The sequence below is a fragment of the Salvia hispanica genome, chromosome 1 (genome assembly GCF_029641045.1).
Source record: "Salvia hispanica isolate PSC_SH4W2 chromosome 1, Shi_PSC_v1, whole genome shotgun sequence".
Lineage (NCBI taxonomy): Eukaryota > Viridiplantae > Streptophyta > Magnoliopsida > Lamiales > Lamiaceae > Salvia > Salvia hispanica.
In genome coordinates, this window is record NC_142692.1 from 52863003 (window position 1) to 53006414 (window position 143412).

A 143412-nucleotide genomic window follows, 5' to 3' on the forward strand; every position below is an offset into this window, starting at 1 on the left:
TTGGTGTTTTATAGAGGGGTGGGTAGTTGAGGGTTTTGACCGGTGGTAGGCGGTTGCCAGGTTGCGAAGCTTCGTGTGGAAGGCGGTTGCGAGTTCTCGCAGCTGATTGGACGTTGCCTGTCACGTCCCTGCTCCACGCGCCCTCCCAGTCTCTGTACTCTCCTGCAAAGCTGCAACTCGCACCAAAATTCAAATTTTACTCATCTCCCTATTCTCAATTAGCTAGAAATAGAAATAAAGCAAATAAATGGCTCTTTAATATAATTCAGAGTTTCACCCAAGTAGTATCCTCGTGGTCAGTACGAACTCCAAATTAATATTTAAGATCCGAAAAATCTTTTTGTTGTTTTTCCTTCTTAACTTAAGTTAAATTACTAAATATTTACAATATTTACATCATTACTAAGGGTATTTGAAGTTTTACCCGGTCAGTAAGTACAAATCATATGACGTTGACCAGGTGGAACTCCAAATCCCTTTTCTACTGGTCATTTAGACGCTCTTAAAGTGTAGTGGAATTTCTTCCACTACACATACCTCTTCATTTTCCCTAAATATTTTCAATCTATGTCCATTAACGACAAAAGGTTCAGAGTTAGGGATGCTCCCTGAAATCTCGACCGCTCCATTAGCACGTAGTGCAGTGATAATGTAAGGTCCCGCCCATTTGGACTTGAGCTTCCCAGACATTAGCTTCAATCTCGACTGGAAGAGTAGTACTTTCTGACCAACTTGGAGATCCTTGGTTCTCAGATTTTTGTCATGCCACATCTTTGTTTTTTCCTTGTACCACATGGCTGAGTCGAACGACTCCAATCTGAGTTCTTCCAGCTCTTGTAGTTGTAGCTTCCTTTCCTCTTCACAGGCCTTAGCATCCACGTTAACCTGTTGAACTGCCCAGTATGCTCGGTGTTCAATTCCCACTGGCAAATGACACATCTTCCCAAAGACGATGCGATAGGGGGACATCCCTATAGGAGTTTTTTAGGCTGTCTGATATGCCCACAGAGCATCTTCCAACCTTGTGCTCCAATCTTTTCTGGAGGGGTTGACTGTCTTTTCTAAAATGCTCTTTATTTCCCTGTTTGAGATCTCTGCTTGCCCGTTGGCTTGAGGGTGGTAAGGACTGGATAGACGGTGATGAACTCCGTACTTCTTCATCAATGCTTCGACCGTTCGGTTGCAGAAGTGAGTGCCTTGATCGGAGATGATTGCCCTTGGTATCCCAAATCGGTTGAATATATGACTCTTGAGGAACTTGGTGACTTCCTTAGATTCACAAGTGCTTGTGGCTTTGGCTTCTATCCATTTTGATACGTAGTCAACTGCCACCAGGATGTAGGAGTTCCCATAAGATGAAGGAAAAGGACCCATGAAGTCCATACCCCAGATATCGAACACCTCACAAACTATTACTGGGACTTGCGGCATTTCATCCCTCGCTGAGATCCCACCGGTCAGTTGGCAACGGTCACAGCCCTTGCAGAACTCGTATGCATCTCTATCTAGCACCTTTCTGGCAGTCTTCCTTGGCCCGAAATGTCCCCCACATGCCAAGGAGTGGCAGTGTGTTAGTACATCTCGTTGCTCCCAGTCAGGAACACATCTCCTAATGACCTGGTATGTTCCTGCCTTCCACAAGTATGGGTCGTCCCAGAAATAATACTTTGCTTCGCTCTTGATCTTCATCCTCTGAGCCTTTGTCACGTTTGGCACCATTGGTAGCTCTCCCGTTACTAGGTAGTTTGCCAAGTCCGCATACCAGGGTTCCTGTCCCACTTTCTCCTTGCCCTTGGTTGTTGCGTCCTGACCAGTAAGTCTCATCACTTCTTCCCAATCGATCTTCCTTGCGGAGAAAATCACTTCACATAAATGCTCTTCCGGGAATCAATCCCTCACATCCTCACTGTTCCCTTCTTGTATTATTCTGCTCAAGTGGTCCGCTACCTTGTTTTCAACTCCCTTTTTGTCTTCTACCTCCCAGTCGAATTCTTGTAAAAGCAGCACCCATCTGATCAGTCGGGGCTTTGACTCCTTCTTCGCAATGAGATACTTGATCGCCGCATGATCAGTATAGATGATGACTCTGGATCCCAGTAGGTACTGCCTGAACTTTTCGAATGAATAGACAACCGCCAACATCTCCTTCTCGGTGGTGTCATAGTTCCGTTGGGCTTGATTCAAGGTCTTAGATGCATAGAATATCACGTACCTCTTCCCATCGATCTTCTGACCCAGTATGGCCCCCACCGCATAGGCGAAATGGCATACGCCTATACGCATAGGTTCCAAACGGGCATGTGAATGTGGTCTTATCCTGGTCCTCCTGGTCCACGTAAATTTGAAAGTAACCACTGTACCCATCCAAAAAGCAGAAGTACTTCCTCCCAACCAGTCGCTCCAGCATTTGATCGATGAATGGCAGGGGAAAATGGTCCTTCCTGGTTGCAGTGTTCAGCTTTCGGTAATCTATGCACATTCGCCACCCGGTAACTAGTCTGGTGGGCACTAGCTCATTCATCTCATTCTTGACCACCTGGATCCTTGACTTCTTGGGAACCATATGGATTGGGCTGACCCATTCACTATCTGGTACCGAGTATATAATGCCCAGTGAGAGTAACTTCAAGATTTCCTTCAGTATCTCTTCTCGCATTTTCGGGTTCACCTTTCTTTGAGAGTCTCTATGTGCCTTGGCTCCATCCTCCAGCCTAATGTGGTGCATGCAGACGTCCGGGCTTATACCTACTAGGTCCGTAAGGCTCCATCCAATAGCCTTCTTGTTTTTGCCCAGCACAGTTAGTAGTCTTGCCTCTTGCTCTTCAGTCAGCCCGCTATTGATGATTACAGGGAATGAGTCTTCCTCCCCTAGGTAGACATACTTAAGATTCGCTGGCAACTTTTTCAACTCCACTTGCGGGGGGAAGTGTGTCTGTAGGTAAAGGGTTCTTCTTTGAATCCTCCTCTTGCTCTTGTTCAGCATCTGATTTTTCCTCCATATTGGCCGGTACCACGGCCCCTGCGGATCCTGCTAGTTCTGACTTCTGGCAAAATTCCGTAATTGCTTCTTCGATCTCTTCGTCAGTCAACCCTCGGCTACTGATCAGATCGCACCATGCAGCTGCTTCCACATCGACCTGGGCATACACATCCAAGGCTTGGAGCTTTTCCTGCAATAATTCGGTCTCAAGAAATTTTTGGACTAAGGGGTCAATTACATCAACATAACATAGATTTTCATAATCTATTAGTTTTTTCATGGCTTCATTGATGTCAAAGACAAATTTCTCACCATTGAAGTCAATGCAGATTGTCCCCTCAGCCATATCCACAATTGTCTTAGCCGTTCTTAAAAATGGTCTTCCTAACAATATCCCGCTAGACTCCCTAGCTTCCGGTTCACTCATTTTAATGACATAAAAATCAGCGGGATAGGTGAAGTTTTGTATCCTGACCAACACATTTTCTAACACACCCTCAGGATTGATACACGACCTATCAGCCAGCTGGATCAACACCCTAGTATTTGACAACTTTACCCCCTTTAACCGATTATAAATGGATAACGGCATAACATTGATAGATGCTCCTAAATCACACATTGCATGCTCGATTTTCACATCTCCAATTGTTATGGGTAGGGTAAACATACCTGGGTCGGCTCTCTTGGGTGGTAGTTTCTCCTGTACAATGGCTGACGCTATTCCTTCCACCATGATCTTTCCATCCTCCTGGGCCTTTCCGGCTATAAACTCCTTTATAAACTTCCTCAGAGGGGGCAATCTCACGGCTTGGAGGAATGGTATGGTGACATCCAACTTCCCAAAGATCGACATGAAATCCACAGGGTTTTCCTTCTTCCTCTTCGTCACAAACCGATATGGAAACGGTTTTTCTCCCTTAGCCTCCCCAGTCAGTTCTTGTGGAATTTCCTTTGGTGCCTCCTGGGTTTGAGGTTCCGATGTGGGCATTGCTCCTTCCGGTTGCTCATTTCCAGGTTGTGTTTCTCCCTCCTTTCTTTCCACAGTAGGCTTCTCGTTTAGAAAAAACGGATCCTTGATGTGAATCAAATTGTAGTCCTTATTGTAGTGTTTTAACACACATTTTTAGGTGAAAAATGGACTCATTTTGATATATTGTAGGACAAAAGACCAATCCATAAGAGAGAGGAGGAAGAAAACAAAGGTCCAAATCTGATCAGTAATCAGCCCTGCAATATTAACTTAAAATGCTTCTACAAGTCCACCATTCCATTCACCTTCGAAAGAGCTTCGCGTGGATACCTCGCACGCCTCAATCGGAGTCCGGATGAAGAAGATACGGCTGTTTTACGAAGACTGCGCAATGCAGTGCAAAACGCGCGACCGGGCGTCAAAACGCGCGACCTGATCGAGAGTATGACAAAACGCCCGATCGGGCGTTTTTTTTAAGATGCAAATCGCCCGACCGGGCAAATGCTACTGGGCCTGTTTTTCGGGCCCTAACTATTTAAATAGCTAGGGCACGACTTCCAATGCATCTTTTGGCGGCTGGAGGCGATTCTTAGAGAGAGAAAGAGGCTTGGAGTCCATTTTTCGGAGGAAGAAGAAGAATCTTGAGGCTAATTCTTCCCTAATCTTGCCCATATGGTAGCATTTACTTGTTTTCTTGTATTGTTGCCCACCATGAGTGGCTAGATTTTAGGGATTACTCCTAGTTTGTTAGGGAAGCTTGTAAATATGAATCTATGATTGTGTTTTGATAGATTTCCATGTTTTGGTTCTTGTCTATGTGTTTATTTCAATCCGTGTTGGGTTTTGCTAGCAAACTTAATCCGGTAAAGGCCTTAACTTCAATGTCTCTTTAACTTGGAGTAGGGAGCTAACATAGATAAGGAACCCTAGGCTAAAACTGATCAGGGGATAGTCCGGGGTGGATCTTATGTGTTGAACGTTTGTAGAAGCCAATCTCGAGCTTACTATGCGACTGTAGGAGTGAGGGGTTGGTGAGTAGAGCCTAGGAGACGTGATCAGCTTATCCTAGGTGTAAAATTCCACGATCAGTGATCAGCTGCGTGAGAGTGTAAAATCAACACGATCCCGATAAATATTGAGAAGTAATTAGACTTTAGGATTCATATGAACAAGCAACCCGAAACAAGCTAGGAGTAGTCTTCCCTCTTTATCGTGATTCCCTTGTTCTTTTTCCTTCTCGTTTCGTTCTTCACTCGCCTCTAGATCAAAAAAACCCAAAATTAAATTATTTTACTGCTTTTTAGTTAGATTTACTAGTTTTAGCAATTAATCTCCTCCCTGTGGGTTCGACACCTTTTATACTGCATTGCACGTCTGTATACTTGCAGAGGTAGTATTTTTAGGGATTTATTACTTGTTTTGTGTACTTAAATTGCACCCTAAAAATCACAACAAGTTTTTGGCGCCGTTGCCGGGGAGGCGTTAGTTGTTAGAACTTTGTGTGTTTTCTTTTTTTTAATTTTCTTAGTTTTATAGGTAGTTTAGTTTAGTTAAATTTTTAGTTTTTTTACTTTGTTTTCCACAGGGTGCCCGTAATCCGTGTGTTTCTTGTGCGGATATTATATCGTGGAAGGAGGACGGAGCTTGTGTGGAAAGCACGTGATTAGTGGTCATCAAGTTCTGAAGCAGTTGACCGTTTCTCAACGGTTGGGTAACGGATGGCTTGACTCCCACTCTTAGGATTTTCTGCTAGAACACTTCTTTACCGCACACACGATTATTAGGACTAATCCCGGAGTTGTCGAGGTTCTCGCTTCCGGTAGAGGGGTGACATCGTGCCAACTTAACCCCTTATTTGCTTTAATTTGTGTTGTTGTGTTGTGCTTGGTATTTTCTGCTTGACAGGGGTTCTAGTGTATGTTTACACGATCAAAGGGTCTAGCCGAGTTTGGTACCTTGAGTTCAGTGAGACAAAGACAGAGAAGGTTTGATTCAGAAAGTTCAGATTCAGAGAATACATTGTTGTTTGTTGAAAACATGGATGGTGGAGAGGGAAATGTGCCACCGGAAGAAAAATTTGGTGATTTTTTCCAAGAGGCCAATGATCATCTAGATGCCTTTGCATATGCGCCGGATAATGTCAACATACCTCCTCACTACATTGGTTTGATTACTGAAAGATCTCAGTTTTGGGGGAAGAGTAATGAAGACCCCATTGCCCATCTGAATTTGTTCTATGAGCTCACAAGTAACTACAAGCCGCAAGGAGTGCCACATGATTCAGTCAAGAGACTTCTTTTTCCTTTCACTCTACGGGAAAAGGCACGTCTATGGTATGATTCTTTGCCGGGGTACAAGATTGCCACATTTGAGGAGCTCAAGAAGAAGTTCTTGATTGAGTTCAATTCTGCCGAGAGGTTGGACAAGCTTAGAGAGGCCATCCACAACTTTAAACAAGAGGATGATGAGACCTTCTCGGAGGCATGGTATAGATTCTCTGACTTGATTCGAAAATGCCCAAGTCATGGTATGGCTCCAAACAAGGAGTTGCACAAGTTCTACAAAGGTCTAACTTATGAAGATATGCGTTGGATCAATGCCGCGAGTAAGGAAGACTTGTTGCAGATGTCTTTTGATCAAGTGAGAGAGCTCTTCGAGACTCAAGCGGCGGCACAGAAGACTTGGCATAGCTCACGGAGAGCTAGTAAGAAAGCGGAAACATTTGGTGATAGCTTGCGTGATGAAGAGTTGGCCTTGGTGAAAGGCCAAATCGCGAGCATCCACACCCAAGTGGGGGTCCTATCTAAGGCCTTCACATCCATGCGATTGGGTGCTCCCTCCACTGTTGCCATTGTGAAATGTGGAGTTTGTCATGGGGATCACCACACTGATAAGTGTCACCTTGTACAAGAAACTGACGATGTGAATTATGTGGGAAACCGCCAAGGATACAATCAAGGTCCGAATCAATCATATTTCCAAGGCAATCAGTGTCGCCAAGGGAACCAAGGAAATCAAGGGACTAGTGGAAATTGGAGGCCAAATGCACCTCCTGGGTTTGAAACAAAGAAGCCCGAGGTTGGAGACCCATTAGCTGCCATCTTTTCCTTCATGTCTGAGAGCAAGAAAGAAAATGATCTCTACCGGAAAGAAAATGATCAATTCAAGAAGGATGTAGTAGAGAAGTTTCAGCAAATGGATGCCACCATGAAGAGCATGCAAACCCAAATTGGGCAAATTGCATCGGCTTCGAACACAAGGCCACCTGGAGGCCTACCAAGTGACACAATTCCAAATCCAAAGGGAAACGTTGAGCATTGCAATGCTGTGATACTGAGGAGTGGAAGAGAGTTAGGGGCAACCTCAGTTAGTCCAAACACGTTGCACGCAGGGGCGGACAATGTGTTAGGTTCACAAACCTCGCACGCAGGGGCGGACGAGGTGAGTGAGCAGGCCACTGCGGTTGCACATGAGTCGACAAAAGAAGGAAAAGAGATTGCATCTGGCTATAGGGATTCTAAGATAGGAAGCTTCATCAATTCGGCTAAGAACAAAGAGAAGCTAAGTCCTGCAAGAGACCCAAAGAGCCCCTACAATTTTCCCGAATACCTCCCACCACCACCTTTCCCCCTTGTTGGAAAGAAGAAGCCTCAAAATGTTGAGTGGTTGAAAGAAATCTTGAAAAAGGTGAATGTTGAGGTATCCCTTATGGACTTAATGGCTAATTTCCCAAAATTCTTCACTTTGTGTAAAGAGTTGATCTCAAAGAAAGGAAAATTGCCTAAGGAAGGAATGGTGCAAGTGAGTGCACAATGCTCACATATCTTGACTGGGCGAATACCTCCAAAAATGCAAGATCCTGGGAGTTGCCATATATCATGCGAAGTAGAAAATAGGCAGTTTTTGAGCTGCTTACTTGATCAAGGATCTGGCATTTCATTGATGGCTCAAAAGACTGCAGATGAAATTGGTCTTTTAAAAAGAATGAAACCGGCCAACGTCCACCTCCAGTTAGCTGACCAATCCATTATCAAGCCTAGAGGAATCGTGGAAGATGTCCTCGTTAAGGTTGATAAGTTCATTCTGCCTGTGGACTTTATGATTTTGGACATGGAGGAAGATAAAAACATGCCTATTCTATTTGGACGACCATTCTTGGCCACAGGTGACGTGACTCTCCATGCTAGAGACAACACTGTGACTTTTAGAGTCAATGGAGAGGAGGTAACTCTCAAGGGGGTAGGGGCCACAAGAAAGCCCATGGACTTCAATGCTTGTTCTAAAGAAACCCCAAAATTTGAGTTGAAGCCTCCTAAAGACTTCAAGTTTGTGTTTGTTGGAGAGGATGAGCCGCTCCCAATTCTCATCTCCGCTCATCTCAAGCCTTTGGAAGAAAAAGAGCTCGTGGCATGGATGAATAAGCACAAAGGAGATCTAAAAAGATTCAAATTGAATGCCTCTAATGGCGTGAGTGGTAGAAATGGGAAGGAGAGCCATAATGGTCATCCTAATGAATGGAAGAGTTGCGATGGTGATGGATATGGGTGAGTCAAAGCACCAAAGAAAGGTCTAGCCAAAGACGTTAAAGAAAGGCGCTAGATGGGAGGCAACCCATCAAATGTGGTTTGAGTGTTTATTTGTTTAGTTTTTATTTTAATCGCGAGGGTTTTCTTAACTCGGTTCTTTCCCTCGTTTTTGATCTTGAACCGAGTATTGTAAATAGTTTGTTGTCTAGTTTTGTTTTGTAGGAATAAGGACGAGCTACTTATGAGGAACCAGCCGAAGGAAAGAAATACCCGACCCGCCCACCCCGACTTAACATGATTTGAGGGAGTCTTCTTAACCCTTTCTTTACTATTTTTGTCCTTTGCGTTTCATGAGTATGCACATTGAGGACAATGCATGATTTAAGTTTGGGGGTGTTCGCATGCTTGCTTGATTAGTGTTGATTTTGGCTTAAATTCTTCCTATATTTGTGTATAAGCATGCTTGATTTTCTTCCTTCGAATGTCACTAGGCACATCGTTTCCTTTAGGATTTGTTGGTGTGGACTTAGTTTTACTTAAGAGTTGGGCCGCGGAACCTTTCTTTCACTTATTAACCGCTTGAGAGCTATAACTTCCATATTTCAATCAAGTGAATGTAGTGTCCTTAGGAGTCCGATTTCTTGAGCTAAGGAGAGAGGATAATTCCGGTTTTGAAAAATTGATGAAAAAAGGGCTTAAGGTTGATCTTCTAAACTTAAGCTTGATGAATTGTGAACTTGTTTTTGTTGATGCATGAAAATGATTAGGCAATAGGACGTTAAGCCTCACATCCATATTATCACATGCCTTACCCTTCATAAACCCCTAGTGAGCCAATTTTGAGCTTTGAAGCCTTATTTTTTGTTGAAATTTTTGAGTCACTAAATGAGCCTATGTTATTTTATCATTTGCTAAGCCTTAATTGATGGTCCCTTTCACCAAGGTTAAAGAGCTAGCACATCTTGGGAGGGTTTGTTGTGTGACAAGAAAGGGCTTGTGTTTGAGCCATTAGGTGGTAAATGATGTTGATAAAAAAAAAAAAAAAAGAGAAAAAAGAAAGAAGAGAAAAAAAAAATAAAAAAAATGAATAGAATAAAAGGCAGCCTTTTATGTTTGAAAAAGCCAAGGCTTAAAAAAAAAAAAAAAAAAAGAAAAAAAAAAGTGAAGTGAAAAATAAAAATAGAATAAAAGTGTTGGTTTGTTAGTTTTGAGAAAATGAAAAATATCAAGTTTGGGGGCGTGTATTGTATTGTATTTGAGATGTGAGATGTGTAATGGATGTGCTAGAACTTTAAACTTGGTGGTGAGTCACTTAGCCAAATATGATCCCACCTTGACCAAAAGCCCCATTACAACCAAATGATCAAAGTCCTTTGATTTGTGCATCACAATGACTTGTTAGTGGTAAGTTTTGTTTAAGTTTGGGGGAAACACCTCAAGTACCTTAAGAAAATAGAATAGCCGGAAGAACTCCTTTTGATGATCTAGTTATGACGGTTTGAGACTCTCTAGGCACTACCCGAGCATAAATTGGTGTAGTGGAGTGACAAGCTCTTAGGTGGTTGGTCGGTTGATCGGTGCACATTGCATGTTCTAAAGTCCTACTTGCGAGTGAAGGCGGGGTCCATCCAATAAGTTTCGAGGACTTGTGTGGGTTGGTGTGATATGAGAATAAAGATTTCTAGGTCTACAAAGTGCTAAATTGTTAACTTGCTCGGGACGAGCAAGATTTAAGTTTGGGGGTATTTGATGTGAATCAAATTGTAGTCCTTATTGTATTGTTTTAACACACATTTTTAGGTGAAAAATGGACTCATTTTGATATATTGTAGGACAAAAGACCAATCCATAAGAGAGAGGAGGAAGAAAACAAAGGTCCAAATCTGATCAGTAATCAGCCCTGCAATATTAACTTAAAATGCTTCTACAAGTCCACCATTCCATTCACCTTCGAAAGAGCTTCGCGTGGATACCTCGCACGCCTCAATCGGAGTCCGGATGAAGAAGATACGGCTGTTTTACGAAGACTGCGCAATGCAGTGCAAAACGCGCGACCGGGCGTCAAAACGCGCGACCTGATCGAGAGTATGACAAAACGCCCGATCGGGCGTTTTTTTTAAGATGCAAATCGCCCGACCGGGCAAATGCTACTGGGCCTGTTTTTCGGGCCCTAACTATTTAAATAGCTAGGGCACGACTTCCAATGCATCTTTTGGCGGCTGAAGGCGATTCTTAGAGAGAGAAAGAGGCTTGGAGTCCATTTTTCGGAGGAAGAAGAAGAATCTTGAGGCTAATTCTTCCCTAATCTTGCCCATATGGTAGCATTTACTTGTTTTCTTGTATTGTTGCCCACCATGAGTGGCTAGATTTTAGGGATTACTCCTAGTTTGTTAGGGAAGCTTGTAAATATGAATCTATGATTGTGTTTTGATAGATTTCCATGTTTTGGTTCTTGTCTATGTGTTTATTTCAATCCGTGTTGGGTTTTGCTAGCAAACTTAATCCGGTAAAGGCCTTAACTTCAATGTCTCTTTAACTTGGAGTAGGGAGCTAACATAGATAAGGAACCCTAGGCTAAAACTGATCAGGGGATAGTCCGGGGTGGATCTTATGTGTTGAACGTTTGTAGAAGCCAATCTCGAGCTTACTATGCGACTGTAGGAGTGAGGGGTTGGTGAGTAGAGCCTAGGAGACGTGATCAGCTTATCCTAGGTGTAAAATTCCACGATCAGTGATCAGCTGCGTGAGAGTGTAAAATCAACACGATCCCGATAAATATTGAGAAGTAATTAGACTTTAGGATTCATATGAACAAGCAACCCGAAACAAGCTAGGAGTAGTCTTCCCTCTTTATCGTGATTCCCTTGTTCTTTTTCCTTCTCGTTTCGTTCTTCACTCGCCTCTAGATCAAAAAAACCCAAAATTAAATTATTTTACTGCTTTTTAGTTAGATTTACTAGTTTTAGCAATTAATCTCCTCCCTGTGGGTTCGACACCTTTTATACTGCATTGCACGTCTGTATACTTGCAGAGGTAGTATTTTTAGGGATTTATTACTTGTTTTGTGTACTTAAATTGCACCCTAAAAATCACAACAATCCTCTGTTAGAGTTTGTATACTAGAAATCACGTTTCGAGTGATTGAATACTGTAAAACTCTTATTTTATTTTCCAATAAATAAAACAGATTATTTTTGTCATAATGTTGTTATGTTTTACATTTAATGGATGTTAATGCATGTTTAAATGTATAAGTCAACTTAACAAAGTCTAAGTCTTTGTTTTAGTAGACCGGTTGTGGGCGTCGTCCACTTTAAGGTAATACGGTCAGTTCTAAACAAAGAAAAAGATGTATTTCACAACCTAGATGGAATTTGACTATCCATCGAGAAAGGTTGCAATGTCAGTCCGCATATTTTTAAGCCTTACTGAAATAAGATGACATTGGTGTGGTATAGCACTGAACGGATCTAACAGCAAGACTTGCCTTAGGCTATCTACTGAAAGGCGAGGTCTTGATAAATATTTATTTCTTAATCAATGTAGGTTAGCATTGAGCATACGGTATTGATTGTGGACTACTTTGACTTATCAAATGGTGCGGGTTTTTCGTAACCCAATGATCCTGATATATTGGGTAGTGGTGATCAATATCTAGCGGTGCTAGGATTGCTATTATATTGAATCGTGCGCGAGCTGAGTCTCGTTTGATAATGTCCTCAAGAGGAGCGCGAAACAAGGTTTTATTATTCGGAACCTAGCTAGTTGGAGTGTGATTACTCTATGAATAATAAATAAGCGTTTCATGCTAAGTCCACTCTTGGAATCAATAAGAAGTTAATTAATTAAGTCAATAGCAGACATTAATTAATTAATGGACATTTTAATCTTAAGCACGTGAAATGAAAGATAAACGAAAACCCGGATTTCTTGTAATTTCGGATTTGGATGGGGAGAGTTCAATATTACTTCTGTAGTGGCTGCTCGTAATATTCCAATTATAACTTATATTAAATTGTGGGTTCAATTTAATTAGTAAAAAGTAAATTGGATGAGCCCATATCCAAAACCTTCCATAGATCCCTGTCTGGGCCCAATAGGAACTTAATATAAATAGGAGAATAAAGGAGACAGAAAACACAATTTTTCATCATTGTAATTTTCAAAAATTCCCCTCCCCAGCTGAGGAGATTTTCGAATTCCTCTCCTATTCCAAAAAGGATTTCTTTTGTCTTCTTTATTTAAGTCCTAGTATTCTAGTAAGATCAGCCCACACTGATATTGGGATACAGTTCGGGAACCAGAGAGAAGATTTGTGGTCTAGTACTCAAAGCGTCACGTGGAGAAGAAGCTAGCCATCTTCAATTCTTTGGAGAATTAATTAGGTATTTTTCTGCTCCGTAGAAAAGCATGTTTTAGGTTTCAATATTCTTAAAGCATGATTGATTCAAGTTGTAAGCATGATACATGTGATATTTACGCGAATAGGTTTTGTCTAAATAATCTGCTAAATAGATCTGATTATTATGTGATTGATTTATTGTTTTAAACGCTCCGCTTCCGCTGCCAGTTCCATCATCCTCTATCTGAGGCAGAGGCCTCTTGAGTTCTTCTGCTGAGATGGTGTCGCCCAGCACTCTTTCTCTACTAGACTCCGCAACAGGGTTCTTGAGTTGAGGTCCATTGTAAGCTGTTCCGGACCGCAGTGTAATCTTGCTCACATTTGCCTTTTCAGGTACATGGACTGTAGATGGGAGTTTGCCTGAGTTCCCTTTCATTTCACCCACCGAGTTAGCAAGCTGGGCCAACTGCCTGTTCATCATATCCATATTTGCCCTATGCTCCTTCTGGGCACTTTGCATTCCTTGCATTGTTTCATTACTGGACTGCAAGTCATTTTTAATGCTTTGCTGCGAGGCAAACATCTCCCCCATCATGTCCTCCATAGACCTCCTCGACTTGTTTGGCTGATGGAATTGGTTTGAGCTCTGGTGCTGGTTATACTGAGGTGGTGGGTTTGATTGGTAGCCTGAGAAATTTTGTTGGTTTTGGTTCTGTGGGTACTGGTTATACTGGGCAGGAGGGTTATACTGGTCGTGGTTGTGCTGGTACTGACTTTGGTTTTGGTGGTGGGTGTTATGTTGAGGCCCTGGGTTAAATTGGTTCTGGTATTGGTTCTGGTTCTGGGTTTGGTTGTTTCGCTGATGGGGTGGCACATAGGTAGGGTTCGGGTTCAGGTTTTGAGAGTTTTGGTTCTAAGGATGCTGGTTTCTTCCTACCCAGTTATATTGGTAGTCAGGGTTTGTTGGGCCACGGTTGGGATTTTGGTTCGGGTGGGGGTTGGGTTGATTTGGAGCCTGATTTTGGTTCTGATTCTGATTTCCATCTCCCCATCGGAAATTTTGGTGGTCCGTCCATGGTGCATCCCTTTGCTTCCCCGGAATCCAATTGCCGTTGGAATTGTAGTATCCTGCGGCATTTGCTTGCTCCACATCCAGCGAGTTGTCCGGCTGATCATATGGTAGTGCTGGGGCTTCTTGGCCTCCAGTCGGAGAAGGTGGTGGAGTATTCTGCTTGATTGCAGTCAGCAACTCCTTCTTTAATTCCTCCATCTTCAAATCCATCCGTTCCTCCTGGTCAGTAGCCGAAGCACTCGCTACCCTTTCTCTGTTGTACCCATCTCTCGCGTTGTCGTACGTCTTCTTCGCATTCAACAGCTTGCGTAACACCTTTTTGGCTTCACTTACTCTCAACTGGGTGAAATCACCTACAGATGATGAATTCGCCAGATCCTTGGTTTCCTTGTTCATCCCCTCATAGAAGGTGTGGTGCACCTCTATCTCCTTCATGCGATGGTTGGGGCATGACTCCAGAAGGCTCATGTACTTCTCCTTGTACTCGCTCAGGGTTTCATCATATTCTTGCCTTATGCACGATATTTTCCTCTTTAATGCGCTTGTCTTTGAAGACGGGAAGAACTCGGCTAGGAAAACTGACTTGAAATCGGCCAATGTATTGATAGAGTCGGCTGGCAGGCGCATGAACCAAGTGTTGGCCTCTCCCTTTAGGACAAAAGGTAGAGCTTTCAGTCTATAATCATCCTCGCTCGCTCCTGCTGGCCGCTTCTGCGCCTTAAAGATTTTGCAAAACTCATTTAAAAATTCGTATGGTCCCTCGTAACTCTTCCCACAGTACGTCGGTAGGATTGCAATCACATGGGGTTTCACATCACAGGCGGTCTGGCCACTATGGCTTGTGGGGGATCTCCGTCGGCGTGTGCGGTAAGTGTTGCGAGCTCGGGATCGTCCTCACCTTGGTCAGCCATTCTCACTAGTGTTCTTACTGGTTGGGGTGGAAGCTCCGGGAGTTGGTACTCTAGCTCCTCTTTTTCTTCGTCGCTACTCGTGCCTAGGTTGGACAGTGCTGTCGACAGGCCAGAACGAGTGGTAACGAGTATTGTTCCTCGGGGAAGTATCCTTGGTCTCCACTGGCCAGGAGCCGAGCCACTTCTCATAAACTGAAAACAAAAAGAAAAGGAAAATTATAAACAATATGTACACCAAAAAAATCACACACAATAACAGGTATGAACGCCATCCATCCCCGGCAACGGCGCCATTTTGAAGGGTCTGTTCAGGTACATTCCTCGGGTTTTCGTATGTAATTTTGGAGTGTATCCAACTGATCAGGAAGAGATTCCCGACCCAGCTGAGTCGTTGGTACGACAACCGAGACCTGGCTTCAAACAAGTTTCCTCAACCCACTTCTACTGATTAGTATAATGGAGGTAAGTGTCGAATTCCACGAGGATGGACACGTTTTGATAACTGCGGTGACTTTCCTGGGTGTTTTTGGTTAGCTACCACGCTTAGGTTGAGATTTTACCTAGACAAGAAATAAAGGTGGTATTCTACTGACTAGTAGGCGTGAAAATAACAGGCATGTGGTGGTGTTCGTGAAAGTAGGGGACAAGGTGTCTCAGAGACATATGGAAAGTAGACAGTTACTAAAAGAGGAAAATTAGACAACAAGGTATATCTGATGGCTGGGGGCTCTCTGACAGGTCTGGATAGTATAACTGAAAAGTAGGGAACAAAAGCAAAAGTAACTTAAAGGTAAAAGTGGTCCAACTAAAGTTAATTTTGACGTTTTCTTCTTCACCAAGTATTGACAAAAATCATATGAACACAAACACCATAACTAAACTTCAGATTCATAAATTCAAACTCAAGATCCATCAATTAAAATGCTCAAACTTAAATTAAACGGTGAAACTACAACTTTACTTCTACTGACTGACATACAAGGTGGTAATCACAGCGTAGAAAAGAAACTCATGCACGAAAACTTGACTAAACATAGCTACAACTTCGAATCAACAACTCCAGATAAGAAAGCACTCAGAAATTAAAAGCAATAACTAGATCTAACTTTCATAGGCAGAATGAAGCAAACTCGAACCAAAGCGACATGCGAAATAGAAACTTTATAACGTAAATGTTAAAAAAATAACAAAGTACTTCAAAAGAGCAACAGCGATGAGTGTTTGCAACTAAACCAACGATGAAAACAAGTAAGGATTAAACTAGAAAGCAAAGTAACGATTGTTTGGCCACTTCGGGCGACGATACTACAACACTACTACGATAACTAGCTGGAACGGCGGACTGAAGGAACTGATCTTCTCGAGAGAATCTATCAATATATAAAGTGACAGTTTTTTAGACTGCCACCTGTCACTTTTTTAGGCGGGAAAATGAAGTTCTGTGTATTTTTGTTTTTATTACTTTGCTTCTTTCACGTGTGTTTGTTACTGTTTTTACACGAAATCTGAAAGCAATTTATGGTTCCAAGGTTTGTTATTTTGTTTTTTTTTCCGTTTTTTATCTATACTTTTATTGGTATGTGCACTTAAACCTATTCTATTACAAATATAGAGATATCAAATAAACTTATATATTCATTTTTGAAAAGGGATTGAGATACATATTTACTCCAGATTCCAATGCAATAAATACCTGAACAAACATAAAAACAAAATATTAGTCTGAATACATTTAGAACCTGAACAATAGGACGAAGAAATCTCATTTTTTGAACCAAGCATCTTTGCAAAACTCTAAAGAAGAATTTATTTTGATGGATTTCGACCCAGAGAAATATGAAGAATTCGTTTATACTTTAATAATTGACAGAATCTTGATTTAATTTAAAATTTAAAAAAATACTGAGAGAGATTCACATTTTCTACCAATGCAATTAATACCTGTGATATGAATAGTTAGATAATAAAATCACATATTTATAACATAAAAAATAAGAGAGGGGGGGGGGGGGGGCAGGTTATTAAATGGAGAACAAAAGACTACAAAAGTCATTCATGCAAATCAATAGCACTTACTTTATCAGATTCCAATGCAAGGTCTCATTGAACAAAGTTAAAAAACGTGTTAGGTTCTATATTTAAAATCTAGATTATAAGTTTAAAAGTCTGTAATGATAAACTTTAGTATTCTATGAATAGTATTCTATGAATAGTATTCTAGATCATGAAATGATAAGCAGTTATAGAAGTTAATGTGCACCCATTAGGGCTAAGTTCCTAACCTATTTGTGAACATACTTTATATTATAGATTAAATAGAAAGAATGTGCAGAATTGTAGTAAGCATATGATTAATATTTTTGTATTAATCATAGATGATAGAATGTGTAGCAGTCATAGTATTAAAGTAAAAACAATTAAAAAGCAAGAATTACATGCCTCTTTTTAAAAACTAAGTTCAGAATCAGTAGGAGTAGGCTTTGTTGCCTCTCACACTTGCCATCTCATCTTTTTCTTTTTTCTCTGTAATAATAATACTCTGTTTATTAAGATGTATACTAAGATTTACTTCAGCTAATAAACTATTCCTTTTATACTTTACTAACCGTAATATTATGTTTCCAGGTGGTTGTAATAAATTCTATATATTAAATGTAATCGGTTTCCAACTGACAGACTATACTAAACTCTATTTATTCTAAGATTTACTAAACCTTTTATATAATACATATTTAATATTTTACTAATCATAATAATATATTTCATGAATGATAATTAATTTCTGATTCTTTTTTATTGTGTTATTTGGAAGGTCCTTTCTGTGATTATGTTTTTATGGGGAACATGCATACTTTTGGAGTACACAACAGGCCCACCTTTTATTATGTAAGCCCACGTTTTTTCCTCTATAAAACCTACTGATTATCCTTCCAAAATTACTATCAACTGAAACAAGCAAATGAAATATTAGGTAGTTCAGCCTTTTTACCTCCACATTTCTTTCTTCCCAAATTTGTTCTCTTTTCATCTGCTTCGAATAAATCTTCTTCATTTCATGATTTTTAGTGGCTTCCTTTCAAATCTGCAATATTCAAAAAGTAGCATTGTTGAATAATTATTTATTACATTGCCAACATTCATATGAACTGAATCGTGCAACTGTTTATTGATCTTAGCTTCAGACTCTTTACCTTATTGTTTTATGCGTTTTGAAACACACTCTTGATCCTCTGTAGTGGATGTTTTTCGTTCTATGTTTGTTAAATTTTCTTCTCAAACCTGCAAGATACAAGAAAAGTTAGCAGCCTTAACATATCAATCTTTTGTTTTTGTTTTCTCCATGTTTCAGCTAAGTGATTCTTTCCTTTTCTGTTCTTGCTTTTTGATGTTAAATTTCAGTTTCGAATACTCATTTATTATTCTTCTAAAATCATTTACAACTGAATATTGATCTTGGCTTAGCTTCTTTACCTTATTATTCCTGAGACTCTTGATCCCACTTTAATGGATGTTCTTCATCCCATATAAAAACAGAAATTTTGGTCCTCAAACATGCAAGATACAATAATAGTTAACTGCATAGTTAACATATCTATCTTTTTTTTTGTTTTCTCTATGTATCAGGCTTGCATGAAACCAGATATTGTGCAACACTTCAGTACTTTTCATATCCTTGCCATTGGAGGAGTAAGAATTCATTAGAACTCACTTTTTGCATGAATGCATATCACATGTCATTTTTGCACAGTTTGTTCCTGCAGTTAAAATGTGAAATTATTTGTTACTTTCTGTATTTAGCTGCATGTCGATTCAATATGAATTTGAATTTTCAGTTCCTGTAAATATTCACTGACCTCATATTTTAGTTTATATGCAATCTTTGTTCTTTTTATGTTCATTAAGATGATTCCCTGCAATAAAAATTCAAGTAGCATTCAGTATCTTAACATTGAAAGCAATAACTTAGTCAATAGTTCTATGAAAGTTGTTTTATCCTTTTTTTGGCAGCAATGTTACTTGCTGATTCATATCATCACCTAAACAAAACATTAATTGCTTCAAATACTGCATATGCATTAAACAATTGAGTGATTTGAATATTTTTTTTGGCAGAAAGCACCAACTGAAGTAATGGCACCTTTCATTACCATGATCGTATGGTAAGTTTACTAATTTCAGCACATTCTAAAACTGATGTTATAAACAAAAAATCAGTATTATAGTAAACTATCTAAATGAAACAGGGTCCTTTAAAAGATCAGTTTAATATAAAAAAGATGTATTCATTCTTGGAAGTTTTTTTTTTTTTTTTTTTGGTTTACAGGGCACCAGGTTCCAAGCATCATCTCCAAAGAATTCATGCTAGAAAGTTGGTTTTCTACTTTGGGAAGGAGTGATTTTCTTCATTAGGATTTTTGTGAGGGCAAACAATCTCAGAAATAAGACTACCAGTTACCAATATAGGATTACCATGGTTGCTAAAACAGGAAGTTTTAAAGTGACTGACTGTAAATTCCAATTTTGCATGTTTCATGTAAGACCCTTTAGGAAAACTTTTCAAAGCTACGGAAGAATCATTCTTTGGGACTGAGAGGCTACCAATCTATTAGGAAAGTGTTTCTGATGTTGTTTCAGTAAATTAGGTATATATCTTAAGACATTTTATATTTGATTCTAAGTTGTAAATTTTTGTATTTTTTTGGTTGCAAATTCGTGCAACTGATTTTAGCAAGTAACAATGAGGAGAAGCTATTGAGACACTAAATATGAGGCTTATAACATCTGTATATCACATTCACCAACTGAAAATCTTATCTTTAATGCATAGTGAATTAGCTTTTAACATCCATATTGAGACCAAACTGATCAAAAAGTTTTATATATCAGTAAAGCAGGCTCATATATTGCAAGCATGCATCAACCTATTTTAAAATATACAAATCATGCAAAGTAAATTATTTGACTTCAGAATTAGCTTATGTTTTCTACAAAGACCCACATTGAACCAAAATGATCAAATTATCATAAATATTAGCAAAGTATGCAATTCAAGAAATTTTTGAATTACCTTTAATGCATAGCTTCAGTTTTAGTTTTTTTGTACTCAGAAAAATCAGATTGTTGTTTATTAGTATTGAAGTATTGCATATATATTAAATTACTATTCTAATGTTGAGTAATTACTAAATTACCTTGAACGCAAAACACCAAATTTAGTCTTTTTGTACTACTTAAATGTCTTTCTCTTCCTATGCAGAATAAGAGAGTAAACTTTATGAGTTAATTAAAATAAACATGTTGCAGATACAAATTAAAATATTTTATAGGTTATTACCTTTAAGACTGAAATGTAAGTAGTATTTAAAAACTTAATGGTACTAAAAACTTAGAACGACACGTTCAGTGACATTCAGTTTGTATAAAATAATAGTACATGAAAGATGTTGGAGTATAAGTAAATTTCGAGGATTGGAGAAAAAATAAATTTGTTTGGATTTTACCTTAAATCAAAACCGTCTTCGATCTAACCGAATAACTTCTGAACGCCTTGAATTGGGGCTGGGGTTTGCGATTCTATACTGTCGTCGGTTAAATTGAATAGCTTCTGTTAGACGTGGATAAGCCTGTATCGGCAAGAGTTTGCGCAGGCAGCGTGGATAAGACTATGCTGGCTAGGTTTTGTGCCGGCGACGTCGGCGCTTTGGTTGTCGCCGCTAAAAATCGGCGGAGTAGGGTAGAAGCTTTAGAGTTTGTGGTGAGACGACGCTGTTTTGGCAAGGAGACATCGCGATTCAGTCCGTTGTGGTCAGATGTCGCAGTTTACATCTGTTGATGGCGGCGATTCAGTCGCCGGAGCTGAAGATCGCGGAGTCTTCGAATTTCTAGGGTTTGTGTGTGTCGGCGCTGCTGAGGAGAGAAGAAATGGTGAAAAACTGTATCTATATGTTGTAATAATCAAGCTTAGAAATTCCTAAGTATGATTAATTTAATTAGCTGTAATCTCTCATTAATTTAATCTGCTGCAAAGTGTAATTGTTTTAATTATTCATTAATTGGATTAGAGTTGTGGGCCATTTTGTGTATATGACGTTTGGGCCATGAGTATTGTTTCTTTGGGCTATTGCTCTTATATAGTATTTTTTGGGACAGATACTTTTTTGGATTGTTTGGATATTCTAATTCTAATATAATTATAATTAAATTCAAAGATTAATTATTTTATTATTGTAAAATATATTTCTATTTTTGTTTTATTTTACATAAATTTAAATTTGAATTATATTTTATTTATTTTGGTCGTACTAATAATTATTTATTTTTTTGTAGTCGATGTGGGTGGATCAATTGGAAGTCATATTATTTATGGCGAACATAATTCATATATTTGAATCAGAATAAATTTGTTTCGTCAATTTTAAATTGACATGGAGGATTTTTAATCACTCTTTCTTTTAAATATCAATATTTTATAAATGCATTTAGAAATGCCACATTTTCATGAAAGACGTTTATCTTCAACTGATATTCATATGTTGGAATATAAGTTTCTTAACTAAATTTTTATTAATACTCCCTCCGACCCAGAAAAGATGTCACACTTGTGGCGGCACAAATTGTTTGACAGAAGCATTATATATTTTTGAGTTAATAACGTTTTAGAACTAAGTATGAGTAACTAAGTGTTGCTTTTGTTTAAAAATCGTTTGGGCCTTTATTTTCGGCTATTGTAATGTATCTGAGATTGGGCTTGGCATTTTATTTTTTTTGGACTTTTCTTTATAATTGAATTGGATTGTGAGTTAAATTTAATAAAAAAATCATCGGCCCCTTTGTCAATTTATGTCTTAATTTAGAAAATTTTGGATTTTTGTAATGAAATTGTGCTTTTATGTTGTAATTGTTTTGTAAATGTGTTAATTCTCTCTAATTTTCTAAAATTTGTAAATAATTATTGATTTGTGATTTTATTATAGTTAATTTACTTTTATTCATCTAATAATAAATTTTTTGGGGTAGTTGATATCGGTGGATCCGTTGATATTCCCATTGTATATATAATGAATTTACACATTCGTTTGTGTTTTCTATATTAATTTCCAAATTATTTAGTTATATACTCTTATATGATTAATAAGATGTTACTATTCTTTACTACTCTCTTTGTCCTTCTATAAGCTAGACGTTTTTTTTCGGGCTTCGACTGTTGTTTTGCGAAGATAATAATAAATATTTAAATTGAAAGTGGATAGGAAGTAAAGTAAGAGAGAGAATAATACAGGAGAGAGTCATATTTACATTATTCTCTTACTTACATTACTTTCTCTTCACTCTAACTATTTTTCATTATTTTCGCAAAACAACGGCCGGAAAAAACGCCTCACTTATAGTGAGACACATAGAGTACATTTGTTTCATATAGAGCATCCTTAACCCCGTCCCGGATTTGGGCCGCAAGTCCCTCCACGTCATCATTCCCTCAAATTAGGGGTTCCAGGCCACAACTCCATTAATCCCGCAGGCCACAACTCAGACCACAACTATTCATTTGCACTATTCACAACTACAACATATTTTAATCGTAAAATAGAATTTGAACAATTAAAACCGGGAAAATTCATTGTTCAGTCAAAAAATAGAAAATTAAAAATCCGAGGAAAAAATTTTACAAATCCTAAAAAAAAAATTATTAAGACCTAGAAAATAAAAATTACATCCTAGAAAAAATATTAAAATAATTTAGAGGATAGAAATGGAGAAATTGGTGGAAGAATGTTGAAGAAATGGATATAATAAAATGGCAACAAAATCAAAATAAAAAAATAAAAATAAAAATTTTGGGGGTTTGCGGCCTGTCCCGATGCATATAACCCTGAGCCGGGCCGGACCACGGGAGCGGCCCAGGGACGGAACTGTGGCCCCGGGACCATCCCGGGCCATGACTCTCCCCCCTCCAACGCTGAAATCGGGCCGGGACTCGCGAGTTGCGGCCCGGCCCAGCAGCGCTAATGATGCTCTTAACATCCACATAATTGCACTTCATTTCTAATTTTTAAAGTTGAAGAATGATTTTAATTGGTTCATCAAAGGATTTTACTTTTAACACGTGAATTTAATTACTTTATAATACGATTCTAAATTCTTTAATCCTTAGTCGCACACCTCCTCTTTGTCATTTAATTTATTTTATTTTATTTCACTCATATAAAAAATTTAAACGGTATATAATCGTTTTGGTTTATATGAAATGTTTCAAAAGAGTAGGTTGAGAGAAGTACATTTCTCTTTTTATTATTGTTTATAATTTTATAAATACTTATTAAAATATTTATTTTAATTAGCACTATAAACATAATTATATTATTGTTATCCCTTTTTATATTTTAATATACTTACCTTAGAATTTATCTTCATTATTTGAAAATCTTATAGCCCGTGCATAGCACGAGTGGTAAAACTAGTTCTAACTAAGTGTGGTGGCTGGACTTTTGAGGCGAACGCTTCTCTCTCTCCAAGTGGCTTCTTTTATAGGGAGGCTTGCCCTTGCTTTTAGGGTAGACTTCCTTCAAGTTTTGACTTTTATGCCCTTGTTAATGATCATCCCAGCTATCATTCTTCTCCATCTCGAGCCTTTTCTCTGGCATGCATCCTGGTCAGTATTGCACCCTTCTAGCGCCCATTTCACTTGCGTCACCTGAATCGTCTCCTACTGACTTGGATCCTTTAAACCTGCACACTTGAGCAACTGTTTTGCAGATAATGCATACATTTCACGACATACTGACCAGTAACCAAGGCTTAGAATACGACTTATCAGTAGCCAATTGCATTATTCAACTACAAAGAAAAAAAATTTTGGGTAAGAAAAGAGGAAACAAGGGAGGCCTGGGAGTAGGCGATATCCTAATTAAGAACGCCTCTCTTCTTTTCAAATGGTGGTGGAGTTTCGCTGACAACCGAAGAACACTTTGGAAAGAAATTGTTGAATCTAACCATGATACCATGTATCTTGAGGATTTTCAAAGAATGAATAACAACAACCGCTCATGTGTGTGGGGGCAGATCACGGACTTTAAAAGCTTTAGCAAGGAAGTACAAGAAGTGGTTACGAAAGGCATTCGGAAGAAGATTGGCAATGGGGCTCACACGAGGTTTTGGTTTGATCATTGGGCAGGGGTGACAGTCTTCGACTTAGCTTTCCCAGGTTATTCATGCTTTCTGCACAAAAGCAAGAGCTTGTTCGAGAAATGGGAATATGGGTGAATGAGGAGTGGAGATGGGCCTTCCAATGGAGGCGAAACCTTTTTGCGTGGGAAGAAGAATCCTTGAGAGACCTCATCAACATCGTGAATCTTACAAAGCTGTCGGAAAACATGAATGACAGGAGGGTGTGGTCGAGTGACTTATCAAATTCCTTCTCGGTGTCTGATTTTGGTTTGCAGGTTAACAAGATCATGGAAGAAGAGAGCTCACCACAAGTACCAGGGAGGCTCGCATGGAGGAACATTGCTCCACCTAGAGCACAACTTCAAGTGTGGTTTCTTCTTCAAGGAAAAATCAACACTAAAGAGAGGCTATTCAGGCTTGGAGTTGCTAGAATTGAGGATGATCGATGTACTTTGTGCAAAGAAGAGACTAAAACGGTTGAACAATTGTTTTTTGTGCTGCACACATTCGAGCGATCTTTCGTATCACTGCTGCAAATGTTGGGATATATCTTTTTGTCTTCCCAGAGACCCAAAGACCTGCCTGCTTTCTTGGGTGGGTACTCCGTTCAAAAGATTTGATAAGCGTTTGTAGGCCATGTTTATGTCGTTGTGTGGACAATTTGGGATATTAGAAACAAAATGGCTTTCCAAGATTTCAAACCTAACTGGGAGTTTGAGAAGAAGCGACTCTTCTGGCGCCTTGGAACTTGGACGAAAGGATGGTGCCCGAATTTTCCCCTTCCACCGGGGCTGCTAGTGGATGAGTTGAAGGTTGTCAGAGGCTGGGCAGGAACAGGAACTTCACGAAGAGGTAGGTTATGCTGACTTTTAGTTGAGCTCTAGGATCTTGTTGTTTTTTCCTTCTTTGGTGGCTTTGTTGTGGATTTTGGCTTGATGAGGGGATGGTTGGTTTGTTGCTTTGGTAGGGCTGCTTTTAGATTGCTTTTTGCTTGTTTTGGTTCCTTTATCTGATAGGTAGGGGGTTTTGTTTTTTGGTGATTTTGCCTTTTGGCTTGCCTTTTGTAGCTCGCCGTTTTGTGGCTTGAGCGTTTGCTTATCATAATTTTTTTTTTATTGATACAATATGAATTTGTGTATTTGAAAAATACTTTTTCTTCTCACTCTAATTAAGCATCCCTTAAGAAAAATGAGTTGTGAGTTCAGGATATAGTTCAGTTGTCAATATAAAGGCTGAAAGATGAAAATTATAAGTTTTATTTAGGACTAATTAAACATTTAAATTTTTAAGTGCAACATATTTAAAAAAAGTTTAATAATATTGCTCATTTATTCTCATGGTTATAGTGATTCAAATCCTTAGTAATACAGTGATTGTTGGAGTGAAGAATGAATTTGGATAAGAATTGACGTAACATTCAAAAGCATTTTAGGACAGGCGTAGGGATATTTGTGTTTGTTCACTTTTATGCTATTGGAAGATTATATATGAATGAATATGCCACTTTTGTTCCAACATGATTTAATTTAAAGTCGAAAAATCTTTATGAATAAACCCGACATTGCAATCCTACTCGGCTACGCCCATATAACACTGATGTCTTTTCTAAGAAAAGATTTTTAAAAATTATGCGACATGTTCTTACCATCCATATGGATTCATAAACGCTTTTGATATATAAAATACTCAAACAATAATAAGAAAGTTTGTCCACAAAACAATAACTTTAGAATTTATATATAGACCAAAAACTAAGCCATTTTCGAATAAATAAAAATTCTTATTACAAAATACTACTACTACTATTTACTAAAACATTGAAATTTTTTCTATAAAATAATGTTTTTTATAGTGACAGACCAAAAACAAGCCACATTTCGAATAAACAAAAGTTGTTATTACAAAATAATATATTCCCTCCGTCCATCAGAGGAGTTTCATTTCTTGGCGGCACATATTTTAAGAAATTTAAAAAAAGAAAGCGAATAGAACAAAGTTAATGGAATATGAGTCTCACTTGTATATATTAGTTTAAATGAAATGTGGGTGGAATGATTTAGTGGAATGCGAGACCCTACTACCATTAATAGTAAAAATAAATCGGGACTCCTATTTACGGATGAACTAAAATGGAAAAACGGAACTCCTATATACGAACGGAGAGAGTATTAACTTAAACATTGAAAAAATCAAATAGGCAAGAAAAACGACTTAGTAATGCACTTCGAAAACATATTACTCCTTATGTTCCATTTTAGATGACATGTTTCTCTTTCGCATGTGTTTTGGAATAAAATGATACTCCCCTCCGTTTCATAGTAGTGGAAGCATTTTTTTCCAACACGGAGATTAAAAAAAAATGTGTTAAATGAGTTAAGTAAAGGAAGAATAAAGTAGGAAAAGAAAAAAGGTAGAGAGATGAAGAAATGATAAAGTAAGAGAGAGTAAAGTAAGGATAAAGAAATATATTGACTTTTACTAAAAAAGAGAAATGACTCAACTACTGCGAAACATATCAAAAATGGCAAAATGACTCCACTATTATGAAACGGAGGGAGTAATAAATAGTCAAAGTGAGAGAAAGTAAAATAAGAGATAAAATAATACTGCTACAAATGAGTAATATATAATACTCCCTCCGTTCCGCGGTAGTTGAGTCATTTAATTTTCTGTACTCGTTTTAGAAAAATGATAATAAATACTACTTCAAGTGGAGATAAAAAAAAAAGTAAGAAAGAGAATAATGTAGATAAGACTCTGATCTACCTTATTCTATCACCTACTTTACTCTCATTATAACTATTTAATATCATTTTTCCAAAACGAGTACAGAAAATGAAATGACTCAACTACCGCGGAACGGAGGGAGTAATGATTATGAATGAGTAAAGGCCAAATGTGGTCCCTAACATATGGCCGTTTTATCAATTTGGTCCTTAACATTATCATTTTGATTATTTGGTCCCTCACAAATAAACTCGGACCCGAATCGGTCCTCACTTAATAGAACCGTAAAAAAATAGACGGTGATTGCAATTTGACTATATTAAATTACTAATGGTAATTAATTATACCTAATTATAATTCTTTTCCTATTAAATTACAAATTATTCATTTCATTTTGCAACTGATACTATCTTTTTTCCAATTTTGCTAATAGAAAAAGAATTATAATTAGGTATAATTAATTACCATTAGTAATTTAATATAGTCAAATTGCAATCGCCGTCTATTTTTTGACGGTTCTGTTAAGTGAGGACCAATTCCGATCCGAGTTTATTTGTGAGGGACCAAATAATCAAAATGATAATGTTAAGGACCAAATTGATAAAACGACCATATGTTAGGGACTACATTTGGCCTTTACTCATTATGAATCTAATATCGAAAGTTATGTCTAAGTTGGATACGTTCGCGCAACACTCAATTCTTAAATTTACAGTTAACTAGTTTTTTCCACATCAATTCGTAAATATCAATCTCGTCAACTTTATTGGGTTCTCGGGATATTTGTTACGGGTTATTGAATTTTTGAGTTATAAATTATTAACCATAATCCTAAGCTTTTAGGTTTCGAGCTAACTCACAAGAGCAATTGATGTATACATGGTTCCTACAAATAGTTATTTCTAACTTCCGAATATATCAGTTTTAATTAATACGTTATTGATAATTTTATATTTATATGAATAAACACACATATAAATACAAATCATGAGTTATATTTCAACTCGTAACCAATATATAATTCATGGGAAGACGAAATATACTTTTTCTTGAATTGCCAATATTTTAATTTTACCTATGTTTTTATGATAAACATAATAGTAAAATAAATAAAATAAAATAATAAATCAAAATATATCGTTAAGTAAAAATATTTTACTTCCTTATCTTTTACAAAATTGAAAAGAGTAATGAAATTTGAAAACCAAAAAATAGAATTAACTTATTAGGACCAACTCTATGGGACTTGGCTTAATTTCGGGTCAATCTTATTGAGTCGCGTGCTTTTCAGTTTAAGGACATTTAAATTGTGATTTCTTTGGGTTATAAATTTTCAACCTTATCCTATAAAATTATTACTATGATATTTGGGTCAATATATAAGTTTCAGATTGAATTGAAGTCCATATGCATTTGAGAAGAAATGAAAATAATAATAGTAACATTTAATTTAGACAATGATACTATCCAAACGTAGCAATTCTCTGTGCAAACACGAAACCGTGCCATAAAGCCAAAATAAGTTGTTTCCGAATAATTATTTCCATTCCATTATTTAATCAATCTTAATATGTCAACTTTCTCAAAATAAAGTATTTCTAAACATAGCTATATGATAAGATAAGGCTGGCAAATTTGTTTTTATGCATCAACTTGCATATAGCTAATTACAAGGTGTTTGCCACTACTAAGATGCATAAATTGTAAGAAAACTGATTGATGTTGATTTTGGACTAATCTAGTAATTCATCTCATATTGTAAATAAATTCAACAATATTACAATGGGGACTATAGATGTAATATCAGAAATTAAGGTAAAGTATAATAAATAGTGTGAATTGTGTTATTTTAATTTACTCCCTCCGTCCAAAAAAAATATAGTAATTTATGTATGACACGGGTTTTAATGTAGAATTGGTAAAGTAAGAGAGAAGGGAAAAAAATAAGAGAGAATGAGAAAAAGTAAGTGAGAAGTAGTGTTAGTGGAATGATGTGTAAGATTATCATTTGTTGAAAACTTTTCATGTGCTCTATTTTCTGTGGACGGCCAAAAATGGTAATTGTTCTGTATTTTTTGTGGACGAATGGAGTAATATTTAATAAAATTTACTTCTTCTGTCTCACTCTAAGTAATATTTCATTTTTGATGTTTCACTCTAAGGCCATCCACAACGCTGTCTCTTATACATCTCTTAACCCCCTCATTTCTTCACTATTCATGGGCTCCACTGTACTTTTTCACTCCATCTCTTAATTAAGAGACAGCACATACATCCCTCCATCTCTTGACCATCTCATCTCTTAACTATTCATTCAATTTTATTTTTTATTTTTATTTTCAACAAATCCAAATAATAAAAAACACACTTCATTAAATAAAATAAAATTACAATTTAAAATCCTAAAAATATAAAAAACACATAATTAAAATCCTAAAAAAATAAAAACACATAATTAAAATCATAAAAAAATAAAAAACACACCATTAAAAAAATGGAGAGTTTTTTTTATGGTGGATAATTTGTGGGAATGATTTGGTATTTATAGAAGTGATTGGAGGCTTTAAAAAAATTGAAAACAAAGTACAAATTTGAAAAAAACGGCTATAAACAGCTAGTATAATTTTTGGAAATATATATATATATATATATATATATTTTTTTTTTAATTTTTGAATTTTTGCTAAATTTTTAAAAAAAAGAAATTAAAAAAAAATCAATTTTAACGGATATAAACGACGCCCACTCGCGGGCAGACGAGTGGGCGTCACGCACGAACCACAACTCGCCACGTCGCCAAGGCGCGTGGCGAGACGTCTCGCCAGCTGCCTCTTCGGAAGGAGACGCGGGACGCGTCGGAGACAAGATGGCGACGAAACGGAGCTTGCATCGCTATCTCGCTGCCATCTCGTGACGAGATGGAGACACCCACGCGATGCGCTGTGGGTGCCCTAATTGTCACATTACCTAAAATGGGATCATCATTATATCTACTTCAGTCTTTATTCACTAAACTCAAAAAGAAAAACAAGTACAGTGTAAAAAATCTCATGTTTCATGACAAATTTGTTTAAATAAAGAAGAATATCGGGCACAATTATCCGCCCATGACAAAATCTCTCTTTCTCTCCTCCGGTGGCGATGGTGGGCAAATTATGCCAAGCGACGAGGTTCAACAATCGGAACCAAGATCATAAACGAACCATAGTATTTTAGCAATGAGAATGAAGAACAAACTAAGAAAATGGCTCCATCACCACTAAAGCCAAATGATTTAAGGAAGACATCTAATATCTTTATCAAGCATGTGAAGGTGGAAATTAGATCTTATGTGTTTGGTTCTGAAGATGAAGGAAATGTGCCTAAGAGATTTTTGCAACCCCACGGAGTTAAGCCTATCCAAATATGATTACAAAGATGTAACTTGAATCATGATTGGATATGTGGTAGTAGTGGAACATTTCCTTTTAATGAATTCGATAGGATATTTATCAAAACAAGCTTATAAATTCTATGTGTGTTAAAAATAATTAGAACGTCTATGAGTCAATCTACTGTTAGACATAATGCGTGGAGAAAAAAATTTAATTAGACAGTTTTCTACATAACTTGGATCACATAGTTTCCAAGTGTTCCGATGTGTTACATAAACCATATATGGGCAATACAATTTAATTTGTTTATAATAGCTGAAGTTTGAAAAAACGTTTAATTGCATCTATACATATATAAAAGCCGAGTTTTGGCATTATTTTAAAATATTTATAAGTTTTGTCCTCATTCTCAAATATTTATAAGTTATGAAACTAATTTAAATATTTACACTAATCATTTGTAATTAAACAGTAACATTTACTACCAATTATGCATAAAGTTTTGCAACAATAATAATATGACAGTTACTATTCTTTAATACAATTAATGGTGTATACATATGTGGATTAATGTTATATTTCAATAGATTTAATGAAAGATTACAACTTTCGTAAGTTATGTGCACGTTTTCTTCATTAATTAATGTAGAATATAGCACCAACAAAGCATCAAATAAAATGATTCAGACTATATCAATTGAATACAAGGTTATATTCACTCTAATTAGTAACATAAAAATTTATATGCACAGAAACCGTTATTGATTAATTATACTTAGAGAATTTAAAATGTCTTTAAATATTATTGGCAAATGAAGAGTTTAAGAATAAGTATATAATTCTTTTTGTTGGACTATAAATATATGACACATGGTAGCAATTATTTCACTCACTCGCTATCTTATTCTCTATTGTACTGGTCACTTTTCTTACAAACTTTATTCGGCGGTTTCATCTTCCGGTGAAACTTTATCCTACGTTTTCTATAAGCGTGATTGAATAGTTTTGATTAACTCTCATTGTTTATGTAATTGCAGGAACTATAACACACTTCGTCAATTATGGTGTAGGAGGCAATTGTTTATGTAAGTATAAAATTTGTAGTTTATTTTTTAGAATTGATATTTAGCTTTTATTTCAACTATAAATCTACAAATTAAAATAATGTGTCTTTTGAGATATGAAATTGAATGTTGAATCATCAATTTGTCGATGGTGAGGAAGAAATGGGCTGAGGCATATATAGGTTGCGGCAGCCGTAAATTGTAGAAGAAATGAACGAATGAGTGAAGAAGAAGATTGACAATGTGTTTATACATGGTGAGGTTTGTGCTTAGGGTTATAAGTTTTGGCTTGGTCTTGGATATAATTTTCATGCACAATTATTGAAACAATATACTTGTGATTCTTTCATATTAATATTAATGATTATTGTTGTGTAGTATTAATTTTTTTTATTTTTATCTGAGTGTTTATGTTGTCCATTAATACTAATATAGAACTGTGATTGTTATTGTGTTAGAGATAAGAAAGTGGTTATTAGAAGCTTTGATTAATTTTACAAATAATGCAACTTCATGTACTTAAATATGTGTATAGGTTTGGTAGATTTTTAAAGTTGTTTAATTTTATGTTTGTGCTTAGGGTTATAAGTTTTGGCTTGGTCTTGGATATAATTTTCATGCACAATTATTGAAACAATATATTTTTTTTATCTAAACATTAGAGAGGATGTGTGACTGTATGAAAATTTAAATTTCTATTTATATGGTTGATGGTACTTGTGATTCTTTCATATTAATATTAATGATTATTGTTGTGTAGTATTAATTTTTTTATTTTTATCCGAGTGTTTAAGTTGTCCATTAATACTAATATAGAACTGTGATTGTTATTGTGTTAGAGATAAGAAAGTGGTTATTAGAAGCTTTGATTAATTTTACAAATAATGCAACTTTATATACTTAAATATGTGTATAGGCTTGGTTGATTTTTAAAGTTGTTTAATTTTATGTTTTGGATTATATATTTAAATTGTTTTTACATATTTATTATTTTTAACTTTTATGCAATTTTAAGTAATTAGTTCAAATTATAAAATTATTATAATGAAATTAAATTGATCCGTGCATCGCACGGGAGGGACACTAGTAATGTCCAACATCAGACATTACACAAACTATAAAAAAAATTGTCCTTATTGTTAGTGTTCCAACTAAAATTAGAGGACACAAGTGGAAGCGTCCTAAAAATGCAAAAGATTAAGTTAATTTGTCTTTCATTTAGAAACGGTTTCTTTTGCTTCCTAAAATGTTGTTATTTTTAAAATTTTCCAACGCAAGTAATTGCATATCAATTTTTTTTTCTCTGAAAAGTACTAAGTTTTTTGTAATATAAATTAATTGTTCAGGTTTTCAATGGATTTTAACTTATCAAAAAGTCTTTTTTGTCATGCTTTTATGGAGCATTTGCTAAATCTGCTAATATTACTAAACTAATCGATGCATGTACTCTGTTATTAATGGAAAATATTTTCGTTTTAGATGTATATGACATTTATAAATTTATATGTTCAAGATGTGTACAACTCCTAGTGTGGTTTATTCTCCAAGGACGGCTCAACACGAAGGAGAGATTATTCAGATTTGGGCTCCATGGGATTGAAGATAATTTGTGTGTCTTTTGCAAAGAAGAGCCAGAGACGGTTGATCATGTCATTTTCGGATGCAGGTATTTTAGTAGGTTGTGATATTTTCTGCTGCGGCTGTTGGAATTTATCTCTTTATTTTCCCATAGCCCGGTCTCGTGCTTCCTCAGCTGGATGGACGCTCCTTTCATCAAGTTTGATAAAAAGTTGTGGTGCTCCCTCTTCTATGTGACAGCAAGGTCCATTTGGTGACTGAGGAACAAAATTGTTTTCGAGAAGATTGTCTCAAGTTAGGAAACTGAGAAGAGACTCTTGCTGTGGAGGCTAGGTTCATGGGCCAAGGGATGGTGTCCAGAGTTTCTTTTTTTACCGGAACAAATTTATGAGAAGCTGAGCCGGGTTAGAAGATGGACTGACATCAAGCATAAGACTAAGGTTGCAATCAAAGACCACTAATGAGGTTCGTCTTTCCCTCGGTTTGATGTAATGCTTTGTTGGCCTTGCTTGCTTGGTTGCTTGATGGCTTTTGCTTTTGGTGTGAGTTGTGGTGTGAGCTTTGGCCGTTTGATTGTTTTTGCTTTTGGTTTTTTTGTTGGTGCTTAGTTTTTTCGCTGGCCTTGGTAGGTTTGTTTTTTTGTTGGGGTATTGATGTTGAACTCTTGCTCACCATCTTTTGGTTTGATCCTACTTTTATCAAAAAAAAAAAAAAAAAAGTTTCAAGGTATGTATACTCTACGGCAGTGGCGGATCCAAGATTTGTCATTTGGGGGTACGAGTCGTATGATAAATAATTACATAACACTAAAAAAATAGAAAATATCGGTAAAATAATATTTGAAATATTATTCAATTTTGAACTCGTGTATTTTAAAATAAAATAAACCAAAAACTATACATAATATCTAATTTATTTTTCTGCGAGTCTTCATTTCCTCAAAGCGATGGGCTATATCATCATCATAGACTTGTAGAAACATTTCTTTCTCAATGAAAGTCGCCAAACAATCATTCAAAGGTTGATCACCAATTGTATTTCGCTACTTATTCTTCACAAACGTCATTCCAGAAAATACTCTCTCTACACTTGCAATAGCAACCCGAAGAATCAAAATCAACTTGATAAGCAAAAGGACAAAGGGATAAGCCACATCCCTCTTTGTTTCAACAGGCGTCATTGAAAGAGAACTAAAATCTTGCAAATTATAAGTCATTATCTCTTCTCATATCCTCCATGAATATATCAAGTTGACAATCAAAGGCCTCAAATCAATGCTTGAAAAAATGGAAGGATAAAAAGTTGCAAGTTTGAGTACACTTTCTTCCTTTCCTTCAACATTCATAGCTATCTTTTGGAAATTTTTATTAAATACATTACTATTAAAATTATACATATAATAATAGTAGTAAAAAAAAAAATTGGGGATGCCACCGTCCCACCTTGTTTTGAATTCCATCCGCCACTGCTCTACGGCAAGAGCATATAAATCCAGCAAAATTGACGTTGAGTTGATTAATAACAAGAAACCTAAGAAAAGGTTGACAAAAACATTGTCGCAGTAAAAAAATTTGAATATCCAAATTTAGTTATGGATGTATCAACTTGATGGAACGACATGATCAAATAACTTTGGAGCATACGGATTATTTAGTTCATTATTAATTAGAAGTTGTAGTGATACAAATTTGGTTTTATTGCCTTTCTTGTTGGTATATCTCAGAAGACTTGCTATTAAATCTGAGGGCATTAATCCTATGATATTTTGGTATAACTAACATGTGGGGGCAAACAATATCCTATATTAGAGAGTGAACAAGAGTAGCAAGCATATATATGAGTTACTCCCAATTCCATTAGTATGAGGCATTTTAGAGAGTACCCCAAGAGCAAAACTGTGAGGACTTTGCCCAAAACGAACAATATCATACTAATGTGATGTTCGGGTGCACCACCGATCTCCAACATAACAGATACAAATGCATCAATTATGGTAAATGCATGTCAAGATTTAGGTAATGCGAGCAGAACTCTAGACAAATTTAGTGATCGCCTTAGTAAAGCTTGAAGTTAAAGAATAATACTCCCTCTATTCCAAGGAAGATGACTCCTTCTTGGGACGGTAATCCGAGTAGAACTCTAGACGAATTTAGTGATAGTCTTAGTAAAGCTTGAAGTTAATGAATAATATAATACTCTCTCCGTCCCAAGGAAGATGACCCCTTCTTGGGACGACACGAGATTTTATCTATGCTAATTTTAAAGTGTTTAAAAAGGGAGAGAGAAAGTTGTTGGGTGTTTAAAAATAGGAGCGATGAATAAAGTAAGAGAGATAAAAGGTTGTTGATGTTTAAAAGTATGAGAGATGCAAAAAGTAAGAGAGAGAAAATGTTGTTTGGTGTTTAAAAGTATGATAGATGAATAAAGTAAGAAAGGGAAAAGATAATTAAGTATTTTAAATATTTCCTAAATAAGAAAAAAAGTCATCTTGATTGGGACAGACGAAAAAGAAAAGCGAGTGTCACGACCACAACTCCCTAGTGCTAGTTAGCGTAGCTATTTCGCGACTAAACAATTCTCAATAATCAAGGGACAACATAAAAAGGATGAAATAACTTAAATCAATAGTATCAAAGGCATATGGGTACATAGTCAAAACGTGTTCAGAGTATCAAGACTAAGTTCATAGCTTTCTAGCACAAAATTCTAGATTTGCAGCGGAAGAGTCCAAGACAAAATAGCACGTATGAAGACATGCTACCTTGGGCTACCTATCTACTTATTTAAGGATCGTTCCCAACACCTTCGCCTGCTCGTCCACGTTTAACCTGCACATTTGAAAATAACATGCAGGGCTGAGTATTTGATATACTCAGTGGGCACATTGCCAAAAATGGTTCTATCTTTAATTGTCAATGCCACAGTTGAGTGATCATGGGGTTTTACTTAAAAGACCCGAGTCACTAAAATACTTTTCCTTGAGTAAAGATTTGATTGCGCAATCACATAACATAGATATACCATATCTGAAACTGATGTGAACCGGGAATGTGGCCACATTCCACGACGGTCACTGGACCGGCCAACTCCTTTGTTAGCTCACGGTCCCCTCATGTGTACACTAGTCCGAGTAGGGTGTGCGGCCCTACTGGGACCCGAATTCGATTTAACTAAATTGGCATAGCCAAGCAGATATGTAATCATAAAACAAAACATGGCATGACAATATACTTGAGCAAAGATTCACATTTTCATACTGAAATCACGTTTTGAAAGAATGCCCACCTCAAAAGCTAAAGCTCCTTCCGAAATTTTCTTAACTTGGTCTTAGATGACGTTCGAAGACGTCCCTTTAGGAAATAAAATGATACTTAATTAGATTTTGAGATATCCGTTAAGCTTAAACATGAATGCATCCTAAGTGCGTGATCATTTTATTCTTCCTCTAAATTTTCTAGAAGAGTTCTAGAATTCATGAATATTAATTAAATCAGTAGATTTAATTAAATTGGGAAAAATTATTCGCTTAACTTGAGGGTGTTACCTCCTAAGCCATTCATTTAAGTACTAAAAATTTGGCTCGAGGTCTATTCATCGTTAGCGTATCGTAATTTCTTAAAATTAATCATTTGAGCACTCTTGCTACTTTCCGGAAAAATTAGACTTATCTTCGTGGAATTAATTAGCGGACTATTATTTAATCCATAACATAGGAGAGTCCATGATTTAATTAATTTCCTAGCCCATACTTTAATTTAGTTGGTGGCCCAACTCCATAATTAAGTTCAAATAAAAGACAGCCCGTTTCTAACATTTCTTAAGCCCATATTTACTTTTAATGGAGAGGCCCAACTTAAAACTCCCTCAAATGAATTCTTTGGCCCAAGGTGCAAATAAATAAAAGAAAGGCCCAAAGACAAAACAATTAAAATCAAAAGAGGCCCAATTTTCTCTCTTCTCATTTCTATCGATTTCTCTCTTCTTAACATTCCCAAATTGCAAAAACCCTAGCTTGGAAGAGAATCCGGCGGCGCCTCTGTTCACGCCGCCTTTCGCCGCCGCCTCCGGCGGCGTCCCTCTCTTCCCCCTTCCGTCCCTCTGTCTTACTCACTCCACCGGAGGTTCTCGTCTGCTGCCGCCGTCGAGCGCTCTCATCCTCGGCGAACCCAGCAGCAGAGAGGAGGCATCGCCTCCTTCTTTCTCTCTCAGCTGCGGCTTGCAAACGCCTCGTCCTTCTCTCGTCTTCTCCGGCGAATTCGCGCTCGGAGTGACCCCTTTCGCGGTCGACCGATGCTGTTCGTTGCTCGGCCAGACAGCCCTTGCCCCTGCTCCCGTCAACACTCCTAAAGCTAAGTTCTTTAATCCATTCTTTCCTAGTGCTAGTTATTTAGTTTAAAAGAGCTAAGTCTATCTATAGATTGAGTATTGGGGCTTCTTTGAACCTGCTGACAGATTTGATTTTTCTTAGAGGAGTTGAGTGAAAGTGTTATTGTTCTATGCTTATCCTAAATCTTTTGTTAGTTAACCGCCGAGGGGTTGTAGATATGTGCTTTAACATGCTTGGGGCTGATTTCTACATGATGATAGGATATGTTATTTGGGAGAAAGGTGGAGGTGTATTACCTCTTGAAATAGCGAAGGAGTGGGCTGTCTTTGCTGCTGTTCACTACTTGCTCCACCCTCTAACTCTCTGTTCTTGCTGAAATTTTGACGTGTGTGTGAAAGGGAGTTGATATGTGGTGTGGAGGGGATTTTATAGGCTGAGCTTCGGTGTACTATGGGGAATTAAATGGGGCTGATCTCTCTTGTCTTCATATCACAACATATCTCTCTTTTTCTAATCATGCAGCCCCTTTGTCTTAATGTAGTTTGTTGGCTAGTTTGGGTACTTGGTACTTGGTGAATAAATCCCATTGTTTGATTGTGGCTAGGTATAACAGGTGCTGCATTAGTGAAGGGCTTTGCAGGCTGGACTTGCCCCCTTTTTGGGTAAGTCCTTGGTCTTCATAGGAAAAGAAAGGTTGTTTCTTCCCCTCTATAAGTATTCCATTAATTACTCTTGTCCCATGGCCATTAAAACTTGTTTTTATCTTGCAGGTGAGAGAGGAATCTTAGCTCCCACCTAGCTGCACTTCGAGCGGGCCTGGATTTGATGTCTGGGCCGACGGGCTGCCCGAAACGGGCCCTAAATTGGGCCTGGAGAAAAGGCCCGAAATGCACTCCACAATTTATATTTTCCTTTCCTTGTTTTCTTTCTTTAAGGACTTTGATCCATGTAACCTATTCCATTAGTTGTTCATTTTGTTGCCTATGTAAACCATTCGAAACATTTTATTTTTCCGAAGTGTGTCTTTAGTCTGTTTTAACTTGCTCACTTACTTCTTTAGTTTTTACTTCGCAACTAAAAAGATTAAGTTTCATTAAAGGCTCGAGATCCACTAAAACTTCACGAAAAGAGAGGACATTACATTTCTAGTTCCACATTAATATATCGAAAGCAAGCTAATGGTGCGGGTATTACATTCTACCCTCCTTAACGAAAATTTCGCCCCGAAATTTTGCTTATGTTACTCAAACAGTTCTGGGTACTTTTCCTTCCTCTTGTCTTCCAGCTCCCACGTAGCTTCCTCGTGACCGTGGTGCTTCCATAGAACTTTCACCGTTACAATGGATTTGTTCCTCAATTCCTTGACCTTCCTATCCAAGATTGCCTCTGGTTTCTCTTCATAGCTTAAGTCCGGCTCCAAAACCATTTCCTCCTGGTGGACTATGTGTTTTGGGTCGAACACATATTTCCTCAATTGTGACACATGAAAAACATTATGCACATTTCCGAAACTCGGTGGAAGTGCCAATCTGTACGCCACAGGGCTGACTTTTTCTAGAATCTCGTAGGGTCCGATGAAACGTGGTCTTAGCTTGCCCGTGACACCAAACCTCGAAATCCCTTTAGACGGAGATACTTTTAGAAAAACTTTGTCTCCCACCTTGAACTGCAGGTCGGTTCGGCGAGCATCCGCGTAAGACTTCTGCCTATCTTGAGCTTCCTTGATTCTCTCACGGATCTGGCGGACGATCTCTATCATTTCCTCTACAGAATTTGGTCCAAGCGTCTTTCTCTCACCGACTTCATCCCAGTAAAGTGGTGATCTACATTTCCTCCCATACAGTGCTTCATATGGGGCCATGTTTATAGTTGCCTGATAACTGTTGTTGTAAGCAAACTCTATAAGTGGCAGTACTGGCTCCCAATTTCCTCCTCGATCGAGCACCACGGCTCTCAGCATATCTTCCAAGGTCTGGATTGTTCTCTCAGACTGCCCATCAGTCTGCGGATGGAATGCAGTACTGAAATTCAATCTAGTGCCCAGCTCTTGCTGCAGGCTTATCCAAAATCTGGAAGTAAATTTTGGATCACGGTCTGATGTGATTGTTACCGGTATTCCATGTAAGCGTATGATCTCTTGCACATAGATCTGAGCTAATTTGTCCGATCCGTAAGTGATACGAACTGGTACGAAGTGAGCGCTCTTGGTGAGGCGATCTATAATCACCCAAATAGCAGTATTCCCTCGTTGTGACTTTGGCAATCCTGTCACGAAGTCCATCGCAATGTGCTCCCATTTCCACTCGGGAATTTCTAGGGGTTGCAAATTCCCATAGGGTCGTTGATGTAGAGCCTTCACTTGTTGGCATGCTAAGCACCTTTCTACAAACGACGCTATGCTCCTCTTCATGCCATCCCACCAAAACTGTTTCTTCATATCTTGATACATTTTCGTACCTCCTGGGTGGGCAGTATAGGGTGTTTCGTGAGCTTCGCTCATGATCTCATTCCTGAGAGTCTCGTCATTGGGCACACATAATCTCCCTTCAAACGTGAGGGCGTTATCCGCTTCTTCGCGGTAACTCACCTCTTTTCCCGTCCTCACCTTAAGTCGAATTTTCTCTAATGCTTCATCACTCCTTCGAGCTTCAACAATTCTGGCCCTTAAGTCTGGTTCAATCACTAGAGTGGCGATCCTACTTTCCACCGTCTCTGGTGCTCTCACTACCTCCAATCGCATCTTAGCGAATCCCCGTATAAGTTCCTCATTTTGTGTAAGGAAGGTGGCCACTTGGGGTGTAGTTTTCCTGCTCGAGGCATCTGCCACTACATTCGCCTTGCCTGGGTGGTAATTTATACCACAGTCATAATCCTTGACTAATTCGAGCCATCTGCGTTGTCGCATATTTAAATCCTTCTGCTCGAAAAATTACTTAAGGCTCTTGTGGTCCGTGAAGATCTCACATCGAACCCCGTAGAGGTGATGTCTCCAAATCTTCAAGGCATGTACCACTGCCGCTAGTTCCAGATCATGAGTGGGGTAGTTTAACTCGTGCGGCCTGAGTTGGCGTGACGCGTAAGCAATCACCTTGCCATCCTGCATCAATACGCATCCGAGTCCGATCTTTGATGCATCGGTGTACACCACATAGCCTGCTCCTGGTGCTGGCACGGCTAGGACTGGTGCGGTGGTCAACTTTTCTTTTAATAGTTGGAAGCTCGCTTCGCACTCCGGCGTCCAATTGACCTTAGCCCCTTTCTTGAGCTGTTGGGTTAATGGTCTGGCTATTCTAGAAAATCCTTCAATGAACCTCCGATAATATCCAGCCAAACCTAAGAAACTGCGAATCTCACTAGGTGTTGTTGGTGACTGCCAACGTTGTACTGCTTCCACTTTTGCAGGGTCCACTCGGATCCCTTCTGCCATTACTATGTGTCCTAGGAAGTTCACCTCGTTGAGCCAGAACTCACATTTGCTAAACTTAGCATAGAGCTTCTCGGCTCTCAACGTCTCTAAGGTGGTTCTCAGATGTTCCTCGTGTTCCTTCTCGTTCTTCGAATAGATAAGTACATCATCTATAAAGACTAGGACGAACTTGTCCAAGTATGGGTGGAACACGCGGTTCATTTAGTCCATGAACACTGCCGGGGCATTTGTGAGCCCAAAAGGCATTACAGTGAACTCGTAATGACCATATCTGGTGCGGTACGCCGTCTTGGGTACATCATCTGGTCGGACCTTCAGTTGGTGATAGCCTGATCTCAAGTCCATTTTTGAGAATATACCAGCCCCTCGAAGTTGGTCAAAAAGGTCATCAAATCCTCGGTAGAGGATACTTGTTCTTGAGCGTCAACTTGTTCAACTCTCGGTAGTCGATACACATTCTCAGTGTTCCGTCCTTCTTCTTTACGAAGAGCACTGGTGCGCCCCATGGTGACACACTGGGTCGGATGAAGCCCAGGTCGAGTAGTTCCTGTAACTGTATCTTGAGTTCTTCTAACTCTTTAGGCGCCATTTTGTATGGTGCCTCCGATACTGGGGCCGATCCTGGTTTGAGATCAATTGTAAATTCTAATTGCCTGTCTGGCGGCAATCCTGGTAGTGCGTCAGGAAAGACATCTGAAAATTCTCGTACCACTGCTACATCTTCAATCTTACGGTCCTCTTTCTCTTCTCCATTCAGGTAAACGAGGTATGCAGGGTATCCTTTTCTTATCATAGTGGTTGCTTGTAGTGCAGAAATTATGGACTTCCGTCGCCTCATGGAGATTCCGTGGAAGATTGTGGGTTCCTTTCCTGGGTATTGCAGCGAGATCTGCCTTTCCTTACAAAGAATGGTAGCGTAGTTTTCGGCTAGCCAATCCATTCCCAATATGATGTCGACGCTCCACATCAACATCACATGCAAATTGTGAGCCACTAACTTAAGGTTTCCCATAGTGAATTCTACGTTCGAGCAAGTTCGTGAGATATCTATAAGGCCTCCTATGGGTGAGGACACCTTCATCTTATGTCGATTTCATCAGTAAGCAGTTCTAAAGTATCCACGCAAGGTGCTGACATGAAAGAATGGCAATAGGTATGTCGGGGAGAGTTCCCATACTTGCTAAATTGCTCTTGGTTCCCTACTCAATCTTAGGCTGCTTCTGCCTCGGTGCAGTAATTATAGCCTGAGTGGGAAACCTTTGGCGTAGCTGCCGCTGGGGTGGGGCTGGGACTGCCTTTCTTCTCGGCTCAGTTTGAAGTGCCTGCAGCTGCTGACGCTGCCCTTGATAGTCATGTCTCCCTCCTGTCCTAGTATTCTTGTTCGACATTCCCTAGAGAAATGTGCGCTTCTGCTACTATTAAGGCACCTATGTGTCCTAACTGTGCACTTTCCACGGTGGTTTCTTGATCACTTAGCACAGGGAGCGGCCTTAGGTCGGTACTCAACCCTCTTATTGAGATCGGTTTGTCTACCCCATTCTGCGGTGGTTTTGGGGCAAGCTATTGCTTCTTACTCTCATTTGGAGTTTGTTTTCCATTTTCTCGATCGTTCCTTCCTTTCGTTGATTTTATTTCGCCACACTTCGGACGATTTTCCTCTTGTCGAAGACATCCGTTCACTAAAATGTAATCTATGACAGTGCTCGTATTTTGACTAGATTTCGTTTCCTAACGATGATCTTGATCTCCATTTCTTGTGTCTCTCTTAGTTCACTTCGTTATTTGCCCGCCAATCACTGAATTGCTTAGTTAAATAAGTCTTGTGCGACGAAGAGTCATTAGGTCTATACGTATATAAGACTCATTTACATTTCTCCTTTTGTATCCTATTATCTGCGTACATAGCGTAACGTTCCACCCCTAGTAGCTCGTTACAGGTGGCACACAGGTGCGAATAGTCAACTTTTCATGTTGCTGGTTATACCGATGCTTCTGGTTGGAGCATTGTTTCTGCATGTATGTTGGTCATGTGTATCTATACGGAATTAAGGCTATGCCTTCCATGAGAATCTTGTATTAAGAACTCGACGATTTATCGATCAGTCTTAACTTGGATAGGATCTGATATTACATAGAAGAAGCATGGTTGAAAATTTCTTTAATCAAGTTGCTACAATTTATTTTGAAGGCAAACACTGAGGTCAATTGAACTTATCATGTCCATTCAGAGAACTACGTGGTTCGAATGGTCTTAGATAAACACATGAAATTGTGAACTCACTTCTGATGGAAGCTTGAAAGAACATGAGATGGATCAAGAAAATAAGATGAAGTTGAATTAACTCTCAATTTCAATAGTGGGCTACCATATAGGATATTTCAGTTGTCGGCTCAAATTGAAAAGATCTGAACATTAAGGATGATGGTTTCAACATGTCAAGGCCTGAGTTTATCAGTCATGGGAGAGTTTGGAAATATAGGCAATTGCCACGAATCAATGTTAATCATGGTTCAACGACATCATAATATGATATTGTGGAATCAAGTCAATGGGTTCGCAAGTTTGGTTAGAGGCAACCAAGGTGAAAGAAACTTTTTGGAACGATCAAATAGGTCCAATACATCAAGGGATATGCAATACACTAGCCTTAACTTAGTGTTACAGAATAATTTACGAGCTAGAAACAATATGTGTGATGGAACTGAGCTAGAAAGAGTTCCATCCCTCAAAGAAAGATGCCACCACAAACATAGTTGCAAAATAGAGAGGTGAACAAAAGTCCCCACATAATATGCCATCATAAAAAAAATGTTTGAGCGGCATAAATCTTTTGGAGGTCAAGTAAGCAACTTAACAATGAAGGTTTATTACCTGAGTTAAAGAATTTAAGAGTTTTTGTTCTTATACATTGTAAGTCATAGAAGACAACAACCAATAAAGGTGTTTGAGAAAATAGGAGTAATCCGCTTTCGGGAACTGAAATTTAATCATCACTATTGTGGGATAGATGATAGTGTCGTATTACTTGCAAAAATGTGAGTCAATCAAAAGTCTTAAATAGGTGGGAGGACATCATTTTCAAGGGGGTTCGGAGGATGTCCGAAGAGTGAGATTATTCTGAAGGTCATGATTGTAAGCAACTTTTAGAAATGAGAGGTATAAGGTTGGTGCTTACAAGTCATAGCATTACTCTTTATGAACGATGTCAAAGGACTACAGTCGAAAACTTGAAGTGAGTCACAACTTTCATAGAAAATAAGAATTGGGATGCGTTACTCGTAAAGATGAAAGTCAATCCAAAGTCTGATATAGACAACGAGCACTGCTGTTAAGGAGGTTCAGAATCCAAGTAATTACTGTTGATTAAAATCGTCCATTCCAACTTCGGAGATGGCACTTCCATGTTCATCTTTCGAGAGTTGGAACATTATAAGATCGTCCTAGGAAATCCCAAGTTCCAAGTAGAGATTCATCACTTTATTACGACTAATAATTATAGTTGAGGATCAAATCTTTCATAGTTTTCTTAGCAAGTTCATAACGATCTTCTTTGCAAAATCTCATAGCTCTCGCGTGTCCTTGACGTGTAATAGTGAGGCGTTCCTATGACGTGTCGCCACTGGTGACTCCAAATGAGAGATCGGAATATTTCGTTAGATCGCAGGTACGATCTATCATTTTTTTTTTGCCGGGACACACCACTTAGCATATCTTCTTGTAGAAGATTTCAAATCGTATACCACTTCTATTATATTCTCTGTGTTCTTATCGTTCAGGGAAAACGATAGGAAATTGTAAGCATCAATCTAAGTTCGAGTTTGAACCAAAATTTTCGTTTGTCCTATCACTCAAGAAAGTGATGTTACAGTTATCCACTTACAACTATGTTCAAAGTGCTAGTGTAACATACCTCCTAGGCACTCTATGTTTGCATGCATTAGTCATGGTCTCACACTTTAAGATTTTGAGCATGCACAGCATCATGACACGTTGGCATCTGATGCAAATAATCAAATTTTGCATAGCAAATTTAGTATCTATGTAAATGAAAGAGATACAATATTTTCCCTTGAAATTCGAAATAATTTTTGAAAATTCTTATAACTGAAACATTTTGAAAGAGGTACGACTTTACCTCATTGTTGCGGTTGAACGTGACGAGTCGAGGTGTTGGGTCCTTTAACTTTCCATTTAAGTCATGTTCTAGCCTAGTGCTATCATTCTAGACTAAGGCTTGAAAGAAGGTTCTTGGGTCCAGAGCGAAAGAACGGTGCTCTGATACCACTCTGTCACGACCACAACTCCCTAGTGCTAGTGAGCGTAGCTATTTCGCGACTAAACAATTCTCAATAATCAAGGGACAACATAAAAAGGATGAAATCACTTAAATCAATAGTATCAAAGGCATATGGGTACATAGTCAAAACGTGTTCAGAGTATCAAGACTAAGTTCATAGCTTTCTAGCACAAAATTCTAGATTTGCAGCGGAAGAGTCCAAGACAAAATAGCACGTATGAAGACATGCTACCTTGGGCTACCTATCTACTTATTTAAGGATCGTTCCCAACACCTTCGCCTGCTCGTCCACGTTTAACCTGCACATTTGAAAATAACATGCAGGGCTGAGTATTTGATATACTCAGTGGGCACATTGCCAAAAATGGTTCTATCTTTAATTGTCAATGCCACAGTTGAGTGATCACGGGGTTTTACTTAAAAGACCCGAGTCACTAAAATACTTTTCCTTGAGTAAAGATTTGATTGCGCAATCACATAACATAGATATACCATATCTGAAACTGATGTGAACCGGGAATGTGGCCACATTCCACGACGGTCACTGGACCGGCCAACTCCTTTGTTAGCTCACGGTCCCCTCATGTGTACACTAGTCCGAGTAGGGTGTGCGGCCCTACTGGGACCCGAATTCGATTTAACTAAATTGGCATAGCCAAGCAGATAGGTAATCATAAAACAAAACATGGCATGACAATATACTTGAGCAAAGATTCACATTTTCATACTGAAATCACGTTTTGAAAGAATGCCCACCTCAAAAGCTAAAGCTCCTTCCGAAATTTTCTTAACTTGGTCTTAGATGACGTTCGAAGACGTCCCTTTAGGAAATAAAATGATACTTAATTAGATTTTGAGATATCCGTTAAGCTTAAACATGAATGCATCCTAAGTGCGTGATCATTTTATTCTTCCTCTAAATTTTCTAGAAGAGTTCTAGAATTCATGAATATTAATTAAATCAGTAGATTTAATTAAATTGGGAAAAATTATTCGCTTAACTTGAGGGTGTTACCTCCTAAGCCATTCATTTAAGTACTAAAAATTTGGCTCGAGGTCTATTCATCGTTAGCGTATCGTAATTTCTTAAAATTAATCATTTGAGCACTCTTGCTACTTTCCGGAAAAATTAGACTTATCTTCGTGGAATTAATTAGCGGACTATTATTTAATCCATAACATAGGAGAGTCCATGATTTAATTAATTTCCTAGCCCATACTTTAATTTAGTTGGTGGCCCAACTCCATAATTAAGTTCAAATAAAAGACAGCCCGTTTCTAACATTTCTTAAGCCCATATTTACTTTTAATGGAGAGGCCCAACTTAAAACTCCCTCAAATAAATTCTTTGGCCCAAGGTGCAAATAAATAAAAGAAAGGCCCAAAGACAAAACAATTAAAATCAAAAGAGGCCCAATTTTCTCTCTTCTCATTTCTATCGATTTCTCTCTTCTTAACATTCCCAAATTGCAAAAACCCTAGCTTGGAAGAGAATCCGGCGGCGCCTCTGTTCACGCCGCCTTTCGCCGCCGCCTCCGGCGGCGTCCCTCTCTTCCCCCTTCCGTCCCTCTGTCTTACTCACTCCACCGGAGGTTCTCGTCTGCTGCCGCCGTCGAGCGCTCTCATCCTCGGCGAACCCAGCAGCAGAGAGGAGGCATCGCCTCCTTCTTTCTCTCTCAGCTGCGGCTTGCAAACGCCTCGTCCTTCTCTCGTCTTCTCCGGCGAATTCGCGCTCGGAGTGACCCCTTTCGCGGTCGACCGATGCTGTTCGTTGCTCGGCCAGACAGCCCTTGCCCCTGCTCCCGTCAACACTCCTAAAGCTAAGTTCTTTAATCCATTCTTTCCTAGTGCTAGTTATTTAGTTTAAAAGAGCTAAGTCTATCTATAGATTGAGTATTGGGGCTTCTTTGAACCTGCTGACAGATTTGATTTTTCTTAGAGGAGTTGAGTGAAAGTGTTATTGTTCTATGCTTATCCTAAATCTTTTGTTAGTTAACCGCCGAGGGGTTGTAGATATGTGCTTTAACATGCTTGGGGCTGATTTCTACATGATGATAGGATATGTTATTTGGGAGAAAGGTGGAGGTGTATTACCTCTTGAAATAGCGAAGGAGTGGGCTGTCTTTGCTGCTGTTCACTACTTGCTCCACCCTCTAACTCTCTGTTCTTGCTGAAATTTTGACGTGTGTGTGAAAGGGAGTTGATATGTGGTGTGGAGGGGATTTTATAGGCTGAGCTTCGGTGTACTATGGGGAATTAAATGGGGCTGATCTCTCTTGTCTTCATATCACAACATATCTCTCTTTTCTGATCATGCAGCCCCTTTGTCTTAATGTAGTTTGTTGGCTAGTTTGGGTACTTGGTACTTGGTGAATAAATCCCATTGTTTGATTGTGGCTAGGTATAACAGGTGCTGCATTAGTGAAAGGCTTTGCAGGCTGGACTTGCCCCCTTTTTGGGTAAGTCCTTGATCTTCATAGGAAAAGAAAGGTTGTTTCTTCCCCTCTATAAGTATTCCATTAATTACTCTTGTCCCATGGCCATTAAAACTTGTTTTTATCTTGCAGGTGAGAGAGGAATCTTAGCTCCCACCTAGCTGCACTTCGAGCGGGCCTGGATTTGATGTCTGGGCCGACGGGCTGCCCGAAACGGGCCCTAAATTGGGCCTGGAGAAAAGGCCCGAAATGCACTCCACAATTTATATTTTCCTTTCCTTGTTTTCTTTCTTTAAGGACTTTGATCCATGTAACCTATTCCATTAGTTGTTCATTTTGTTGCCTATGTAAACCATTCGAAACATTTTATTTTTCCGAAGTGTGTCTTTAGTCTGTTTTAACTTGCTCACTTACTTCTTTAGTTTTTACTTCGCAACTAAAAAGATTAAGTTTCATTAAAGGCTCGAGATCCACTAAAACTTCACGAAAAGAGAGGACGTTACATTTCTAGTTCCACATTAATATATCAAAAGCAAACTAATGGTGCGGGTATTACAGCGAGTCATCTTTTGTGGGACGAAGGAAGTAGTAATTAATAGTTAGAATATCATAAGAGTTTATGAAATCCTAAAGTTGTTACGTATGAGTAATGATCAAGTGTTTTAGTTACTTTCTTAATTGATTGTTGATTTTTAGTAATCAAAATCCAAAAATATTTAAGTAGTCCAAGTTGAATAGTGCATCATATTATAATTGCAGCACTTCAAATCTGATTATAATCTGTATGGACATGATTACTAGTGTTATGTCTATTGGCAGTTAATAATACGCTAAAACTAGAACATCAAATTTTTGGTGCCTTTAAAAAAAATTATTTTCTATATATTTTTGGTACCGTTAATAAAAATGATTTTTGGTCTCCTATCGTGTAGCCCCTAAATTAATAATGCGGTTCTATTGGGGTTCAATTTTAAATCATCCCTCGTTGAAAGAGCGCAAGCAGTATATAAATGCAATCCTCCACTAGAATAATGAGTTGGGTGTGAGATCCTTTGAAATAGTGTCTCAGAAGCAAAACCGTGAAAGCTTTATTTAAATCGGTTAATATCATATTAATGTGGAATTTGGGTGTGTATCGTTGAACACAGATTTATCAGAGAGTCGGGGTTCATTTGATTGCTTGCAGGTTCTCCGATGTTTCTGTATTGTCTCAATCAAGACCTACATGATCTTATGGTCGTGTTCCTTTTAGAGACAATCTCAAAAATAAAATTATAAAGACTTTGTCTAAAGCAGAAAATATCATATTAATATATTTGAACGTACACAGCCAAATCCTCATATATCCTAAAAGATACTCCCTCCGTCCACGAATAGGAGTCTCATTTCATTCCGGCACGGTATTTAAGAAATGTTAAGAAAAATGAGTGGAAGAAAGTTAGTTTAATATGGGGTCCACTTGTATATATTAGTTTTAAATGAAATATGAGTACAATGAGTTGGTGGAATGTGAGGTCTCTTTATCATTTATAGTACTTACGAATGAACTAAAATGAAAAAATGAAACTCCTATTTACGAACGGAGTGAGTAACTATTTAGAGTGGTTTGATCCGTGAAGTTTCATACCAACGACAGGAGGAGGTTAGGGGAAATACAACGACAGAGCTATGAGACTCAGAGGGGGGCTACACCAACATACTACTACAAAATAAATTCGGCCCAATGAAAAGGAAATGACAAAATACATGGCTTACAGTAACACACCTCTTCTGCCCATGCAACACGTGGACTTCATGTTTCCACACTCATGCCAAAAAATTCGGAAATATTATTATTTCAAGAAAATATTTTATTGTGCTTCAGTTTTTTTAGAATAAAAATATCTGAACTTTAGACTGTGACTCCCTTTATTTATATTCCCTTCATTTTTTCATAATTAAGTCATTTTTCTATTTTAAATTTTTTTTTATAATTGAGTCATTTCTATATATGGTAAAAAAAAATTTCTTATTCTATTCTCTCTACTTTATTCTCTCTACTTTATTCACTTTATACTTTATTCTCTCTATCTTTTTCTCTCTCTTATTTTTTTATCTATTTATTTAATACACTCAACATTCATTTCTAAAACTCCGTGGTGAAAAATTTCATCTCAACTATGAAGAAACGAAGGAGGGAGTATTAGATACATTTCATAATAATACAATCATTTCACTTATTTATATTTTTATAGTTTTATTTTTTTTATTATTATTTTTTTATTTTATTTTATTTTTTTCATTTTTCATTTTTTATTTTTTATTTTATTCTTTCTTTATTTTAAAATTTTTCTAAATGGCACGGCGAAAAGAAACACCTCTGGTATAGCACGGAGTTCCGTGAGCAGTATCCACTACTAGCGCCCGAATTCGAAGAGCTTAAACAGTTTCAATGCCTTTTCTTCTTTAAATTAAACTTCTTACATCCTTTGATTTTGTGGTTGACAGAATTAGAAAAGGAAGCAACTTTATCATCTTGGCTTTTCTGCTTTTGGATTCTATATAAAGAGAGTAGTACGTGGTGAATCGGAAGAGCAGAATATGGAGATTATTGAGTGGAATGATATTCCGGTGGAGCTTCTGTTGAGGATTCTGTCTCTGCTAGATGATCGGACGGCTGTGGTTGCTTCTGCCGTCTGCCGCGGCTGGAGAGATTCCCTTTCTTGGGGCATCACTCGTCTCTCTTTATCTTGGTATCCACATTTTCATCAAATTACTAAATTAAAACTTAGATGTTAACTCTATTTCAGATTTCTCTATACTTTATGTATGCCTTTGACCATCAATTAAATGCTAATTTCATAATCTGCAAAGAGTTTAGAATAAACCAAGTGAGATGAACTGTTTGATAGTTAGAAACATGTTTCAAGAAACAGAGGACTCTGTTTTGATAGCTATACATTCTAAAATTGGGTGATTCGATCTTTACTTTCCATTCTGCTATTGCATATATCAAATGTGTGATTGCATTGTAGAGCGTTTTCCGGTTTCGTTGCAGAACTTTTCGTTGAAATGGCGGTTTATGTTTCCTCAGGTGCAAGAGAAACATGAACAGTCTGGTCCTTTCTCTGGCTCCCAAATTCACAAAACTGCAATCTCTGATTCTACGACAAGATGTACCTCAGCTCCAAGACGACGCTGTTGAGGAAATCACGAGCCATTGCCACGAACTGCGAGAGTTGGATCTCAGCAAGAGTTTCCTTCTTACAGACCGGTCTCTGTATGCCATAGCTCGTGGCTGTCCCGATCTCGAGAAGCTCAATATAAGTGGCTGCTCGGCCTTCAGTGACTCTGCCCTCGGATATCTAACTGGCTGTTGCAGAAAATTGAAATTTCTAAATCTTTGTGGGTGTGTTGGGACTGCCTCTGATAGGGCCCTAAAGGTACTGTGGTGTTTGCTTCTGTTTACGCGTTTTTGGTATTGGGAAGGTTTTTTTCAATTTCGTTTCGCTGTTTTTGTGTAGTCCATTGGATACAACTGCAACGAATTACAATATTTGAACCTTGGTTGGTGTGATCGCGTTGGTGATGAAGGCATTATGAACTTAGCCTACGGCTGCCCCGACCTCAGAGCTATCGACTTGTGCGGATGTGTTCTCATAACTGGTATTCTCTTCAAACTCGTGCTCTTCCCAACAGAATTTAGTATCTGAGGTGCCTTTTGCAGAATTTCAACACTAGGCTTATCGTGAGATAAACCTAGTGTTGATTTCATTTGTACAAAATGTCGTTATAGTTGGCTTAATGTGTGCTGGTTCGACGATATCTCAGACGACAGCGTAGTAGCTCTGGCCAACAGCTGCCGTCATCTGAGGTCCCTAGGTCTGTACTACTGCCAGAACATCACGGATCGAGCCATGTACTCGCTGGCACAGAGTCGAATGAAGGGAAAGCATGAAGTGTCGTGGGCGTCTGTGAAGAACAGGTATGAGGAGGAGGAGGAAGGCCTTACGAATCTGAATATCAGCCAGTGCACTGCCTTAACGCCTCCAGCAGTACAGGCGCTGTGCGACTCATTTCCTGCTCTCCACACTTGCTCGGGTCGTCATTCTCTGATCATCAGCGGCTGTCTCAACTTAACATCGGTGCATTGTGCTTGTGCTGTCCAGGCACACCGTGGCTCGACTGCACTGCCTCGCTTAGCTCACTGAATTCACGGCTGTGTTTATAGAATCTTGTTTGTATGATAGTGAAGGACTTGGTTGAATCTTTTTAAACTGCTTCATCTTGTACATAACTTTCATTGTATAATAGCCAAGAGATCATCGAACTTTTTACCAAAATTAGGAATGTATTTAGATGGCTATTGATCAGAAAATGAAGTTTATTTATACAAATTCGAATTTGTGCAGAGTTCAACAATTTACATGCTATTAGATTTCCAAACATAGATGAACAGAACGATGCATACAGTTGAAAAACCTCTACCTAAGAGCAAGTTTTGTTCAAGTATAGAAGTTGGAATTGAATGGGATCCCAAGCATAGGTGAAAAAGATGGATTTGGCAGGATATATTTTGATGTTAATGAGACAATGGCCGTCTGGATCAATCGAAATGAGAGGAGGTTTTACACGAATGGTAGATAAAAATTTGGGACACATAAGCTTCAACAGGGTGATGGTGCACCGGCCCCGGCATCCGTTCCTCGCGCTGACTCTCCACTCGGGCTTCGACTCCACTGATCGTCCCGTTGCGACTTGCTCGATTTTCACGCATGTTTCGGACGGTGAAACCGCCAGTGAAGCAACAATGGCCACATACCAAATGGATGTCCTCATTGTTTATGAGATGTGATGAGTTTGAGATGTGGTAGAGGTTGGATATATCACTTCTCATCTAACTATATTTATTGCCTTGTTATCTTTTTGTAGTTATGATTTTTGGTACTTATCTTGTCTTTTCATTTTTTATGAAAATCATTCCACCTACATATGCTGACTATTAACTCAAATAGTAGTTTCAACAGTCCAGATTCTGAAATTGCAATTTCTGTAAATTTATTTTCTCTCTTGTTCACTTGATTTCTTATCGACTGTCGATTGGAATTGTAAGGGAGGGAATTTGCTCAAATGGAAGAAATTGAAGTTTCCAACAAATAGCATTGCAAATTTGTTATACTTGTACCTAAGTCTTTGACATGCAAATGTATGTTCAATCTGGCGGTGTGGATAGCGGTGAGGGTGGATTTTATAATTTTTATTATATTCATCTTTATCTTTAAAAACTAACGTATTAGGGCAGCCGCAACGTGGTTCGACCCTGTCTCCGTCTCTGGGACGAGCCACATGCAAGACAGAGTTGCTACTGGCCCATCTCGCCAAGTGACTCACGCTGGGAAGCGGATGGGTCAGCGCACCCTCCCACATGGCATGCTGGTGTTGGACAGTGAAGCCCACTCGCCCTCAAAGTTTAGTATAATGGTAAATGTGAGAAGTATAGCTGAAACTAACTCGAAGACTACGTGTATTATACTTTTTTCTTTTGCGATTATCCATGGGTGAATTCAAAAATACACTGAGATCAAACAAATAAGCATTGTTAGATAACTTAAGAAGCAACGCATGAAAATATGCAAGAAATGAGTTGCAGATGCGTCTTTGGATCAAAACCTCAACAAGAAACTGAAAAAGCATATGGTTAAAGATTCAGCAGCAACTGCTCGATGCATCTGTAGACACGGGAGGCTTCTGCTTGAAAATGTTCTTTTTATTACCAGCTAAGCCCTCCGCCAAGAGACTTGGCGTATCCAAGATCTGTCGATTAAACACAAAATACGATTTTAGCACACTTATCTAGCGCTAAGAGCTTGCTATACAACTATTCTACACATTCTAACATCCTTACATGTTTGAAAAAAGAAATAACTCATGGATATGCAAACCTACTGACCTTCAAGACGAGTTCCTCAAAACACTGCTCCACGTTGACACGAGTTTTGGCACTACATTCAATGAAGAGGCAGCCATATTCCCTTGCAAAGTCGATCCCTTCTTTTTTGCTGACAACCCTTTCACTGTCCTGCAAAAGATGCGAACTTTAGCAAGCTTGTAATAGAAATTTCCTATGACATTACAGCATGTAATTTAACCAATTTTCGGAAGATGGGATTCCTATTAATTAATCAGCATCAGCTAGAGCTAACAAGGAGAATACCTTATCTACTTTGTTGCCAACTAGCATCTTGATGCAATCTTGATTTGTGGAGTAGAGATCAATTTCTTTAGCCCAAATATCAGAAAGATTCGTAAAGGTGTCTCGTCGTGTCACATCATATACTGCATCACAGAACAAATGGTATTTGGGATAAGAAACTAGTAAAGACAAAGTTATTATGCTAAGAAATGAAAGCAAAAGAAACCATTAAATGTAGATTTAAAAATCAGTGTTTACAAGGTATTTATGATGTGGGTAAAGGAGTAACGTGACAAGAAATAAGATTTACAGTTCCGGAAAATCACTCAAGAACAAAAGTACAAGAGCAACAAGGAAACACAAACAAAAATATTTGAACATACCCATGATGACTCCTTGAGCACCTCGGTAGTAGGAACTAGTCAAAGTTCGAAATCTTTCCTGCCCAGCTGCAAAATGAGGCGTTAGATTGGCAAGCCATGTAAATTAATAAGTATGAAGTAATATAGATCTATACAAAACAGATACACATGCAAATAGAACGTTTTTTCCAAAGCTGGGGGAGAAAGGCCTTTAAAATTGTGATTTAGTGCGTGTTTTCAAACTTTTTTGCAATTTAGTCTGTATAATGTTTTAGGAGTTGTTTTCTATGCAAAGCAATCAAGCACATACAGCTAATCAGTTAATTGTAATGTTATATAGTAACTGAGATAGATTCTCAGTTACATGTGGTATAATGTACAATCGTAATGATTTCATATAGAAGCAGACAGCGGCGGAGCCAGAAATTTAATGGTGGGGGGGCCCAAACTACCACTAAAAAGTTTATTGAGTGTGTTCAATACAAACGACACGAAAATAACTCGAATGTGAGCAATATAAAAAGCCACGCGTGAAAAATGAAGGACGAGAAAAGTAATTAGTGATTAAAAGTTTTAGAGCATAGCACCAATTTTACTAATAATAACATATATTTATTACATCAAAGTGTTATTTTCTATTCCAAATATTTTATAATAAAGGGCATCGCATTAAATTTGATTTTACTAATCATATGGAGTAATATTTTAAAATATTTATGCAATAGAAGAACTATTTTTTATTCTTAAACTGTAAAAATCATTTTTTGAAAATGATTTATACAAAATTACTTGTAAAAAACATTAATGGAAGTTTCTGACGTGAGAAAATCCATGAAATATAAATGAATGTGAAAAAATCAACAGAAAGGTACTAATTAGAAAAGAAAAAATAAAGCAAATGAACTGCAAGCATAGCAAATCCATGAAATATAAATGAATGTGAAAAAATCAACAAAAAGGTACTAATTAGAAAAGAAAAAATAAAGCAAATGAACTGCAAGCATAGCTTTAAAAACAATTTTACTAATATTATAAATCTAATAAAATATGAATTTAATAAACAAAAATGAATCCATAATAGAAAGAACAAATTCCTAAAACAATTTTACTAGTATTACAAATCTAATAGAATATGAATTTATAAAAACAAAAATGAACCCATAATAGAAAGAACAAATTCCTAAATAATAAAAATGGCGCAGGAGGGAATCGACCACACGACCTCCCGGTCATGAGGCTGAAATTCGGACCAACTACTCTAGCTCATAGCATGTTTGAAACTGCATACATATAATATATATAGGTATTACACCAATGGGTGAGGGGCCCGAGGGCCCCCCTGGCCCCACCATAGCTCTGCCTCTGGAAGCAGAATATTGTTCTATTTCAGCACAATGGGCTTAGTTTAACATATGCTATAGTTTTTAAATCACAGGCACATTTAATTAACTGAGTAAATTTAGTTCTTCGACTTCCATATATTTTTCAACTTCAAAAGCCTCATCTATGATCTATTGCTTGATAAAGAATTAAAGCAAAATTTGATCATGACAAATCACAAGCAAGGAAAGGGAAAACAATGAACACAGATTTGAGTTTACTTTCATTATTTATTTAGGTCGTTTCAGGAAAACTAATATCTTCCCTACGTGACGATAATATTGGCCTTTAATTAGCGAACTGCAGGTCATGGCAGCATTCTAACCTGTGTCCCAGATTGCAAGCTTCAATTTCTTTCCTCCAAGTGTTAAGTGTTTTACCTTAAAATCCACTCCTGTAGATAGAAATGCAACATTATAACACCAGAGGTAGCATATCCTTGAGACCGCAAACACAAAAATATATGAACGAATGACAGTCTCAAGTGTCAACAACAAGAAAACTGGAAGCAACAAACTAGTGAGCATTAAGCTCTCAAGATTAAGACCCAGACCATCCTCGGACTACATGCTTTTCTAGGTTTTTCGTTACATCACAGCCAAACAAGTAGGTACTTACTCATTTATGGTTTCAGTTTTATAGTAGAAAAGTATAACGACTGTAAGAGAACTTGATGAGTAATGTATTGAGTACTACAAACACTGCAACCATTAACAACAATAACCAGCAAGAAATGTAACAAAATCAAGTTCAGCTCCACTGACCACAAACCAACTTTCTAGGGGAGGTTTGTTGGATAATTTTGACAGTTGAATATCGCATAGAAGATACAGAACACAACCTCATTTGTACTACAAAGCTAACAGAAAAACGGGTATGGAATCAGAGTGTGAAACCAGATAACTCAACATAAAAGACTAGGGGTTGGTTAGGTGAATAGCCTCAATCCGGGGAAGGGAACAAACATAAACCTCTAATCTACTAGAAGTTCTGTTTCTGCTACCAAAAATGTAACCACAGTATCACAAGGACCAACTTTGTTTCTGCTATCCTCACTCAATATACTCCCTCCATCCCATAGAAATATGTCATATATCCTTTCTGTCCCATAGAAATAGTCCATGTCCATCCATGACAACTTTTTCTCATTTTCGCTTTTACATTATCATTTATGGATCCCACTATCCACTACATTATTTCAACTACTCTTCTCCGTCTTTCTTGTTTTATCAATTACACATTAAAACCCGTGTCATCCCCAATTAGCCTATTTCTATGGGACGAAGGGAGTATCACAGATCACCCAACCCCAAAAAACTGACAATTGGCTTCATATCATCAAAAGAAACCCATGCATTAGCTATGTCATGACACAACAGTTCCTCAATCATATCAATCAAGGCCCTAAACAAGGATAACTAAACTCAATAATACAGGAATAATATGATAAAAAACACATGCATATTTAGAGATTATGATTGAGGTACCGATTGTTGGAGAGAGCTCCTCGAAAGCATCAGATGTGAAACTCAGCAAAAGACTACTTTTTCCAACCCCGGAATCTCCAATCATCAACAGCTTGAACAGATAATCAAATTCGGGCGCTGCCCCAGAGGATGATTCCATGTTTTTGTCAAAATCTCACCTTTTTCTTTGAAGAAACCTGATACCACAAAATTAAAACTTGGAATATAGACCGATCAAGAAAAAAGACACCCAAAAACCCAGATGGAAATATGACCTAGAATTGAATGCTGGACAGATCTAATACAAACGTCAATTACGCGATTAAATATGAATATTAATTTATTTCATGTGTGTAGTTATCCATAATAATTTTTGCACTGATTGAATGCAGAAAGCAGAGAGGAAAATGGCCTAAAGCGGTCGTTTGAGAAAAATACTTTTTTGCTTCATAGATATACTAATACTACAAATTTGTTTAATATTAACCATATCATGTCCCCGCATTACCATAAGATTAATATTAATACGACGCAATGCACAAACCTATACGGGGAGTACTAGGTGACACCATAGTTAGAGTTACCACATAACACTAGTGACAAGATTAATTTTCAGAAATAAAGTATGGATTGTTTGTTAGTGTATCATATAATGCTTAATGCTTGTTTGGGTATTTTAGGAATTGTAAAATATTTTAAATTGCCACATATTTGGTATATCCCACTAATATAGGACGTTTTTTTTTTCAGAATCAATTTTATGATTTTCAGCGTCCTTCTCCCTCCCCACTACTCGATTAATCTCCCACCAGCAATTCCTAAAACCTAATCGCCTTCTAAGTCGTCCCTCTCTGTACTCCATTACTCCAACTTCGACATTGTTGATTGCGTCTGGTGAAGGGGGCACTGTCTACAAGTCGTAGCTAGTTATCCGACGCTATTGATTCCTAATCCAGTGCGAGAGGGTCAGGTGTAGATTTGATTTTCAGATCAAATATATGACAATCTGTGTATGCAATATTTTGATTGGTTATTGCTTCTGGATGGGTAATTGCTGCTGCAGTTTGGCCATTTATGAATTGTTAGTTGTTTATTCGTTTATTGCTTGATATTAGCTTAATAAATGCTTGATAATAGCATTATAATTGCTTGATATACATATTGTTATTTCCATGCTTGTTATGCCTTAGTACTCGCTTGTTTATGCCTTAGTACTTGCTTGCTCTATGGTTGCTACATTTTGGATATGTAATTGCTTGCTGAGAAGTTGCTAGTTAATACGTTATTATCTGATTGCTTTGTAGTTGCTAAATTTAGGGAATAAAAAGAATGACATTTCTGTGCTTAATAATATATGACATATTGCTTGTTTATAATTTATAGGATGCTTGCTGTATAATTGACAAATGTGGGTTTTTATCCCAGATTGCTTGACTCATGTTTGATTAAGTGACTTTTGCTTGGTATGTCTGTTAATTGTTCAATACAATTAATTAGATTGGTAATTGCTTTAGAATTGCTTGTCCATTGTGTTAGAATTGCTTGATACAATTAATTGGATTGATAATTGCTTGTTCGGTATTTTAGCATTGCTTGCCAAGTTTGTTAGAATTGGTTGATAAACGTATTGCTTGTTCGGTGTGTTATAATTGCTTGATAAGCATTGAAAATGTGGGTCAAAATACAATTCTTGTTTAGTGTGTTATAATGGCCGGGAATGTGCTTGTTAATACATTAGTATTTAGCTATTTCGAATTGTATGCCCGTTGGAATTGCTTGATAAATGTATTGCTTGTTCAGCGTGGTAGAATTTCTTAATAAATCGATTGCTTGTTCAGAGTGTTCGAATTGCTTGTTCAGTATATTAGAATTGCTTGTTCAAGATTATTAATTGCTCCTTTAATGTTCGATTTAATAAAACATTGAAAATGTGTGAAAATACATGTGTATAAATTGCTTACTAATGGATGGGAATGTGCATGATAAGTGTAATGGTTTACATCGTGCAACACATGACACAATTAAACAATGGCTAAGAGAGGAAGGCAACTGCAGGCTCTGCAGAAGAGGAGGACTCTCGAAGGAAATCTATAGAAGCTCAAAAATAAGTTCATGGGTGACGTAATGAGTACGACAATACGCCACTATGAAGAGGCGCAAAAGAAAGGACGTGTTGATGTTGAAAAGATGGTTGCAGAGTATCCCGGACCTTGAATAGTGAATGATATTGTTTTAGGACAATGAACGTCACTGTGTTTTGTAATAAATTTTTTTGAATAAACTAATTCTTGATGGTCGATGATTGTTGGTTTCTTTTGGAGTATACATTGATGGTTTTTAGATTTCTATTTTGTTTGGTGTAGACATTGAATGTTAAACACGCATAAGACATGATTTATAATGGTAAACAAATTTTGACATATTAGTAAGCAAAACAAACTCTTGTAGCAAATTCTAATACATTGGCAAGCAAATTGCAATACGAATTCTGAGTTGATTATAAAAAACTTCAAGCACTAATTTGTTTAAATCATTGATACTACCAAGCACTAAATTATAAATTGACATGCAATACATTTTAAATTGACATGACATTCAATATGTGATGCAATTAAATTATAAAGAAGAATATGGAATTAATGACAAGATATATTATTTCGGATTACGAAGCAAGCAATCCAGCACATGCAACCAAACAATTACATATTCCGAGACAAGCACTGATTGAAATTTTATGATAGTATGTGAAAAAACTTGTTACAGACAAGCAATGCCGAGGAGTTTCTCTCAACTCTTTCGGTGTCTACATGCGGTCTTCCAATGAAATAAAAATCTTCTTTCACTCTTTTCCTCTTTTCAGTATCAGGCAACGCCAGGGAGTTGCTCTCAACTCTTTCCCAAAATCTAGTATTACATCTGAAAATTGACATGCATTTTAATACCCATAAGTAAGCAATGTCACATGTTTAAACAAGCAATATGGCACTCAAAATCTATATGGGGAAATGAAAACAATCAATCAATTAATTACGATTATTCTTTAAATCTGAATTCCATGAAATTTAATTACAAATACATAAATTTCATTTGCAAGCTTATGAAATCAGAGAATTTCTTCAATCATCTAGGAATCCCCAAACACTGGCATGCAATTTAGTAAACATAAGCAAGCAATATAACATATTCAGTCAAGCAATCTGATAGACAAAATCTGTAAGGCGTAATACAAACATTTAATCACTAAATTGCAGTAAGTTATGAAATATAAAACCCACGATTCAATTCCCAATACATAAATTTCATTTACAAGAGAAGATACAAATTTGTGAGTCCAATAACATATCAAATTCGCAAAATTCAGTCATCTATCAAAATCCTTGATCTGTAATAAGCAATTTAACAATCACATGATTATGAGTAAATATTTACCGTTTGCGAAATTAGTGAATTGGACGTCAACAGAAACATTATTCTCCATGGATTCAATGAAGATGGAAGATTTAATGAAGAATTACAGAGAGTGAATATCTGCGGAATTGAAGGAAGAATTACACAGATTGAAATAAGTAGAATGAAAGTAACGCAAGCGATTGAGAGAACTACAGAGATTGAAGGTGATTTTTTGCTTAAGATTTGATGGATTAACTACTGAAATTGAAGAAAGAAATTGAAGAAAGAGAGGAGATTGAAGAAAGAGAGGAGGAGGAAATACCGTGATGTACCTGTGGAGAGAATCTGCTAGAATGTTGATTTCCAATTATAGCCTTTTGCATTATTTCTAATTTTTTTATTTAAAACCAAGACTGCCACATGGCAGATTAAGGATGAATCTGGTTGAGAATCTAACGGTTCTAATTAGTGGTACAATGTCATTTTAATTAGCATTGTCATTTTAGCAATTCCCAACCTTATATGTCTTCATATTTATGCAAGTTATAATTTGTATAGAGTATTTGATATTGATAATAATAATTAAACACTATAAATATATAGATATAATAATAATTGACGTGTAAAATAAATATATAGATTCGGTCCTCTTCTAATGCTTATAACACCACAATCCAAAACTAACACTAAATCTACACCCTTATATTTTAAAATGGGTGGATAAGATTAAAACTCACAAATTTCAATAAATAGTAGACAAAATATCAACAAAAGGGTAATATAGTCATTATGTTATCATATGATAATTTTAGTGGGTTTTTTTTATATCAACATAGTGCCCGTTCGGTTCCCAAGATAAATTTTATCTTCTCCATTCACATTTTCAACCAAATTGTAGCTAACAATTGTAGCTTTGGGCCTGTTTCGGCTCATTTGAATGGACTCCTTTTCACCTAATCTCATTACTATCCATCTCACCTCACCCCCTCCTACTAATTTGTCCATCTCCCTCCCTCATTATTCTCCTCTCCACCCTACTCTTCAACCATGCATAAGATTAATTTAATCCTAGCCAAGGTCTATTTTATTGTATCTTACATTGCATCTCAAGACAATTTTGTTTCATGAACCGAACAGCCACATAGTGTATTGCAAATATCAACAATATGACTTGAGGATATCAACACAGGTTTGTGTTAAAATGACAACACCTCTTAAAGTGACACCGTGACACCATATATCCAACAATATTATAAACTCTACACGACAATATTATTAACGCTACACAACAATCTATAGATTGTTGTATAGCGTATTGGATATTGCTGGCCGAGAAAAAATTGTTGTATACAGTGTTGTATATTGCTGGCCGAGATTTTTTGCACTTTAGCATTTTTTTTATTGCCACATGGCAGCTTATTATTCGTCCACGTGTACAAATGATCGGCTAGGAATGGTGGTATGGTGTTATTTTAATAGGTGTTGTCATTTTAACGCACCTTTATCAACACAATTACAAGAAAATATCAACACAGTTTTATTGATATTTTGCATACACTATATTGAGATTTTACATACGAGATTTCTTTTTGCATTTGTTAATAAAATTTATTTATCAACATGTACGGAAATTGAAATATAAATTATCAAATTTCATTACCCGAACATCGTCGGAACATATGCAATTGAGATCTCGTTGGAATCCTTATAAAATTATTTTTAATTTGATATATTTTTTGCGAAAAAATAATTTAAATAGAAAGAATTATGTAAATTTAAAGTTTTGAGATGATTTTTATGAGAGAGAATTGACATTAATACCCTTTAATTTTATTTAATAATTTTTTTAATTTAAAATATAATTTATGACATTATTTCAACTACTGAACCTTCTATAATAGCTAAAATTTAATTTTAATTTGTTATTACTAATTATAGTTAGCAATTATTACTCCTCTATATGTATTCATATTTATTGTGTGTTAATTTGTTATTACTAATTATAGTTAGCAATTATTACTCCAATTATTACTCCTCTATATGTATTCATATTTATTGTGTGTTAATTTGTTATTACTAATTATAGTTAGCAATTATTACTCCTCTATATGTATTCATATTTATTAATAGAATACATATATTTATTGTGTGTTGTTAGCATAATAGAATACATATATTTATTGTGTGTTGTTAGCATAATAGAACTATTGTTGGTGAGTTACTTTTGTTAAGTAGTCAATGTCTTTTTGAACAATTAAACTCAATTATGTTCGATTTTCAATAGTGTCATTTTATAGTGCAAGACGCACATATTTAAATTCACATTAGAGAGATTTAGAAATTCTATTGATGTGCTTGTGTGTGTGCACTAAAATATAGTGCATTCTATATATTCAGTATTCCCTCCGTTTAAGTACAACCGATTAATAATTTTTGAGCATAAGATTTAAAATATGATGTGTACACTAAAAACACTTAATAAAATAAAAAAATAAAAAAGAATAAGGTGAGAAAGTAAATATGTTTTTTTTACTAAAATAGAAATCAACAATTAGAAAAGGAAAACCAATCAATTACTTGGGGCATCCGCATCGCGTCTGATGCCCCCATCTCGTGGAGAGACGAGATGGCGTCAAGACGGCGATGCGGCATGCCATCTCGTCCCGGTCTCGCCGCCATCCCGTCGCGCGTCTCGCGCGAAAGAGCACGCTGGCGCTAGGCGTGACGCCCACTCGCCGGCCCGCGAGTGGGCGTCGTATTTATGACGTCATATATTTTTTTTAAAATTTGATTTTCCAAAACAAAAAAAAATGAATAAATATAAAAAAAAGTTTTAATGGTAATATTACCGTTCAATGGTAAAAGAAATTATTTATTTTTTAAATTTTTTATTCTATAAACACTCCCTTTTCATTATCTACTCCTCTTTCATTCTTTATTCTATACACAAACACACGTATGTTCTTCTCTCAAATCATATCTCTTTCCTCTCCAATTTTTGTCAAAATGTCCGATGACGGAAACTCCGGCGGGTTCGACTTAAACGCGTTTGGCGATTTGGGGGGCATATACAACGTTTTGGGTGCTACCGGTTCCAGTTCGTCGTCGAGCACCACATTTTGATGTGGATGCATACTATCGTCCCTCCCCCAAATTCGGGAGAATATTCCAGATGAACACACTCCGGAAAACCTTCCCATAGGAGGAGTACGAAGCGTTGGAGGCTCCGCCAGTCGTGGCGTCAATGCCCAGGGGGAAGAGGAGGAAGAGGTCTAGGCCGTCATCCATATGACTGCAAGGAGACGTTGGCTCTGTACAACGCTTGGGTTAGCGTCTCGTACGATCCCATCGTCGGGAATCAACAAAACCGCTTGTGTTTTTGGGAAAAAGTCATCGAAGCTTACAACTCGACAAAACCGAAGGGGGCCCGCCACCGCAACGTGAAGATGTTCCGCAGTCATTTTGACCGATGCGACAAAGATATCAAAAAATTTTGCGCAATCTACAGGGAAGAAGCGGCGAATTACCAAGCGGAGCCAGTGGAGCTGACATTCTGAGCACTGGCGGATCTAGGGGGCAGGAGGGGGCGGTCGCCCCCTCCGTGCGACTAATTTTCTCTTATTCGGACGTAAAATTACCATTTTCGCCCCCTTCGTTTGCCCCGACGTTGCCCCAAAAATTGAAAAAAAATGCCATTTTCGCCCTAAACCAACTTACTAATGTATATTTCGCCCCCTCCGTTTTTGAATCCTGGATCCACCACTGATTCTGAGAACGGCGTTGCGGGTCTTTAAAGACGACACCTCCAAAGATTTCAAACATGTCGATGTTTGGTCGCAAGTCCACCACCTTGAAAGGTGGGCTAGCGGTGTCCCGTCTTGCACGGGGTCGAACTCGAAACACAGGAAGCATACGGCGGGTGGCCAATACTCGTCTAGTGAGGGCGGGTCAGACAACACCTCACAAGAGGTTGAAGGCACGACCCTCGATGCAGGGGGCCCCTCCGGTTCACGTCGTCGGCCACAAGGGACCAAGGCGGCGAAGGCTAGAGGCAGGGGAGGGGGAGGGGCCGAGGCGAATCAAGCCAGGCGGGCTCGGGCTCGAACATCCTAATGTCCATGTACCTGCTCGCCACGATGGCTGACACTTCAAAAATGACGCCTCCCCAATATGAAGCACATCTGGACGGCATTGAGCATCTGAGAAGTCAACTTGGTATTCGGCCTCGATCTAACTTGGGTGCACCGCCACCGACTTCGGGGAATGATTTGCCGGCGGAGTAGCTTTTATAATTTAATTTAGAGTATTTTAAATTATGTATTTATTATTTTTTTTAGGATTTTAATTATATATATTTTTTATTTTTTTAGGATTTTAAATTATAAATTTTATTTTATTTAATGAAGTGTATTTTTATTAATTGAATTTGTTGGAATTAAAAATAAAAAAATGAAATTGAATGAATAATTAAGGGATGAGATGGTAAGAGATGAAGGGATGCATGTGTTGTCTCTTAATTAAGAGATGAGGTGAAAAGTACGGTGGGACCCATGAATAGTGAAGAGATGAGATGGTTAAGAGATGAATAAGAGTTAGGGATGTGGATGGCCTTGTAATATACTTCCTCCGTCCCCCAAATATTGTCCTACTTTGACTTGACACGGGTTTTAAGAAATGTAATGAAAAGTGAGTTGAAAAACTTAGTGGAATGTGAGTCATACTTTTATATATTAGTTTTATAGTAATAAAATGTGACTAGAAATGAGTTAGTGGAATATGGAGTCTACTACTAAAAATGATAAAAAATGAAATGAGATAAATTTTGTAGGACGGACGGAAATAGAAAAACGGTACAAATTTTCAGGGAAGGGGGAGTAATAAATTAGGTTCCTTACAATCTAGGACGGGGGAGTAGTATTTATCTTAATTTAAGTCCTTACAATCGAGGACATATCGCAACACTTGGATTCAATATTAACTAGTATCACACCCATGTGATGCACGATCCAATTGTTTTGTATTCATATTAATTAATTTGAAATTGTGACTTCACATTTGTGATCAAGTTTGAAACTCACAAATATATACCAAACAAAAATTTATTATACAAAAAAAGTTATATAACTAAATAAGTTTCAAAACTAAAAATTGCACACAAATATATGTCAATTCCAATTTAGTGTTTTAGGGGAAAAAAAACAAAGAACCTATATATTGATACATGCGATGGAGCATGATTAACGTGTGTATGAGGTTATTTATTGAAATAAACTAAATTTATCGAAGTTTAATTATAGTAGGATTTGAATAATCATTGCGACATATTTATGGAATTAATTCCCAAATAATTTCGGATGTGATTGTAATATAATAAGCAATGGTGTGTTTATAGTAATTATAGATCAAAGAAATGTCAACTTGAGATTTTACTGTTTAGTTTGAACAATATACAATCAGAAACATTTATTATAATTAAATTAAATGTACATCATAATAAAAACGTTAGAAACCAAATGGTGTTCGGTTGCTAAAATATTTTTCCTAGACTCAATAGGTTGTCGTTTAAAAAATATTAAATTCATTTACTCTCGGCTTTATAATTTGCGTTTCTATTAATTAATGCAAAATATATTGAAGTGTTTGTAGATGTTGATTTTATGTCATCATATAATACTAAACGTTTCTCTACCTCTTTTAAAATGTTGATGTTACATATATGCGGCTTTGTCTGATGCAAATCCAATTTAAGTATTTTTTTCACGTTTTCAAATAAGGAATATTCATTATATGATTATCAGTACACGTATTCTGTTAGCTTTAATTATCAAATGTGCGAAAAATATACTGTAGCAATTTACAAATATGAACAAAAAAATAAATAAAAAGCCAATAGCTTTATTTATTGAAATAGAATATACTACAAATATAATTGATAAAAAAACGTCAGATTACCAATTATTGAAATAAAACATATTACAAATCAAGAATCGATATAATTTTTTTTGTTCTTAAAACATACTTATAATTATCTATTCTAAAAGCAAATAAATAAATAAATAAATACCAAAAACACTCAACATTAATTTAAAATACTCAATAATTATAGCTTTGAAAACCTACATTGGAGAAAATAAAATACTAAAACACTATTTTAAATAAAATACTAAAATACTATTTTGAATTCTAAAGCAAATAGAACGCACTATCAAATAAATAATTAAAACATAAAATTAATCGTTGCAAAATATGACTAATGAGCCTGATTATATAAGTGTAACAACGCGTAACATGCAACCTAACGGATTATTCTGCAAAATCAAATCTATTCTAATCATATCCTTAAATCTCTACTAATTAAATCCAATAAGAAGGGTAAGTAATTAATGTGAAAACTAATCAATCACAATTTCTTATTTAGCAGTATCAATTACCCACGCTAATTAATATATTTGACAACATTTCATCAATTACAACATTGAATACCTTACGTAACGCCCTATCTGTCATAGAACCACCTCTCAGCTCTTGTACATGTAACGCCGCCTCCACCGACGTTCTACAACGCCACGCCGCCCATGCTGTGCAAGATATTTCTCCAAAAGTTTCATTGGCACTTTGAGTTGCACTTCCAGGTTCGATCTCGACTCCAGTTTTCTTGCCGAAACCCAGCACAACGACTATTTATTGAAGAAATCTCTCGTGTTTTCTGTCATGAAAGTAGAATTATTATTTGATAATATTTGATGATTTGATAAATGAGAATATTTATAGGGACAAAAAAAGTTAATAGCACTATATAAAAATTAATAGGGCCAATAAATGTTTGAGAAGAAGAAATGGCTGAGAATTCAAGGAGTTTTTGAAACCGCTATACTTTAATGTCTGATTTAATTGTCAATCCATTGTTATTACATTAAATTTATAGTATCAAATTGTCATTATGAATATTATAGTATCCAATAACAAACGGCCACTTTGCAATTTGCATTATAACTCGAAAATAAATATTACGGTGCATATTTCAAAGGAATTGAAATGATTCTTTCCATATTTAAATATATATGCAACCATCAACATGAATATTATGATTTCCATATCAATATCAATGTGATAATCAATGTAAACATTACTACGAGGAAGTTATAGAGTGCAACAGTAACAAAATTTAAATTGAATTATCATTAATACGATTATGATTAATATGGCAGTTATTTATGATTAATATGGCAGTTATGATATCATGACTGAGTGTAACGTTTGTTGATAAACAAATTAAATAAAAATTACATTCAAAGTCCAAAATTTATAAATATTTAAAAAGATGACCCAAAACTCATAAATATTTAAAATGGTGGCCAAAACTATATATGTATAGATAACTCTCAAAAACTCTAATTATTTATTCCATATAGTTTGATTAAATTATAATTTGTTCAATGACTTTTTAAATTGAAATATGGAGTAAATTACAAAGTTATTATTTTTCTTATTTATCTCATTCATGAATAAGTTGACTTTTTTTTATGATATTAAAAATAACATTATTTCAATATAATAAAAAAATAAAAAAAATATTTAGTGAAATATATGTTTTGAATATAAAAAGATTGACATTTTTTGCTAAGAAAAATTGAAATTTCATAATTTAATATTCTAATTATAATAATTAATGAAATTCAATAGTAAAGAAAGCAATGGAGGTATAGATATAATATAATTTCATCCCGACGGAGACGCCAACCCCACTTTGATTCGCCGCCGTCCAAATTCACCATATTCTCCACCACTGTCCCAGCAGCCCTCCAGCGTAAAGGTAATTCGATTCTGCAAATCATCCCCGATTTAAAATTCGTGGTATTCACTGACTATTTATTTTATGGTTTGTTAACTCATTTCTCGATCCGGTTTGTTCAGCAAAACTTCTCCACTCTTTATAGCTATTTTTTGCCAATTGTTTTGTGATTTAAACGTTTTGCAGAAAAAATGCCGTCTCTGCAAACAGCATTACCTCCTGAGCTTGCCAACAATGCCATCAGGGTCAGAGCATTTCTTAATCTGAATTTTTTTCTCTTAATTGTTCAGCCGTAATATGTATGAACTTTCCTGCTGAACAGAGTGTTTTAAATTATGAATTAGAAACATCAAAAAGTCAACAATTCCAGTTCTATTTTGTTGTACTATAAAGGAAGCTATGGTAAGCAGAGAATTAGTATGATTTTCTGTCCCTCTCCAATTGCAGCCTTACCAATTAATTTATGAGTTTTATTATGCAACTTATTTTGTAATTCTGATATGCAGCTTTATCGCGAATGCCTAAGGCGAGCTAAGTATATTGGGCAAAAGGTATTTTGTAGAATTGAATTTAACTTTTATGGCCATTGAAGAATATGCATGATTGTTTGATGAGCTGAATTTGTGTTTGTCTCTCAATACTATTCATACAATGTTGTGGACCCTTCATGTTGTTTTGTAAGTGTGAGAGTTTTGGGATTGTAGCTAATTGATGATCAACTTCCTTCCACATTCAATTCTGTATATTAAGCTATGGATTTATGTTCATACATAAGGCTAGCCTGACTAAGAGATAGATTAGTGAACATTTGACTCGTTTGGCTTCGCATTGGAATGCCTCATGAGGGGTTTGTTTAATCAGGTTGGATAGGTTACTATAGCATAGCAAATATCCCGCAACCTCTCGAATCTTGATTTTCCCTGAGGGAACAGCTATGCAGGTAGGGCTTTGTTTATTTCTGAGCATTCAAAAATTGAGGATCGCCCATTATTATTGCAGCAATGCAGCTACAACATGCTTATAGCGAACAACAATGCATCTATGTAATTTATTTTGATTATTCGAGATAAGGACAAGCCTAGTAGATTACCTCATTTATTTCAGTCTTGACTTTTTAAAAAACTGCTTGAAGTAGATAGAAATATTGTATAGGGAGTAGTAACGAGAGAAATGAAAGATATCTGTATCTCGGTTGCAAACTGAATCAAGCAAATTAGAAAATGCCTTATAGTTAATTTAAAGCTAACAGATTCTACTATTTTCAAGTTGAGATTGAATTTCTTCAGCAGCGTTTCTTTCATGAACAAAAAATGCGAACGAATCATTCTCCTATAACTATTGGAATGCAGAAATTCAACACTGAACTGCTAATTACTATGGTGAGAGAGCAGTTCAAGAAGAACATGCATGAGACGGATCCAGATAAAATTCAAAAGATGAAGGATGAGTGAGTCCCATTTTCTCTTTATTTTTGGATCATTCAAAATTATTATCATTCAATTATCACTGCTTCAACTGGCTTGAGGCTCTTTGATAAGATGTTCAAGTTTATGCTGCACTTGCCATCCTCTATCGAGGCTTGCTTATTATGTTGTTGTTTGCTGTACAACAGTGCAGCAAGAGGACTGATCAACCATATGTTATACGAGTCTGAAAACTTGTCCGGGCGAAAATTCAGCAAAAGCACTGACGGGAGCTGAATCTCAAGTGTGCTATGCTCTTAAGTTCATGGCGGCTTGCCTTTGGGATCTGCTTTTATGTTTGATTTGATTTCTTTAGTGAGAAAAAAAATTACATCTTGAGATGTGGAAAAGGTTTTCTTTGACTTGTTATGGCTTACTATATGAGATAAATTCGATGATACATTTTTCATATCTGTCATATTGGTAGAATAATGCAGGCAGAATCATAATTATGAAAAACAATTATAGAATTATGTAACACTTATCATGGAGATGCTTTCCAATCATATTGAAGGTTATTGAAAGCATTAACTTAGCAGTTGGTTGCTCATATTCACGCCCTGCTCTCGAGCTACTGCCGTGTCTACTCTCCCATTCATAGAAAGAGAGTTATATTGTTGTCCTTGAAATGCAGGTGAATGATTCGTTCTTCGAGGAAACTTCATCAAACTCTCTGTAGAGATAAAATAGAGATAAAATAATGATCTTGCATATGAAGGGCCAAAAACAACTTGGGATGCTACAGTCCAGACTGGGCTTCCAAAGAGCAAGCACAACATCATTCCTAAAGGAAGTCTATTCAAAATTTGAGTAGAAGAGGAAGAAAGAATTAATTGAGAAGAGGAGAAGAATTGAATAGACTGTAACTAGCTGCAATGTCATATTTTTGGAGAATTGAAGAAGTTATATTTTAGGATTTTTTGGGGATTTGATGGAATTAAGATTAGATTTAAAGGAAAAGATTTGAACATTAACAGTAATTTAGTAATGGATTATCTTAGTTGAGACAAATTAAAAAGAAAAGTGAGTCATCTTTGGTGGGACGAAGAGAGTAATTTTTTGATGTTGTTAATATTGTCCAACCATGCATACGCGTATTGCTTTAACTACACGTGTGTACTTAAGTACTCATTTTTCTTGCCACGTTTCATCGCTTACGTTTCTTGAACTCTATAAATTCAAACACTCCATCACATTACACTCACTCACTGATTCTTTCCGACCCCTTTTTCAGGCCAACCTCTCATCTAAATCTTGCAACAAAAAATCGGAAAATTCATCTTTGAAGCATTCCATTCAATTCTGGGAAGAATGATTTCACTAGATAACCTAAAACACGGCGTTTTAGGTTTTTCAATTCAAATTGTTCGTCGTTGTGTTTTCGATTCTTTAATTGAAAACATTTTTTTCAGTATTGAATGAGATACTAAGGAAACAATTTTTTTTTTTCATTTTTTGCTAAAATTATTGTTGGCCTTTATTGGGCATGATATAGTTTGTGTATGTGTAACTGTAGTTATAAGTCAAAATGAAGGAGAAAATAAGGCAGAAAAGAAACGAGTTGCCTCGCATATCAATTTCTCAGATTGCAAGGTATGTGACGAAGTGTTTTTTTAGTGAAAAGATAAGTATACTTAAATTGTATAGATAAAATATAATTTTTTCTATAATAGATATGTTTTTTATTAATTATTTTTAAAAAATTGTTAATTTTACTTAAAATAAACCTATATCTGATTTTAGAAATTATAAAGAAGACTTAATTTCCCCAATTCTGTATATGGAGTGGTGATCATGTAAATTTATCAGTTCTCTTCTTTTTATTACTTAACAGTTTTTTATATATTAGCTTGCTTATCATTTTTTTTTTGGTATTAGCATGCTTAACATTTTTTTTATGTATTACATTGCTTTATAATTCATTACACGTTTGTAAATATGTAATATTTTTCTATTTTTCTTCTGTAAATATCTTCACGTGTTTTCAAATGAAAGGGTAGTTGGCATTGGAATTTAAGACTAAATTTTGTAGAAAAAGCATATATTTAATACGCAAATGCAATAAATGCAAATTTGAATTAAACAATAACTTTTTTACAAATCATGCCTACCTGTATAATTGTATATGTCTGTCTGCATTTATATTAGTGGCAAAAGTCAAGTTAATTTGATGCTCCAGCTTACACACACAATAAATACAAAAATGGAAGGTAAATAAAAACAGTATTGAGATAAGAAATATGATCCCAACCCTCAACCATCACCATGCATATTGAAAGGCGTAACTGCATATTTTTGGCCACATTTTTTCATCTCTCTATAAATAATGAAATTATATCTTAAATTAAACCAACACACACATCTTTCATCCTCACCTCGATTAATTTCATTGTATTTTTTCGACAAAAATGGACAAACAAACAGCCCCCGTTGATTATTCTTTGCTTGACGGTGACGAACCGAAAACCTTGAGTGCATCTGAGCTTGAAGCCTTTAGGGTTTGTGCTTTTCATCACCAATAAATTTCTAACATTATTTTGTAAATTAACTTTTATTTGTTTATGTTTTTCTTGGTGTAACAGAAGGCAGCTCTAAATGTGATAAAAAATCACACACCCGAGGAAGCATCGAGAATATTCTTAGGGGTAAATAGTGTGTGTGTTTGAATCTTAATTTCTAGTTTGATCTTGATTAATGAGGTATTGAGGTACATGCATTTTTGAATCTGATAAATTTTAAAATAATTGATTGTTGCAGAAAATGGAGAGTTCCTCTACTATAACAAATAAAGTAGAGTCATGCAACAAGAGGTGATCATTGGAGGACCAAAAATAAATTTGATCATAGAATTTTATTGATTGTTATTGCAGAAAATTGAAATTTCTCCAACTATATATAATAGTAATGAATAAAGTATAATTCTGCGACAACAAGTGATAATTGGATGAGCAAAAATATTAGAGCAGCCGATCTGCACCATATACTTTGTAATATTGTGTTGATCTTAATAATATGCTTGTATTTTTTGGTTGGGTTTATATCAAGGACTTATTTTTATCAATTTTACCCCAATCATCACAAAATTCAATTTTATCTTTATTAGTTAATACTAGTATCATTTTTATGTACAAATGTATTAAGTGGAGAGAGAATAAATTACGCTAGAGAAATAACTAGAGAGAATGGAGTTTCGTTATAAAAAATGTAGTATCACATTAAGTGAGATTAATTTTACCATTTTGGACCGTCCCCCAAAAACATACTCTATACGTCCCCAAAAAATAGATGAGACAAGGAGAGTACTAATTTTACAAAATAAAAAATGTGTCACTTTAGAAGAGACGAGGAGAGTACTACTTTTCAAAAACATACTCTATACGTCCCCAAAAAATAGACTAATTTTACTATTTTGGACCGTCCCCCAAAATTAGAAAAAGCCTAAATATGGAAAGTTTTTCAACAAATAATAATCGTATACATCATTTATAATGTGGACCCTACAATCCAGTAACATTCATTCTGCTACGTTTTTCTTCTCTCTCTTACTATTTCTCATCTCTCTTATTTTACCAATTGCACATTAATATCTATGTTATTTTCAAGTTTGTCAATTTTTTTGGATGGAGAGAATATTTTATTTTATTTTATTTTATGGTAATAAAGGTGGAAAATGATAAACTTATTAATGTCATAAATTTGCACATTAAATTATGAAGTTTCAAACTTTCACGATTGTCTCAGCTATATGCAAAATATCATCTTCTTCTAATGATATTCAAAATAACATACTCCATTTCATTAAAATAAGTATTTCTTCTTTTATTTTTCTTTTCTTTTCTTTTTAATTTTCTTATTTTACTAAAAAAAATATCATTTTGAACATTATCAAAAGACGACATTTTGTATACTCCCATAAAAATAGAGACTTTTGGATGATACAAATTTTAATGCATAATTGGTATAGTAAGAGAGATAGAAAAAAAGAGAGTATTTAAAGTACCGTAAGAGGAGAATGAAACTCACCTCACTGGAGAGAAAAAAAAATATTATAAATAGAAGTGAATTATTTTTATGGGACAGACTAAAATGAAAAATGTCTCTATTTTTATGGAACTGATGGAATATAAAAGAGACAATTAAGAAAAAATAATATATAATATTTAGATTTTAAACTATATAAGATGAAACAAAAATTGACTAAAGTTCATTATTTAAATGTGTATTAACCCTGTTAGAAATACCTCAACTATCTTGTAACCACGTGCGAGATACAAACTAAAAATCATGTTTTGTACTGGTTCGTATATCTTTTTGTCACTATCGTTGATTAAATTCATGAAAATAATAATTAATTGAACAAAGAAGACATCCTCCTATCCCAACTTAAGGGGGACGTTTTCCCTTTTGGTAAATGCCCACCTAAGTAAGCCGTTTTCTCTTTTAATAATAATTAATACAATCATCTCTTCAACTTTATCATCTTATCTTTTATTATATCTCTTCCCCTATTTTATTCTTATTCTTATTTTATTCTCCTTTTATCTTTCTTAGTTTATTCTCTCTCGTACTATACTATTAATAAGTAAATAAACTAATTGATTAAACACCACTACCTAAATTACGATGTCAAAATAAAAATGTCTCAATTAAACCGGGACCGAGGGAATACATTTTAAATTGATTTGTAGATTTGTGTTACAAAAAAATTCAACAATAACAAAAAAAATCATAAATAAAAGTATGCACCATTGTTCTTCTTCTTATTGTTATTACCCTTGTCCCTTAAAAATAATAACTATTTTCATTTTGATCGTTCCTTAAAAATAGAAACTTTCTAAACTTTCTAAACTTTCTGTGTTTGGAGGTGGACCCCACAATCCACTAACACTATTTCCACCACTTTTTCTCTTCCTCTCTCTTTCTTAACTCAATTTTCTTTTCCTCTCTTTTACTTTCCTCATTCTTCTTTCTCATTTTACAAATCATGCATTAAAACTTGTGTCGTTTCAATACCAAAACATTGTTAGAGTTTGTATACTAGGAATCACCTTTCGAGTGATTGAATACTGTTAAAACTCTTATTTTATTTTCCAAAGGAATAAGCAGATATTTTTGTAATAATGTTGTTATGTTTAACATTTACTGGATGTTTATTACATGTTTAAATGTATAAGTAACTTAACAAAGTCTAAGTCTTTGTTTTAGTAGACCGGTTGTGGGCGTCGTTCACTTTAAGGTAACACGGTCAGTTCTGAACAAAGAAAAAGAAGAATTTCACAACCTAGATAGGCTTAGACTACCTATCGTGAAAGGTTGCAATGTCAGTCTGATTATTTCTAAGCCTTACTGAAATAAGATGACGTTGGTGTGGTATAGCACTGAATGGATCTAACAGCGAGACAGTCTTTATGCTATCTACTGAAAGACGAGGTCTTGTAAATTATTGTTTCTTAATCAATGTACGTTAGCATTGAGCATACGGTATTGATTATGCACTACTTTGACTTACCAAATGGTGCGATTTTTTCGCAACCCAATAAGCCTGGTATATTGGGTAGTGGTGATTAATATCTAGCGGTGCTAGGATTGCTATTATGTTGAATCATGCGCGAGGTGAGTCTCGTTTGATAACATCCTCAAGAGGAGCTTGAAATAAAGTTTTATTATTCGGAACCTAGCTAGTTGGAGTTTGATTACTCTATGAATAATAAATAAGAATTTCTTGCTGAGTCCACTCTTGGAATAAATAAGATATTAATTAATTAAGTCCATAGCAGACAATAATTAATTAATAGATGTTTTTATCTTAAGCGCGGGAAATAAATACCAAGCAATGGAAACCCGAAGTACTTATAATTTCGAATTTGGATGGGGAGTACAATATTACTTCTGTAGTGGCTGCTCGTAATATTCCAATTATAAGCTTATATTAAATTGGGTTTAATTTAATTAGTAAAAAGCTAATTGGAGGAGCCCATATCCAAAATCTTCCATAGATCCCTGTCTGGGCCCAATATGTGACTTAATATAAATAGGAGAATAAAGGAGACAGAAAATACACTTATTTTCTAGCAAAATTTTCGTCCCCCTCTCATACACTGTGAGGGACGATTTCTCTCATTCGAGGGATAGGTTTTCATCTTCTTTATTTAAGTCCTAGTATACTGGTGAGATCAGCCCACCCTGATATCAGTTTATAGTCCGGGAACCAGACAGAAGATCTGTGGTTTTGTACTAAAGATCTTCACGTGGAGAAGGCGCTAGCTATCTTCGATTCTTTAGAGAATCATCAAGGTATAATAGCTAAACTGTAGAAAAGCATGTTTTAGGTTTTAATTAATTTAAAGCATGATTTATTTGAGTTATGAGCATGATACATGTGATAATTACGCGAATAAAATTTGTCTAAATAATCTGCTAAATAGATCAAGATTATTATGTAATCGATTTAATGAGAGCACTTACGCTGCCAGTTCCTTCAAACATAACATTAAATTTCATACCAAAACATAGTGCTCCCCCCGTACAGGAACTGTCACACCTCAACCCTTATGGCTTATACACTTACTATAACTAAATTCAAAATTTAAAATAAATAATCCACGTGTCAACTACATAAAATTCACATATTATATCAGTTACATATTTCAAAACATTCTGAAAGGCAGTGGGACCCTCTTACCCCTCTATATACTACACATTTATCTACATGCAAAAATGATGAGGAAGAGAAGTTGCCAAAATGCGTCAGCCGCCGACCCTGATAACATGTGGAGTTCCTACTACCCATGTCAACAAATAATTTCACTGATATCTTAATCCTGAAAAATAATAGTGGTTTATATGAGCCACAACTCAGTGTATATAAACCTTATCTTTAATTCCACATACAAATATCAAACACAATCATTCACCAACATATATCACCGGAAGTAATAAATATCATACACAATTTAGTGTGAATGTGTTGACAGCAGGAATCGAACCCATGCCTTGGCTGATTTTTGGAGAGACAAAGTGAAGAAAGCGTGTAAGCTGAAAGACGTTTTTAGCTTAAGTAATAAGTCATTTTGTGAGCCGTTAGATTTGATCTTGTTAGATGGATTGTATCTGAGCCGTCCATTCTAGTTGACGGATAGTTAGATTTCTTGTTTTGTTTTTCCAGCTAAGGGCTTATATCCCCAATTTGTAGGGTTTCGATATTCATTCAATGTGAAACACAATTCCCTCACATCTACACTCTTACTCTTCTTGAATTACTCTTCTTGTATTCGATTTGTTACACGGTTGATCACCGGAGCTTCTGCCAACAAGTGGCGCCGTCTGTGGGAAGCGAGCTAAGATTCTCACCGGTGGAGCTAAAGGTCGATCGGAAATGGCATCGCGATTTGAAGCCGAAAAGTTCAATGGGAAGAGCGACTATGGGCTATGGAAGATGAAGATGCGAGCACTACTGATTCAACAGGGATTGGCCAGCGCGTTACAGACAAAAGATCCGCAAGAAAAGGGGAAAGAACCGCTCGATGAGAAGGCGCAAGCACGGCAGGAGGAGGTGTCGTTGAAGGCGCATAGCGCGGTGATCCTCTGCCTTGGCGATAAGGCATTGCGGGAGGTGCAAGCCGAAACAACCGCCGCTGGTATCCTCAAGAAACTGGATGAGCTGTATCTAGGTAAATCTTTGGCAAATCGTCTTTACATGAAGAGAAGGTTATATTCTTACTGTTTTGTAGAAGATAAGTCTATAACAGAGCAGTATGATGATTTCACCAAATCGGTTGATGATTTGGAGGCAGTTGATGTCAAGTTGAGTGATGAGGATAAGGCAATACTAGTTTTAAATGCCTTGCCAAAATCTTATGATCAACTTAGGGATGCCATATTGTATGGGAGAGATAAGGCTATTACTTTGGCAGAGGTCCATTCTGCCTTGATGGCAAAAGAATTGCAGAAAGGAATGGGTAGACAGGAGGAGTTGCAGGCACCAGAGAGCCTAACCATCAAGAAGTTCAAAGGAAAGAAAGGAGCCAAGAAAGAGTTTCCTAAGTCAAATTCAAAAGATCAAAAGGAGACTAGATCTTGCCACTGGTGCAAGAAACCAGGGCACTTGAAGAGAGACTGTTTTGCCTGGAAAAAGAAGCAGGCTGAGGAGGCTGCAGGAAACCTCAGATTGTGTGGAGGAGTTGGAGAATGCCCATGCTCTGAACATAATGGAAGAAAGTGAACAAAGCTCTTGGATTCTTGACTCTGGATGTAGCTTTCACATCTGCTCAAACTTAAATTGGTTCCACTCGATTGATGAAGCAACTGGTTCTGTTGTGCTTGGCAACAATCATATATGTAAGGTTGAGGGAATAGGAAGCATAAGGCTGAGGCTTGCTGACAGATCTATCAAGATTCTCACTGAGGTCAGGTACATTCCCGAGGTTAAAAGAAACTTGATCTCACTTGGTGCTTTGGAGAAGAAGGGGTATTCTTTTTGCTCCTCTGGTGGCATCATGACAGTGGGTGTGGGAGGTGAAAAGATATTGCAGGCAGATAGGAGAGGTAGCTTGTATTACTTGGAGGCGATTGTAATTAAAGGTGCTGAGCTGAACACTATGAAGTCTGATTCTATCAAATTATGGCACATGAGATTGGGACATCCTGCTTTTGGAAGCATTGATCAGCTAGTCAAGAAGAAGATCATTGCTGGTGTTGTGGAGAAAGGCAATCAGACTTGTGAGGAGTGCATATTGGCCAAATCCAAGAAGCTGCCCTATCCAAAAGGTAAACATACATCCTCTGCCCCTTTGGATTATGCCCATAGTGACCTATGGGGGCCTGCACCTGTGAATTCAGTGGGAGGGGGTAGATATTACATGAGTATAATAGATGATTATTCTAGAAAAATCTGGTTGTATGTGCTGAAAGAGAAGAGTGAAGCTTTTCTGAAATTCAAAGAGTGGTGCAAGCTGATGCAGACTGAAGGAAAAGGGGTCTTAAAATGCCTCAGAACAGACAATGGACTAGAGTTCCTGTCCAAAGAATTTGAATTTTTTTGTCAAGAGAGAGGGATCAAAAGGCACAGAACTGTGCCCCTGAACCCCCAGCAGAATGGGGTTGCTGAGAGGGCTAACAGAACAATCCTTGAGAGGGTTAGATCTATGCTTTTGTCTTCTGGGATGGAAAAGAAATTTTGGGCAGAGGCTGCTGCTACAGCAGTGAAATTGATAAATATGTGTCCATCCTCAAGCATAGGAGGGGATACACCTGATTTCAGATGGTATGGTGAGCATGGGAACTATTCTCATCTCAGAACTTTTGGTTGCAAAGCTTATGCACACTTAAGGCAATCTAAACTTGATGCCAGAGCACTGAGGTATGTTATGTTGGGGTACAAGACAGGTGTGAAGGGCTATAGGCTCTGGTGTGTGGAGCCTGGGAATCACAAAATTATTGTCAGTAGAGATGTTGTATTCACTGAATCAGAAATGCACTTCAAGACTATTAATCAGACTCAGATAGATAAAGAAAGATTACCAGCTTCTGAAGATCCTAGTGTTGAGGTGGAGAATCAATCAGAAACTGGTGGAGAGGTAGACTCTGAGGTTACTGAAGTTAGTAGTGATGGGAGTGTTGGTGGTACTCAGACAAGTGTCCAGCCAGATTTGAGCAATTATCAGTTGGCTAGGGACAGAGTTAGGAGAAAAAATATTAGACCTCCAGCCAGATATGTGGACTCAGAGATGCTGTATTTTGCATTGTGTGTAGCTGAGCAAGTAGCATTCTCTGAACCAGATTCTTATAAGGCTGCCATGAATTGTCCAGAAAAGGATAGGTGGCTTCAAGCAATGATTGAGGAGATTGATTCACTAATCAAGAATGAAACTTGGATTCTTGTAGATAAGGTGGATGGCAGGAAGGTTATCAGCTGCAAGTGGCTTTACAAGAAGAAGTTAGAATCTGCAGACAATGAGAGAGTCAGGTTCAAGGCTAGATTGGTGGCTAGGGGGTTCACACAGGAGGAAGGGGTAGACTATAATGAAGTTTTTTCTACTGTGGTGAAGCATGCCTCAATTAGGATTCTACTTGCAGTTGTGGCAAAAGGGACTGGGAACTTGAACAGTTAGATGTAAAAACAGCCTTCTTGCATGGGGACTTAGAGGAGACCATTTATATGCAGCAGCCACCTGGTTTTATACGGCCTGGAGATGAGAACAAGGTGTGTCTACTAAAAAGGAGCATCTATGACCTCAAACAAGCCAGCCGGCAATGGCACAAGAAATTTGATGAACACATCCTTAGCCATGGTTTCACAAGATCAAGGTATGATGAGTGTGTGTATATCAAGAAAGTAGGTGGAGCTGTGGTTGCATACCTTTTGCTATATGTAGATGATATGCTAGTGGCAGGGGAATGCAAGAAAGAAGTTGAGAAAGTCAAGAGAGACCTAAGCAAAGTTTTTGAAATGAAAGATCTTGGCTGTGCTGCTAGAATACTTGGCATGGATATTGTCAGAGACAGGAGCAAGAAGAGAGGGAAGAAATGCAATCAATACCCTATGCTAACATTGTGGGGAGCATCATGTATGCTATGATAAGCACTAGACCTGATGTGGCCCAAGCCATTAGTGTAACCAGCCGCTTTATGGCAGATCATGGAAGGTAGCACTGGCAAGCCTTGAAATGGACTATGAGAAACCTAAAAGGTGCTGGTGGTTTTGGGATTCTGTATAAAGATGTTGGAGAACCTGGAGGTGATGTTTTGGTTGGGTTTTGTGACAGTGACTTTGCGGGCAACCTTGATAATAGGAAGTCACAAACCGGGTACATCTTTACACTCTATGGTGGAGCTATAAGCTGGAAGTCTGGGTTGCAGAGTATGGTTGCTTTATCCACTACAGAGGCCGAATACATGGCCATGACAGCAGCTGTGAAGGAGAGTATTTGGCTTAGAGGGATTGCCGCAGAGTTTGGTGTGGAGCAGAAATCTATTTCCATTGGATGTGACAACAATGGTGCTATTAGTTTGGCGAAACACCAAGTCTTCCATGAGCGTAGCAAGCACATTGATGTGCGCTATCATTTCGTGAGAGAAGAGATTGAAAGGGGAAATATTGTTGTGTTCAAGGTGGATACTGCAGATAACCCATCAGACATGCTTACCAAACCTTTACCCAAAGAGAAGTTTGAGTTGTGTATGAAGTTGGTTGGCATGTGTGAAAGGAGGCAGTGAGTTCAGATTTCAGCAGTCAGGTGGAGATTTGTGAATGTGTTGACAGCAGGAATCGAACCCATGCCTTGGCTGATTTTTGGAGAGACAAAGTGAAGAAAGCGTGTAAGCTGAAAGACGTTTTTAGCTTAAGTAATAAGTCATTTTGTGAGCCGTTAGATTTGATCTTGTTAGATGGATTGTATCTGAGCCGTCCATTCTAGTTGACGGATAGTTAGATTTCTTGTTTTGTTTTTCCAGCTAAGGGCTTATATCCCCAATTTGTAGGGTTTCGATATTCATTCAATGTGAAACACAATTCCCTCACATCTACACTCTTACTCTTCTTGAATTACTCTTCTTGTATTCGATTTGTTACACGGTTGATCACCGGAGCTTCTGCCAACAAAAAGGAAAACACGTAATTAGTAAAACTGAAAACAGTATAGTTTTATAAAAAAAACTTGAGCTGCAAAATAATACATATATAAATGCTACTTGATAAGTCACGCACGTATATCAATTCTTCCACTACTGCATGTAACTTTAATTTATCCTAATACACGCATAAGTATTGTATTTGTACACATAATAACGTGGGAGTACATAACTAGTACTATATGGTACACAATCACACATATATAAAATAAATTATTGCACATATATATAATATAATATACTCCCTCCGTCCCGACTAAGATGACACATTGCTTAGCCAGCACGGGATTTTAGGAGTTATTGGTTAAAGTGTTTAATTGGAGAGAGAGAATGTGGGTGTAAGTATTAAAGTAGAGAGATAAAGAAAGATGAATATTTTAATAGGAGTGAGAAAAAGTGGTTGAGTGTATTAATTGGAGAGAGAAAGTTACAAAAAAGGAAATGTGTCATCTTAGTTGAGACAAACTAAAAAGGAAAACGTGTCTTCTTAAGCGGGACGGAGGGAGTAATATAATTTATACTGTATGAATGAATTTATTTTAAAAACTCTAGTGAATCAAGACTATTTATATATTAGAAGTCAGAACGTAAAATTAAATATATATTTGATGGCATACTTAAATACCTCTATAATAAAAATAACAATATACATATGGAAAGATAAATAAAAATATGTCAATATGCAAAATGATGCATGTTTCAGGTTAGGAATGTCACAGGAACAACAGTCTCATTTGTGGATAATACGAGTTTAATGATAAATTGGTTAGTGAGAGAGAGAGGAGGAGGAAAAGTAATAGATAAGAGAAAGGTGGGTAAAGTATGAGAAAAAATTTTCATTTTTGAAATAAGACTATTTTTGTGGACATCTCAAAATTACAAAATGAGACTATTTTTATTGATAGAGATACACTACAACAAAAAGATCGGATAAGGACACTTTTTAAATGCTATTAAGGACACTATTTCGTGTGTCTAACTATACCACCAACGCTTCATAAAATGTCTTTATTGTTGGTGTCTCAAATTATATTAGGGAAGCTTTCTTTTGTGTCCTAAATTATTATTTGTTTTTAAAATTTTCCGAACACTAGGAATTGAGTCTCAGTTTTTGTGTCATTAAAATATAAAATATTTTTTAGCAAAAGTATGTCTTTTATTGATACTAGTATTACCCACGTGCGATGCACGACGAAATATTTTTCCATCATACAATTCAAATTATTCTCACCCGTGCGATGCACGACACATTGTATATTCTTTTAATTTGTATAATAGTATAAATAATTATACATATTCAAAAATAGAAAATAAAATAAATTATTTGTTAAAATTAACCTATAAAAACGTATCAATAGATCAAAATCATTTTTCTGAAAAATGCTACGGAGTATCATTTTTGACATAAACAATTTATTAATATTAATCTATAAAAATACATATTAATATAATTGTATGACCAACTTAACAAAAAAATTTAAAATATTAGCTCATCCTCTCCACTTGACTTCATATGAGTTTAACAAACGAAGGAGTGGGAAAAGGCATAAACAAAAAAAAAAACAATAGTCTATAACTAATCCCTCTCTTGCTTGATAAAGAGGTCCCTGTAGACACCATAAAATGAATTTGTGGAACAAATAATTTCTCAACAGCCTCAACTTTTCCCCCTAAGATTCAACATTCAAACATTTCTTGAATGATCTTTCATCAATCAATTCGGTGTAAGTCTCCGTATACACCAGAAAATGAATTTGTGGAACAATATCTCTAAAATCTGCAATAAAATGTGTAAATCTTTATATACAAAGTACTCCATTGGCAATTTTTATGGAAGGATGTTGATCAAAGGATCAATTAGCAATGTGTATAATGATTCCATGATGACAACCTTTTTTCTTTTGGTAAGAACTAAAACATCAAAATTTTAAATTTTATTTCTATTGAAAATTATGTGATAGGAACCTAGATTTATTCTATAGAAATAATATATAAATATATATCAAAGACACTAGAATAAGATCAAAATCCTCGCATACAGTCAATGACGGATCCAGAAAATTGTAATCGTGGGGTCGGATAAAGAATTAGTATCAGTAATATATATATAGTATTTAAATTATTATTATTTAATTAAATATATTTAAATTATTATTATAAAAAATATATGCATTACAATTTAAAATTTACATTGTTTTAGTATTATTTAGGGTAGTAGGTGATTTCTATGAGAGTATTCATATCTTAAATATTTAATATTTCAATTTATTTTTAATATGTGATGCCGTGTACTTATTTTATTGTTTTATTGTTCTAATCATGCTTTTGTTTATGTTATTTTACAAATATTATTATTGATTTTAACTACAACTAAAAATTAAATTAATCTATTTACCATACTAACTAATATACTAGTTTTTTAAAATAATTTACACGGAATCTACTAAAGCTAAATCAATTGCATATAAATTAAACTAGTTATTATACTTAAATATATTAATTAGATAGTGTATAACATAAATTAAATAAAAAAATGAATAGTAGTATTGAAATTCCATGGTTACTAACGCAAAACAACGGCTTCTCTCTTCTCCCACATTTCTCTTTTCCCTGCGTCTGCAACTCTTTCTCATCAAGCTCAGTTCTTGAATTTAAATTTCTCCTCAAGTTAGATTCTTTTTCTTCATTTTTACAACAATATTTTCTCTTATTTCTTTCCTTTCCTTTTTATTTTTCTCTAAATTTTTAGTTACTATCTTCCTCATTTCTCTGACGTAGAAATGAAGCTGCCTTTCGTGGGGTCGGGAGGCGGAGTTGCCCTCAGTTGGCCGCCGATTATTGAGCTTCAAGCCAGCACTCATGGACCTGCGGTGGGGTCGGGCGACTCCGCCTAGGTCCGTCATTGCATACAGTAATATAATACAAAAATATTATAAGCATATAAAGTGATGAAGTGTTGAATTTTGGGTAGCAAATACATATCAATAGATCAAAACAATTAAGAAAAGCATCAATCACAAAACATTTGATAAAGTGAATCGAGGGTACAAAACAAACATTATCAATAGACAAATGTAGAAATAACTTTATGCATAAACTAATTTCATGTTAAATAATATTGATGAAGAATAGAAAGAATACCTAAAACCCGAGTCACGTGAAGAATGGAATGGAAAAAAGATAATGAATGTGTTATAGGCGATCAAATGTCATTTATTTATAGTAAAAAAATGGAGCATCTTCCAGAACCTTGTAATATTAATTGAAGGAACATCTTTTTAAATCCATGAACTTTGCCAAAGTATCATTTTAGGTCCGTAAACTTTGAAAATATCATTTTAGGTCCATCAACTATGGGTTAATATCATTTGAGGTATTTTGAATTTTTTTTTGGACGAAATTGCCCTTAAGACTTCCAAAGGTCAATTTGGACAATTCTTTCGTCAATCATCTTGCGTCAGAGACATAGAATCCAACAATTTTTAACGTTAAATTTTTATATTTAAATTCAATTTAGATGTTAATTGATCTTCATTTTGAAATTCATGTCCGAATGACAATCCAAATTAATAGCTATCTAATTTCAAAAAAATAAACTAAATAGAATTCACTCGTCTCCTATAGCAAGTTATTAAAATGCAGTTTAGATTGAAAAAATAATTAAATAATTAGTCATCTAATAATTGAAAAAATAAAGTATCAAGTCTCAATTCACTATCATTAAATAATTAGTCATCTAATAATTGAAAAACTAACACATAAAAAAAATTGTTGGACTCTAGGTATTTGACGCAAGATGAAAAGCGAAAGAATCGTCCAAATTGCCCTTTGAAGGCCTTAAGGGCATTTTCGTTCGGAAAAAGTTCAAAATACCTCAAATGATATTAACTTGTTGTTCACGGACCTAAAATAATATTTTTAAAGTTCACGGACCTAAAATGATACTTTGACAAAGTTCGTGGACCTAAAAAGATGTTCCCTCATATTAATTTATAATTAAAACCAGCCAATTTAAAGATATAACCGTCAATTTGAATTGCATGCATTAATTCCAAAACTAAAATGGCAGTTACATAATATTATTATGTACACTACAAAAATGCGCTCATTTGCTAGCACTATAAAATAAAGTATCAAGTCTCAATTCACTATCATTAAATAATTAGTCATCTAATAATTGAGAAACTAACACATAAAAAAAATTGTTGGACTCTAGGTATTTGATGCAAGATGAAAAGCGAAAGAATCGTCCAAATTGCCCTTTGAAGGCCTTAAGGGCATTTTCGTCCGGAAAAAGTTCAAAATACCTCAAATGATATTAACTTGTTGTTCACGGACCTAAAATAATATTTTTAAAGTTCACGGACCTAAAATGATACTTTGACAAAGTTCGTGGACCTAAAAAGATGTTCCCTCATATTAATTTATAATTAAAACTAGCCAATTTCAAGATATAACCGTCAATTTGAATTGCATGCATTAATTCCAAAACTAAAATGGCAGTTACATAATATGATTATGTACACTACAAAAATGCGCTCATTTGCTAGCACTATAAAATAAAGTATCAAGTCTCAATTCACTATCATCAAATAATTAGTCATCTAATAATTGAGAAACTAACACATAAAAAAAATTGTTGGACTCTAGGTATTTGACGCAAGATGAAAAGCGAAAGAATCGTCCAAATTGCCCTTTGAAGGCCTTAAGGGCATTTTCGTCCGGAAAAAGTTCAAAATACCTCAAATGATATTAACTTGTTGTTCACGGACCTAAAATAATATTTTTAAAGTTTAAGGACCTAAAATGATACTTTGGCAAAGTTCGTGGACCTAAAAAGATGTTCCTTCATATTAATTTATAATTAAAACTAGCCAATTTAAAGATATAACCGTCAATTTGAATTGCATGCATTAATTCCAAAACTAAAATGGCAGTTACATAATATTATTATGTACACTACAAAAATGCGCTCATTTGCTAGCACCATTGTGCTTGCAAACAGCTTACAATTGTGCTATCAACAGCTCATTTTGCTAGCACTTTTTGAGCACCTCGTGTGCTAGATATACCGCTCGTCGCAAACTTGTGACGACTTTTGCGAGCACATGTTCGTTTGGGAGCACCGTTGTGCTAGAAATAAGGCGAAGTCCGCCCTTTCTACATTGTGCTCGCAAATTTGCGAGTGACTCCATTGTGCTAGAAAAGTTGTGAGTGCCTCCATTGTGCTAGCAAAGTTGTGAGTGCCTCCGTTGTGCTAGAAAATTTGCGGACCATCATTGTGCTAGCAAATTTGTGGGTCTGTGCTTGGAATTTTGACTCATTTGCTAGCACAAAAGTGTAGCAATCAGTATTTTATTATAAATACTAAAGAATCTGCCGGATGACACATCTCTCCTGGAGTCTGGGCGTGCTCTGCGTGCCATCGCATGAGCTGTAACTTCAGACGCATACAATCGTCTTAATCTTGGGCCCAGAGGAAAATAATGCATTTCCTTGAATGGACTGCTACCATTGTCCTTAAATCTAGCCTGATCACAAACTTTGCATTCGGTCTTATTCTCGTCTTCTCCCCAATAGATCATACACCCTTTCGTGCAACAATGTATCTTCAGATGAGGCATATCTAAATAAAATGTGGAAGTTCAAAAATATTGAAATGTGGGAAAATGAGAATTTGGAAGAATAGCTAATAAATAAAATCATACCTTTAAATAATTGGAAAATGTGAAGTTGGACTGACCATGGGCAACAAAAACACCTCCAAATGGCATGCAAGAAAATGGAAGAATGAAAATTTGGAAATGGAGAAGAATGAGAATGAAGAAAGAAAGCGGATCTGGATAAAGATTAAAAGATTTTGCTAGCACTTTTACTCCCACCCGTACAGTCGGTGGAAAATGATTATATTTCCTTTTCACATGAAAATTTGTTTGCTAGCACATACGAGTGCTCACAAATTTTCTAGCATTAAGTGCTCACAATTTTGCTAGCACTTTTACTTGTGCTCGCAAATTTGCTAGCACATTACTCCCAAAAATAGTCGGTAGAAAATGATTATATTTCCTTTTTACATGGAAAAAACTTTTGCTAGCACATACGAGTGCTCGTAAATTGAAGGAAATTTGACTTAGTTGGTAATTTGCTAGCACTTTTACTCCCACTAGCAGTAAGTGCTCACAATGTTTCTAGCATATACCAGTGCTAGAAATACCACCCAATATTTCAAAAAATGGTTGTTTTTACCATTTATGCTCGCGAATGTGCTAGAAAATATTTCGAATTTTGCGAGCACAGCTTGGTGCTAGCAAATATTTGGTAGCAACCAGTGCCTTATTTTGTAATGTGATTTAATAACCGTTTGAAAATTAGCGTTTGTAACCGTTATATTAAACTAAATCTAATCTAATCTAATCTAAATATCTAAATAAACGCATGAATTAGTAAGAGTTAGGCATAAGTAACGCCTCAGCTTTTCTGAAGTGCATTTACGTTCCTCCTCGTATAAAATTATTATTCAAAACGTCCCAAAACTCGCCTTTTATATATGTATAGATTTGTTGGAAAAATGTCATTATTAATACTCCAGCGCATTCAAGTTCATGCCCACAACTGGATTTGTTTTTAATGATGTTTGTGGAGTTAAAGTAAATCTATAATTTGTCGTTATCCACATTTTCAAAAGTGAAATACTTGCATTCAAGTTCATACAAACAAACACAATTGACTGTTCTACTCTTTATTCTTTTTAAAGGGAAATTTTAAGAGTAAATGCTAACAAAATAACTTAATTGTAATGTTGGTGTGCATATGAATGCGACGTGTATGTTTTTTTATTCTACTCCTATATTAATGTTCATGGTAAGTTGTTTAGATAGAAGAAGATGAAAATGCAAATATGAAATATCACGTTATATTAGGTGCAATAAAAAATCACTAGATCTGACCTTATTATAGCAACAATATTATGATTCATTTTCAAAATATAAAAAGCTACATTCAAGTTCATACCCACAATCTTATTTGTCTTTTATTACTAGTATTTCCTTTTATAAAAAGTAGATATAGTTGTATATAACACGAGTTTTAATATGCAATTAATAAAATAAGAGAGGTCATTTTCGTCCGTCCACTAATAAATGTCTCATTTGCTCTTTTTACTATTTTCGGTAATGGACCTCATATCCACTCACTTTATTTTACTCACATTTCAATATAAAATTAATACATAAAAGTAGGACCCGCCTCCCACTAACATTTTTTACTCACTTTCTAATACATTTTGTAAAACTCGTGTCTGGTCAAAACTGATCTTATATTTATGGACGGGAGGAATAATGTTTATTTTCGTTTGTTTAGATAAAGAAGATGAAATTGCAAATAAGAAATATCATCTTACATTAGGTGTAATCTAACTCATAAAGGAGTGACCTTTTCTCATAAGGAGTAGTATAATTTATTTTACTGTAACCAAAAATATTATGATTCATTAATTTTCATGTTCAAAACTAAAAAAGATGCATTCAAGTTCATACCCTCAACCCCATTTGTCTTTTTTTTGACATAAAATATATATCTATAATTTGGTTACAGTCGATATTTTGAATATTAAAATGGCCGCATTAAAGTTCAGACAACAAACCTATATGTCGTTTATTGATATTTTTTTAGATAAAAAAAGTTGGCATTATTCATACTTTGCAGTTTACACTAAAACAATGGTGTATTCAGGTTCATACCCACAACCACATTTGTTTTTAATGATGTCTATTGAGTTAAAGTAAATCTATAATTTATCTTTATTCATATTTTCAACAATGAAAAGGTTGCATTCAAGTTCATACTTACAAACCCATTCGGTTGTTCTGCTTATTATCTTTATTTTTAAAGGGAAATTTTAAGGGCGAATATGATTAAAATAACGTAAATGTGAGGTTGGTGTGCATACAAATAAGACGTGTATAGATATTTATTATATTAATGTTTATGGTCATTTGTTTAAATAAAGAAATACTTACTCCAATCCATAAAAAAATGTCTCATTTTCTTTTTTTACTTTGTTCCACTAGAAATGTTATATTTTTATTTTTAGAAAAATTATTTCTCATATTAATATAAAAAATTATATCTTCATTTAACACACAAAGTAAACTTCCTAAAATTTCCACTACAATAAATATATCTTATAAGGACGCAAAATTAGGGACGCAATCATTTGCGTTGGAAATTTTTTAAAAGTAGTCAAAATTTGGGACGCAAAATAAAGCGTACTTAAATTAGTGACGCATTGTATACACATGTCTCTAATTATTTAAATTAAGGACGCAAAAAATATATGTTTCTCTAAGTGATTAATTAGGAACATATTAAATAAATGCGTCTCTAAATTTAGAGACATATTAGATAGATATGTCTCTGATAATTAAATTAGAGACTCATTGATGATATATGTCTCTAATTATTCTAGTTAGGAAATATATGCGTCTCTAAATTGGAGACGCATTTGAGTAGAAGTGTCTCTAAATGATAAATTAGCTATATGCACATAATTTATGAAAACGGCATATCTCTCTGTATTATAAAATGTAAGCCCTAATATTTAATACTCCATCCGTCCCGCTTTAGCAGTCCCATTGATTTTTCTGCCATCTTTTTGTAAAAATGATAAAAAATAGTTAAAGTGGAGAAATGGTAAAATAAGAGAGACAATAATGTAAATAAGACTCTTCTCTATATTATTCTTTCTCTTAATTTACCATTTCTCCTCTTTAACTATTTTTTATCATTTTTACAAAAAGAGGACAGAAAAATCAATGGGACTGCTAAAGCGGGACGGAGGGAGTAGTATTATTTGAAATCTTCATCCCCTCTCTGCTCTCCGCGCTTTCTCCTTCCTCACAACACTCTCTTCTCCCATGGAGCTGCTCCTCGGTGATTAGCCTTTCCGATTGATTCAGCAGCGATTTGAAGAGATTGACGCCTTGATGCTTCGCGGTGTAGTTCCATTGGTAATCTGCCTTCGCCAATTACTCGAACATCGCCTCCGCACTGTAGGAATATTAGCTCTCACAAAATGATATTAAATCTGAGGGAATGAATAATTTATTGAAGTGCAAAGTGGCTATTTATAATAATAGCATTACAATAAAGATGGTAACAATAAAATCAAATATGCTGACTATCCTAAAGAATAGGTGCCATCAATCTCCACACCATTTTCATCTTTAAATATCTTGGACCCTGGAGTGATAGGATTATGAACTTCATTGCTGCTCTCCATCCCAAATCTTTTCAAAATCTCCAGAGCATACTTCCTTTGGCTTATAAATATCCCCTCACCAAACTGCACCCTTCAATACCGATTAAATACCTCATTTTTCCCAAATCTGACATATCGAACTCATTCATCATCGAATCTTTGAACTCACTGATCATAGCCTCATCATCTCCAGTATAAATTAAATCATCAACATACTAGCTAATAATCAAACGTTTACCTTGCTTGTTATGTCACATTTCCTGAAACCTTCTCTTAGGAAATAAGACTCAATCCGGCTGAACCAAGCTCTGGGTGCTTGTTTGAGTCCGTACAACGCCTTGTTGAACTTATAAACCTTATGAATTTTATCTTTCACTTCATAACCCCTTGGTTGTTCAACATAGACATCCTCCGTCAACTCTCCGTGGAGGAATGCTGACTTAACATCAAATTGATAAATATTCCAGCCCTTTTGTGCAGCAAAGGCAAGAATCATACGAACCGTATCCATTCTAGCAACTGGTGCAAACACCTCCTCATAGTCAACTCCATATTCTTGTGCATACACCCCTTTGCAACTAAGCGAGCTTTATACTTCTCAATCTCTCCAAGCTCATTCAACTTCGTTTTGTATATCCATTTGAGCCCAATGCTTTTAGCTCCTCTTGGTAGCTATGTTAGAGACCACGTTCCATTCTTCTTAATTGATTCCATCTCTAAATCCATGGCTTCCCTCCATTTATCAGCCTTTACTGCTTCTTCATAAATGATTGGATCTGCACTAACAAAGAAAGCCATATTGATATTAATGTCTTCATCAGAGAGACCAACATTAATTGCCTCTTTATCCCATTCATTTTGCAATAGTCATTGAATTCTCTTGAGGCGAATTCACCACCACGATCTGTCCTAAAGCACTTAATGCCCAAACCAGTTTCCTTCTCCACAGAATTTTTAAAGAATTTGAAAGCAGCAAATGCATCTGACTTTTCAACTAAGAAATTCACCCATGCTTTTCTACTGAAATCATCGATAAAGCAAATCAGATACCTTTTATGACTATTGGAGATCGGAGATATTGGTCCGCACAAGTCAGCATGAACAAGTTCCAGTTTCTGGGATGCTCTCCATGTGCTCCTTTTGGGAATTGAGTCTCGATGTTGTTTTCCCTTCAAGCAATCAGTACATACATCGCTGGACTCGGAGAACTTAGGCAAACCTCTCACCATTTCTTTGAGTTGCAAAGTCTTGAGGCCTTTATAGCTGAGTTGACCATATCTACGATGCCATAACTGAGCTAGATTTTTTGTTGTTGCTTGAAGACACACTTCCTCTTTCATTTGCTTATTAGTAACTTCAGATAGCAAAACAAACATTCTATTTGCAGTCATTTTGGTTTGAATGATCAAACCTCTTGATGGATGGTATATTTTGCATTCATTTGAGTGAATTAGAATGGCTAACCCTTTCTCCTGCAGCTGCCCAACACTTAGAAGATGATTCTTCAACTCTGGCACATAAAACACTCCGCTTATTATGTGAGTGACACCATTGAGACACAATCTCACATAGCCCTTCCCAGCTACACTCATCTTCATATTGTTTCCGAGATTAACCATCTGCTTGAAATCTTCATCCAGCTCACAAAACATTGATCGATCTCCACACATATGATTGCTGCAACCTGAGTCGAGGAACCATACATCATTTCGACTTGCTTTATGCAACTCTACATAAGCCATGAGAAGCATTTCTTCAGTGTCATTTATCTCCGCATAATTGGCCTACTTTTGCAACATTGGACACTCATATTGATAGTGTCCAAGCTGATGGCATTTGTAACACTCAACAGTGGCTTTGTTGTAGAATTGGGGACTTCTTCCTCTGCCTCTTCCTCCTCTTAACACAGCTCTCCCACGACCTCCCCACCATTCCTTTCTTCATGTGTTACTTGAGTGCCTGCTCTTCTCCATGACTCCGGTGAAACTTTTGTTCATACACAATCAGTGAACTTTGCAGTTCATCAATTGTGAGTGAATCAATATCCTTATATTCTTCGATCGAGACAACTATATAGTTGAATTTCTCGGTCAAAGTCCTAAGAATCTTCTCGACGATGGTGTTTTCGCTCATCTGCTCACCATAACTCCTCATCTGGTTAGCAACAATCATGACCCGTGCAAAATAGTTAGTGATGGTTTCACCTACTTTCATCTCCAGAATCTCGAAGTCTCTTCTCAGCGCTTGTAGGGCTGCACGCTTCACCCTAGCATTTCCTTCGAATTTCTTTTTCATGGAATCCCATATCTGCTTCGAGGTGCCTTTCTCCAGAATTTGCTCAAGAATTGTCCTGTCAATCGCACGGAACAGGTAATTCTTTACTTTGAGGTCCGTGGTCCTCAATTCCTCCAGTTTCTTCCAATCAGCATCACTCAACGATGCTCCTGCATTTGGTTCTTCATAACCAATCTCAATTTGACTCCAATAACCTTTAGATCTCAAAAGTTTTTCCATCAACATGCTCCAATGATCATAATGACCATCGAATCATGGTATGGCGGGCTGCATAAAGTTTTTCTCTTCACTCATTTTTTTTTCTTGTGACTCACTCTAAAGCTGCTGCTTTCTTTTCTCAGATCCCAGTGGGGGCTCTGGATACCAGAATGTAGGAATATTAGCTCTCACAAAATGATATTAAATCTGAGGGAATGAATAATTTATTGAAGTGCAAAGTGGCTATTTATAATAGCATTACAACGACTCAAATTGAAATAACAGTAGCTAAAAAGATGGTAACAATAAAATCAAATATGCTGACTATTCTAAAGAATAGGACTTTTTATTAACTGAATAACAAATCCTAACACGCGCCGCCTCGCTGGAGCACAGTCGCCATCAAATTCATACAATTGGAGCTTATCACCAATTGTTCGCACACAACAATGAATCGCACACTACCGTGCTCAGCCACTCAGGCAGAACGCTTCTTCACTGAGCTTATGGAGAAAGATGTGAAATTTCTCTCTGATTCGTGATTAGATTGGTGTGTTGAGATCGTTTGTTGTTGTGTTTGTCAGTATCAATGTTAAGATGATCGATTCACTTCATGATTGTAATGAATCAAATTCAATTCCGAAAATCTTGAGCTCGATCTGATATTCTGCTTGATTGATTTCAATGAATGATAACAATTTGCTGCTGTTCCGTGCTTATAATTGATTTCGGTTTATGATAAAAATCCGGTTCAATTCTGCAAATCAGGTTCAGTTCTTTTTTCTCTCTGGTACGGACTAGGGCGGCTGGGGTCTCAACAGCCACCGAAGAAGGCACCGGAGCCTGGCCGGTGAAGCTCACCGGCGGTTACATCATAGAGAGATAGATAGAGAGATAACAGAGAGAAGGATAGATTTCATTTCATTAAGCATAATCGGTCAATGCGTTTACATTCCCTATTTATTGGGTACTCTTGCCAGCTCAGCTAACTAATTAGCTAACTAAATGACAGCTCAGTTATCTAATTCTCAACTAATCAATCTTCTTAATCACTTAACTACTTCTAACTTGATCCTTAATTCGTCTCCAGCTCGCCTCAATCTTCCCTCTCTTCTTCTTCATCACTCCTTTTCACGTATCACTCTCCAGTTTCTTCTTCTTTTTTATGTTATTTTTAGTTTTTTGGTTAGCACATTATATATCAACTCTGCTGATTTCTCCTCCTCGCATCTTCTATCAGTTCAAAACGTATAAAATATGTCAATTTTATCTAGGGCATACTTTTATATGAAAATATTATCAATTTTTTTTGGAATACTTTCATTAATTCGATATGATGCTTAAATTGTTTGATTACCACTTTTTATATTCAAGTTTATGTAATTATAACTTGCATATTAACATCATAAACTGCTTCAAGGTATACTGTTCTGGCAGAAGCTGCCAAAGGGGGATATGCACACAAAACAGGGGCTTTTCTTAAAGTTATTTTCATCCTTGTTTCTTTATGCTGCTCGTTTCTGTTAAACATTGGTATATTCTTTTATGGGCTGGCCAATTCAAAAGTTTATTACAGTATTATACAGAATTTGCATTTCTGTTCTGAACTTATGTTATAGACCACTTGATTACTTGTTACTGCCATTCAGGTAAAGTTATATTCTAAAAGGAGACAGAGCATGTTATTCTCAGCAACCATGACTGAGAAAGTTGATGAGCTTGCCAATCTTTCCTTGAATAAACAAGTACGCTTGTCAGCTGATCCAACAGCAAAGCAACTAGCTGCATTAACTGAAGAGTGAGTCATTAGTAGCTTCCTCCACAGCTGCACGATTATGCCCACTTAAGATATCTTAAACCTATTGAGCATGATGCTACTATGTGCACTTATTTTATTGGTAATGACAACTTTTAGGATATCGTTAAACCTATTATGGATGCTACTATGGTGCATAATTGTGCAGCTGTGAAGGTTTTGTTTCTAGTTACTGAATTGTTTGCACATTATTCAGATTGGATTGTTGATGGCATAATCAAGTACATTCATTCTGAAGAGTTTAAAACAATAGCCTTAAACTTAGCAACACTTTGGTTTTCAATGGAATTTACAGCCTCTCTCTCTCTCTGTCATGTCTCATCACATATCTTGCAGATAGGGATTAAAATGACAAACCTCTTCACTACGAGGCATGGATTGACTAATAGAGGAATGAGCTCGTGGGTAAGCACTAAGCAAGGTCAACTGAGAGATTTTGTAGCTCTAGTTTCAATTCTTTTTGAATTTGAAAATGCAGATGCTTATGGAAATACATGTCCTGTCTAATTTTCTGTTACAGATTGATTTCTTTGTTTTGAGACTGGGATAATTACTATTTCCTAGTTACATTAGTCCTTTTTTTGCATTAGAGAATTTAAGCAGTTCTTTCTATTTGCAGGCTGATGTGTTAAGTCCTTTGCAGATAAGTTTGATCAAAGATTTGGAAATGAAAGAGATGGAGTTAATGAGACTGAGAATGAACAAGATATGAGTAGATGATAAATTTGCCAACAACAGTCCCACTATGGCTCGTGTGGATGGAAGGAAGGATTGGAGCTTGTTCATAATTGAGGCTTGTTTATGGAATGAATTCAACAAATTCCTGGCTAGACTTAGTTGTAGATTCGTAAATATTTACTGTGTTTAGTTAGTTTATATCTTATCAATCCCATAGTTTTCTCTTTTATTGTCAGATTCCTCAAATTTTTTGAAATTAATTTTTTTTAAAATATTAGTAGATTTGTTGGAATTTACATTTGCTTTAATATGACATGCAATGTTTGAAAACCGAGATGTTTTTGTAGCATCTCTAAGTTGTGGCTGCTAGAACTCTTCTCGTAGCCCGATTTGAATATATTGTGTCTCAAAGTTGTATTTTGGGACACTTTTTTTTGCGTCTCTAAGTGCAACATAGAGACGTTTTTTTTTAGTGTTCGTGTAGGTGATATATTTAACAACGCAAAATAGCGTCCTTAATTGAATTAAAAAGCGTCTTTATCCGTAACTTTTTTTGTAGTGTTCGTGTAGTTACGTGAGTGCGAGATCTTTGTGGAATGGAGAGAGTCACTTATATTAGGTGTAATCTAAAATCACTAGGAATGACTTTCTCCAACCAAAATAGATGATTCATTTTATTGATGACTTAAATCAGGTTATTTAAATAGCTTAATTGGAGATAAATTAATAACTAATGAGTAATGATAGTAATAAACAAATATGAAACCATTTATTATCATATTTTTTGATAAAATAATGTTTTTTCACGTGATGACTTAATCTCAGATTATGGGAATCAATTTTCTTTCACCAATTTTATGCAACACTAGATTTTTCCTCAATGCAACTCTTGAGCGAAGATTTATTTCACTAGTATGCATTAAATATATATTTATTTCGTCCTCCCAAGGTAGATGTTATGCTTTTCCTTTAAGTTTGTCACCCAATTTTTGTCTCAAAAAATTTAAATTTTGTATAATTTTTTTAATTTAAATTATTCTTTTACTTATCATATATTCTTATCAAACTAAAAGTAATTTTATTAGTATTCTAACGAAAAAATTATAATTTCATCTATTTATGCTTACATCTATTAGTATTATGTTACACGTTTCGATATATATGATGACCTAAATGCAATTTATCTATAAATTCAAGCAGTCCAAGTAATACCATCATAAGGGCGCGTTAAATTACTAACTTGCTAACTCATCAACATAGTATATTAAAAATATTAACATGATCACATTAAATTGTCAATACATATTTGTGTTGACATTTTAATAAACTGTGTTGACATTTAAATATCAATGTCAACATAATGTATTAAAATATCAACTTAAGTTTATGTTGACATTTTTAATGCGTTGCATTAATGAGTTAGCAAGTTAGCAACTTAAGAAAAGTTAGCAACAGATCACACCCCTACCATCACATTACATTCACTCACTGACTCACTCCGACCTCTTTTTTGGCCAACCTCTCAACTAATTAAGTTTGCAACATAAGAAATCCGAAAACGCATTTTGAAGCATTCCATTCAATGCTGGGGAGAATAATTTCATTGAAGAACCTAAAATACCGTGTTTTAGTTTTTTCAATTGAAAATTTTCATAGTTGTGTTATCGATTCTCTGTTTGTTTTCGATACTTAAAATTAAAATCATTCTTTTCAGCATTGAATTAGATACTAAAGAAACAAAATTTTCTCCAGTTTTTTGCTAAAAATTATTGTTGGCCATAATTAATCAGGATGAAGTGAGTGTGAGTATGTGTAACAATAGGCAACATGGTTGAGAAAAAGAAACGAGCAAGGCAAGGTGTGTGTCCAAATTTTTTTATTACTTAACATTTTTGATATTATAAGTATAATACTACACTTTTATCGATTTATGCTTTTTCTTGATGTAACAGAAGGCAGCTATAAATGTAATGAAAAATCATACACCAGAGGAAGCTTCGAGAATTCTTGGGGTACATACTTTTTTTTCCTTCTGCCATCATATGTCTTTGTTGTGTTACGTGTGTGTTTGAATCTTTCTAGCTCGCTTGATTAATGAGGTATATGCATTTTATGAATCTGATCATTTCTAATATGGAAATCGTTATTGCAGAAAATGGAAAGTTCTTCTTGTTAGGATCGTTGACTGCACATTAATTTGAAATGAATTTGATGAATTTCTGTAATGTTCTAGCTATTAATAAAGTCTGTTAGTGATTTTATCAATTTTATTCGAATCTTTCAAAATATTTCACGTTTATCTCTAGCATTTCATGATTGTATCATTTGTATTCTAACTATTTAGAGCACTAAATCAAAAGAGAATAAAGTATGGAAGAATGATATTTTTTTCTTTATTTAGAATTGTGTCATTTTGAGTATGATTAAAAAAAATATACAATTACTTTTCAGATACATGTTTGTTTGGTAAGAACAAAAAAAGGATAAACCGACAGATATTTGAAAGCTTGTTTGTATTGTTTTATATTCTATAATCCTTATTTTCTATTTAATGGGAAGAAATTAAAATGCATTCGATTTCATTAAGTAGCAAGTTTGGTAGGAGAAGACCTATATATATGAATATGGTAAGGAGAATTAGATCATACCCAACATATTTGTATCCCTCTCTTCCAAAGACTTTCCCGTAGCCCATAGTTTTCTAATAATTGCCCGTGATGGACACATTTCCTAGTAAAAAAGTTGGATGATCTAATTAGACCATAAGCATATTGAAAATTTCCCAAAATTTGAATGAGAAAAACATAAGCACATGACGGCGTTTACCACTTACCTATTTTTTATTTTGATTTTGCTCAAAAGAAGAGGGAGATATGAAAATTTATTATTTTTAGTGTAATTTTTCAAAAGTCTAGGAGTGAGCATAATTTTAGCGCGCCTTATTTCATAGTACTAGTAGTAATTTACGAGTTACAACAGCACCGTTACATCGTTTTCCAATTTGAGCTCCGAAATGGGCTTACTTCTAGATATTGGGCTTCAGAGCTATCCAGAGTTATTAATTTGATTTATTTGAATAAGACCAAACTCATCCTGAGCCTGTTTTAGTGATTTAGAAATTTCTGAAAAATGCTAGAATCAGCCATTAACTTATGGCTCATGAAAACCCACGAAGTAAACGACAAGAGATAAATAAAGATCGCTCAACCACCATCCATTCTTCACAAAAAAAAAACAGTTTTCGTAGACTAACTAAATTCATACATTGAGGAGAAGAGTTAAAAATATTGATCTGTCTCTACCTTTATTTGGCGTAGAGATTGGAATGGGCACAATTATGCAAACTGTTTCAAGCCTTTCTTGGAGGAATTGCCCTCCATCTCAAGAAAAACTTCACTCCAAAACTCAAAATGTTGAATTTGGAGGTGTGATTAATCGAAGGGAAGCTATAGCATCTGGGATTGCTCTACTTTCATCTGCAGCAGCGTTTGGATTTCCTGGAGATGGATTAGCAGTTGTTAAACAGGGTCTTCTGGCTGGGAGAATCCCTGGCCTCTCCGAACCTGATGAACAAGGTTACTCACTTAATAGTACTCCTACATGCCTTTGTCATTGTCTTTGTGTTTTTGTGTGTGTGTGTGAGAGAGAGAGAGATTTGAATCTTTTTGCATGATGGGAAACTTAGTTACTTAGTCTTGAATCTTAATGCTCTCTCTTGGAATTGTGTGTCTGACAGTAGTGAAAACATGGTTATGTAGCTTCGTTATACACACAATATACTAGAGGTATTTTCGGTTTGAAAGATTATATTTAGGGATTAAACATGTATTGTGTTTGTTTCATGTGATTGAATCTCGTAACTCAATCCTAAACTACATCACATGATAATCTTGTCGAATTATTTTGTCTAACAATCCGAACAACCACTAAGAGAATTAAAAATTTAATAATCCCTCTGTTTCCTAAAAATATAAACTTTCTATTTTAGGAAATGTGTCACACAATCCACTGACACTAATTTCACTACTTTTTCTCTTGCTTCCTTTTACTTTACCAATTTTACGTTAAAATCCGTGCCGTTTGCAAAGTTCTAATTTTTGAGGAAACGGAGGGAGTATAGGTTTATCTATCATTTACTTTGATGGACTGATTAATTTTGAAATCATCTGATCCATCGAACACTCAGTTATAAGTTTTAATTTATTTAGCATGTCAGAAAGTAATGACTTCAAAAGCAACAATATATCAGACTTGTTTATGCTGAAATATGTGGCTAATGAGGATTAAACATTCACGCCTTTGCATGTGAAATGAATGTAATCTTAAGATGTAGAAAATTCTCAGACAGGTTGGAGAACTTACCAAAGACCAGAGGATAAGTCTGGCGGCCATGGCGTCGGCTGGAGTCCCATTATACCGTATAAATTCTCCGTGCCTGCGCCTGCCGAATGGAATGAGGTAAGCATCAATGCCTCAAGTGACCTTCAAATGTTCCATCCTGAGATTCTTTCATGTTATCCCTTATACATTCTTCCGAGAATCTCTTATGTCTGGCCCAACAGGTTCCTGTGTCGATTGCTGATTTAGGAGGAACGGAGATTGACCTGAGGTTCGCCAGCCCCAAAGAGGGACGCCTTTTTGTCATTGTCGCGCCTGTCCTGAGATTTGCAGATGGTTAGTCACGTAAATCAGATGTGATGCCATAAGCAAAAACGATGCCCTGATCATCATCTCACCATATTTTGCAGATCTTGGTGATAACGCCACAATAGATCGAATAGGAACGCCAGAGAAGGTCATAAGTGCATTCGGGCCAGAGGTGATCGGTGAGAATGTCGAAGGAAAGGTTTTGAGCTCTCAAGTTGCAGAACACGAGGGAAGAACGTATTACCAGTTCGAGTTGGAGCCACCTCATGTTATAATCACAGCAACGGCAGCAGGAAACCGCCTCTATCTGTTCAACGTGACAGGAAATGGTAAATCATTTGTTGCCTTCACTTCAAACCTCAAACTGCAAAATGTGGCTTCTCCAAATAACTGATTTTTACAGAAATCTGGTTCTCACTTGTCAGGACTCCAATGGAAGAAACATTACAAGGACTTGAAGAGGATAGCCGACTCATTTAGGGTCGTCTAATGCAGAAACTCATGTAATCGACACAAACCTCCAACATCTATTATTCAAGAAAGCCTAATGAATACTTGAGAATTGCTTTTGTGAGTATGTTTTCTAGCATTGGAATTCTTGATGTTGAATGATAAAACAGAGATTCTTGATGTCGAATGCCTTAAGCCGCGAGCACACTGTATCCGGTTATTTTCTCGCAATCTGTAGCTGAAAAGGCGACACGCATTATCTCAGCCATCTCCCATCTTTCAGAAGCTGCATAGATATTCGACAGAAGCCTATAGTGATGAGAATGCTCATTTATGAACTCCAACACCTTTGCTGTCATATAGGTATCAGAGTGGGTTCTACATGCCCCCAGCAGCGACCCAAGGATCGCATCACTTGGCTCCATGGGCATCCCCTTCACTAGATTTAACGCATCCTCAAGCCTCCCTGCTCGTCCCAGAAGATCAACGAGACACCCATAATGCTTCACACTGCGTTTCACTCCGTATCTCTCCATCTTCGAAAATGACTCCAACCCCTCTTTGACTAAACCTCCATGCGCGCACCCAGAAAGAACAGAGAGGAATGTGATCTCATCGAGTCTCATGCTTGACTCTTCCATTCTGGTAAAGAGCTCGATGACCTCCCTGCATCGGCCATGAACGGCCAATCCAGTTATCAAACTATTCCAAGTTGTAGAGCTCTTTTCCAACGCCTCCTCAAAGATCAGCCTAGCGGTTCCTAGATCTCCACATTTTGCATACATGTCGACCAATGAGTTAACAACGAACTCGTTCAACTCAATCCTGCTGTTAAGAAGCCTCTCATGAATCTCTCTGCCAACATCCAACATCCCTGCTTGAGCACAAGCTGAAAGAACACTTACAACCGTGACCTCGTTTGGTTCAAAACCATCTTCTTGCATCCTCGTAAAAGCATCCATCACTTCACTATACATCCCATTCTGTGCATATCCAGAAATCAACGAATTCCAGATCACCAAATTCCTCAAACTCATCCCATCAAAAATCTCTCTCGCCTTCACCGCATCACCTCTCTTGAAGTAGCCTTTTATCATAACCGACCACACGTAGAAATTCCCCACTCCCATCTTCTCGAACACCTCCCTCGCCGCCTCCATATTCCCATTGCTGGCGTACACGCTGACCATCGAAGTCCACGTCACCACAGTCTTCAAACCCTCGGGCACAGCATCAAAAACTAACCTAGCCGTAGCCATATCCCCATTTCTGGCGTACCCAGTGATCATGGTGTTCCAAGTGACTGACGTCCTCTCCGTCATCATCGCAAACAAGGCCGACGCAGCTCCCGTGTATCCATTCCACATGTACCCTCCAATCATCGTATTCCAAGAGACTAAATTTCTATCAGGCATTTCGTCGAACTGTTGGCGCGCACTCGCTATGTCGCGACATTTACCGTACATGTCGATCAACGATGTCCCCACTATCACATTGCTTTCGATTCCCGACTTGATGATTTCAGAATGCACAAGTTTCCCGAAATTAAGCAGAGAAAGTGAAGCGCAGGCTTTGAGGACTAAAGGGGCGGCTGGGATCACAATGCCTCCGCAGCAGCGGCGCATTCGGATGTACGTCAAGATTGCGGCTTTAGGTTTTCCGTGGTTGATGCAGTTTTTTATGGAATCAAACCAACCGGCGTTTGGCCTCATCGAGAGCAGTGTTGGCTTTCGTCTTTGCCCCCAATTATAATTATGATGAAATTCATTCAAACATACAGCTTTAAAGAATGGAGTGAAGTGGAGAATATGCTTTCATTCATTATGGAAAGCTAATAACAACAGCTTCCACCACAACTCCTACAAACACTACTCCGCCCGCCGCCGGAAAAGTCCGAGCTTGACGGCAAAACCCTAGACCCTTTTCTGCCGTGAAGACAGAAATCCCTTGCATTTACAGAGAAGGCTGATTTTTTATAAATTAGGTTAAAATTTATAGTGGGTAATTTGGTAAATTACAAATAGTGGAAGAGAAATAATAATAATAATAATAATAATAATAATAATAATAATAATAATAATAAACAAGAGAAAAAAGATATTCCCTCCGTCCCCGATTAGAGTCACAATTTGACCGGGTACGGATTTTAAGAAATGTAAAGAAAAGTTGGTTGAAAAAGTTAGTGGAATGTGGGATCCATTTTTTTATATTGGTTTTATAATAAAATGTGAGTGAATTGAGTTAGTGGAATGTGAGACCAACTTACTATTTATTGTAAAAATGAAGTGTGACTCTTAACTGGGGACGGACCGAATTGGAAAAGTGTGACTCTTAATCGGGGCTAATCGGGGACAGAGGGAGTAAAAAATGAAATAATAATAATAATAATAATAATAATAATAATAATAATAATAATAATAATAATAAACAAGAGAAAAAAGATGAAAAATCAAAAATCCACAATTTCTCAAATAGAACACATATAGATTTGATACTCTTCTCCTGCAACCTAATTGAGCTGTTTCACCACCCATGAAAATCAATGGAGCATCATCTGGGAATTATATTGCAGAAATGCAAAACAGTCAACCAATTGAAACAGACCCATCTTCAAATTCTCATCAACGGCTTAAAACATAGCAACTTTTTAGCAGTCAAGCTCATGCCACTTTCCTCGGACTTGATCTCGTTCGATCACGCTCTAAAACTGTTCAATGATTTGCCGACTCCAAATCTCATCTCTCACAATACATTGATCAAGTGCTCGATCGGAAAGTCCCACAAAATCGCAGCCGTCGCTTACAACAGAATGCGAGAGTCGGGCATTTTGGCAAACAGTTTCACTTTCACATTTCTGCTTAGTTGCTTCGCGTCATTTCAGAAGCTACGATGCGGCGAGACGGTGCACGGTCATGTTTTGAAGATCGGATATTCGTGTAGCGTGTTTGTGATGAACAATCTCCTGGATTTCTACAGTAAGTGCGCGGCGGATTTGGGTGTGGTCGTGAAGGTGTTCGATGAAATGTCTGAGAGAGATGCTGTCTCGTGGAACACGATGATCAGGGCGTACATGAGCTGCGGGGAGGTAGCTTGCGCGATGAGGCTATTCGAGGCGATGCCGGGGAAGAACTTGGTGTCGTGGAACACCGTTGTTTCGGGGCTCGTGAAGGGAGGCAGGATGGAGCTGGCTGATGAGGTTTTCCAGCGAATGCCCGAGAGGAATAGCGTGTCTTGGAACACGATGATCTCGGGCTACATCAAGCTAGGCGAGTTGGGGAGCGCGAGGGAGTTGTTTGATCAGATGCCGGAGAGAAGCATAGCTTCTTGGACGACAATGGTCTCGGGCTATGCGACGAATGGTGACATTGCCTCTGCAAGAACGGTATTCGACCAAATGCCATCGAAGAATGTGATCTCGTGGAATGCTATGATCGCTGGCTGCGTTAGCAACAACACTTTTGACGAGGCTTTATCTGTTTTTCAAGAAATGCTGGTCGATGGAGGATGCAGGCCCGATCAGACGACGCTGATCAGCATCCTGTCCGCCTGCACGCACTTGAATTCGCTTGAACATGGGAGATGGATCGAATCATACATGAGGAAGAACAAATTCGAGCTCTCGCTTCCCCTAGGAAATGCCTTGATAGACATGTTCGCCAAGTGTGGGGATCTAGAAAGCGCGGAAATCATCTTCCACAAGATGCCCCGGAGATGCATCATCACCTGGACCACAATGATCTCGGGGCTTGCAGTAAATGGCCGTTGCAGGGAAGCCCTAGACCTCTTTGGCACCATGTGTGCGGAAGGCCAGGAGCCCGATGATGTGATCTTCATTGCGGTGCTCTCAGCCTGTACCCACGGAGGGCTGCTCGAGGAGGGGAAGGCATTGTTCAAGCGAATGGTGCAAGAATTTGGGATTGAGGCGCGGATTGAGCACTACGGATGCATGGTGGGCGTTCTTGCTCGAGCAGGGAAGATAGAGGAAGCCATTAGGTTTACAGAGAGTATGCATTTGGAGGCTAATTCAGTGATTTGGGCAACTCTGTTATCTGCTTGTAAACTCCACGGAAATAGGGATTTGATGGAGTTGTTGAAAAGAAAGATTTTGGAACAAGAACCTAATAATTCCAATTATCTGAAGCTGATCACAGACTTGAGCTCTTCTGCTGGGCAGTGGCACGAGGCCTCGATTTTTCGAGTGGCTGCTCGAGAACAGGGGAGGGGGATAGTTACGGGCTGCAGCTCGATTCATGTGGGAGAAAGTGTTCATGAATTTGTTGCTAAAGATACCAGCCACCCAAAGAGAAAGGAGGTTTATAAAGCTTTGAGGAGTTTAAATAGACAAATGAAGCCTCTATTTGGCGGAGGAGATCACCTACTACATTTGGTGTCAACGTAGATTAAATCGTGTCATGTTAATTTCATGTAACCGAAACTTGTACCAACTGACAGTTATGTTCGAACGTTTCATTATTAACCCCAACCCTCTAAATTTAGCGGGTTATTCAGGTCAGTTCACGGGTTTCAGAACCCTTTACATGCGTAGAATAAATGGATAATATACAAAATACATTTGAAAAAAGCAGAAAATTTATTACAAATAACATTAATTATTTCACCATACATGAATAAGCAGAAAATCAGTTGGAAGCAGAAGAAGCTCCTTTCTCAATATCAGCATAATGCATATGTTTGCCTTTCAATTCCTTCTCCTTCTTGATGAAATCTTCCTCAATACTCTCGTCTTTTTCAATGGATAGAGCTATGGTCTCTGCTCCCATAGGCCCCTTCATAATATCATCCTTCACCCTCACATGCTCGTCGCGGCGTATGACTTCAGCCTCCTGCATCTTCTTCTCCTTCCTCCTACTCAACAAGTACCACATTGCTAGTAGGCAGAAGGCCAGGAAGAAGAACCACCCGAATGAGACAACGAACACGATGTAGACGGTATGAACAGCCATTTTTCAAATTACGATGATTTGAGTTTGTTTGAGAATGTTGATGAAGGGAGATATGGCTGTGCCTCTATTTATATTGTGATGACTGATGAATGCATATCATGTTTTGTAGTACTTGCTTTTAAGGGTTGAGAGACTTGGCTCCTATGTTAAGATGTGGTGTTGATTGCAGTGGAAAACACTCCTTCATTCACAAGTTTACATTAATTATGGGATTTCTTTCTGCAAACAATTTATGTAAATCTTGTCAGAAAATATTACATAGGATTATACGTAACATTTTTGAGGTGTTACCTACCACCCGAATTTGCTGTCATTGTATAACGTTGGGGACATGCTACCACATTTTTGTTTTTGTTTTTATATTTATTTTTGGTTTCAATATATAACCATAATTTTAATAGGGAGAATTATATTATTGGTTCATAGAGATTGCACTAATATCATCTCTGGCCTCTATTTTTAAAAATAAGGTCACATATCTATGTATATAGATATAGTAATGTTGGAAGGACTTTTGCACTTTTAAGATACTTTACGAAATACTCTCAAGCTATGAGAGCTATTTATTTATGTATATATTTCATGAAAAATAGAACCGTCACTTCGACTATAAATACTTAGTTCATTCATTTATGTTGTATTTTTCAAGAGAAGACGTCGAAGTATGTGACAAATAATGTTTGGCACGATGCATACTTGAAGAAAAATGAACAAACCAAAATGACGGTTCTCTCTCTAAAAAAGAAGACATAAATAACTCTTATAGCATGAATGGTGTTTTGATCCAGAAAAATACAAAAGTTCTTCAAGCAATATTATAGTATTAATGATCGGGGATTGCAATATTATATCAATAACCATGGATGTCGGTGATATTTTAAAGATAGACATCGCGGATAAAATTAGTACAATGTCCAAAGACTCAAAATGTAATTCTCTCATTTTTAACGTAAGTAAATTTTCTCTAAGACAGAGAAGAGATCAAGTAGATCTCCGAATGTTAAAACACAAAAAAGAATGTATGAATCTAAAAGTGTATAAAATGAATAAATTCTAAGAGATAATCGGTACAATATATATTGATGCTACGGTATTACATCCAGAGATGATTGGTACAATATATATTGATGCTACGGTATTACATCCAAGCCAGGATAAAAAAATGTCAATATTATCTCTATTACTTTATTCTCTTCCCACTTTAATTATTCATTACTCTGTCCGTTCCAACTAAGTTGAGTTGTATTCTATTTTGGGATGTCCTAACTAAGTTGAATCATTTCTTTTTTTGACAAAAACAAAACATTCAATCACTTCTATTTTTCATCACAATTTCTTAATATCAGTGCTTAAAAGTTTTGACTCAACTTAGTTGAGATGAGTGAGTATCATTTTTCCAAAACGAGTGATCAAAATGCAATGTTAGTAATACTCTTGGTCCTTGGACACACTCAGAATCACGTCTAGCTCCAATAGGACGTTTCTAAGCCATACAGATTCCTTAGCGGCTTAAAATGCAACTACATATTCAGATTCCATGGTGGAGTCCGTGATGTATTTCGGTTTCACACTCTTCCATGTAACGATTCCCCCTGATGAAGGAAATATAGTCAGATGTAGATTTCCTTAAATCTCGATCAGTTTGAAAAATCATAATCGATATATCAAGCACAACTCGTGTCAAACACAACTCGTCTAGCTGATATACCAACATATACCCCTTAGTCCTTTTTAGGTACTTAAGAATGTTCTTCACAACAGTTTTCAACAAAGCAAATATCAGATCTAGAGAATTTAAACTGCTATAATTTCTTCTTTATCTAGATATGACTTGGACACATCTATAAATAATTCAATGATGAAGGGGTAATAACCTTTCTTGAATTTTTCCATGCTAAAACGTTTCAGCACTATAGTGATGTAGAATTTCCGAGATAAGCACAACATCATTTTCCACAATCTCAAATGACCTTAATCCCAAGGATGTGCCTAGCTTCTCTGAAATCCTTCGTCTCGAACTCAATGACGAGTCTTCTTGTCGTTGCTAATCAATAGGATGTAATCAATGTAGAGTAACAAGAACACCACATTTCCATTTACTTTCTACATTTCCATTTACACACGACTTTTGATAGGCCAGTATTCAAATCCGATGAACTTGACAAAGGTCCAATCAACTTGAAGCTCGCTTAAGTCCATAAATATGCCTTTTCAAGCAGCCAAAGGAGCAAAAAAGGTGTTCTATTATGCTTAAACAACACAAAGAGTTCCAAAAATGTTTCTCAGAAAGGGCTGTGCAGTTCCAATACACATCCAAAAAAGTTCTAAGAAAATAATAACAATCTTAACAAACTAAACTAAAAGTAACTTAAATGCAATGCACAACTGCATAATGGAACACTTCATCATAGTGCCGCCAATCTAAGGTCTAAAAACAGATCAGGGTAAAAAAGTGATTCAAGAATCTGTCTTTAGACACGGTCCACGTAAGCCTGTAGAGAGAACACGAGTTTGTGTTAGAGTTAGGAGTCAAAACTACTACTCGATCACAAACAAAAATATGATGACAAATGAGCAACGGAATACAAGAGATCTCAAGGTCAGCATGATGGAAAAGAATAAAATGTTGCATAAACTCAATTTTCGCACAAAACTCAAGTTCAATAATTCAGCTGGAAGAAGTAATAAGACTGGGATTTGGAGGCCGAGATTACGAGCTGATTGTGCCAATATCAGAGGAAAAGAAGATTAGGTACAACCACTGCACAAAAGTATCAAGGAAATCATTTGACAAACTAGAGGACTCGACTAGAACTGATTGGATAACACAGTTTACCTGTACAAGTTTCGTGATTTTGGGTTCAGAAAACGAGAGATACTGCTCAACTTTCTCTTGCGTCTTTGGAATGTGATCGGTTTGAATAGAGCTTGTAATTTTGTCCACCACTTTTTTTACAATATTTTTGTGAACGTCTCTGCTCATTCGCCCTTCCTTCCATTTAGGCTTCAGTTTATCCTTCACAAACTCTATCAGAGAATTTTTAAACAGGCGTGCCCCTTTATCATCCTTGTTACCAATACCCTCGTCAGCTTTACCATGACCGTCTAAAGTTTCAGATTGCTTACTGACTTGAACTCCCTTACTTTGCTCGCCCATGCCACCTTTGACTTCATCACATTCTGCATTTTTATGTGCCATCTCTTGCTGTTCTGGTGACCTTCCAGAATGATCTATTACTGTATTATCTGTCTGGCATTTTAGTGCCTTCTTCATGCTCATTACTATTTCTTCCATTCTCCTCGGAACTGATTGGATCATGAGAAACTGTAACTTGATTGATTTGCATTTCTGTGCAGTCAAGTGGAACGTGGCCAGAGGCATTAGACGTAGAAAGCACCATCCCTAAAGAATTGGAGACTTCTTCAATTGGATTTTTTGTAGAATGTTGATTCTCAAATCTTTGATTTGGGACAGGAGGAACTTGCTGTAGAGAAGTAGAAGGAAGAGTGTTTGTATATTGAGCAGACTGCTCACTGATTACAGAATTCGGATAAGACAACATGGTGTTTGTCTCTGACATTCCAGCCATTTGGATAGCATTTTGAAGTTTCTGAATCTGAGACAAATTCAAATTAGCAACATGGTGAATCTCAGCCCCATTCAAGGCTGGCATATCTTTGCTACCAGCTTCCGTGGAAATAGATGAACTCCCAAGAAGTACACTTTTGCCATTTTGATGCAAGTTTTGTGCAGAAATAAAAGCTTCAAAAGTGGCATTTCTGGAGTCTTTCACCTCATTAGTAACGTCAGAGTGGAATGAACTTACCACACTGTTTTCTAATTCTACTACTCCATGGTTCTGATGCTGAATATGTGAAACTGGAGAAACATTCTGCTGCCAGGCATTCAAGGGAAACCTTTGATCTACCTGCAATTTGTTCGTATTTCCATCCGGATTTTGCAACTGTGAACCATGAAACACAAGAACATCCTGTTTGGCCAGTATATTTTCCTCGATAGCAGATTCAGTAGTACCTACATCTCCACCATAACTGCCATTTCCTGCATGATGTACAGGCACTAAATTATTTGTGTGTTGTGGCAGCCCCCAATTTACTTTCTCGTTTCCCAAACTGTGGCTCATTCTATTGTTTTGTCCTGCATTACTGTTGTCAACAGTGCTTTCAGTAACAATAACAGTAGAACTATCCCCCCCAAAAGGTTTGATATCATTTGAGATTCCAGCTGCCTCATTACATGATTCCCATGTCAGGCCATCCCTCTTGTTCACCTTATCATGTGAGCTACGGTCATTGTCACGTGAGTTATGGCCATTGTTGACTTTGCCCAGTCTACCCTCTAAACGGTTGAAATTGGGATCCTCATGAAAGAATTTGCAATTATCCCGATCACACTTGCCTGCTGCAAAATACTTACAAAGTGGGTTCCTGTTTCTATAAGGTTGGTGCTCAGGGTCCTTATCTGAGGAGGAACGTTTAGCACCTTCAACAGAGATTTCATCAGAAGCAACATGGTGAGAAAATCTGCAATTGTCTCCCCACCTACAACTACCCTTAACAAAGTTTCTGCACGGTACATTGCGACTGTTGTTTAGGAATTGCTCATTCTCTCCATGATAAGGATCAGAAGCATCACTCCTTAATTCAATCCGGGCACCTCTGCTGTAAGCCTGTTTAGAATCATTTCCATGATCTGCCCTACTTCTACGACTCTCTGATGTGTCCCTTCCCCCAAGGCCACCATCCCTGTGATTAGTGTTCTTTGGTAGAATATATTTGCTTAAATCGTCTCTCCTGCCCCTTCCTGGAGCAAAATCAGCTTCATTTGACATCTCAGGTAGACTTCTACCGTCACTCCATCCAGAAGCTTGATGTTTGTAATCTCCTAAAGGGCTACGGCTTCTTGTCCAACCCTGTGCATCACTGTCACTTCTGCTTCTGCTTCTGCTTCTGTTCTCTCCCCTTGTTCTTCCCCTTTCCCTGCCCCTACTCAAGCTCCTACTGCGACACCTGCCTCTACTCCTGCTCCTGCTCCTGCTTCTACTCCTACCTCTTCCTTGGTACCTACAATAATAAGAAAACTATCAAACATGCACATTCTGTGTGATCAACGAAAGGAATGCACCACATTCCCTACATTTCCTATTTCCTTTCAAGAAGTTTTAAAATAAGACTCCACTCCACATATGCCAACTTATGACTATAGGTAGAAGCTATTTTGTTATATACCCCAAAAATATCACTGTCTAAGAACTTAATAGCATTTCATCATATCTTATGTTGTGGCATAGAAAGATTATTTAGAGTTACTTATAAACTGAGAGAAACTAGAAGTGAGGTCAGAAAACAACAACTGACATGTCGTAATCTTATTATGTATAAGCCGAAAACAAGGCAAGGTTCATCATAAATCTGCAAAATTTTTAACATTGCAATTAAAAAGTATTCCAGCAAAAACATGATAAATAAGTTGTCAGAAGAGTGAGATCAGCCCAAATAGGATTGGCAGATACCTCTTAACCGAAAAAAGTGACATGGATAGCACAGTAAAGAATTAAGCTTCCCTTAACACAACTTAGAATTACAGATACTGATGTACCTGCGAGAATGGCTTTGGTTATCTTCAAGTAAGTGGTTTTATTTGAACTCGGGAGACATATCCTGATAATAACTATTTTCAACACCTATTTCCTTTTCTTGATATGCATTCTCGCTACTTCTGGGATAGCTGCCATTTATCCAATCAACTGGGTCTTCATGAATTGATTCCATAGATGGGTGACCAGAATGATACCTGAACTTCGGCAATCCGTGAGATCCAGATGCAGGAAATTCATGATTTTGTTCACCACTATGACTGGGATGTTTGTCTTTACCTATCCCACTATGATTTCCAGTAAAAGGTTTTGTTTCTGCTTCCTCACTCCACAATGATTTGCGTTTTCTACGTTCACCCATAGAGAACCTGTGCTAACAAAAGCTTGCAGTATATTTGCCTTAGTTCATGCAGCTGAATCTGTGCAAAGAAAGCAATATAGAAAACTCAGCATTCTTGCTCCATTTCAGGTTTAACAAATGTTATCTTCTCGGAATATACTACTCAACCATATTCTCAATGAAGAAGTCCAATTAAATGAAACTTCCCATAAAAACACAAGAGTTTGGCATAAAAAATGAAATGCGCTGGTCTCTGAGCGTGATTGATACTTTACCAATGAAATATTATTACACAGTAGCAGACTTCATTAAGCTCCTACAAGAATAATGCAAGCCAATTCTAATCATGCATGCCATTTCTTTTTCAATCTTTTCTTCGCGAGCACGCAGGGGGGGGCGGACAAATACACTTCACACGATATCTAAAAGATGAACTGACAAGCCACAAAAAGAACACCATTGAAATCATAAAAATACTGAGATCTTCCATTCATGTATCTACATATATCTTAGAGGTGAATCATTCCCAGCACAAGTCAAAGCTTCATTCCAGTTGATTTAATATGCCTATAGAGTAGCGTACTGAACCCAACTTTTGGCCTAGAACTGACCCAGACGCTCGGATAATAAAAATGCTAACTTTTCACTTACGGTCAAGTGGAATGTCTGAGAGACTGGAGAGCATTCCCATTATATGATGTGAATCTCAAAAAAGCTCATCTGAAACATGGCCATAATATTAGATAAACAAACACACAAAAAGTTATATCCTCAGATATTTCCTTTATCTTGTAGATGTAGGCAGTTAGATTATCGAACCATGATACTGATACAGGTAAATAGTTGAGAAATGCTACTCCATATAAGCGGCAAGAAAAGCCACTCTGACTTTTAGTATTAGGTGACATTCACTATCTTTCCAGATATGCTATGCTCCAATTAATGCCAAGCAACATGCCAAAATTAGTCCTAATCTTTATCTCCAATTAACATCAAGTGCCTCAGGAACCCGAATCAGAAAAGTTTACCAAATTATGCAATATATGCAGAAAATGGATGAAATTGAAGGCAAACAGATAAATCCCCAACCAAAATACTCTTTTAATTCCAAATCTGGCTCAAAGTTCACAACTTTTCAGCTACACCTTCACAAGCACCTAACACTTGTTAGCTCAATTTGGAGGGAACCACAGAAAAGTAGTTCACGGTCAACACAGATGTAATACCCACTGTTTTACTATTAAGTTTCTCGCGAAACTTGAGATACATGTCATCATTTAGTTATTTTTTCGATTAAATGAAATGGATGTTAAAACTTTTATTTCATGCATAATTAAAAGTTGATTTATGAAATACTCTCGAATAAGAAGAGGCAAGCGAACCAAGATCGAGTATGTGCTTTTCTTTAAAGCTAAAGTCAAGTTCATAATGGATACAAGTCGACACTTTGGATTAGAACGGGTACAAATACCAAAGCTTAGTGTTCAATACATAAATGGATGTATATGAATTAAGTATATAAAGTTTTTAAGTACAAAAGAAACTAATAGTGCACCTATAATTAAATAAGTGAATAAATGCTTCTTGGGCCTATTCTCTTCAGGCACAAACCACACCCGAGGCTCATTAGTCCAGCCCGTTGGTAGAGGGCTGTCGGCCCAAAGAGCAGCCCAATAACTCTTCCTCCTATGACTACCACCTGCAAGATACAAACCATAGTTGATGAATAAAGACATAAGAAATTAAAGAACTTTTATTAGAGGAAAGGAGACAACCCATCTTTAACAATGGAGGACCAAGGACTTATCCAAGAAGGTATTAAACCCACCTGCAGCATCTCCTAATCCCAATAGCTCCTGCCTTCTCTCCAATCACTACCTGCAACAAACCAACAAAGTATTTAAATGCAAGAGTACATGTACTCCAAAGATAGAAACAAACCAAACTAAACAAAGTAGGATGAAGATCGCCAAAAGGGATCTTGCTGCAATAAGAAAACAAAGGGGAAGCTCAGTCCATTTATTCCTTCACAAGTACTATCTCACAAACAGCCAACCAATGTGAACAAAAGAGCCAAAGAATGCAGATTCGATTTTTGCCATATCTCAACAAACTGCAGCAGCAGCTTATATAAATGTCTTCCCCTTCAATATCTGTTTCCCTTCACCACTCACCACTTCCCTTACTTCACAACAAGGAGTTCCAGAGTGGCAAGTGACCTTGGAAGAGTTAGGAGCAGAATTTTGTAAGAGAATAGCTACTGCAAGAGGTATAACACCCTCTCTTCCCCACCATACTTATAGAAACATGAAAGCATGAACACTTGAGAACAAGTAGGCACGGCATATTAGAATTTCAAAATCTTAAGTAGCTTTCACAAAAGGGGAACTCCGAGAAACAGTGTGCTTAAGATTTGCTTTTAGCAACTTTCATAATAATCAAAACTCCTTCCAATGAACTAAACTTTCCCCAAAATCACAACTTTAAAACACATTAGCCAAGACCTCCAACATCACAAAGGACATGCTCAAAACTGGAAATCTAGAATAAAATGTAAACTAAGGGCTTAAATACGAGACTTAGCTTAGAAGAGCTGCCCGGCAGGCGACGGAGCCCCGAGGATCACCGCGGAGCAGCAGCTGCCGCTCCCCGAGCCTTGGACGGCGATGACGGATGCTGCCGCGGAGAAGCGGCGAGGCCTCAGCCGCGTGGCAGCGACGGCACCAGCTCGTCGTCGTTCCAGAGCTGGCGGCTGGCTGGAGGTGCTGCACCGTTGTGTAGCAGTCGAGAGGGGGAGTCAGGGAGGCGATGCCTCCTCTCTGCTGCTGGACTCGCCGAGGACGTGAGTGTGAGACGGAGGCAACAGACGTGAGTCTTCGGTGAGTGTCGTAGCTGCCTCGCGAAGGAGGCAGCGGCGAATGGCGACGAGCGGCGATGGCGAATTCGCCGGAGACCGCGAGGGAAGATGAGAGGCGCTGCTTCTCTATCCTCGCGACTTAGATAGAAGAGGGGAAGGGGATCGAATTTCGGCGGCGCAAGGAGGCGCCGACTGGAGCGGCGAACGACGAGGGATGAGGCGTCGCGCCGCTGCTTCTCCTCCGAGCGGTTTTTCTCTCAATTAGGGATTTAGGATTTGGGGATTTTGAGAAAGAAGAGAGAGAGAGAGTAGGGACCGATGGAGATGGGAAGAGGAAGTTTGGGCCATTAGTGCTTGGGCCACTATTAGTTTTTGTTTTGGGCCTCTATTAACTAAAATCATGGGCTAAGGTTTTAAATAGAGAATGGGCTATAATTCTTTTGATGATCTAAGAAGTTGGGCTAATAATTAAAATAAAGTAGGAGATTGGGCCTTAGCCTAATTAAATCATGAGCCCACCTATGTTGCTCAATCAAATAATTGAGGTTAAGTAATGATCCGCTAATTAATTCCACGACGATAAATTTAATTTCCGGACCTTAGCTTAAGTGCTCGAATAATTAATGATAAGAATTGATATGCTAACGATGAATAGACCTCGAGTTATTTTGAATGCTTGAATAAATGGCATAGGAGGTAACACCCTCTAGTTAAGCGAATAATTTTTCCAAATAAATTAAATCTACTGATTTAATTAATGTTCAAGAATTCTAGAACTTTTTCTAGAAAAATAAGAAAGAGAATAACAAAAAAAAAAAAAGAGCACGCACTTAGGATGCATTTACGTTTGAGTTCATTTGGCTTCTTAAGCCTAATTAAGTATTATTTCCATGTTACTAAAGGGGCGTCTTCGCGCGTCATCTAAAAATCAAGCTAAGGAGTTTGTTCGGCTAAGAGATAGCCTTTGAGGTGGGCATTTCTTTCAAAATGTGAACTTGCCTTTTTCATGATTATGTGAAAATTATGCTACTTAAGTTTTGTCATGCCACTTTATGTTTTTATGGATTACCTATCTGCTTGGCTATGCCAATATATGTTAAATCGAATTCGGGTCCCAGTAGGGCCGCAAACCCTACTCGGACTAGTGTACACATAAGGGGACCGTGAGCTAACAAAAGGGGTTGGCCGGTCCAGTGACCGTCGTGGAATGTGGCCACATTCCCGGTTCACACAATGTTCAGATATGGTAGATCTATGTCATATGATTGCGCAATCAACTTTATGAAATGAAAAGGATTTTAGTGACACGGGCCTTTCAAGTTAAAACCCCGTGTTCACTCAACGGGCTGACAAAACTCTTTATGAAAATTATTTTGGCAATGTGCCCACTGAGTATATCAAATACTCAGCCCTGCATGTTTCTTTTCTAATGTGCAGGTTGAACGTGGACGGGCAGACGACGGTGTTGGGAGTAAAATTTTAAATAAGTCTTTAGGTAGCCCAGAGTAGTGTGTCCTCATACATGCTACCCTGTCTTGGACATTTCCGCTGATATAAGATTTTGAAATAAGAATTTATGAACCCAGGAAGCACTCTGATGTTATGTTGACCTATTTCACCTTCGTCTGTGAGACTGTTATCCCAGTTTCATCTTACAAATCATGCTTACTCTATCCCTTTGATTCTGATATGTTATTTAAAGCAAGTATAGAGGCAGTCACTCCCACGTAGGAAGTTGTGGTCGTGACAGAGTGGTATCAGAGCACCGTTCTTTCGCTCTGGACCCAAGAACCTTCTTTCAAGCCTTAGTTTAGAATGATAGCACTAGGCTAGAATATGACTTAAATGGAAAGTTAAAGGACCCAACACCTCGACTCGTCACGTTCAACCGCAACATTGAGGTAAGAAAGAAGTTCTTACCAGAAAATTTTCAGTTATGAAGATATTTTAAACATGTTCAAGGATTTAAAGGAAAAGCATGTATATTCCATTTTTCCTACGAACCATGGAATTTCAAGTTTTAAATGTTAAGCATAAAGATGTCTTTGAGACAAATGTTGAAGTATTACTAGTTACGCATGCTTGATTACGTGAAGTATGATGATAGATTGAGGAAGTTTTTAGGAAGTTACGAAATGACTAATGCATGCGAACATAGGATGCCTAAGAAGTACATTAGGCTGAACGCTCTTGAACAGTAATACGAGTTGATGATTCCCAACCACTTTTCTAAGTGATAAAACGAATGAGTTTATGCAAGTTAGGGCAAACCCCTAATGTTGTAAAAAAAAAGGGAGAAGAAGAAAAGGGGCAAGGAAATATGGATAAATGAGTCCAAAAACGGACCTCACACCTTTGTCCTTCATCTTATGTCTTGACGGAACCACGATTCATGATGTTGTATTTGGATCAATTCCAAATGTACAAAAAAATGAACCTTATAATTTATAAATAACCCATCTATTCTTAGATGGTAACGATCACACGAGATACGAGAAGCTACCTACGGCACATGGGTGTCTGTGAACGTTTTAAATGATCTGAACAACATGAAGTTCCCTTTGTCTTCATGATCTCAATCATAACCAAAATGAGCGTACCCTCGATCCAGTAAAGGAGGTGTATCCTTACACGAAAGATATCGTACCTACGATCTAATTATGTGATCCAGTCTTGAGTAGCAAGTCAAAGAGGCTATGCGATCTCGAAACAATACTTATAGTACGCTATGAAGCACGATGGAGAGTACAATGTTTTACGAGAATGACCGTTTTGACTTATCGAGAACATATTGAAAATAACAAACAAGAAAGTGTCACATAACTGGAACAGATGATTATGGTCAACAGTACTTACTTGGATCCCCATCGATTTCTTTCTATGAACCTCTTTAATGAAAATGCCCTCGTCTACTTTAGACTCTAGATTGACTTGCATTTATGCAAGTAATGCCTCACTTTTTCCTTTCCTATGAAAGTTGTGGCTCTCTTTCAGTTTATTGGCAATAGTAGTTGAGCTCGTTATTCAAAAAAAAAAAAATGTAAAGTGTTGACTTCTTAAGTTCCGGTCATAAACCTTCGATTCTAAAGTTGCTTACGACTATGCCCTTCGAAATAATCTCATTTTGAACATCCTTAACAAGGGTGTCTTGCCGTCTATTTGAGACTTTTGATTGACTCGCATTTTGGCAAGTAATAAGTCACTATCATTTTTTTTTTCAACGAAACTCAAGTCTTGACATGCTGAAACCATCATCCTTGATGTCCGGATCTAGTCAAGTTGAGCGGACAATTGAACTATCTTGTTTGACAACCTACTATGGAAATTGAGAGTTAATAAAGTATCATCTTGTTCTCATGACCTATGTTCTTTCAAGCTCCTTTCAGAAGTGAGTTTTCAAATTCGATGGGTTTATCTGAAACCATTGGGACCGCCTAGTTCTTTGAATTGACAAGATGAGTTCATTTGAACCTAGTTCTTTCTTTCAAAAATCAATTGTTGCAAATTGGTGATGAAAATTCACAACAGTCAAGTAAGAGACGTTATTCTTGTCCCTTTGGATGTTCTATAGTCCTTTCAATAAAAGAAATTTGCAGTCATGCTTCTTTTAAGTGACATCAGCACCTATCCAAGTTAAGACTGTTTGATTAATCATTGAGTTCTTAGTACAAGGCAATCACAAAGGGCATGAATGTTTGGACTTTTCGCACTTGTGTGCCGACGGTCACGAGCTGCTAAGGGATGGATCGTTACGCTATATACACAGAATATAGGCCAAAAAAAAAAAGAGAAATGTAAAGGAATCTTATATTGTATAGACCTAATGACTTTTCATTTCACAAGACATATTTATCTAAGCGATTAATCGTTGGGGCACAAATAACAAGGTGAACTAGGAGAGCCACGAGGAAATGGAGATGAAGATCATTGTTAGGTAACGAAATCTAGTGAAAATATGAACACTCTCATAGATTACGTTTTAATGAACGGATGTCTTCGACAAGAGGAAAATCGTCTGAAATGAGGCGCAATAAAACCAACGAATGAAGGAACGATCGGGAAAACGAAAATGTACTTCAAATGAGAATAAGAAGCAACAACTTGCCCCAAAACCATCGCAGAATGGCGGTAGAGAAACCGACCTCAATAAGAAGGTTGAGTACCGACCTAAGGCCCATCCCTGCGCTAAGTGGTCAAGAAACCACCGTGGAAAGTGCATAGTTAGGACACATAGGTGCCTTAATTGTGGAAGAAGCGGACATTTCTCCAGGGAATGCTGTACAAGAATACTAGGATAGGAGGGAGGCAGGACTATTAGGGGCAGCGTCCGTAGTTGCGAGCACTTCAAGCTGAGCCGAGAAGAAAGGCAGTCCCAGTCTCACCCCCCAATACCATATCACCAGCGGCAGCTACGCCAAAGGTTTCCCACTCAGGCTATAATTACTGCACCGAGGCAGAAGCAGCCTAAGATTGAGTAGGGAACCAAGAGCAATTTAGCAAGTATGGGAACTCTCCTCGACATACCTATTGCCATTCTTTCATGTCAGCACCTTGCGTGGATACTTTAGAACTGCTTACTGATGAAATCAAACATAAGATGAGGGTGTCCTCACCCGTAGGAGGCCTTATAGATATCTCGCGAACTTGCTCGAACGTAGAATTCACTATGGGAAACCTTAAGTTGGTGGCTCACAATTTGCATGTGATGTTGATGTGGAACGTCGACATCATATTGGGAATGGATTGGTTAGCTGAAAACTATGCTACCATTCTTTGTAAGGAAAGGCAGATCTCGCAGCAATACCCAGGAAAGGAACCCACAATCTTTCATGGAATCTCCATGAGGCGACGAAAGTCCATAATTTCTGCACTACAAGCAACCACTATGATAAGGAAAGGATGCCCTGCATACCTCGTGTATCTGAATGGAGAAGAGATAGAGGACCAAAAGATAGAGAATGTAGCAGTGGTACGAGAATTTTCGAATGTCTTTCCTGACGCACTACCAGGATTGCCGCCAGACATACAATTGGAATTTACAATTGATCTCGAGCTAGGATCGACCCCAGTATCGAAGGCACCATACAGAATGGCGCCTAAGGAGTTAGAAGAACTCAAAATGCAGCTACAGGAATTATTAGACCTTGGTTTCATCCGACCTAGTGTGTCACCATGGGGCGCACCAGTGCTCTTCGTGAAGAAGAAGGACGGAACATTGAGAATGTGTATCGACTACCGAGAGTTGAACAAGCTGACGCTCAAGAACAAGTATCCTCTACCAAGGATTGATGACCTTTTTGACCAACTTCGAGGGGCTGGTGTATTCTCGAAAATGGACTTGAGATCAGGCTATCACCAACTGAAAGTCCAACATGACGATGTACCCAAGACGGCGTTCCGCACCAGATACGACCATTACAAGTTCACCGTAATGCCTTTTGGGCTTACAAATGCCCCGGCTGTGTTCATGGACTAAATGAACCACGTGATCCACCTGTACTTGGACAATTTCGTCCTAATCTTTATAGATGATGTACTTATCTATTCGAAGAACGAGAAGGAACACGGGGAACATCTGAGAACCGCCTTAGAGACGTTGAGGGCCGAGAAGCTCTATGCTAAGTTTAGCAAATGTGAGTTCTGGCTTAACGAGGTGAACTTCCTTGGACACATAGTAACGGCAGAAAGGACCCGAGTGGACCCTGCAAAGGTGGAAGCAGTACAACGTTGGCAGTCACCAACAACGCCTAATGAGATTCGAAGTTTCTTAGGTTTGGCTGGATATTACCGAAGGTTTATTGAAGGATTTTCTAAAATAGCCAGACCACTGACCCAACAGCTCAAGAAAGGAGCTAAGGTCCATTGGACGCCGGAGTGCGAAGCAAGCTTCCAACTATTAAAAGAAAAGTTGACCACCGCACCAATCCTAGTCGTGCCAGCACCAGGAGCAGGCTATGTAGTGTACACCGATGCATCAAAGATTGGACTTGGATGCGTACTGATGCAGAATGACAAGGTGATTGCGTACGCGTCATGCCAACTCAGGCCACACGAGCTAAATTACCCCATTCATGACCTGGAACTAGCAGCAGTGGTACGTGCCTTGAAGATTTGGAGACATCACCTCTACGGGTTCGATGTGAGATCTTCACGGACCACAAGGGCCTTAAGTACTTCTTCGAGCAGAAGGATTTAAACATGCGACAACGCAGATGGCTCGAATTAGTCAAGGATTATGGCTGTGGTATAAATTACCACCCAGGCAAGGCCAATGTAGTGGCAGATGCCTTGAGCAGGAAGACTATGCCCCAAGTGGCCACCTTCCTCAACAGAATGAGGAGCTCATACGGGAATTTGCTAAGATGCGACTGGAGGTAGTAAGAGCACCAGAGACGGTGGAAAGTAGGATCGCCACTTTAGTGATTGAACCAGACTTAAGGGCCAGAATTGTTGAGGCTCAAAGGAGTAATGAAGCATTAGAGAAAGTTCGTCTTAAAGTGAGGTCGGGAAAAGAGGTGAGTTATCACGAAGAAGCGGATGACGCCCTAACTTTTGAAGGGAGATTATGTGTACCCGATGACGAGGTTCTCAGAAATGAGATCATGAGCGAAGCGCATGAAACACCCTATACTGCCCACCCAGGAAGTACGAAAATGTATCAAGATATGAAGAAGCAGTTTCGGTGGGATGGCATGAAGAGGAGCATAGCGTCGTTTGTAGAAAGGTGCCTAGCACGTCAACAAGTGAAGGCTCTACATCAACGACCCTATGGGAAATTGCAACCCCTAGAAATCCCCGAGTGGAAATGGGAACACATTGCTATGGACTTCATGACAGGGTTGCCAAGGTCACAAAAGCGCGCACTTCGTGACAGGATTGCTATTTGGGTGATTATAGATCGCCTTACCAAAAGCGCGCACCTCGTACCAGTTCGTATCACTTACGAATAGAACAAGATAGCTCAAATCTATGTGCAAGAGATCATACGATTACATGGAATACCGGTGACGATCACATCAGACCGTGATCCGAAATTTACTTCTAGATTTGGATAAGCCTGCAGCAAGAGCTAGGCACCGGATTGAATTCAGTACGACATTCCATCCACAGACTGATAGGCAGTCTGAGAGGACAATCCAGACCTTGGAAGATATGCTGAGAGCCGTAGTGCTCAACCGTGGAGGAAACTTGGAGCCAGTGTTACCACTTATAGAATTTGCTTACAACAACAGTTAGTAACTATAAACATGGCCCCATATGAAGCGATGTATGGAAAGAAATGTAGATCACCACTTTACTGGGATAAAGACGGTGAGAGAAAGATGTTTGGACCGGATTCTATAGAGGAGATGATAGAAATTGTCCGACTGATCCGTGAGAGAATCAAGGAAGCTCAAGATAGGCAAAAGTCTTACACGGATATTCGCAGAACCGACCTGCAGTTCAAGGTTGGAGAAAAAGTTTTTCCTTAAAGTATCCCCATCAAAAGGGGTAACAAGGTTCGGAGTCAAAGGCAAGCTAAGGCCGCATTTCATCAGACCCTATGAAATTCTTGAGGAAGTCGGTCCCGTGGCGTAAAGATTGGCGCTACCACCGAGCTTCGGAATCGTGCACAATGTCATTCATGTATCACATTTGAGAAAATATGTATTCGACCCCAAACACATAGTCCTCCAAGAAGAAGAAAAAAAAAAAAAAAAAATGGTGTTAGAACCAGATTTAAGTTACGAAAAAAAAAAAAAAATAAAAATAAATAAATAAATAAATAAAACAGAGGCAATCTTGGATCGGAAAGTTCAGGAGCTGAGGAATAAATCTGTTGTAACAGTGAGAGTTGTATGGAAGCATCATGGTCACGAGAAAGCTACGAGGGCACTTGAAGACAAGATGAAGGAAAAATACACAGAGCTTTTTAGTGACAAGCAAATTTCGGGACGAAATTTTTGTTAAGAGGGGTAGAATGTAATACCCACTGTTTTACTATTAAGTTTCTCGCGAAACTTGAGATACATGTCATCATTTAGTTATTTTTTCGATTAAATGAAATGGATGTTAAAACTTTTATTTCATGCATAATTAAAAGTTGATTTATGAAATACTCTCGAATAAGAAGAGGCAAGCGAACCAAGATCGAGTATGTGCTTTTCTTTAAAGCTAAAGTCAAGTTCATAATGGATACAAGTCGACACTTTGGATTAGAACGGGTACAAATACCAAAGCTTAGTGTTCAATACATAAATGGATGTATATGAATTAAGTATATAAAGTTTTTAAGTACAAAAGAAACTAATAGTGCACCTATAATTAAATAAGTGAATAAATGCTTCTTGGGCCTATTCTCTTCAGGCACAAACCACACCCGAGGCTCATTAGTCCAGCCCGTTGGTAGAGGGCTGTCGGCCCAAAGAGCAGCCCAATAACTCTTCCTCCTATGACTACCACCTGCAAGATACAAACCATAGTTGATGAATAAAGACATAAGAAATTAAAGAACTTTTATTAGAGGAAAGGAGACAACCCATCTTTAACAATGGAGGACCAAGGACTTATCCAAGAAGGTATTAAACCCACCTGCAGCATCTCCTAATCCCAATAGCTCCTGCCTTCTCTCCAATCACTACCTGCAACAAACCAACAAAGTATTTAAATGCAAGAGTACATGTACTCCAAAGATAGAAACAAACCAAACTAAACAAAGTAGGATGAAGATCGCCAAAAGGGATCTTGCTGCAATAAGAAAACAAAGGGGAAGCTCAGTCCATTTATTCCTTCACAAGTACTATCTCACAAACAGCCAACCAATGTGAACAAAAGAGCCAAAGAATGCAGATTCGATTTTTGCCATATCTCAACAAACTGCAGCAGCAGCTTATATAAATGTCTTCCCCTTCAATATCTGTTTCCCTTCACCACTCACCACTTCCCTTACTTCACAACAAGGAGTTCCAGAGTGGCAAGTGACCTTGGAAGAGTTAGGAGCAGAATTTTGTAAGAGAATAGCTACTGCAAGAGGTATAACACCCTCTCTTCCCCACCATACTTATAGAAACATGAAAGCATGAACACTTGAGAACAAGTAGGCACGGCATATTAGAATTTCAAAATCTTAAGTAGCTTTCACAAAAGGGGAACTCCGAGAAACAGTGTGCTTAAGATTTGCTTTTAGCAACTTTCATAATAATCAAAACTCCTTCCAATGAACTAAACTTTCCCCAAAATCACAACTTTAAAACACATTAGCCAAGACCTCCAACATCACAAAGGACATGCTCAAAACTGGAAATCTAGAATAAAATGTAAACTAAGGGCTTAAATACGAGACTTAGCTTAGAAGAGCTGCCCGGCAGGCGACGGAGCCCCGAGGATCACCGCGGAGCAGCAGCTGCCGCTCCCCGAGCCTTGGACGGCGATGACGGATGCTGCCGCGGAGAAGCGGCGAGGCCTCAGCCGCGTGGCAGCGACGGCACCAGCTCGTCGTCGTTCCAGAGCTGGCGGCTGGCTGGAGGTGCTGCACCGTTGTGTAGCAGTCGAGAGGGGGAGTCAGGGAGGCGATGCCTCCTCTCTGCTGCTGGACTCGCCGAGGACGTGAGTGTGAGACGGAGGCAACAGACGTGAGTCTTCGGTGAGTGTCGTAGCTGCCTCGCGAAGGAGGCAGCGGCGAATGGCGACGAGCGGCGATGGCGAATTCGCCGGAGACCGCGAGGGAAGATGAGAGGCGCTGCTTCTCTATCCTCGCGACTTAGATAGAAGAGGGGAAGGGGATCGAATTTCGGCGGCGCAAGGAGGCGCCGACTGGAGCGGCGAACGACGAGGGATGAGGCGTCGCGCCGCTGCTTCTCCTCCGAGCGGTTTTTCTCTCAATTAGGGATTTAGGATTTGGGGATTTTGAGAAAGAAGAGAGAGAGAGAGTAGGGACCGATGGAGATGGGAAGAGGAAGTTTGGGCCATTAGTGCTTGGGCCACTATTAGTTTTTGTTTTGGGCCTCTATTAACTAAAATCATGGGCTAAGGTTTTAAATAGAGAATGGGCTATAATTCTTTTGATGATCTAAGAAGTTGGGCTAATAATTAAAATAAAGTAGGAGATTGGGCCTTAGCCTAATTAAATCATGAGCCCACCTATGTTGCTCAATCAAATAATTGAGGTTAAGTAATGATCCGCTAATTAATTCCACGACGATAAATTTAATTTCCGGACCTTAGCTTAAGTGCTCGAATAATTAATGATAAGAATTGATATGCTAACGATGAATAGACCTCGAGTTATTTTGAATGCTTGAATAAATGGCATAGGAGGTAACACCCTCTAGTTAAGCGAATAATTTTTCCAAATAAATTAAATCTACTGATTTAATTAATGTTCAAGAATTCTAGAACTTTTTCTAGAAAAATAAGAAAGAGAATAACAAAAAAAAAAAAAGAGCACGCACTTAGGATGCATTTACGTTTGAGTTCATTTGGCTTCTTAAGCCTAATTAAGTATTATTTCCATGTTACTAAAGGGGCGTCTTCGCGCGTCATCTAAAAATCAAGCTAAGGAGTTTGTTCGGCTAAGAGATAGCCTTTGAGGTGGGCATTTCTTTCAAAATGTGAACTTGCCTTTTTCATGATTATGTGAAAATTATGCTACTTAAGTTTTGTCATGCCACTTTATGTTTTTATGGATTACCTATCTGCTTGGCTATGCCAATATATGTTAAATCGAATTCGGGTCCCAGTAGGGCCGCAAACCCTACTCGGACTAGTGTACACATAAGGGGACCGTGAGCTAACAAAAGGGGTTGGCCGGTCCAGTGACCGTCGTGGAATGTGGCCACATTCCCGGTTCACACAATGTTCAGATATGGTAGATCTATGTCATATGATTGCGCAATCAACTTTATGAAATGAAAAGGATTTTAGTGACACGGGCCTTTCAAGTTAAAACCCCGTGTTCACTCAACGGGCTGACAAAACTCTTTATGAAAATTATTTTGGCAATGTGCCCACTGAGTATATCAAATACTCAGCCCTGCATGTTTCTTTTCTAATGTGCAGGTTGAACGTGGACGGGCAGACGACGGTGTTGGGAGTAAAATTTTAAATAAGTCTTTAGGTAGCCCAGAGTAGTGTGTCCTCATACATGCTACCCTGTCTTGGACATTTCCGCTGATATAAGATTTTGAAATAAGAATTTATGAACCCAGGAAGCACTCTGATGTTATGTTGACCTATTTCACCTTCGTCTGTGAGACTGTTATCCCAGTTTCATCTTACAAATCATGCTTACTCTATCCCTTTGATTCTGATATGTTATTTAAAGCAAGTATAGAGGCAGTCACTCCCACGTAGGAAGTTGTGGTCGTGACAACAGAAATCAAATAACCAAAAACTAATTAAGAAAAAGCACAAAAAAGAAAAAAGAAAATAAAAGGAAAGCAAGGACGATGATATTTAAACCTTTTGAATCGAATAATCAAACCCTGGCGAGCGAGCTATAGAGAGAATGGATTCGGGTCTCATATTTACCGAGACAATTGTCTCACTGAGAGTCATTAGCGAATGTAAAAAAAAATTTAATCTTGAAATTGAACCCTACAACGACAGGCAAAATCAAGTGTGCGTGCAAAATCTAATATTCTAAATTTATTAAAAGAAATTTATTTATACTTCGTACCGGGAGAGTGACCAATTGCTAACTATAATTAATTTAAAATGGTAAGATTTATAGCAATGAAGTGGGCTACAAATTGTCATGTGTAATTTTATTTTATTATTATTTAAATTTAAAAAGATAAGAAAACTATTAAAATTAGGGTTGTAGATCAAAATGTCAATATAGTGTGTTAAACATATCAATATGTCAATACAATTTAGCATTGACATTGTTTATGTATTGTAGTGACATATTATCATAGGTATGTTGACATTAACCTGCTACAACAAAAATACAAAAATTCAATTTTTTTTTCAAATTTTAATATCGGTGCATATGCAAGTGAGTTCCCATTAGAATGCTTATAAAATTATCTTTAATTTGATATAGTTTGTGTAAATAAATTGAGATAGTTATAATCAATTAAAGTTTTGAGATAATTTTTAAAAGTTAGTTATAACTAATTTTTTATTAATTGACATTTTTTATACATCATATTGATATTCGTTGATGAATAATCTTATACCTTAATTTAATAATCCAATGTCTATAATTTAATTGTAGTTAGCAATTTAATAGAGTTAGCAATATAACACACCATCTCCATATGATTTGTTATTTATTATTAATAATTGATTATTTTTTTAGTCTAGGTAGATGTGCATCTGAAGTTGGACCTTGTCGGGGTTTCTATTTCTGTGAAAACATGTTTTGAGCTCCTTGTTTATTTAACGCAACATTCATTTTTATCTATTTATTGAGAGAAATATTTTTGTCATATTGTGCTTTTACTTATTGATTTATGTTTGAGTTTTACTATGTCTAGTCTTCTACCTTATACACTATGTAGTGGAACAGGTAATCACTGTAGCTGACTTAGTTGGTTCCTTGTAGAAGTCAAACGGTATTTTATAACCTAAATAGGTTTTAACTACCTATCGTGAAGAATTGCAGTGTCAGTCCAAAAATTTCCTTGCGTTATGAGACAAACGACACTGAAGTGTTATACACTGAACGGATCTTACAATGTGACAATTGTATGTTGTTATTTACTAAAAGACGAGGTCGAATAGATTGTTCTTTCATAATATTTAACTTATCAATATTTGTGGACTTTTCGCAACACAATAAACTTTGGATATGACCAATGGTGATTAATCTCTACTCTAGCAGTGATGGGATTGTTATATTAATTAGGAAATATAAAAAATTCTAATTCATTTGGGATTATTATAGTATTAATTAGATTAAAAATGACTTAATTGTGTTTGATCGTCAGTTTTGTGACGGAAGTGTTAAAAAAATGACCATTTTTTGACTCTTTTCATTTGTTTGAAAATGCAATAATTTAAAAGATAATATTTTGGACCAGAATGATAAAATCGTTATATGTTTAGGACCAAAAATGACCTTTAATCTAAATTATAGCATGTACATTGGACTGACGTAAATATTTAAATTTATTATTTAATATAGTAGTAATACATAACGTTTAAATGGTGAAAATGTTTTTGTTATGGTTGATCATATTTGTCAAACTGAGAAGAATTATTTATCTTTGGCATAATGGCATTTGTTTTATTTAGTTCTCGAATTAATTTAGTTTATCTCGTTAAATTTTAAAATTATCTTCATCAGTGGTTTTAGGATTGTTTTATTTTATATTTGTGACATAATTAATTATTTAATCATGTCAAGACATTATTAGACACTTTTGAGATAATACAATTTAAGTCAATTTAATGTACTCCCTCCGTCCCAACAAAGTTGAGTCATTTCCTTTTTTAACTAAAGACAAAACATCTAATCACTCTTATTTTATTCCATCATTTACTTTACTCTCTCTTATATTTCCTACTTTTTTCATCTCTCCTATTTATTTAATATAAATTTTTAATCTCCGTGCCCAAAAGTTTTGTCTCAACTTTTATGGGACGGAGGGAGTACTACATACTACACTAATTAGATATTGTCATATCGGGAAATACTGCAAGCATCCTGAAGATCACGGGTACATTAAGTTAGACCTTATATTATTATAAGTAAAAAATTAAGTATACTTTTATCGAATCAGTCATGCCCGGGATGCACCGCAAGCATCCCGATGATCACGGCCCATCTGCATACTTTTAATCAAAACAACATATCTTTACCATCCCAAAGATCGCGGGCCCAAATTGAAAATGAAATGAACAATTCCAAACTCATACATATGCATTGGAAAATTTAAATTTCCAGTTCCTTATAATTGTGAAATATGAGTTGAAAACCTAGGATCTTTCCACTTCTTCCATCATGTGATCATCTCTGTGGCAGCCGCAAGTGAGCTCCGCCTCCGTTCTTTCGTGGCTTGCTGAAGAGGCCATGAACTCACCGCAACCATCGACTACATAGCCTCCGATATGAGTTTCTTGGTTCTTCATGCCTCATGCAGTCGAAATAGATGAATTCACCATCACTCATTTCATCCTCACTCCTCATGGAAATTTCTTTTAATATAAGCACAACTAGCTTTTTCTTCATTAATATATAAATTCCACCAAATGGAATGTAACAAAATATATATACTCCCTCCGTTCACGAAAAATAGACAAGTTTTGCCATTTTGGTCCATCCAAAAAAAACAGACTAAGTTCAAAAGGGAATGTTTTCAACCAATACTAACCCTACACATCATTCTAATTGTGGACTCCACAATCCACTAACACTCATTTCACTACATTTTCCCTCCATCTCTCTTACTCTTCTTATCTCTCTTATTTTACCAATTACTCATTAAAAAGTGTCATCCGCCTCCAACGTTTAGAGCTGAGGAGGAGTTCGCCGACCTCCATATGGCGGGCAATGAGGAAGGTGCAGAAGATGCGGGAGATCAGGAGGGGGAACTTTAGGATGCCGGACTTGAACCAACCGCCGCCGGAGGATTCCAACTGGAGATGGTGTTTGAGTTGTTCTTACTTTGTTATTTTTGTTTAATTTGTTTGATGAATTGTTGTTTGATTGATAGTGATATTATTGTAGTGTCTTATTGTTGTTGTTGTTTGATCGAGATGTTGTTTGATTTGCAAACAGAGAGTCTTGGTCCTTGTTGTTGAGTCTTGCTGGAAGAAGAACATTTTATCTACTGAGAATGCATTGCGTGTTACGCCCAATGTTGTGATAAAAAAAAGTGTATAATGCAGAGGAAAATATAAATATATTACTAAAGATTGTGCATGTAAAAGAAGCATAATTACTTTTGAAGGATTTAAACTTCACCAGTCACGTATAATTAGTCAGTGTGCTAGATTAATAAAGATTGATATAACCAATGTGTGACATGAATTAAAATGTTTGTACAACAAGACAACACAGAGAAAATTAAAAGTGTGTGTGCAGTGTGCAATGAATGTGTGTGTGCACGCAGTGTGCAGTGTACGTGTACGTGCAATGTGTGTGTCAGTGTGTGCAGTGCGCGTGTGTGCAGTGTGTATATGCGTGCGCAATGTGTGTATGTAGTGTTTGAAAAAAAATCAACCATTAAAAATTCTAAACTTTAAGTTTTATTATAAAATCTAAAAATTATAAAATTGAGATATTGAATTGAAATATAGTTTAGTGCTAAAAATTTAGTGTTAAAAAAAATTTCTAAAGGGAAAATTACATGTATCTGCACGGAGTGGCGCCTAGGAGATTAAATCAAATGTTCATACTTTTCACATGATTCTAAAATTGCACAACAAAATTGATGGCAGATCAGAAAATAACGATGGACGCAGGAGGAGAGAGAATGATGAGAAACCAGGAAAAGAGAAAATTGATGATGACGTTGCCACATCACTAGTTGCACGCCAAGCGCGTACATTGTGTCGCCCAGTAAATCAATCCTCTTAGTTTACAAATCTTATGAAACCGAACATAATATAATCTGACATCGTTATATAAATGACCTACCCCTTAATAAAAGCTAAAATGTTGTGATACAACATGTGTATTTATATACATAATTATCGACTAAAGTAAAAAAATTGGTCCATCACATTTGCCCAAAACATATTTTGGTATGATACATTAAATAGATAATTAGCTTTTCGTCATAAACAATGTATTTTGGCTTATACTTAACGGTTCCGTAAAAAATTAAAACCACTTATTATAAACTGGTCCAATACATATTTGATCCTACACATTTTAAGTGTGTCAGCTTTTGGTCATAAATAATACTACTCCCTTTGTTCCATAAAAATAAGGGCACTTTCCCTTTTCGTCCGTACTACAAAATTATCTCATTTCCGTTTATGGAAAGTTCCCCAAATTTATTACCCACATACATCAATTTACTTATATCACTAGAACCCATCACTAAATACTAACAATAATATGGGTCTTAGAGCATCCGCAGCGGTGGCGTCCGTCCGTCCGTCCGTCCGTGCCGCTGAGCACGAGCTCGTCCGTGCCGTTGAGCAGCCCTACGTGGCGTATTCTTATTGGCCAACGGCTAAATTCGATTTTTTTATTTTATTTTATTTTTTTAATTCGAAATTTATTTTAAAAAATGTTTTTAAATAAAAAAAAATATTTTCCCTCTTCCCAAAAAATTATATCCGTTTTCTACCCACTTTTAATTTATTTTTCAATTTTATTCCCCCAAAATTCACATTTTCATCTATAAATACCCCCACTTCAACACAAAAAATTCTCATAACACTTTAATTATAGGAATTTTTAATTTGTAGGATTTTAATTATGTATTTTTTTATTTTCTAGAATTTTAATTATGTATTTTTATTTTTTAGGATTTTAATTATGTAATTTTTATTTTTTAGGATTTTAATTATGTAATTTTTATTTTTTAATATATTTTTTATAATGTAAAAATGTTTTTAGTAATTGAAATATTTAAATTGAATAATAGAATAGTGGGACCCTTGAGCTTGTCCTTAGCTAAGAGCACGGATGTGGGTGTTGTGCTCTTAGCTAAGGAAAAGGAGTAAAAGTGGGTCCGAGTCCACCTCCGTGCTCTTAGCTAAGAGCACGGATGGGGATGCTCTTACTATATAAACACTATTTTAACTACTCTTCTCTTCATCTTTCTTATTTTCCCAATTATGCATTAATTATGTGTTGTCCCAAATGTCCTTATTTTTTGGGACGAATGAGTATGTTTTGATCCATATTTAACTCATCAATAAGGTCAAAACACGAATGACTGTTACTTTTGACGGAAACCGTTAGATATGAACCAAAATATATTGTTTAGAATCAAAAGCTAACACTTTTTTTAAAGAAAAAATGGGACTAATTTTTAGCTTTAGTAATAATTATATAAAAGTAAATGCAATAGATAAGGTCAAGCTGTTGGTTTTATGTCAAGATATGTGCTAACAATATAATTTAGTTGAAAATGATGTCATTTTTTTAAAGGTAACAATATAATTTGGTTTCCTTTTAGTTAAAATCAGAAATCTTAGAATTTATCAATTTTTAAGTTATATGTGCAAATGATATACACAAATTTTTTGTGTTTTTCTATTTCAATTGTCGAGAGTTGACTTTGAAAACTCTTGAACGACTAATTAATTAGTAATTCCTCCTTTTCATTAAATGTTAAGCATTTGTTTTCGGTGCAAGATTTTACACCAAACACATAATTGAAATCAATAGATCTATACCTAGGTTATTCAAATGCTTGGGAGATTAATTTGTTTAAGGCAAATCGATGGTAAAATGACAAAGTTGATAACTTTATTTATTAAATGCTACTCCCTCCGTCTCATATTAGATGTCACACTTTCCTTTTTAGTTTATGCCACAAAAGATGTCACATTTCCTCTTTTGAAAAAAGTTTCTTCTCACATCAATTATAAAAGTATATTTTCTCTCACCACTTAACACACAAAATAACATCTCCTAAAATCTTGAATCATTTCTCAAGTGTGACATCTACTATGGGACAGAGGGAATACTAATATTTAAATCGAATATGTTTCTATTCTGTTGCAAAAGTGCAAAAGTATAAAAGTAATTAGGGTAAATTAGTCACAGTATAAAATATGGTAATAGAAAAAAAACATAATATGGCACAAGCGCATTATGTCTCAAATCACTACCATATATCTTGTTAGTACAAATCTATCCCACATCGGACATTTGAGGGAAGTTGGAAGGTGTATATAATTCCTGTCCAACCCCAATTAGTTTGAGGCCTTTTGGTAGTGATCCAAAAACAAATCCGTGCGGGCTTGACCCAAAGCGAACAATATCAAACTAATGTTTGCCGATGCCGACAATCCTGACAAGTGGTATCAGAGCCAGGTTGGCGTCGGGTTTGGTCCGATTTGCGAGACCCATGTTTGAGTGGGGCCGACGATCCGTCTGAGTCGGAGCCCATTATGTGTTTCGATGTGGTCTCGGTTTGAGGGGGAGGTTTGTTAGTACAAACCTATCCCACATCGGACATTTGAGGGAAGTTGGAAGGTGTATATAATTCCTGTCCAACCCCAATTAGTTTGAGGCCTTGGTAGTGATCCAAAAATAAATCCGTGCGGGCTTGACCCAAAGCGGACAATATCAAACTAATGTTTGCCGACGCCGACAATCCTGACATATCTAATACAAACTCAAAACTTTAATCTTAGTCATTAATTATAACAAATTTATGGTTAAGATTGCGTAGAATTTCTATCTCAACAAGACCATGTATTTTGTCAACAGAGGGTATTTTTGTAAGTTAAGTTTCTGAACGGTTTAGACGTTCCTAATTTCTCTCTCACCTTCAAAAACTGAATATTCACATCTTCGAAAGGATCTTAACACCACTGTAATTGACGTCGAAACTTTAATTGCATTGATTCTTTGTTGATGTTTAATTTTGTGTTGATTCTATGTTGATTCTAAAACCTGTGTTAATTTTATGAAGATTTTTTGTTAAATCGATCGTATTGCTTTTTTGTTGAATTCTGAAATTTATGTTGATTTTTTGCGCTGAAATTTCGTTGATTCTTTTGTTCTGTTGTTGGTGATTTTTAGCGTTGAAATTGTGTAGATTTTTTTGTTCTGCTGAAGTTGAATATTTTGTTGAACTCGTATTGATTTTATGTTGATTCTAAAATCTATGTTGATTTTTTGCGATGAAAATTCGTTTATCCTTTTGTTCTGTTGTTGGTGATTTTTTGCGTTGAAATTGCATTGATTCTTTTGTTCTGCTGCTGCTTTACAAATAATCACCGCCGCAACTGTTGAATGAGGGTTGAGAGAACGAGGGGGAGAATAGTTGAAAAGGAGAGAGAATGACGAAAAGGCAAAAAGCTGGAATGAGGGGGATTAATTGAAACGGTTTAATTAACATGAATAGTGGAAGGAGAGAAAATGACAAAATCGGGATCACACAATTATTCTCTAATTAAATGATTCACCGTATTATGACAGTGTCTAATACACCCTCTGTTGACAGATTCATAGAAGTTATTGAAATTTTAATCTTAAAACATAATAAGCATTGATCTGTAATAATTAGTAGCTATGATTAAAGTTCTGAGTTTGTATTAGATATATGATTTTCGATCGTATCACTATCCTATGCATCAGTTTGCTTAAGTTTACTATATGTTCCTTCATAGAGTTATGTTACATAATTTTTTATGTGACTTGGATCATTAATATAGTTAGTTAGATGGTAGGTCAATTTAAATAAATTTTATCGTAAATATTTATATTGTCTCTTGTACTAATATAAAAAAAAAACTTATGCATAAATTTATTTATTCATTTAATTTTAAATATATTAATTTTGTAATATAAAAAAAAAACAAAATAAAATCATCATTATATTCGTTCAAAATTCCACAAAATGAGCCTATCTCAAAATGTGAATACAGTCGTACACAATAGCAACATAGTTCGTGTTCATTAAAAACACAAGCAAAATTAGCAGCAGAAAATGCAGCAATAACAGTCCGTCAACTTGAGGTGGTTTATGCTGCCGACTGCAAAGTTCTTCTGTTTTCTGTTTCTCTCTCTTCAACAAAGTAATCCTGAAGAGCTGTCATTTCGATCTTGTTCGATCTCAGGCTCTTGATCGCCGCAGCAGTAGCCAAGGCACCGGCCACCGTGGTTATCACCGGAATCTTGTATGCGAGCGCCATTCGCCGGAGCTTCCGGCCGTCGATCTGGTCGATTTGGTCGCCCGAGTTTGTCACAACCATCATCTGAATTTGCCCGTTGGCCATCATGTCAGCAGCATGAGGCCGCCCTTCGTGCATCTTCAACACACGCTCGACGGGGACGCCTCCTCGTTCGAGAACTTGAGCGGTCCCAGATGTCGCTACAATTTTGAAACCGAGGCTAGTAAAGGCCTTGGCTATGGGGCCGAGATAGGGCTTGGTCAGGTCGTTCACGCTAAGGAATAGTGTTCCCGACAGTGGTGGCTTCTGCCCTGCAGCTATCTGCGCCTTTGCGAAGGCGATGGAGGATTCATAGTGGATGCCCATGACCTCACCTGTGCTCCGCATCTCCGGGCCGAGGATGACATCGGCACCCTGGAATTTCTCAAATGGGAGAACTGCTTCTTTTACAGATACATGCCTTGGGATGATCTCACTTGTGAACTGCAGGTCTTGAAGAGACTTGCCCGACATAACCAGTGCCGCGTACTTAGCTAGCGGATGACCAATCGCCTTCGACACAAATGGGACGGTCCGTGATGCCCGAGGATTTGCCTCGAGTAGGAAGACATCTCCAGAAGCTGTGATTGCGTATTGACAGTTCATCAGTCCACACACATTCAAGCCCTTAGCTAATTTTGTAGTCCAAGACCTTATTCTCTCCAAGCAAGAAGACGACACCGTTTGCGTGGGAAGCATGCATGCTGAATCACCAGAATGAACACCGGCTTGCTCAATGTGCTCCATTATCCCACCAATCACAACATTACCATATGAGTCAGCAAGCGCATCAATATCTATCTCGATAGCATCGGATAAGTACTTGTCAACCAAAACAGGACGGTCAGGATCCACCTTAACTGCAGTTTCGAGATAAGTAATGAGCTTCTCGTCACTGTAAACAATTTCCATTGCACGGCCACCCAGAACATATGACGGTCTAACTACAACAGGGTAACCAATCTTCGCTGCAATAGCAAGAGCATCTTCCTCACTCCTCGCAATTCCTCCTTCAGGCTGCTCAATCTTTAGTTCTGTCAGGATTGCATTGAATCTCTTCCTATCCTCTGCAGCATCAATAGAATCAGGTGACGTGCCCCAGATGCGAACAATTTCAGAACCACTTCTGCATTTGGGTTTGTGCTCATCTATATAATGTTGAATCGGAAGAGACAATTTCAACGGAGTTTGCCCACCAAACTGCACAACAATGCCATCAGGCCTCTCCAAGTCAATGATATTGATAACATCTTCCACTGTGAGAGGTTCAAAGTAAAGTCGATCACTGGTGTCATAATCTGTTGACACTGTTTCGGGGTTGGAATTCATCATTATTGTTTCAAAGCCTGCGTCCTGAAAGATAAAAAAAAGAACTCAAAAATCATATAGAAATATTGAGAAGATAGAAGCATATGAACAATCAAATTGATGAAACTGAAAACACAAATAATATCAAACAGATGAAAATGAAAAATCACACAAAGCCTGCATCCTGGAAGATAAAGAAAGAACTCAAAAATCATACAGAAATATAGAGAAGATGATAGAAGCATGAACAATCAAATTGATGAAACTGAAAATACAAATAATATCTAAGTTTAGATTTCCTCCCAATGGCTGTGCATGTTCAGTTCACAGTTCTTTTTATAATCCTATCATTTCTTCCAAACAAAAACCATTTATTCTTGCATTAACTGATCCCCTTTAGAACTTCAACAAATTCCTCTCTCCACCCCGGGTTTATCTGGTCTGAGAATATTGGCATTCTTCAGTTACAAAGCTCTTATATACTCCCTCCGTCCACAAAAAATAGACCACATTTGCCATTTTTGGTTGTCCACGAAAAATAGACCAAGTTTGAAAAAGGACCCCACATTTGCTACCAAACACAATTAAACACTACTAACAATATGGACTCCACATTCTACTAACACTACTTCTCTCTTACTTTACCAATTCTACATTAGAACCCGTGCCATTCACAATGTGGTCTATTTTTCGTCGACAGAGGGAGTACTTTATTACCAACATAATTTTGATATCAACAAAATTGTTTCAATACTATCATAACGGCAGGAGTACCTTAATGTGTTATCATCCAAAATTGGACCAGAAAAGATCAAATAGCAGATATCATATTGCTGAATAATAACAGACCACATCAATTGTTGAAGGATCGTTGGCAGATTTCTAAGTTGTTGCAATATATTTGCAAAAATAAAATTAAGAGAACTGGCTTCAAGCACAATAGAAGATTAAATAATCACAAACCTGAAGGGCAAATGAAGTATGACAGCAGCAGTAATCAAATTCAATTCCCTGCCCAATTCGATTTGGTCCTCCACCAAGGATCAAAACTTTTTTCCTGTTGGTAGGAGCTGATTCACACTCAGTTTCATATGAAGAATACATGTAAGGGGTATTTGCCTCGAATTCTGCTGCACATGTATCAACTCTTTTATAAGCTGGTTTGACACCTAAAGACAATCTCTTTGATCTAACTTCCTTCTCAGTAGTCTTAGTAGCAAAAGCTATCTGAATATCACTGAACCCTCTCCTCTTCACTTCCCAGAAATCATCCTTAGTCAATTCTGACAAAGTCCGTGCCGAGAGATATTGCTCCACATCTACAAGTTCTTTAAGCTGAGTGAGGAACCATGTGTCTATAAAACTCAATTCATGGATGTCATCCACTGTCATTCCTCGCTTCATGGCAGCATATATGGAATGAATACGATCGGGACTGGGTACTCTCAGGCTGTATTTTAGTTGTTCCCAGTCCCAGTCAAGTTCCTTGACCTTTCCACAACCCCATCCAGGGTAGCCACATTCTAGTGAGCGCACTGCTTTTTGAAAAGATTCTTGAAATGTCCGACCTACGGCCATGGATTCACCAACAGACTTCATTTGGGTAGTCAGAATAGGCTCAGAGCCAGGAAACTTCTCAAACGCAAACCTGGGTATCTGCATTCAAAGATATAGAGTATGTGAATATGTTTATTTGACACAACATATCAAACTAAGGTAACAATATAGAGATATAAAAATAGAAAAATGAATATTACCTTGGTTACAACATAGTCTATAGAAGGCTCGAAACTTGCCGGTGTCTTCCTAGTGATGTCATTGGGAATCTGATCCAATGAATACCCAACCGACAATTTGGCAGCCATCTTGGCAATCGGGAAACCAGTAGCTTTAGAGGCCAATGCAGATGATCTTGAAACTCTAGGGTTCATCTCAATTATCATCACTTCTCCATCTTTAGGATTAACAGCAAACTGAACATTTGAACCACCGCATTCAACTCCGATTTCCCTGATAATTGCAATAGAGTAATCCCTAAGACGTTGGTACTCCCTGTCTGTTAAGGTCTGTGCAGGGGCAACAGTGATGGAATCCCCTGTGTGGACTCCCATAGGGTCAATATTCTCGATTGAGCAAATAATCACCACATTGTCTGCCAAGTCTCTCATAACCTCAAGCTCATACTCTTTCCATCCCAACAAAGACTTCTCCACCAAAACTTGAGTTGTCACGCTAGCCGCCAGGCCCGACTTGCAAATGGCTTCAAACTCCTCCCTGTTATACGCAATTCCGCCTCCTGTCCCACCCAATGTAAACGCAGGACGGATAATCAAAGGAAACTCCCCAATCCAATTGGCAATCTCAAAACACTCCTCCAACGTTGTCCCAATCCCCGACGGAGGTGTCTTGAGCCCAATATTCTTCATCGCCTGCTTGAACAACTCCCTATCCTCAGCCTTCTTGATTGCATCAAGCTTCGCCCCAATCAGCTCCACTCCATATTTCTCAAGAGCACCACTCTCTGCCAAGGCAACCGCTAAATTAAGCGCAGTTTGGCCACCCATTGTGGGCAACAGAGCATCCGGCCTCTCCTTCTCGAGGACTTGCTCCACCAATTCAGGCGTCATAGGCTCAATGTAAGTCCTATCCGCCAAGTCCGGATCAGTCATTATAGTAGCAGGATTGGAATTAATCAAAATCACTTCATACCCCTCCTCTTTAAGAGCCTTGCAAGCCTGCGTCCCCGAATAATCGAACTCACAAGCTTGCCCTATAACAATCGGCCCTGCACCGAGGATCAAAATCTTCTTAATGTCGGTCCTTTTACCGACCTTCTCAGCACTAAACCCCCCTCCATTCGCTAAATCACCACCACTCTGACCACCACCACGACGCTCGTTTTCAGACTTGACACAATTCAACCTCAGCGGCTGAGTACGCAGGTACAAATTACTCAAATTCTTCTCCGGTGCTGATCTCGATTGCCGCGGAAAATGCCTTTTTCCGGCAGGTGAGTAACGATTGGTTTGAATGAAGTTACAAAACACATTATTGCAGCTATGCAGGGACTGAGTCATCTCCTCTCAAAATAAAAGGTGCCGCCTACACACAAATCCAATTAGGAAACAGAAAACTGGAGAGCAGCAACCATACGGATATAACAGTAGAAAAAGAAAATCAAGAGCTGAGGTGAGGCGGAGTGGAAATACCTGGAACACGGCCGCGGAGAGTGGTGAATGATTGGCGTTACGTTGTCAGTGGTAGAGAGGGAGTGTGCTACTCAGAGAGTTGTTTTTTGTGACTAGGGTTTCACCATATTTTATTGAAGATGGAGACAAAATTAAATTTCTGTCTTCAATCAACATCATTCAAATTTCATTCAAATTAAGTTTGTACTGTACTCCTTTTATTTTACTATTTCTCTATTTTCACTATCTTCATCCTATAAAAAAATTAAATTAAATAAGTTAATGAAATATAAAATTAAATTAAATAAGTTAATGGAATATAAATATGAGTGAAACAAGATAGTGGAATGTGAACTTACTTATCATTTATAATAAATGTAAAATATAACTCTTATTGTGGGATAAATCAAAATAGCAAAATATGACTCTCATTATAGAACGGAGGTAGTATCATCTCCTGGAATGAGGGAGTAATTTTTTTAAAATAATTACAACTAGTAGTATCATTTTCTTCTAATCAATAACATGATAAATTTATAATCTCGTTGTAAGAGCATCTCCACCGGCGGACGTCTCGATCGGACATCGCAGAAGTCCGACCGGACGTCCGCCGTTGTAAAGGAAAAGGTCGGACACGGACGTCCCGTGAGGACGTCGGATATCCGCGCGACGTCCGATCGGACGTCTGCTATTGTGGCGTCAATCGGACGTCACGGTCGGATGTCCAAGTTAAAATTCAATTTTATTTTATTTTAAAAAAAAACTCTATAAATACGGCTCGTTGAACTTCATTTCATTCACACCACTTGTGTTGACAAGTTTCTCTCTCTAAACTCTATTTTCAAGTATATCTAGAATGGCTAGTAGTCGTGCGGATGGTAGTGGCGGGGGCGCTAGTGATAGTGATAGTGAGAATGAATTGGATGTCGTTGTGGAATGAGCGATTGATCGATTGCTACGGCAGAGGCAGCAGCGGCGGCAGCAGGCAGCGGTACCTCGGCCGATCCATCGGCGACATCATGTATCCTGGGACCACATTGCTGCACATATTCGGTTGTATCAGGACTACTTCGCTCCGCAGCCGCGTTTTGGGGATGCCTTATTCCGGCGACGTTTTAAGATGCATCGTACGCTGTTTATGCATATTGTGGGTGCTTTAGAGAGAAGATACGAGTTGTGATATCCTTGACCCAAAACATGCATCATTTTGTATAATTGCATATTTGTATTACTATTTTGGGACAAGTTTATTTTATATTAAGCTTAGTAGTACAAATTATATAAATATGTTACGCAAAATATAGTATGTATAGATATTACATGTTAGTTTGGCTAATGAATCACATAGAGTATGTACGCAATCCTCTAATTTCATAGAGTTAATGTGCTTGGTATATAAATATATATAAATATTTCCGTATGTGTAAATGTATAATTGTGTGGATGTAGTTCACTAGAAAATGTATGAATATAGGTAGAATGCATAGAAATATAAAACTAGTGATATACTTTGACAAATGTAAAAGAAAATAAAAGAGGAATTTCATAATGGTGACATGTGGTCATAAACGTGTCTCATAGTTGCCTCCCTAAGTGATTAGTGTATTTCATAAGAAAGTGTGAGATATTAAATATTTTATTATTAAGTTTGTTAGATGGTGAATCAATTTAAATTAGTAGAGTTTCTTCGTAAAAAGAAAAAGGAGGCAGAAGGGAGTAAATTAGTAGAGTTTCTTCGTAAAAAGAAAAAGGAGGCAGAAGGGAGAAAAGAAAACGAGGGATAAAATATTTTCTCAAGGATCAAGGGCTATAGATCGAGAAATATGAACAAGAGCTCTACCAGATTATCTATCTTAGCCAGGTGTGTATAAATCACACTTTTAATTTTACATATTTTATGTGATTGATTGTTATGCGTTAAATTGGAGTGAATATTTGAATTATATGATGTGAGCCTGAAATGGTTGTGTGTTATTTGATATTGATGGTATAAATGAAGTGGATATGTGATTTGTGCAATGAATATGTTTATCTATAATATTGGAGTTATTGGTGGAATATATGGATATGTGATTGGTGCAATGGATATGTTTGATGTATGATATTAGAATCATTTGAATCATGGAATTAAAGAGGATATGTGACGGTCTTGCCCTGGATCTGATATCAATGGCAATAGACCTACGGGTCAATACAAAGAGCAAAGAGGGGCCTTCGTGGAAAGGTCAAATCAAAGAGGGGCCTTCGTGGAAAGGTCAAATAATTAAAAGGGACCTGCAGGTCGTATACAATGGAAATCCCGGGCAGATACCAGGCTTGATCTGTCACAGAATAATGAAAAGAACGGAGAGGCATATGCATATGAATATGAAATTGTTTACGATATCTATTACTTCTGGTGATATATGTTGGTGAAATAATGTGTTTGATATTTGTGTGTGAAATTAAAGGTAAGGTTTATATGCACTGAGTTGTGGCTCATATAAACCACTAATATTTTTCAGGAATAAGATATCAGTGAACCTTTTTTTCAACGTGAGTCATAGGAACTCCATATGTTATCAGGGTCGGCGGCTGACGTGTTTTGACAACCTTCTCCTCCTCGTCATTTTTGCATGTAGATAAATGTGTAGTATATAGAGTGGTGAGAGGGTCCCACTACGGTTTAGAATGTTTTGAAATATGTACTTGATAAATGTTGATTTTTGAAATGATATGATATGTGTGTTTTATGTACTTGAAGCGTGAGTTAATTTATTTAATATATAAAATTTATTTATAGTAAGTGCATACGTCATAAGGGTTGAGGCGTGACACGAGTATTTCAGGGAGGATGTGGCTGGCAAACCCGGACACACGCCCTTACAGAAGTGCACTGCCGCAATCAGGCAACTGGCGTATGGAGGCCCGGCCGACATGTTCGACGAGTACCTCCACATTGGCGAGTCGTCAGCCGTCGAGTGTCTGCAGAATATTTGCGCGGGCGTTAGAGCGATATTCGGGGATCGCTATATTCGGAGTCCAAGTCCTGAAGACTGCCAGCAGCTGATAAATATGCATGGGTCAGTGCACGGGTTCCCTGGGATGTTGGGCAGCATAGATTGTATGCATTGGGAGTGGAAGAACTGCCCCGCCGCCTGGAAGGGGATGCACACTTCCGGCTTCAAAGCCAAGCATCCACGACGATCCTTGAAGTTGTAGCTGACTACCGGCTGTGGATATGGCATGCTTATTTTGGAGTCGCCGGGTCGAACAATGACATCAACGTCCTCCAGTCGTCACCCCTGTTCAACGATCAGCGCAATGGCGTTGGTCCCGCCATCAGTTTCGTCGCCAATGGCATCCAGCACAATATGGGATACTATTTGGCGGATGGGATATACCCAAACTGGCCCGTCTTTGTGAAGACGATCAAGCATCCGATCGGACAAAAGAAGTCCTACTTTGCGAGCCGTCAGGAGGCAGCGCGCAAGGACGTTGAGCGGGCATTTGGTGTGCTCCAGAGTCGATGGGCGATGGTGAAGGGTCCTTCACGGATGTGGTATATTCCCAACATCGGTGACATCATGTATGCATGTATCATTTTGCACAACATGATTGTCGAAAGTAAAGGTGAAGAATTGACTCAGTGGACCAACGAAGATGATACGGGTGCCGGTCCAAGCCACGGCGTGGCCAGCGCGAATGTGAACATGGGGGGTACCTCATGGAGAGGTTGAGCGATTGCGCGCATTTGCCGACATGCGGCAAAGAGATGCCCATATTCGACTTCAGGAGGATATCATCGACGAGGTTTGGACGCGGAGGGATGGACGTTGTTGTGGTTAATTTTTTTTTTATTGACTATGTATTTGTTTTTTCGAATAATGTATTTTTTTAATGAAATATTCGCATTTTCCCGTTCGTATTCATGTCGAAATTTTAATTCCATAAATTTTAATTCCGTAAATTGAATAATTGTGAATTTAATTTTATTGCGAAAAGTCCTAGTGCAGGGGAAGTCCTAGTGATGTGGCAGTGGGATGGGAAGTCCTAGTGATGACGTGGTAGGAAGTTTTTGTGGGAAGTCCTAGTGGAAGTCTGTGCTGAGGTTTGGTGCCCCTTGCACAGCGGAAGACTTGTACAAAACAAATAAATCAGACACGGATCTATTTGAACGATTATGCGATTAATCAATTCACATGTTAAACAGATAATTGCATGCTAGAACGCAAATAATTCATGCTCATAGAAAGTAAATCCTAAAACATGAATACTACGGTTTAGAGTTACCGATTTGATTCTCCAAAGAATCGACGATTGCTCGCGCCTTCTCCACGTGATGATCTTCAATACTAGACCACGGATCTTCTCTCTGGTTTCCGAACTGTATCTCGATATCAGGGTGGGCTGATCTCATCAAAATACTAGGACTCGAATAAAGAAGACAGAAGAAATTCTTCTCCAATTAGGAGAGAAATTCGAACTCCTCTAAGTAGAGGGGGACGAACATTATGAGTAATAATAATAATGATTTCTGTCTCCTTTATTCTCCTATTTATATTAAGTTCCTTTTGGGCCCAGACAGGGATCTATGGAAGGTTTTGGATATGGGCTCGCCCAATTAGCTTTTTACTAATTAAATTGAACCCACAATTTAATACAGAAGTAATATTGAACTCTCTCCATCCAAATCCAAAATTACAAGTAATCCGGGTTTCCACTTTTATTATTTATTTCCCGCGCTTAAGATATAAATGTCCATTAATTAATTAATGTCTGCTATGGACTTAATTAATTAATATCTTATTAATTCCAAGAGTGGACTTAGCAAGAAACATTTATTTATTATTCATAGAGTAATAAAACTCCAACTGGCCAATTTTCCGAATAATAAAACCTTGTTCGAGCTCCTCTTGAGGACATTATCAAACGAGACTCACCTCGCGCACGTTTCAACATAATAGTAATCCTAGAACCGCTAGATATTGATCACCACTACCCAATATATCAGGATTATTGGGTTGCGAAAAACCCGCACCATTTGATAAGTCAAAGTAGTGCATAATCAATACCGTATGCTCAATGCTAACATATGTAGATTAAGAAATAGTATTTTATCAAGACCTAGTCTTTCAGTAGATAGCATAAAGACACGTCTTGCTGTTAGATTCGTCCAGTGCTATA

The 143412-nt window shown here is 37.1% G+C and overlaps 10 protein-coding genes, 6 long non-coding RNA genes, 1 other non-coding gene and 1 pseudogene across 26 annotated transcripts; 10 read left to right on the forward strand and 8 right to left on the reverse strand.

The window, feature by feature from the left end:
- The first annotated feature begins 5990 nt into the window (after positions 1-5990).
- Positions 5991-8501, forward strand: LOC148934125 (uncharacterized). Its single transcript, XM_089062197.1, has one exon. It carries the CDS (start codon positions 5991-5993, stop codon positions 8499-8501), a length of 2511 nt encoding a protein of 836 aa, XP_088918323.1.
- Positions 6378-6484, reverse strand: LOC148934126 (small nucleolar RNA R71). Its single transcript, XR_016134801.1, has one exon. It is a non-coding gene; the product is annotated as a small nucleolar RNA R71 (small nucleolar RNA).
- A 4270-nt stretch (positions 8502-12771) lies between the features above and the next one.
- On the reverse strand, positions 12772-20758 carry LOC125223215 (uncharacterized). 6 transcript variants are annotated; one of them, XM_089065383.1, is made up of 6 exons: positions 20306-20757; positions 18659-18715; positions 18514-18559; positions 17996-18083; positions 17794-17886; positions 12772-14996 (listed from the first exon to the last, which is right to left on the reverse strand). In XM_089065383.1, exon 6 carries the CDS (start codon positions 14518-14520, stop codon positions 13735-13737), a length of 786 nt encoding a protein of 261 aa, XP_088921509.1. In that variant the 5' UTR covers positions 14521-14996; positions 17794-17886; positions 17996-18083; positions 18514-18559; positions 18659-18715; positions 20306-20757; the 3' UTR covers positions 12772-13734. The 6 variants fall into 6 exon arrangements, 4 of the variants coding, with proteins under 4 accessions (XP_088921509.1, XP_088921516.1, XP_088921513.1 ...); XR_007176680.2 differs by lacking the exon at positions 12772-14996 and adding an exon at positions 15951-16497 and having other exon boundaries at positions 20306-20741; XR_016135636.1 differs by lacking the exon at positions 12772-14996 and adding an exon at positions 16420-17327 and having other exon boundaries at positions 20306-20743.
- Positions 20759-32566: 11808 nt separating this feature from the next.
- On the forward strand, positions 32567-33437 carry LOC125220390 (uncharacterized). The gene is made up of 2 exons (XR_016135153.1): positions 32567-32800; positions 32867-33437. It is a non-coding gene; the product is annotated as an uncharacterized LOC125220390 (long non-coding RNA).
- A 3247-nt stretch (positions 33438-36684) lies between these two features.
- On the forward strand, positions 36685-38078 carry LOC125218833 (uncharacterized). The gene is made up of 2 exons (XR_007176034.2): positions 36685-37732; positions 37810-38078. It is a non-coding gene; the product is annotated as an uncharacterized LOC125218833 (long non-coding RNA).
- An 8129-nt stretch (positions 38079-46207) lies between these two features.
- Positions 46208-47600, forward strand: LOC125185616 (uncharacterized). The gene is made up of 2 exons (XR_007170199.2): positions 46208-47254; positions 47332-47600. It is a non-coding gene; the product is annotated as an uncharacterized LOC125185616 (long non-coding RNA).
- A 1929-nt stretch (positions 47601-49529) lies between these two features.
- LOC125222183 (F-box protein SKP2A-like) lies at positions 49530-51575 on the forward strand. The gene is made up of 4 exons (XM_048124672.2): positions 49530-49931; positions 50273-50621; positions 50703-50844; positions 51010-51575. The coding sequence occupies exons 1-4, from the start codon at positions 49780-49782 to the stop codon at positions 51387-51389; spliced, it is 1023 nt and encodes a 340-aa protein (XP_047980629.1). The 5' UTR covers positions 49530-49779; the 3' UTR covers positions 51390-51575.
- Positions 51576-52685: 1110 nt separating this feature from the next.
- On the reverse strand, positions 52686-57019 carry LOC125222184 (ras-related protein RABC1-like). Of its 2 annotated transcripts, XM_048124673.2 has the most exons (7): positions 56855-57019; positions 56601-56776; positions 55439-55507; positions 53755-53820; positions 53393-53514; positions 53129-53257; positions 52686-52992 (listed from the first exon to the last, which is right to left on the reverse strand). In XM_048124673.2, the coding sequence occupies exons 2-7, from the start codon at positions 56737-56739 to the stop codon at positions 52885-52887; spliced, it is 633 nt and encodes a 210-aa protein (XP_047980630.1). In that variant the 5' UTR covers positions 56740-56776; positions 56855-57019; the 3' UTR covers positions 52686-52884. The 2 variants fall into 2 exon arrangements, with proteins under 2 accessions (XP_047980630.1, XP_047980631.1); XM_048124674.2 differs by having other exon boundaries at positions 56601-57019.
- A 10618-nt stretch (positions 57020-67637) lies between these two features.
- Positions 67638-69633, forward strand: LOC125223523 (uncharacterized). Of its 2 annotated transcripts, none has more exons than XM_048126704.2 (5): positions 67638-67782; positions 67948-68006; positions 68268-68312; positions 69111-69208; positions 69374-69633. In XM_048126704.2, the coding sequence occupies exons 2-5, from the start codon at positions 67953-67955 to the stop codon at positions 69459-69461; spliced, it is 285 nt and encodes a 94-aa protein (XP_047982661.1). In that variant the 5' UTR covers positions 67638-67782; positions 67948-67952; the 3' UTR covers positions 69462-69633. The 2 variants fall into 2 exon arrangements, with proteins under 2 accessions (XP_047982661.1, XP_088915155.1); XM_089059029.1 differs by lacking the exon at positions 67638-67782 and adding an exon at positions 67839-67873.
- Positions 69634-70454: 821 nt separating this feature from the next.
- LOC125185547 (uncharacterized) lies at positions 70455-72143 on the forward strand. Of its 2 annotated transcripts, XR_007170166.2 has the most exons (4): positions 70455-70817; positions 71649-71722; positions 71807-71869; positions 71982-72143. It is a non-coding gene; the product is annotated as an uncharacterized LOC125185547 (long non-coding RNA). The 2 variants fall into 2 exon arrangements; XR_016134401.1 differs by lacking the exon at positions 70455-70817 and having other exon boundaries at positions 71141-71722.
- A 20777-nt stretch (positions 72144-92920) lies between these two features.
- Positions 92921-95333, forward strand: LOC125185609 (uncharacterized). Its single transcript, XR_007170197.2, has 3 exons — positions 92921-94402; positions 94757-94825; positions 95040-95333. It is a non-coding gene; the product is annotated as an uncharacterized LOC125185609 (long non-coding RNA).
- A 2958-nt stretch (positions 95334-98291) lies between these two features.
- Positions 98292-102132, reverse strand: LOC125223278 (Pentatricopeptide repeat (PPR-like) superfamily protein). Its single transcript, XM_048126356.2, has one exon. It carries the CDS (start codon positions 101905-101907, stop codon positions 100387-100389), a length of 1521 nt encoding a protein of 506 aa, XP_047982313.1. The 5' UTR covers positions 101908-102132; the 3' UTR covers positions 98292-100386.
- LOC125223279 (thylakoid lumenal protein (Mog1/PsbP/DUF1795-like photosystem II reaction center PsbP family protein)) lies at positions 98424-100375 on the forward strand. Its single transcript, XM_048126357.2, has 5 exons — positions 98424-98673; positions 99447-99556; positions 99661-99772; positions 99847-100074; positions 100171-100375. The coding sequence occupies exons 1-5, from the start codon at positions 98424-98426 to the stop codon at positions 100233-100235; spliced, it is 765 nt and encodes a 254-aa protein (XP_047982314.1). The 3' UTR covers positions 100236-100375.
- A 518-nt stretch (positions 102133-102650) lies between the features above and the next one.
- Positions 102651-104708, forward strand: LOC125218085 (pentatricopeptide repeat-containing protein At2g29760, chloroplastic-like). Its single transcript, XM_048119685.2, has one exon. It carries the CDS (start codon positions 102738-102740, stop codon positions 104592-104594), a length of 1857 nt encoding a protein of 618 aa, XP_047975642.1. The 5' UTR covers positions 102651-102737; the 3' UTR covers positions 104595-104708.
- LOC125220388 (protein TRACHEARY ELEMENT DIFFERENTIATION-RELATED 6-like) lies at positions 104632-105210 on the reverse strand. Its single transcript, XM_048122558.2, has one exon. The coding sequence runs from the start codon at positions 105157-105159 to the stop codon at positions 104836-104838; it is 324 nt and encodes a 107-aa protein (XP_047978515.1). The 5' UTR covers positions 105160-105210; the 3' UTR covers positions 104632-104835.
- A 2173-nt stretch (positions 105211-107383) lies between these two features.
- LOC125222340 (uncharacterized) lies at positions 107384-114267 on the reverse strand (annotated as a pseudogene). Its single transcript, XR_016135681.1, has 6 exons — positions 112946-114267; positions 112673-112816; positions 111769-111837; positions 110780-111196; positions 107996-110244; positions 107384-107651 (listed from the first exon to the last, which is right to left on the reverse strand). The product of XR_016135681.1 is annotated as an uncharacterized LOC125222340 (transcript).
- Positions 114268-122146: 7879 nt separating this feature from the next.
- LOC148934127 (uncharacterized) lies at positions 122147-123890 on the reverse strand. Its single transcript, XR_016135704.1, has 2 exons — positions 122546-123890; positions 122147-122416 (listed from the first exon to the last, which is right to left on the reverse strand). It is a non-coding gene; the product is annotated as an uncharacterized LOC148934127 (long non-coding RNA).
- Positions 123891-133385: 9495 nt separating this feature from the next.
- Positions 133386-138403, reverse strand: LOC125221105 (carbamoyl phosphate synthase arginine-specific large chain, chloroplastic-like). The gene is made up of 4 exons (XM_048123232.2): positions 138268-138403; positions 136816-138160; positions 136022-136714; positions 133386-135103 (listed from the first exon to the last, which is right to left on the reverse strand). Exons 2-4 carry the CDS (start codon positions 138133-138135, stop codon positions 133562-133564), a joined length of 3555 nt encoding a protein of 1184 aa, XP_047979189.1. The 5' UTR covers positions 138136-138160; positions 138268-138403; the 3' UTR covers positions 133386-133561.
- Between the last annotated feature and the right edge of the window lie 5009 nt (positions 138404-143412).

What these genes read in the sequence shown, in the direction of transcription:
- LOC125223278 (XM_048126356.2), bottom strand. Translation starts at nt 101,907, where the DNA reads ATGAGGCCAAACGCCGGTTGGTTTGATTCCATAAAAAACTGCATCAAC.
- LOC125218085 (XM_048119685.2), top strand. Translation starts at nt 102,738, where the DNA reads ATGGAGCATCATCTGGGAATTATATTGCAGAAATGCAAAACAGTCAAC.
- LOC125222183 (XM_048124672.2), top strand. Translation starts at nt 49,780, where the DNA reads ATGGAGATTATTGAGTGGAATGATATTCCGGTGGAGCTTCTGTTGAGG. An exon ending in ACTCGTCTCTCTTTATCTTG is followed by an intron (nt 49,932 to 50,272) that starts GTATCCACATTT and finishes ATGTTTCCTCAG; the next exon opens with GTGCAAGAGAAACATGAACA. An exon ending in CGGATGTGTTCTCATAACTG is followed by an intron (nt 50,845 to 51,009) that starts GTATTCTCTTCA and finishes ACGATATCTCAG; the next exon opens with ACGACAGCGTAGTAGCTCTG.
- LOC125223215 (XM_089065390.1), bottom strand. Translation starts at nt 14,520, where the DNA reads ATGCGCCTGCCAGCCGACTCTATCAATACATTGGCCGATTTCAAGTCA.
- LOC148934125 (XM_089062197.1), top strand. Translation starts at nt 5,991, where the DNA reads ATGGATGGTGGAGAGGGAAATGTGCCACCGGAAGAAAAATTTGGTGAT.
- LOC125222184 (XM_048124673.2), bottom strand. Translation starts at nt 56,739, where the DNA reads ATGGAATCATCCTCTGGGGCAGCGCCCGAATTTGATTATCTGTTCAAG. An exon ending in TTGGCAACAAAGTAGATAAG is followed by an intron (nt 53,258 to 53,392) that starts GTATTCTCCTTG and finishes CATCTTTTGCAG; the next exon opens with GACAGTGAAAGGGTTGTCAG. An exon ending in TTGAGGAACTCGTCTTGAAG is followed by an intron (nt 52,993 to 53,128) that starts GTCAGTAGGTTT and finishes TTTAATCGACAG; the next exon opens with ATCTTGGATACGCCAAGTCT.
- LOC125223523 (XM_048126704.2), top strand. Translation starts at nt 67,953, where the DNA reads ATGCCGTCTCTGCAAACAGCATTACCTCCTGAGCTTGCCAACAATGCC. An exon ending in TTGCCAACAATGCCATCAGG is followed by an intron (nt 68,007 to 68,267) that starts GTCAGAGCATTT and finishes TCTGATATGCAG; the next exon opens with CTTTATCGCGAATGCCTAAG. An exon ending in CTAAGTATATTGGGCAAAAG is followed by an intron (nt 68,313 to 69,110) that starts GTATTTTGTAGA and finishes ATTGGAATGCAG; the next exon opens with AAATTCAACACTGAACTGCT.
- LOC125221105 (XM_048123232.2), bottom strand. Translation starts at nt 138,135, where the DNA reads ATGACTCAGTCCCTGCATAGCTGCAATAATGTGTTTTGTAACTTCATT. An exon ending in TAGACTATGTTGTAACCAAG is followed by an intron (nt 136,715 to 136,815) that starts GTAATATTCATT and finishes CTTTGAATGCAG; the next exon opens with ATACCCAGGTTTGCGTTTGA. An exon ending in ATACTTCATTTGCCCTTCAG is followed by an intron (nt 135,104 to 136,021) that starts GTTTGTGATTAT and finishes TTTATCTTTCAG; the next exon opens with GACGCAGGCTTTGAAACAAT.
- LOC125220388 (XM_048122558.2), bottom strand. Translation starts at nt 105,159, where the DNA reads ATGGCTGTTCATACCGTCTACATCGTGTTCGTTGTCTCATTCGGGTGG.
- LOC125223279 (XM_048126357.2), top strand. Translation starts at nt 98,424, where the DNA reads ATGGGCACAATTATGCAAACTGTTTCAAGCCTTTCTTGGAGGAATTGC. An exon ending in CTCCGAACCTGATGAACAAG is followed by an intron (nt 98,674 to 99,446) that starts GTTACTCACTTA and finishes ATTCTCAGACAG; the next exon opens with GTTGGAGAACTTACCAAAGA. An exon ending in TGTCCTGAGATTTGCAGATG is followed by an intron (nt 99,773 to 99,846) that starts GTTAGTCACGTA and finishes CATATTTTGCAG; the next exon opens with ATCTTGGTGATAACGCCACA.